A 121896-nucleotide genomic window follows, 5' to 3' on the forward strand; every position below is an offset into this window, starting at 1 on the left:
TATTTAGATTTGTTTAACACTTTGTTAGTTACTACATGATTCCATATGTGTTATTTCATAGTTTTGATATCTTCAGTATTATTTTACAATGTATAAATAGTAAAAATAAAGAATGTGTAGGTGTGTCCAAACTTTTGACTGGTACTGTATATTTATTTGACTAAGTTTCACTACCCAAAAAGCTTTTGAAGAACAGTGCACACCATTTTGGGGAAATGTGTCATTCGGTACACACCATCACGCAATGTAGTGTAGTGACCTTAATCAAACACCTAGCAACCTCATCAAGAGGTTCTGTCATCTTGGAGTTGGCTTCACAGTCGCTGGACACGGAAATGTGTTCAGTATAAATAAATATACACAATATGTAGAAACCAGCTCCTCCTTCACCAGGGACCGACTAGCCAGCAGATCTGACCCACTGCTCAAAGCTTTACTAGTGTCGGACAGGCTTCCTGTGTAGATTATGAGACAATTTATGCTTAATCCAGAAATGTGGTCGTAGACTCCTATGGAGGGTGTGACGCAATTCCTGAGCCTCCGGAGGCATGCAGAGGCCAAATTGAGCCCCATACCGCATCGCTGTGGGCCTCCGAAAAGTTGTAATATTGAGGAGAGCTCAGTATAGGTTGGTTGACAGTAGATGGGGGCGGGAGGTCCTGCATAAACACAAACTCACTTCCTTGGCAACTTCCTTCACAATAGTTCTGCTAACATCTCTGTGCTGCTCCTCGAAGCGCAATAAGTATGAATGTCCTGACTTCTGCAGAGGTCGCATCACTGTAAATGCTGCACGTCCAATGCAGACAATGGATAGACCATGCAGCGCCTTTAAGACATGTGGAGCCAGCGCAAGATATGTCTCGGGAAACATACCTCAATCCAGGGATGAGAAATGCATTGTACTCTGAATTGCCTCATTATCCAAACTGTTGCACTGAGAAGATTGAACAAATGTGCTGTTATTGAATTTTCTTGGTGTAACAATTGGAATAATGGGACAATTCAAAAGTACAATGCATTTCTCATCCCTGGATTGAGGTACTTTTTCCGAGACGTATTCCACGCGAGCTCCGGGGTGTCTTAATCTACACAGGAAGCTTGTCCAACCCTAATGCAGCTTTAAGCAAGCGGGTTTGATCTGTTGACTAGGGACTGATCTAGAGCAGATAAGATGCTTCGACCCACCACCGGTAATATCAGAACTCTGGGTGACATTATAAGGTCCTACCGAGATTTGAACTCGGATCACTGGATTCAGAATCCAAAGTTCTATCCATTACACACTAGGAATGGATGACAACATGGCAGCTGAATTTAAGTTTATAAAAGATGGTCACAGCAACATTCTATTTCCTGTATTCAGAAGAAACCTACTCTACTGTTTGACATTTTGATTCAAAGCAATGATGTGTAGTAGCTCAACAGTGTTTAGCCATCAGAAACCGCTTGGTTGCAGCTGCACTTGGGTCGGACAGTCGTTTAATCTTCTTGGTGTAACAGTTGGGATAATGGGACAATTTGGAGTTCCATGCCTTTCTCATCCCTGGATTGAGGTACGTTTTCCAAGACATATCTCTCGCCGGCTCTGAGGTCTCTTAATCTACACAGGAATGCTGTTCGACCCTAGTGCAGCTGTAAGCAAGGGGTCGGATCTGCTGGCTAAATAGTAGTAAACCATATCAAAGATTATGCATGCGCATGCGAACAACCTAGATAGCTAGTTTAGCTCTTCCATGCTAAATTTGCACTGCAAATGTGAATAGATGCACAATAGAGTTGCTATACAAATTAAAATGAGTCTGAACTAAAATATTGTTAGCCTGTTTCTATAGAAAATATTAATATCATGACAACGCCAGTGCAGACATGTCTATAATAAATGAATAATGGTTTCTGCAGGCCAAGCATAACCAGTGCATTGACATAAATGCTGGAAACCCAAAGCTCCTTGTTTGAAGTGAGGCGTGAAAGTGATTGAATCCATTATTCATCATCCTAGTCCCTCTCTATGGCAATGTAGCAGGCTAGACCTTTAGGCCATTGCAAAACATAGACACCAAGAACTTTTCAGAATAGGCCTGCCAGTGATGGTAAGTGCTGTCCCTTTACAACACACCTAAGTGCCATTGCTGCTATATCTGGCAAGTGTTGCCATTGATAATATAAATATTATATCAGCTTTGAAGTGAATGTTAGCAATGGAAGACTAGTCAAACAAATTCAGAGAACACGCCATTTCACAGTTTATTGAGCCCCAACATGTTTGAGTGCACACACTCTCTGGCCGTCGGAGAGACAATGGAAAACAAGGCACCTCACTCAATGTTTTTGTCATGACCATAATAGGTATCACAACCTGCAAACCTGCCCTTACACCACCATCACCATGGGATCACTCTCTGCAGGGTTGGATAAAAGTGGATGTTTCCGTTTTTCAGGGATACAGTACTTTCAAACTAACTTCCGTTTCCCCTAAAAAACTGATATGGGGACTCCGCTCAGGTTTCTTTTTATGCATGCTATGCTAGGTTACCATGGGATTGACCAGTACTCAACGACAACATTTGATGAGTCCCATTTGGGTAGCTTTAGATTAGCTGGGTTGACCAGACAGATAGGCTCTTGCTGCAATTGGATCACTATTATGTCTGGTCAACCAGGCTAGGGCAGCTTTTATGGGACCCCAACTGAAAATATTGTCTGGATGCTCATCGGTCAGCATTAAGAAATTAGGTACACAGAACCCTTTCAAAATCTATGATGCCCTGGATCAGCGTTTCCCAAACTCTGTCCTCAGGTCCTCAAGGGGTGCACATTTTGTTTTTTGTCCTAACACTACCCAGCTGAATCAAATGATCAAAGCTTGATGATAAGTTGATTCATTGAATCAGCTGTGTGGTGCTAGAGCAAAAAGTAAAACGTGCTCCCCTTGGGATTGCGAGGACCGAGTTTGGGAAACCCTGCGTAGATAATCCGGTTGGTGTTATAGTAAGTGTCTTGTTTAGAAATATCTCAATCATAGCAGCTGGTTTCGCTATGACTATAAATATAAGTCTAGGTTACTACCACCAGAGAGCGCTAAGAGCCTACAGATTTACTCAGCGTCCATCCGGCATGTTCTTGTTTTGATATGATGATCTTCTTCTCTGTCTTGTGTCATACTAGAAAACACAAACAGTTTTGTCAGTTTAGAGGGTTATAATAGCATAATCTTACTCCATCCACATAAATTAGAAGAGGATCATTTAGTCTTATGGAAAAATTAGACCGAGACTAGAAGATGAGCATACATTACCTTGATCCCCGAAGGCTTACCATGTACACCGTCATGACAATCCTCCTATACTAGTGTGCGTTTTGTGTGCGTGTCCATACCACCCAAATGCATTTGACCTCTTCATAATTCACCATTAAGGTCAACCACATGGGCTGCATTTACGCAGGCAGCCCAATTCTGATCTTTTTTCCCACAAATTATTATTTTGACCAATGAGATCAGCGCTGAAAAACATCTGATGTGAAAAGATCTGATGTGAATGGTCAAAAGTCAAATGTGAATGGTCAAAAGTCAAATAAGTGGAAAAATATCAGAATTGGGCTGCCTATGTAAACGCAGCCATGGCAGTAGCAACATGTGGCCAGAAATCAATTACTGCATGTCCCTGTCAATTTGAATCTTTACAGGGGACATCTACAGTCTTCAACGTGAAGTTCTTTACTATCTCCTGTGCATCAGAGGCAGGGGCGCAAATTTGTTTTTAGAAGTGGGGGGGACATAACTATTTCTTATAAAAATAAAAAAAATCCTGTAGGATAAACTCTCCAAACAGCCTACCCGATCACTCGGCGGCGTCTGCATGGTCCTAAAGCACACCGTTATCTCGTTTTGTATCACATTCCAATATATTTTTTATTTTATTTTATAAAAATGTTTTACCCCTTTTCCTTCACAATTTCATGGTATCCAATTGGTAGTTACAGTCTTGTCCCATCGCTGCAACTCCTGTACGTGTCCTCCGAAAAACAACCGTGTCAAGCCGCACTACTTCTTGACACACTGCTTGCTTAACCCGGAAGCCAGCCGCACAAATTAGTCTGAGGAAACACCATCCAACTGGCGAACGTGTCAGCTTGCATGCGCCTGGCCCGCCACAGGTGTTGCAACAGCACGATGGGACAAGAACATCCAGGCATGCCTGACCCTCCCCTAACCCAGACGACGCTGGGCCAATTGTGCATCGCCTTATGTGTCTCCCGGTCACGGCCGACTGGGACACAGCCCAAGATCAAACCCAGATTTGTAGTGACGCCTCTAGCACTGCGATTTTTATTTTTATTTATTTATTTTTATTTCACCTTTATTTAACCAGGTAGGCTAGTTGAGAACAAGTTCTCATTTGCAACTGCGACCTGGCCGAGATAAAGCATAGCAGTGTGAACAGACAACACAGAGTTACTGTCATGCAGGTGAAAGAGGACCCAAAAGCGACTTAACAGAAACAGAGTTTATTTAAGTCCAAACAGGGAATAACAGAAATCCTCTAGACTGTAGAGGGGAAATAACTGGAGAAGCGGCCACAGACTGCAGGTCGCTTCCGGGTAGGCGCAGGCCGTAGTCGACAGAGACACCTGCTCACACGCAGCATCTGATGAAGGCAAAAAAACACGACAGGACAGGGCGATACACAATCACAGCAAAAACACGACAGGACAGGGCGAAACGCAATCACAGCATGGTGAATACAAAACAAGGAACCGACGGGACAGGAACGGAACACAAAGGAATAAATAGGGACTCTAATCAGGGGAAAGGATCGGGAACAGGTGTGGGAAGACTAAATGATGATTAGGGGAATAGGAACAGCTGGGAGCAGGAACGGAACGATAGAGAGAAGAGAGAGCGAGAGAGTGAGAGAGGGAGGGGGAGAGAGAAGGATAGAAAGAGGGAAAGAACCTAATAAGACCAGCAGAGGGAAACGAATAGAATGGGGAGCACAGGGACAAGACAAGATAATAAATGACAAACATGACAGTACCCCCCACTCACCGAGCGCCTCCTGGCGCACTCGAGGAGGAATCCTGGCGGCAACGGAGGAAATCATCGATGAGTGAACGGTCCAGCACGTCCCGAGACGGAACCCAACTCCTCTCCTCAGGACCGTAACCCTCCCAATCCACTAAGTATTGGTGACCCCGTCCCCCGAGAACGCATGTCCATGATCTTATGTACCTTGTAAATAGGTGCGCTCTCGACAAGGACGGGAGGGGGAGGGAAGACGAACGGGGGTGCGAAGAAAGGGCTTAACACAGGAGACATGGAAGACAGGATGGACGCGACGAAGATGTCGCGGAAGAAGCAGTCGCACAGCGACAGGATTGACGACCTGGGAGACACGGAACGGACCAATGAACCGCGGAGTCAACTTACGAGAAGCTGTCGTAAGAGGAAGGTTGCGAGTGGAAAGCCACACTCTCTGGCCGCAACAATACCTTGGACTCTTAATCCTGCGTTTATTGGCGGCTCTCACCGTCTGTGCCCTGTAACGGCAAAGTGCAGACCTCACCCTCCTCCAGGTGCGCTCACAACGTTGGACAAACGCTTGAGCGGAGGGAACGCTGGACTCGGCAAGCTGGGATGAGAACAGAGGAGGCTGGTAACCCAGACTACTCTGAAACGGAGATAACCCGGTAGCAGACGAAGGAAGCGAATTGTGAGCGTATTCTGCCCAGGGGAGCTGTTCTGCCCAAGACGCAGGGTTCCTGAAAGAAAGGCTGCGTAGTATGCGACCAATCGTCTGATTGGCCCTCTCTGCTTGACCGTTAGACTGGGGATGAAACCCGGAAGAGAGACTGACGGACGCACCAATCAAACGACAGAACTCCCTCCAAAACTGTGACGTGAATTGCGGGCCTCTGTCTGAAACGGCGTCTAACGGGAGGCCATGAATTCTGAATACATTCTCAATAATGATTTGTGCCGTCTCCTTAGCGGAAGGAAGTTTAGCGAGGGGAATGAAATGTGCCGCCTTAGAGAACCTATCGACAACCGTCAGAATCACAGTCTTCCCCGCAGACAAAGGCAGACCGGTAATGAAGTCTAAGGCAATGTGAGACCATGGTCGAGAAGGAATGGGGAGCGGTCTGAGACGACCGGCAGGAGGAGAGTTACCCGACTTAGTCTGCGCGCAGTCCGAACAAGCAGCCACGAAACGGCGCGTGTCACGCTCCTGAGTCGGCCACCAAAAGCGCTGGCGAATAGACGCAAGAGTGCCTCGAACACCGGGATGACCAGCTAACTTGGCAGAGTGAGCCCACTGAAGAACAGCCAGACGAGTGGAAACAGGAACGAAAAGGAGGTTACCCACATCATAGTTGCGCTCAGATGGCGACAGGCGATGAGAAAAATAAGCGCAAGGATGAACCTTATCGTCAGACTGGAAGCGCTGGGATAGAATGGCTCCCACGCCTACCTCTGAAGCGTCAACCTCGACAATGAATTGTCTAGTGACGTCAGGAGTAACGAGGATAGGAGCGGACGTAAAACGTTCTTTAAGAAGATCAAAAGCTCCCTGGGCGGAACCGGACCACTTAAAACACGTCTTGACAGAAGTAAGAGCTGTGAGAGGGGCAGCAACTTGACCGAAATTACGAATGAAACGCCGATAGAAATTAGCGAAACCTAAAAAGCGCTGCAACTCGACACGTGACCTTGGAACGGGCCAATCACTGACAGCTTGGACCTTAGCGGAATCCATCTGAATGCCTTCAGCGGAAATAACGGAACCGAGAAAAGTAACGGAGGAGACATGAAAAGAGCACTTCTCAGCCTTTACGTAGAGACAATTCTCTAAAAGGCGCTGTAGAACACGTCGAACGTGCTGAACATGAATCTCGAGTGACGGAGAAAAAATCAGGATATCGTCAAGATAGACAAAAACAAAGATGTTCAGCATGTCTCTCAGAACATCATTAACTAATGCCTGAAAAACAGCTGGCGCATTGGCGAGACCGAACGGCAGAACCCGGTACTCAAAATGCCCTAACGGAGTGTTAAACGCCGTTTTCCACTCGTCCCCCTCTGATGCGCACGAGATGGTAAGCGTTACGAAGGTCCAACTTAGTAAAGCACCTGGCTCCCTGCAGAATCTCGAAGGCTGATGACATAAGGGGAAGCGGATAACGATTCTTAACCGTTATGTCATTCAGCCCTCGATAATCCACGCAGGGGCGCAGAGTACCGTCCTTCTTCTTAACAAAAAGAACCCCGCCCCGGCCGGAGAAGAAGAAGGCACTATGGTACCGGCGTCAAGAGACACAGACAAATAATCCTCGAGAGCCTTACGTTCGGGAGCCGACAGAGAGTATAGTCTACCTCGAGGAGGAGTGGTCCCCGGAAGGAGATCAATACTACAATCATACGACCGGTGAGGAGGAAGGGAGTTGGCTCGGGACCGACTGAAGACCGTGCGCAGATCATGATATTCCTCCGGCACTCCTGTCAAATCGCCAGGTTCCTCCTGAGAAGTAGGGACAGAAGAAACGGGAGGGATGGCAGACATTAAACACTTCACATGACAAGAAACGTTCCAGGATAGGATAGAATTACTAGACCAATTAATAGAAGGATTATGACATACTAGCCAGGGATGACCCAAAACAACAGGTGTAAACGGTGAACGGAAAATCAAAAAAGAAATAGTCTCACTGTGGTTACCAGATACTGTGAGAGTTAAAGGTAGTGTCTCAAAGCCAGAGGAGGGAGATGGTTGCGATGCGGAGCAGGGAAACACCGTTGATGCGAGCTCTCTTCCACGAGCCCGGTGACGAAGATCTACCCGTCGTTCTATGCGGATGGCGAGAGCAATCAAAGAGTCCACATCTGATGGAACCTCCCGGGAGAGAATCTCATCCTTAACCACTGCGTGGAGTCCCTCCAGAAAACGAGCGAGCAGCGCCGGCTCGTTCCACTCACTAGAGGCAGCAAGAGTGCGAAACTCAATAGAATAATCCGTTATGGACCGTTCACCTTGGCATAAGGAAGCCAGGACCCTAGAAGCCTCCCTACCAAAAACTGAACGGTCAAAAACCTGAATCATCTCCTCTTTAAAGTTCTGGAACTTGTTAGAGCAATCAGCCCTTGCCTCCCAGATAGCTGTGCCCCATTCTCGAGCCCGGCCAGTAAGGAGTGAAATGACGTAAGCAACCCGAGCTCTCTCTCTAGAGTATGTGTTGGGTTGGAGAGAGAACACAATCTCACACTGCGTGAGAAAGGAGCGGCACTCAGTGGGCTGCCCGGAGTAGCAAGGTGGGTTATTAACCCTAGGTTCTGGAGGCTCGGCAGGCCAGGAAGTAACAGGTGGCACGAGACGTAGACTCTGGAACTGTCCAGAGAGGTCGGAAACCTGAGCGGCCAGGTTCTCCACGGCATGGCGAGCAGCAGACAATTCCTGCTCGTGTCTGCCGAGCATGGCTCCTTGGATCTCGACGGCAGTGTAACGAGCGTCTGAAGTCGCTGGGTCCATTCCTTGGTCGGTTCCTTCTGTCATGCAGGTGAAAGAGGACCCAAAAGCGACTTAACAGAAACAGAGTTTATTTAAGTCCAAACAGGGAATAACAGAAATCCTCTAGACTGTAGAGGGGAAATAACTGGAGAAGCGGCCACAGACTGCAGGTCGCTCGGGTAGGCGCAGGCCGTAGTCGACAGAGACACCTGCTCACACGCAGCATCTGATGAAGGCAAAAACACGACAGGACAGGGCGATACACAATCACAGCAAAAACACGACAGGACAGGGCGAAACGCAATCACAGCATGGTGAATACAAAACAAGGAACCGACGGGACAGGAACGGAACACAAAGGAATAAATAGGGACTCTAATCAGGGGAAAGGATCGGGAACAGGTGTGGGAAGACTAAATGATGATTAGGGGAATAGGAACAGCTGGGAGCAGGAACGGAACGATAGAGAGAAGAGAGAGCGAGAGAGTGAGAGAGGGAGGGGGAGAGAGAAGGATAGAAAGAGGGAAAGAACCTAATAAGACCAGCAGAGGGAAACGAATAGAATGGGGAGCACAGGGACAAGACAAGATAATAAATGACAAACATGACAGTTACACATGGAGTAAGCAATTAACAAGTCAATAACACAGTAGGAAAAAAAGGGGAGTCTATATACATTGTGTGCAAAAGGCATGAGGTAGGCGAATAATTACAATTTTGCAGATTAACACTGGAGTGATAAATGATCAGATGGTCATGTACAGGTAGAGATATTGGTGTGCAAAAGAGCAGAAAAGTAAATAAAATAAAAACAGTATGGGGATGAGGTAGGTAAAAATGGGTGGGCTATTTGCCGATAGACTATGTACAGCTGCAGCGATCGGTTAGCTGCTCAGATAGCAGATGTTTGAAGTTGGTGAGGGAGATAAAAGTCTCCAACTTCAGCGATTTTTGCAACTCGTTCCAGTCACAGGCAGCAGAGAACTGGAACGAAAGGCGGCCAAATGAGGTGTTGGCTTTAGGGATGATCAGTGAGATGCACCTGCTGGAGCGCGTGCTACGGATGGGTGTTGCCATCGTGACCAGTGAACTGAGATGAGGCGGAGCTTTACCTAGCATGGACTTGTAGATGACCTGGAGCCAGTGGGTCTGGCGACGAATATGTAGTGAGGGCCAGCCGACTAGAGCATACAAGTCGCAGTGGTGGGTGGTATAAGGTGCTTTAGTGACAAAACGGATGGCACTGTGATAAACTGCATCCAGTTTGCTGAGTAGAGTGTTGGAAGCAATTTTGTAGATGACATCGCCGAAGTCGAGGATCGGTAGGATAGTCAGTTTTACTAGGGGAAGTTTGGCGGCGTGAGTGAAGGAGGCTTTGTTGCGGAATAGAAAGCCGACTCTTGATTTGATTTTCGATTGGAGATGTTTGATGCAGTGCCTTAGAGTGCCTTAGACCACTGCGCTACTTGGGAGATCCTCACATTTCAATGATAAAACTGGGGGGGGGACAAAAATGCAATTTCATAATGTGAGGGGGACAGAATGTATCTGAGACAATCCTTAATCTGATTTCAGCTAAGACCTTGATGAGTGTTAATCATAATTTTTGCCTAATTGGCACCTCCTACTAGACCCTTTGCTAATCTGCATTTCCAACTCGTCCCCGAGATGCTGGACATGTTAAGTGTGTATTGGTACAGTCTCCTCTCATCCATTTGATTAACCAGAACAGAGCTGTCTTGACCTGCCTCCACAGCCGACATCTTGGAATCCCACCCCCCCTAAGTTTTAGATGCACTATTGTTAAGTGACTGTCCCACTGGATGTCATAAGGTGAATGCACCAATTTGTAAGTCGCTCTGGATAAGAGCGTCTGCTAAATGACTTAAATGTAATGTAATGTAAATGTAATGGAATCCCATGACTCTTACAAAGCCCTCAGACTCACAATAAGACATAAGCATAAGCAGACAACATAGGCTGCGTTTAGACAGGAAGACCAATTCTGATATTTTCTCCACTAATTGGTATTTTGACCAATCACATCAGGTCTTTTCACATCAGCTCTTTTTTAGAGCTGATCTGGTTGATCAAAAGACCAAATATTTCCTGTCTAAACGCAGCTACAGAAACACATTACATTTGCAGGATGAATGTCAGAAACCTTCAGGTCTATGCCCAATGTATACATTTATTTGTAATGAAGACTTCTATATGTATTGAATGTACTTAGACATACACTTACTATAGAGTAACCACACGTCAGTGAACTGCCAGCGTGTAAAAATGTCCTTAGAAAAAGCCATTCTCTCTCCAGAGAATCTCAAATTGGGATGGAGCTACATAGAGGGTTCATATTCAAATTGTGGATGGACTTTTTCTCATTCCCCCTCACTCTCTCCATCTCGCTCTCTATCTATCTCTCTGGACACACCTCGATAGAGCAAACAAAAACAATCCTTTTTGTGGGCTTTTGGTACAGGGAACAGTTTGTGGACTTAGAATGTTAGCTGTGTCAAGTCAGGTCGAGAGCAAACACAACAGCTTTAGAGATTTATTGCAAGCCGGGCTTCAGGAATGAATGAGGAGTATTTGTGCTGCAGTCTCAATAGTGCTCTTGTCAAATGTACCATGCCTATGTGGCCAGCGGGGTGTGAGGATGCATATCTATTTTCATCATGGGTGAATCGGTCATGCCGATCTAACGGTCATCTGATGAGGAAGGATCGGACCAAAGCGCAGCGTGATAAGTGTTCATGATTTGTATTAACACTGAACACTAGAACAAAATAACAAAGTGAGAAACGAAAAAACTGAAACAGTCCTGTCAGGTGCAGAATACTAAACAGAAAACAACTACCCACAAAACACAGGTGGGAAAAGGCTACTTAAGTATGGTTCCCAATCAGAGACAACAATAGACAGCTGTCCCTGATTGAGAACCATACCCAGCTAAAACAAAGAAATACAAAACATAGAAAAATGAACATAGAATGCCTCTAGTGCGGGGACCCTCGCTACCGACCACGGACTGGGGACCCTCGCTACCGACCACGGACTGGGGACCCTCATTGCCGGCCCCGGATAGGGCACCCTCGCTGCGGGCCCCGGACTGGGCACCCTCATTGAGGGCCCCGGACTGGGCACCCTCGTTGCGGCCCCGGACTTGAGGACGACTCTGGAGGCTCCGGACAGGAGACCGTCGTTGGAGAGAGGAGACGCAGAGACAGCCTGGTGCGTGAGGCTGCCACAGGGCCCACCAGGCTGGGGAGACCTACAGGAGGCCTGGTCCTTAGAGGAGGCACAGGATGAACCGGTCTGTGGGGGAGCACTGGAGATCTAGTGCTTGACAATTGCACCTCTCCACTTGGCTGAATGCCCACTTTAGCCCGCGCACTGAGCAGTCCCAGCGCACTGGAGACACAGTGCACAGAGCCGGCGCAGGATACCCTGGGCCAAAACGAAGCACCACTCGCTGAGCTGCCACAATCTGCCCTGGCTGGATGCCCACTCTCGAGTGGCACTTGCCGAGGGCTAGCATATAGCTCACCGGGCTATGAGCGTGCACTGGAGACACCTTGCGCTTTACCACATAACACGGTGCCTGACCAGTTCCACGGTAAGCACGGGGAGTTGGCTCAGGTCTATAGCCTGACTCTGCCAATCTCCCCGTGTGCCCCCCCCTCCAAAACATTTTTGGGGCTGCCTCTCATGCCTACTTCGCTGACTTGCCTCATATCGCCGCCTCTCATCTTTAGCTGCCTCCAGTTCCTCTTTCGGACAGAGATATTCCCCAGCCTGTCTCCAGGGTCCCTTTCCATCCAGTATCTCCTCCCAAGTCCACGAATCCTGAACCCTCTGCTCCTCCATACCACACTGCTTGGTCCACTTGTGGTGGGTAGTTCTGTAATGGTCTTCTGATGAGGAAAGATCGGACCAAAGCGCAGCGTGGTAAGTGTTCATGATTTTTATTAACACTGAACACTAGATCAAAATAACAAAGTGAGAAACGAAACCGAAACGGTCCTGTCAGGTGCAGAACACTAAACAGAAAACAACTACCCACAAAACACAGGTGGGAAAAGGCTACTTAAGTATGGTTCCCAATCAGAGACAACAATAGACAGCTGTCCCTGATTGAGAACCAGACCCGGCCAAAACAAAGAAATACAAAACATAGATAAATGAACATAGAATGCCCACCCAAATCACACCCTGACCAAACCAAAATAGAGTTCATAGGCTTGTGAGCACATTCTTGCTTCTTAGGATCAGAGGTGGAGATAATATGGTATCTGATTCAGCTGGATTTATTGTTTGTTTTGTCGTTGACATTGTAATCTCATCCTTTGAGTAAGTGGCCATTGTAAATTTGGCTCTTGTTTCATCTAGTCTGTAAATAGTGAATTGTAACAAGAGACAGACCTGTCTCTATTGAGAATCAAAGGTGTAGTATAAGAAAGAACAAGACAACGAAGACAACCGATCATGTTTGACAGATATGTCTACCAAGGAACTCAACTATTTATTTAACCAGGTAAGCTAGTTGAGAACGCGTTCTCATTTAAAACTGCGACCTGGCCAAGATAAAGCAGAGCAGTTCGACAAAAACAACAACACAGAGTTCACATGGGAGAACCAAACGTACAGTCAACAACACAATGGAAAAAATCTATATACAGCGTGTGCAAATGTAGTAATAACTATCACAAAACATTGCTGCAGTAGCAATAAGTGTAAAGGGGAGGTTGTCAGAAGATGAGAAAGATAGACATAGACGCAGGGGAAAAGAAAGGCCAGTGGCCTCCAGGGGGAGGGAAAGGGACAGCTAATCTGTGACGTCTGTTACATAAGACCTACTACTTGGGCACTGCAAATTATGCCAGAACTCTGGTAGGTCGCAGTCATAAGGAGGCCACCTCCAAAGGGCCCCTGTGACATAAATAGCAACGATGGACACACAGTTAGTCAAACATTTACTCATCTCGGGCAAGAAGCTAATAGCGTTGCCTGGAGAGTTTCACAAGGCCTGTTTACTTATTTTACGAACCGCCATTTAAAGATTGGACGAGTCCACATTGCATCACTGGTTTGGCAAAGAGGCCATCTCTCTACTCCGCTGTAAACAACCAGGGTAAATAAGACAGCAGAGTGCTGTTTTATTTACTTGTGTTCGGTCAAGATGTGATGGGAGCCCTCTTATTTTACCTCTCTGTCTCATCTTCCCTTGTACTTTTCAAGGGCAGTGTCGGCAGGGTTTGGCAGGGAAGGGTGTAATTTTCTAAGTATAACCCTGGCTACGGGGGTAGTTGGACATGATTTGCCAGTTTATGTTTGCTTTTTTAAATTGGATCCAAACACAGGCTCAGACGTACAACCCAAAGTCCTCCTGTAGCAGCTCAACTCTTCCTTCCCACCTCTGTCTATTCTCTCTTTCTCTGCAGGAAGGAAGTCTCAGGAGAAATGTGAAGCTGACTACAGTGTTGGGAGGAGTAGGTGACGTCTGAAGGTCCAGCAGGATGACATGCTGTTGTCATGACTGTCCTGATCAGGTCAGGTTACAGGAGACCACAACGCTACAGATTATCTCTCAACCCCAACAGAGGAGGAGAGATCTAGGGGTCTGAAGATGTTTATTTTATTTTATTATCCCTCACACCCATGGTAAATCTTAGGCCACAGACAAATTCCTTTGTCCTGTTACTATGGAGAACCAGCCTCAGAACATTAAACATGAAATAAAGGGATTTGAAACAATGGTTTCCGTCAGCCACAATGGTGGTCATGACTATAGATGGAATATGAAAATGTATGTCATTTTTGTTTTGTTACTAAAGGTTAAATAGACGACGTCATTACGGAAACATTGTAACGTGAAGAGTTTTCCTAGTATATGTTTGATGTTTATACATTGTACGTTGTATGGAAAATATCAAAATCAAAGAGAATGTTTTGGGAAAGATTAAATGTGAAGTTAGTTGTCTAAAATTGGATTTGAGTCAAATCTAGACCTTGCCTTCATAACCTGGTATGCCCAGAGTATTGCCCTAAAGGCGGTTACGCCCATTTCTGACCCAAGGGTATAAAACCTGTGAGTAAAGCATTTACAGACAAGACTACGTGACCCAAGCTGCAGCCAAGGTCTAAAAAGTCAACTAACCCAAAACGCAACGCAAGTTTGAAGACAAAACCTTTTTCTACCCAAGCTATGGATGAGTAAGCGGGTGAATTCAAGTCGAACCACCTAGCCTCCATCTCCCATCGAATCGTGGTATCTACGCTGTTTCATTCAACGCTGTGAGCTCTGAGCTACAGAGCTGTCTGTCCTCAGAAGACCCCTTCCAGAGAAAGAGTGAGGGAACAGACTCCTAAGCCAAAAGGACACTGACATCGGGAGGATGATCAGAGAGGTGCGCTGGAGAAGTGCATCATCGAGCAGCCTGAACGGTCTACGCAGAGAATCCACAGAGACCTTCCCCACGTAATTACATCATTATATTCTGACCCATAAGAGCGTCAGTGTGGGGCAAGGCTAGGGTTAGAATAGCATAGCTGACAAATTCACCCAAATGTATATTTCTCTCGTGTACTTTCTTTTTCCTCTCTCTCTATTGAAATCCCCATTTTGGGTAACATGCGCCATAGTGTGTTGGCCCGTTATACTAAGTTCTAATCAATAGCCTATAATGTGTATCTATCATCATTTTAGCTTTTTAGTAAATAAATATTCAACTAAGATTGAACTCATTGGTGAGACCTGGGTCCGTGCAGATTCACGGACTGACTATACAATGTTCAGAACGATATTGTAGAGGTAACTGGTTAATAAGCGGCTGTTGTAAAAATTTATATTCTGATATTCTTTGAGTTAATTTGGGAAATAGAAACTCAATAAAAACGAGCTTTCCCATGGTGCCCCAGGTTAATGAGTTAATAATGGCTTGATTCAGTTAATCACGCAATTAGAAACTTTTAATAATTTGATGAGCAACAGTCGTCATATTAACTAATACAACGTCACGACACTGTGATGCCTCATCATAAGTCAACCCTAAGGAGAACATGGCTGTCTATACCATATAATCTCATCTGCATAATTCAGGGCCGTTCAAAGAGCCGACCATCTACAATAACAAACATAATGGTCTGCATCTAGCTTGGATACTAACTTTGTGTTATTCCACCTGTAGCCTTGATAACTATTTTAAACGTCGTTCTGTTTAACTGAGCTGAACTTTATCAAACCATCTATTCAGGACATATACAGATGTTCCATGATCACAGTTATGAGAGGCTATGGTGCCATGGTAACTAGAGACCATTCTTCTCAGCTGTTGCAATGTTTCTGAAAGTGCATCTGACAGGGTGATGATATCCCACTTTATTGTTTCTGTGTCACAAATCTCACTCTGTACTATAAGGGATAAAGGTATTTGGTTTACTAAACATTTGAACATGTACAGAGTATGCACCTGTTGTTTTTAGAAGATAACAAGGGTGCCCTAGCAGGCAGGGCAATCCCATAACAAATCAGGGCACCCCCATGAGATAATGTATGCCCGTTTCTTTCCACACACCCATTAGTCTGTGTGGCAAAAGTCAAATTATTGGGAAATATTAAAAGTTGGTCCAACGTTTTACGCACACCGTCTAGAAGCAATGTGCAAAAAATATCCTGCATGAAAATAAATGTAAGTCTTTATTTATTAACATTTAAATATATCCTGATATATTTAAATATATATCTTCATTTCATCTTTCACTCATCAATGTATTTTATTTCCTATGGAAAAAAGCTAGTACAAAATTACAGTATATCAACATGTGCTGCATGTGCTGCCAATGCATGTTAATATGAACACGTGCAAACAAAGTAAATTAACATTTTCAAACATATATCAATATGAACATGTGCAAACAGAGTATATATCAACCTCCACACCCAAGTGACAACCCACTGGGCACAAACTGGTTGAATCCATGTTGTTTCCACGTCATTTCAACAAACAAATTCAAATGGATGGATATTAAATCAATATGGAAAATTGATTGGATTTGTAAAAAATCATCACTGTAAAGACCTTTTTGGGAATGTTTGTCTATTTTTCACCCACTTGTTTAACCTTCATCCAATGACATTGTTAAATGTTTTGTTGATTTCACATTGAATTCACGTTAGTTGACACCTCAATTAAATGTAAATCAAAACTAGATGTTGAACGAATGTCTGTGTCAAGTGGGAAGCGCTAATCAATTCAAAACAGAAAACACTTACTCACTCGGGTCTATGATTGACATGTCTCTTTCATTTCCGCTCTCTCTTTTGTTCTCTCCGATATACGTTTTTCCAGGGACGGTCACATGTTCTGTGTGCTCCTTAACCTCTGATCTGGGGAAGTTCTCACATGCATGGTGCTGTGCTGTGTGTCCAACCCCTCCCTTATCTCCACACAGAGCCAAGTGGGGCAGAGGTGGAGGAACAGCCAGGGCAAGGGGGTCGGGGACGTTTTTTTCCCCAGGGCCAGTTGTTGTGCAACACTTGACATTGATCTGGGGCTGATGAGCAATGACACTGCAGTTTACTGGTGTTAAACAGCCGTACAACATGCCTCCTTCCTTTTCACTCTTTGCTGTGCCTGGATTCTCTAGTAATACACACATTGTTGTTGTTTTCCTCTTTCTCTGGTGCATTATGAGTCATGTCATGGCTTTAGAAGCTTCTGATAGGCTAATTGACATAATTTGAGTCAATTGGAGGTGTACCTGTGGATGTACTTCAAGGCCTACCTTCAAACTCAGTGCCTCTTTGCTTCCCAAAAGCCTGAGGGTACCACGTTCATCTGTACAAACAATAGTACGCAAGTATAAACACCATGGGACCACGCAGTTGTCATACCGCTCAGGAAGGAGACGCGTTCTGTCTCCTAGAGATTAACGTACTTTGGTGCGAAAAGTACAAAACAATCCCAGAACAACAGCAAAGGACCTTGTGAAGATGCTGGAGGAAACAGGTACAAAAGCATCTATGTCCACAGTAAAACGAGTCCTATATCGATATAACCTGAAAGGCCGCTCAGCAAGGAAGAAGCCACTGCTCCAAAACCGCCATAATAAAGCCAGACTACGGTGTGCAACTGCACATGGGGACAAATCATACTTTTTGGAGAAATGTCCTCTGGTCTGTTGAAACAGAAATAGAACTGTTTGGCCATAATGACCATTGTTATGTTTGGAGGGAAAAGCGGGAGGCTTGCAAGCCGAAAAACTCCATCCCAACCGTGGAGCACGGGCTGGCAGCATCATGTTGTGGGGGTGCTTTGCTGCAGAAGGGACTGGTGCACTTCACTAAATAGATGGCATCGCGAGGGAGAAATTACACAAACAACAACACAGAGTTGAATAAACAAACATACAGTCAATAATACAATAGATTAAGTCTATACACAGTGTGTGCAAATGAGGTAGGATAAGGGAGGTAATAAATAGGCCATAGTGGCGAAATAATTATAATTGAGCAAATAAACATTGGAGTGATAGATGTCCAGAAGATGGATGTGCAAGTACAGATACTGGGGTGCAAAGGAGCAAAATAAATAAATAAATAAATAAATAACAGTATGGGGATGAGGTAGTTGGAGGGCTATTTACAGATGGGCTATGTACAGGTGGAGTGATCTGTGAGCCGCTCTGACAGCTGGTGCTTAAAGCTAGTGAGGGAGATATGAGTCTCCAGCTTCAGTGATTTTTGCAGTTCGTTCCAAGGCGGCCAAAGTAGGAATTGGCTTTGGGGGTGACCAGTGAAATATACCTGCTGGAGTGCGTGATACGGGTGGGTGCTGCTATGGTGACCAGTGAGCTGAGATAAGGCGGGGCTTTACCTAGCAGAGACTTATAGATGACCTTTAGCCAGTGGGTTTGGAGATGAATATGAAGCGAGGGCCAGCCAATGAGAGCATACAGGTCACAGTGGTGAGTAGTATATGGGGCTTTGGTGACAAAACAGATGGCACTGTGATAGACTGCATCCAATTTGCTGAGTAGAGTGTTGGAGGCTATTTTGTAAATGACATCGCCGAAGTCAAGGATCAGTAGGATAGTCAGTTTTACGAGGCTAAGTTTGGCAGCATGAGTGAAGGAGGCTTTGTTGCCAAATAGGAAGCCGATTCTAGATTTAATTTTGGATTGAAGGTGCTTAATTTGAGTCTGGAAGGAGAGTTTAGAGTCTAACCAGATACCTAGGTATTTGTAGTTGCCCACATATTCTAAGTCAGAACCGTCCAGGGTAGTGATGCTGGACAGGCGGGCAGGTGTGGGCAGCAATTGGTTGAAGAGCATGCATTTAGTTTTACTTGCATTTAAGAGCAGTTGGAGGCCACGGAAGGAGAGTTGTATGGCAGTGAAGCTCGTCTGGAGGTTAGATAACACAGTGCCCAAAGAAGGGCCAGAAGTATACAGAATGGTGTCGTCTGCGTAGAGGTGGATCAGAGAATCACCAGCAGTAAGAGCGACATCATTGATGTATACAGAGAAGAGAGTCGGCCCGAGAATTGAACCCTGTGGCACCCCCATAGAGACTGCCAGAGTTCCGGACAACAGGCCCTCCGATTTGACACACTGAACTCTGTCTGAGAAGTAGTTGGTGAACCAGGCGAGGCAGTCATTTGAGAAACCAAGGCTTGAGTCTGCCGATAAGAATGTGGTGATTGACAGAGTCGAAAGCCTTGGCCAGGTCAATGAATACAGCTGCACAGTATTGTCTCTTATCGATGGCGGTTATGATATCGTTTAGGACCTTGAGCGTGGCTGAGGTGCACCCATGACCAGTTCGGAAACCAGATTGCATGGCGAAGAAGGTACAGTGGGATTCGAAATGGTTGGTGATCGGTTTGTTAACTTGGCTTTCGAAGACCTTAGAAAGGCAGGGTAGGATAAATATAGGTATGTAGCAGTTTGGGTCTAGAGTGTCTCCCCCTTTGAAGAGGGGGATGACCACGGCAGAGAGGTTGAATAGGCTAGTAATAGGGGTTGCAACAATTTCAGCGGATAATTTTACCCCAGCTGATTTGTAGGGGTCCAGATTTTGCAGTTCTTCAGAACATCAGCTGTCTGGATTTGGGTGAAGGAGAAATGGGGAGGCTTGGGCAAGTTGCTGTGGCAGGTGCAGGGCTGTTGACCAGGGTAGGGGTAGCCAGGTGGAAAGCATGGCCAGCCGTAGAAAAATGCTTTTTGAAATTCTCAATTATCGTGGATTTATCGGGAGTGACAGTGTTTCCTAGCCTCAGTGCAGTGGGCAGCTGGGAGGAGGTGCTCTTATTCTCCATGGAATTTACAGTGTCCCAGAACGTTTTGGCGTTTGTGTAAGGGATTTCTTCCATTGACAAAGAGGCGGACCAAAGCACAGCGTGGTTATTCTGATTCATGTTTAATTCAAAGATAAACACGGACACAACAAAACAAGACAAGACAAGACAAGACAAGAAACGTGAAAACCCAAAACAGACCTATCTGGTGCAAACACAGAGACAGGAACAATCACCCACAAACACACAGTGAAACCCAGGCTACCTAAGTATGATTCTCAATCAGAGACAACTAATGACACCTGCCTCTGATTGAGAACCATACTAGGCCGAAACATAGAAATACCCAAATCATAGAAAAACAAACATAGACTGCCCACCCCAACTCACGCCCTAACCATACTAAATAATGACAAAACAAAGGAAATAAAGGTCAGAACGTGACAGTTTGTGCTTCAGGATGCAAATTTCTGTTTGAAAAACCTAGCCTTTGCTTTCCTAACTGCCTGTGTATATTGGTTCCTGACTTCCCTGAAAGGTTGCATATCGCGGGGGCTATTTGATACTAATGCAGTACGCCACAGGATGTTTTTGTGCTGGTCAAGGGCAGTCAGGTCTGGAGTAGACCAAGAGCTATATCTGTTCCTGTTTTTTTTAATGGGGCATGCTTATTTAAGAAGAGGAAAGCACTTTTAAAGAATAACCAGGCATCCACTACTGTCGGAAGGAGGTCAATATCCTTCCAGGATCCCCGGGCCAGGTCGATTAGAAAGGCCTGCTCGCTGAAGTGTTTTAGGGAGCGTTTTACAGTGATGAGAGGTGATCGTATGACCGCAGACCCATTACGGACGCAGGCAATGAGGCAGTGATCGCTGAGATCCTGGTTGAAAACAGCAAAGGTGTATTTGAGGGCAGGTTGGTCAGGATGATATCTATGAGGGTGCCCATGTTTACGGATGTGTGGTTGTACCTGGTAGGTTCATTGATAATTTGTGTCAGATTGAGGGCATCAAGCTTAGATTGTAGGATGGCAGGGGTGTTAAGCATGTCCCAGTTAGTTCACCTAACAGCACAAGTTCTGAAAATAGATGGAGGGGCAATCAATTCACATATGGTGTCCAGGGCACAGCTGTGGGCAGAAGGTGGTCTATAGCAAGCAGCAACGGTGAGAGACTTGTTTCTGGAAAAGTGGATTTTTAAAAGTAGATGCTCAAATTGTTTGGGCACTGACCTGGATAGTAAAACAGAACTCTGCAGGCTATCTCTGCAATAGATTGCAACTCCACCCCCTTTGGCAGTTCTATCTTGTCCGAAAATGTTATAGTTAGGGATGGAAATTTCTGGGTTTTTGGTGGTCTTCCTTAGCCAGGATTCAGACACGTCTAGGACATCCGGGTTGGCAGAGTGTGCTAAAGCAGTGAATAAAACAAACTTATGGAGGAGGCTTTTAATGTTAACATGCATAAAATCAAGGCTTTTACGGTTACAGAAGTCAGCAAATGAGAGTGCCTGGGGAATGGGAGTAGAGCTAGGCACTGCAGGGCCTGGAGTAACCTCTACATCACCAGAGGAACAGAGGAGATGTAGGATAAGGGTATGACTAAAGGCTATAAGAACTGGTTGTCTAGTACATTTGGAACAGAGTAAAAGGAGCAGGTTTCTGGGCACGGTAGAATAGATTCAAGGCATAATGTTCAGACAAAGGTATGGTAGAATGTGAATACAGTGGAGGTAAACCTATGCAGTGAATAACGATGAGAGAGATATTGTCTCTAGAAACATCATTTAAACCAGGTGAGGTCACCGCATGTGTGGGAGGTGGAACTAAATGGTTAGCTAAGGTGTATTTAGCAGGGCTAGAGGTTCTACAGTGAAATAAGGCAATAATCACTAACCAAAACAGCAACGGACAAGGCATATTGACATTAGGGAGAGGCATGCGTTGCCGAATGATCATAGGGGTCCCGTGAGTAGCTAGGCGGGCTGGAGACATGGCGATTCAGACAGCTAGCGGGCCAGGGCTAGCAGGTTAGCAGGAGGGTCTTAGAGGGACGTCGTGATGGAAGAAGTCTATTGTAGCCCCCATGTGCGGTTACGTCGGCAGACCAGTCGTGATGGATCAGCATCACTTGAGTGACTGAGGGATAAGAGCGTCTGCTAAATGACTTAAATGTAAATGTAAATGGATACAAAGTACATTGAAAGCAGGTGCTTCCACATAGTTGTGGTTCCCTGAGAAATTCCTTAGCAATTAATATCTCATCATGCTTAGGGTCATGAATAAAAATGGCTCAAACCCCATATGATGACAATGCCCCCATCCACAGTGCACAAGGGGTCACTGAATGGTTTGATGAGCATGACAACAATATGAACCATATGCCTTGGCAGTCTCAGTCACCAGATCTTAAACCAATTGAACACTTATGGGAGATTCTGGAGAGGCGCCTGAGCATTTTCCAACACCATCCACAAAACACCAAATGATTGAATTTGGTGAATTTGGAAGAAGAATGGAAGAATGGTGTCGCATCCCTCCAATAGAGTTCCATTTACTTTTCAAATGTATGCAAAAGTTTATTGAAGCTGTCTGTAACGACTAGTCAAGGTGGGTGCAAATAAATAATAGATATAATAGAGCAAATAATGAATAAAGGTTTATTCTCCGGTGAACAATAATAAACACGGACAACCCAAAAATACAAACAGGGTGAAAATAACCAAAACAGGAAATAACCAGACAAACCGGAGAAATAAAACACAAAACACCAACAGCCGAAACGAAATGTCAAAAACAAACAATCCCGCACAAAACAAGGGCGGGACAACCTACATTATATACAGATACTAATTAACTAACACACAGGTGAAAACAATCAGACAAAACCAACAGATAACCGAAAAGGGATCGGTAGAGGCTAATAGGACGGTGACGACGACCGCCGAGCAGAGCCCGAACGGGCAGGAGAGCCAACCTCGGCGGAAGTCGTGACACTATCCTGGCTCGTGGTGTCTCAACGCCACATTAAGACACTTGGGGCGGTTTCTTGGACAGAGATTAATTTAAATCAGGACCATGCTAATTCTACTTAAATTAATCCAGATTTAAAAAATGGCTTTCTGAGACTTTGCTTAACTTCAGACTAATTAGTTCTAGACTAGGTAGTCCCAGGCTAAGGTAAATAAGGACTACCCAGTTCATTTTTGCGAAGCCTAATTAGATAAAAAATGTGGACCGTGTGCTAACCTAAGGATGCTTCTAAAACCAGGGATGGGACATTAATACATAATCTTACTGACACTTGTGGCTGCTTTGCATGATGTATTTGTGTTCTCTACCTTTTTGCCCTTTGTGCTGTTGTCTGTGCCTAGCAATGTTTGTACCATGTTTGTGCTGCTACCATGTTGCGTTGCTGCTTTGTTGTTTTCTTGCTGTGTTGCTACTATGCTGTGTTATCATGTGTTGCTGCCATGTTGTATTGTTGTCTTAGGTCTCTCTTTTATTTAGTGTTGTGGTGTCTTGTCGTGATGTGTGTTTTGTCCTACATTTGTATTTTATTTTAATCCCAGCCTCCCTCCCCAGGAGGCCTTTGTCTCCTTGGTAGGCCATCATTGTAAATACGAATTTGATTATTGACCGGAATTGGAGCAAGTCATCTAAACCAAACAATGGACGGAGGTAAAATAAAACTTTGAAAAAACCCTCAAAGTGAATTGTGTCAAATCACCCAATTATCGAGAACAAACAGAATGATTCATCAACAGAAAATAAGAAAAAGAATGCCTGGACCACCATTTGTAATGAATTGAACTCTAATAAAGTTTTAAAAAATAACAAAAGGATGCTACAATAACTTCAGACAAAATGCTATATTTATTGCTGCCTCACTTTCAACAAATTACTTTGAAATGTTAGTTTTCTTGCGTAATAACACAGTGGGGCCTAAATGTATTTCTGACAGTAACAAAATCCTGAGTGGTGCAGTGGTGTAAGGTGCCATAGGTGTCACTACAGACCCGGGTTCGATCCCAGGCTGTGTCGCCGCCAACCGGTAGACCCATTAAGTGTCGCACAATTGGCCCAGTGTTGTCCGGGTTAGGGGAGGGTTTGACTGCCCGGGATGTTCTTGTCCCATCGTGCTCTAGCGACTCCTAGTGACGGGCCGGGTGAATTTGTGTCGCCAGCTGTACTGTGTTTCTTCTGAAACATTAGCGCTTCTGGGTTAAGCAAGCAAAGGCTTGGAGGGGTTGTGTTTTGGAGGACGCGTGGCTCTCGACCTTTGCCTCTCCCGAGTCCGTACGGGAGTTGCAGCAATGGGACAAGACTAACTACCAATTAGATATCACGAAAAAGTAATACAAAAAAAATATATTATTTTTGAAATGTAACAAAACAGTATCATAAAATATCATTACGAATCATTTCTATATTATCTTGTCTTTCGAAGGTCCTGTGGAAAAACATAAAAAATCAACTAAAAGAAGACAAATGCTGTTGCTCATAGGGAGTGTTTCAAGACTGGTGGCTGACCCCCTAGTAAGACCACAGACAGGTCAGATTGGGGACCATTCCAATCCTCATTTTGTAGGAAAAATTCATTCAACATGTGCCATCCCCGGACTGCAGGGAATATGTAATGTTGTAAGTCATGTCTTGCACTCCCATAATAAAACATAATGCAAGGAACTCAACTCTAGAAGAAATAATGTTCTCTAATGCAGCAATGTCATCATTTTCTAGAGGCTGATGATCACCTTAGATTGTAGGGGACAAGACAGGATGAAGGGCAAATCACTACATCTGCAGCAGCCAGGAGGGAAGATTGTGTCACTAACTCGGGCTGGAAGACGAAGACAGAAGCTGAACATGCATGAAAACTGACCATGGAATTTCATGAGTGCAAACTAATGTATTTAAAAGAAGATCATGACATGAATATGCACATCCTTCATGTTGAGTTGTCTATGAAGGAGGAGGAGAGAAACATGAAGCAGCAGTAGTACCAATCTTCTTCTCAAATAAGCACCAGTTCGGGGTCCCGGTATTTCCATTTGTGAATAAAAAATGTTTTGGATATTACTTGTTTCAATCACCTGAGCTGTCTTTGTTGGGAGAAGTGCTGCATAGCAAAAGCATCTCTGCAGGCGAGTCCATTTCTGTCATTCTCTGCCTCAACCATGGGAACCATCCTCATCTTCAATGCGAGGATATGGGCAACCATGCTGTTTGGGGTAATTGTGAAGCACTGCTGTTGGAATAATGACAATGCAGCGTCTTCTTGGTAGAAAGCGCGATGTGTTTCTGAGACACTGGAAACAACTCTTTCATACACCAAACGTGCGCTCCACTACACAACAGGTGCCGATATGAGCTTGGTTGTAGCGTTGTTGCTAAGGTCCTATTACATGAAGATGAACCTTCCCCTAAGAGAGTCAGATGAAAGCCTTGGCTCAAGCAAATAAATGATGTCAACAGCATTTTCTTTGTATACAGAAATTGTCACACAAATTGATTTAATCAAAATCATTCAGAGGGTTGCTCCTGTCTATAACTGCCTTTCTGCCTGGCCTTGATGGTGCTCTGTGATCATCATTGAGAGTCCAGGCAATCAATTTTCCTCCATTGCCAAGGTCAACCTGGGGACCAACATCCATTCATCTGAAGTTTAACCTGCCTCTGGCCAGGTTTAATTTAAGGCTTCACTTAGATCTAGATTAAGGCCATTTAAATGAGTCCAGTTTAAAAGTGCAATTTAGTCTATGGTTAGGCTTAATCTGTGTCCGCAAAACCGCCCCTTTATGTTGGTCTTTCCTTTATTTTGGCAGGTACCAGTTTTTTTTCACATAGTGATTATGTGTTTATTACCAGGATGATTTATGTTGTATTGTTTTTCTCTATACTTTATCTCAGAGGAAGGGTTATACGTAGATAGGTGAGAATCCTTTTCAGACAAAGCTGCTGCTTGTTAATGTTCTTCAAATAAGTGGAAATTGTCTATCAAACATTTCCCTTGGGTTAAGTGGGCTGGGAACTCACCCAAGCCGCCTACAGGCCTGTATAAAATGAAGTCAGCATTTGTAAATAAGGCATAATGCAGCAAGAGGTCACAATAAGTGTTAGGATTTATGAATATATCATTGATAATTAAATGGTAAATGGTTACTTTTATAGCGGATAGAGCCTCTATTTCAATTCATTTTAAACTTACTACATTCACCATGAGTTCAAGTTCAAGACAGCATTCATAGAGTCATGGGCCTGGTCAGTGAGCTTTTATTTGCTTTTCCAGCTGGACTCACTGTGGCTCTGGGGCTTTTTAAATAGGACAGTCTGGGATATGTGCCCTTGTGGTGAACACAGTAAAAGCAGAACAGTAAACATGATGGACTGAAAATTGCAAACGTCCTTTGTGCATCATCCTTTAATACACATTTCACTCACCATCAAGAGCACTGGGCAAACGGGAATTTCCACCAATGGAGGTGAATCCAGAGAATTTGTGGCTTGTTTATGTTCCAGTGGAGTCTGCATTCGGGAGAGAGGATGCCTAGTGTATGGAGGGGGTGTGAGCATGGGGTGGAATTTGAGAAGGAGAGAGTGTCTCCTGTTCCTCAGTTGCACTGTGTTTACACAGTGGACACACCCCTGACCCAGGAACCACCACACACCCCCATGCCTCACTTCCCCCACATACACTGATCCGCCCCTCAGACACAAAGCCACAGGGATGGCCTAGATTCCTGCACGTGCAGACGCAGGCACATAAAGGCACAGGGAAAATATTACATGCCTGTTCTGTTGCACATGCGACCCACATACCTTGCCAGATGTTAATTTACATGTACACATAGCACAATGGTGCTCACGCCAGATTCACACACTCCATCATATGCTATGTGTATGAGCATGTTGAAAGACTAGACTACTAACAATTGCCTACACATTCACACACATGTATACGCCCACACAAAGTATGCAGACAAAGCTTCATGCGGTCACTGTTACACACTGAGCCCCCTCCTCCACACTACACACATCTCGCCATCTGTAGAGTGCTTTGTGAGGAGAGTTCTGGTAGGTTCGATTTGAGAGACACACCCAGGTCGCAGGAAACCATCCGAGTGGGGCCCATGTGACTCTACAACAACACCACTTTCCAATGAGTGATGAGTGAGCATGTGTCCTACTGTTCACAATATGTTTTTGAGGAACCACTTGGTGCTATAACACATCTAATAGCCTACTGGTCAAAGATGTGGCTCTGGTTTAAAGGTCTGAAATGTTCTATTATTTGTAAGTGAAACCAACCTACCCAAGCTCAGCTCGCAGCCTCACACATGATCACTGACAGACAAAGAGGCCTGATAGTCATTCCTTCAGACTACCTCCAGAAAGGCATGTGCCCCATGTTAAGCTCTATATCAACAACAACACTGGGCTGCATACAAAATCAGTTTCCCTAACCTCTTGATCCCCCTCCTCTTCGGGAGTTGGCATTCGTTTTCAATGCAGAGAGGAAGAGAGGCTTTGATGCAGCCTTTGACAATGTATAATTCATAACCAGAAACACTTTACATTTTTGTATCCACATTATTAATGTCTCTTTCTTGCGATATAATCATAGATCACTGTAGAAAAACAACAACATTATCCAATTCTCCTTTCAGTCATTATGAGAAATCCCCAAATACACATACATAATTCCAAACTTCACAACAGCCGAATTGTTTAGCGCTGAGCTGGTTTTCTATGACGTCAGGACACACCCCTACATGGCAGGGGGGCATCGTCTTCAATAAATTCCGAGGAGTTCTATTCGACCAAAAAGATGAGACTGTCATGCTCCTGTCCAATAAAAAGAGCGATTATTCTTACATATTTATTATGATTGGTTGCTTGTGGTGATATACTTACAGATATGCCTTTCTGCTGAGCTATGGGGCGGGACAACGCAGAAGTGGTGGTCGTAGCTATTTATGGGTAGATTAAAGATTTGCCTCCGTATGGATTAATGTAAGTTGTTGTTTTACTAATACGTTTACAATTAGGTCCTCATAACATGCAAACGTTTTAAATACATTTGATAATGATCCACTGACTTTTAGTAATATGTGTTTTGATGCGTTTGAGACTGAAAAAAATGGTTCGCTCGCGCAGCGCTGCACGCTTTTGCTGGCGCTTCGCAACTGCGCGGCTAGCTCGCGGCATTTTAGCCAGCTCGTTTGTTAATATTTTAACATGCTGACAATGTAGTTATTTAATGTAATTTTTGGAATTTGGAAATGTTGGTGAATAGTATTGTTATATACTTTATGAGCTACTTAATATGGCTACCTAGCTATCTTGCTACAATATTACTTGTTAGCGAGTTATACTCCTAACGTTAGCTATTTTGTTCTGCATAATACATGTTTTGATTTATCGTCTTTAGTCATAGCTATCCCGTTACGTTTACGTAAAGTTTGTGTGATCCATTGCCATTTCTTTCAGTTTAACACCAGAAAAGTTTCCATTGAACGAAGAATACGTTCACCAGCTACCAAACATTTGGAAAATTCTCGACCTGGCTTCAAGAATAACAGTCCCGGAGACCCTACCCAGCAAAGTAAAGAAACGTGACATGCCACATCAGGTATGAACATAACTAGCATTATGCAAACTTGGTAAAAAGCTAACTAACGTTAGTCACAAACTCGATTCATCCAATACAGCAGGGACTGTGATGCAGCTAGTTGAGGAACGCTCTACTCTCTTATCGATGCTGAATTGAGTTTTGATATCTGGTCGCGGGATTTTCTAGCAACAACATTCAGTGCGGTTACATGCACACAAAATAGATTATTTCGTATAGTCTGATTATTATAATAGTTAGATTAAAACGTTTACTTTGCAAGAAGAACCTAATAATCATTTTTACATGAACACATCTGAAATCAGGTTACCTGATGGTAATCTGATAAATGCAGAAAATAGGGCTGAGTGATTAGAGCTTTTTGGTTTCGGTTCGATCATTTAAAAAAAACATCAAATGCATTATGTGGGTTGAATGCTGTAACAAGACAGAATAAAACGGGTAATAAAAGACCCATGATGGTAGTGACCGCCCATTACTGCTTATTACTTATTAACTATTTATTCACATTACTTTACTTAATTCAACATTTTCAGTTGTGTATATTATATTTGTTTTATTCACTGACTATTTCATTCCAAATCATCTCATCTCTATAGAACTGCTGCCTATGCTATCTGACAAAATCACTATTTTGTAGTTCTTCAAAGTAAATGAGGCATACTTTTGAATATCAACTATCAATCACTGAATATCAACTATCAATCACTTAGATCATGTATTTTCAAGTAGATGCTTCCCAAAGCAACTGTTATTAGTTGTTTGAAAACCGAAAAGTAACTTTCTCGGCACTAGCAGAAAACTGGCAATCAAAATAAACGTTCCACCACAGCGAACATGTTATTTTTGCTAAGCGTATTCGATTCGGAGTTCGTACTTATATCAAGTGTGTATGTGCAAGCTACTTCTAAGATGCATGCATTCAGTTCCGAACACAGTTCTCACGCTGAAGAGGGAGACTTGCTCGGCTGGTGCTAGCACATGCGCAGATCAAATGCACCGCTGGTATGTCGATTTTTAAGGTCATTACGTGTCATAATCATTTTGAGAGATTTCTTAGAAATCCAGGTGTTTTAATCCGCGAATGCTCTCTTGATTTTGACCTCATGCAGATTAAAGCTGCAATATGTAACTTTTTGGGGACCTGAGCAAATTCATGTAGAAATGTGACTCATTGCAAGCAAGTCTAAGAAAAGGTACATCTGTTCCACCTTCCCATTCTTACGTTTTGTTTTTGCATCTTTTAGTTTCTGTTTTGTACACCAGCTTCAAAAAGCAGAAAAATACAATATTTTTGGTTATTTGAAAAGATATTTAACAGCAATTTAAATGGTACAATGATTCTTTACATTTGTTTTCTCACAAACTGAAATTAGGTAAACTATTTGAATTTTAGCAACTAGGAAATGGCAGTGATTTTTCTGCCAAGTGTACCTTTAAGATAAAATAAGCAGAGTATGGTGTTTACATGACTATTGCATAATCGGCTTAATATTTATTTGATTTATTTTACCTTTATTTAACCAGGTAGGCTAGTTGAGAACAAGTTCTCATTTGCAACTGCGACCTGGCCAAGATAAAGCATAGAGCAGTGTGAACAGACAACACAGAGTTACACATGGAGTAAAAAATTAACAAGTCAATAACACAGTATAAAAAAAGAGAGTCTATGTACATTGTGTGCAAAAGGCATGAGGAGGTAGGCGAATAATTACAATTTTGCAGATTAACACTGGAGTGATAAATGATCAGATTGTCATGTGCAGGTAGAGATATTGGTGTGCAAAAGAGCAGAAAAGTAAATAAATAAAAACAGTATGGGGATGAGGTAGGTAAAAAAGGGTGTGCTATTTACAGATGGACTATGTACAGCTGCAGCGATCGGTTAGCTGCTCAGATAGCAGATGTTTGAAGTTGGTGAGGGAGATAAAAGTCTCCAACTTCAGCGATTTTTGCAATTCGTTCGAGTCACAGGCAGCAGAGAACTGGAACGAAAGGCGGCCAAATGAGGTGTTGGCTTTAGGGATGATCAGTGAGATACACCTGCTGGAGCGCGTGCTACACCTGCTGGAGCGCGTGCTACGGATGGGTGTTGCCATCGTGACCAGTGAACTGAGCTTTACCTAGCATGGACTTGTAGATGACCTGGAGCCAGTGGGTCTGGCGACGAATATGTAGCGAGGGCCAGCCGACTAGAGCATACAGGTCGCAGTGGTGGGTGGTATAAGGTGCTTTAGTGACAAAACGGATGGCACTGTGATAAACTGCATCCAGTTTGCTGAGTAGAGTGTTGGAAGCAATTTTGTAGATGACATCGCCGAAGTCGATGATCGGTAGGATAGTCAGTTTTACTGGGGTAAGTTTGGCGGCGTGAGTGAAGAAGGCTTTGTTGCGGAATAGAAAGCCGACTCTTGATTCGATTTTCGATTGGAGATGTTTGATATGAGTCTGGAAGGAGAGTTTACAGTCTAGCCTAGGTACTTAGGTACTTATAGATGGTACACCTAGGTACTTATAGATGTCCACATATTCAAGGTCGGAACCATCCAGGGTGGTGATGCTGGTCAGGCGTGTGGGTGCAGGCAGCGAACGGTTGAAAAGCATGCATTTGGTTTTACTAGCGCTTAAGAGCAGTTGGAGGCCACGGAAGGAGTGTTGTATGGCATTGAAGCTCGTTTGGAGGTTAGATAGCACAATGTCCAAGGACGGGCCGGAAGTATATAGAATGGTGTCGTCTGCGTAGAGGTGGATCAGGGAATCGCCCGCAGCAAGAGCAACATCATTGATATATACAGAGAAAAGAGTCGGCCCGAGGATTGAACCCTGTGGTACCCCATAGACTGCCAGAGGACCGGACAGCATGCCCTCCGATTTGACACACTGAACTCTGTCTGCAAAGTAATTGGTGAGCCAGGCAAGGCAGTCATCTGAAAAACCGAGGCTACTGAGTCTGCCGATAAGAATATGGTGATTGACAGAGTCGAAAGCCTTGGCAAGGTCGCTGAAGACGGCTGTACAGTACTGTCTTTTATCGATGGCGGTTATGATATCGTTTAGTACCTTGAGCGTGGCTGAGGTGCATCCGTGACCGGCTCGGAAACCAGATTGCACAGCGGAGAAGGTACGGTGGGATTCGAGATGGTCAGTGACCTGTTTGTTGACTTGGCTTTCGAAGACCTTAGATAGGCAGGGCAGGATACATATAGGTCTGTAACAGTTTGGGTCCAGGGTGTCTCCCCCTTTGAAGAGGGGGATGACTGCTGCAGCTTTCCAATCCTTTGGGATTTCAGACGATATGAAAGAGAGGTTGAACAAGCTGGTAATAGGGGTTGCGACAATGGTGGCGGATAGTTTCAGAAATAGAGGGTCCAGATTGTCAAGCCCAGCTGATTTGTACGGGTCCAGGTTTTGCAGCTCTTTCAGAACATCTGCTATCTGAATTTGGGTAAAGGAGAACCTGGAGAGGCTTGGGCGAGTAGCTGCGGGGGGGGCTGTTGGCCGAGGTTGGAGTAGCCAGGCGGCAGGCATGGCCTGCCATTGAGAAATGCTTGTTGAAGTTTTCGATAATCATGGATTTATCGGTGGTGACCGTGTTACCTAGCCTCAGTGCAGTGGGCAGTTGGGAGGAGGTGCTCTTGTTCTCCATGGACTTCAGTGTCCCAGAACTTTTTGGAGTTGGAGCTACAGGATGCAAACTTCTGCCTGAAGAAGCTGGCCTTAGCTTTCCTGACTGACTGCATGTATTGGTTCCTTACTTCAATGAACAGTTGCATATCGCGGGGACTATTCGATGCTATTGCAGTCCGCCACAAGATGTTTTTGTGCTGTTTGAGGGCAGTCAGGTCTGGAGTGAACCAAGGGCTATATCTGTTCTTAGTTCTGCATTTTTTGAATAGATCATGCTTATCTAAAATGGTGAGGAAGTTACTTTTAAAGAATGACCAGGCATCCTCAACTGACGGGATGAGGTCAATGTCCTTCCAGGATACCCGGGCCAGGTCGATTAGAAAGGCCTGCTCACAGAAGTGTTTTAGGGAGCGTTTGACAGTGATGAGGGGTGGTCGTTTGACTGCGGCTCCGTAGCGGATACAGGCAATGAGGCAGTGATCGCTGAGTTCCTGGTTGAAGACAGCGGATGTGTATTTGGAGGGCCAGTTGGTCAGAATGACGTCTATGAGGGTGCCCTTGTTTACAGATTTATTGTTGTACCTGGTGGGTTCCTTGATGATTTGTGTGAGATTGAGGGCATCTAGTTTAGATTGTTGGACTGCCGGGGTGTTAAGCATATCCCAGTTTAGGTCACCTAACAGAACAAACTCTGAAGCTAGATGGGGGGCGATCAATTCACAAATGGTGTCCAGGGCACAGCTGGGAGCTGAGGGGGGTCGGTAGCAGGCGGCAACAGTGAGAGACTTATTTCTGGAGAGAGTAATTTTCAAAATTAGTAGTTCGAACTGTTTGGGTATGGACCTGGAAAGTATGACATTACTTTGCAGGCTATCTCTGCAGTAGACTGCAACTCCTCCCCCTTTGGCAGTTCTATCTTGACGGAAGATGTTATAGTTGGGTATGGAAATCTCAGAATTTTTGGTGGCCTTCCTGAGCCAGGATTCAGACAGGCAAGGACATCAGGGTTAGCAGAGTGTGCTAAAGTAGTGAGTAAAACAAACGTAGGGAGGAGGCTTCTGATGTTGACATGCATGAAACCAAGGCTTTTTCGATCACAGAAGTCAACACATGAGGGTGCCTGGGGACATGCAGGGCCTGGGTTTACCTCCACATCACCCGCGGAACAGAGGAGGAGTAGTATGAGGGTGCGGCTAAAGGCTATCAAAACTGGTCGCCTAGAGCGTTGGGGACAGAGAATAAAAGGAGCAGATTTCTGGGCATGGTAGAATATATTCAGGGCATAATGCGCAGACAGGGGTATGGTGGGGTGCGGGTACAGCGGAGGTAAGCCCAGGCACTGGGTGATGATGAGAGATTGTATCTCTGGACATGCTGGTTATAATGGGTGAGGTCACTGCATGTGTGGGAGGTGGGACAAAGGAGGTATCAGGGGTATGAAGAGTGGAACTAGGGGCTCCATTGTAAACTAAAACAATGATAACTAACCTGAACAACAGTATACAAGGCATATTGACATTTGAGAGAGACATACAGCGAGGCATACAGTAATCACAGGTGTTGAATTGGGAGAGCGAGCTAAAACAGTAGCTAAAACAGTAGGTGAGACAACAACAGCTAATCAGCTAGCACAACAACAGCAGGTAAAATGGCGTTGACTAGGCAGGGAGGGTCGGATTAACTACACACAGAGCCTGAGTGCGGCTGGGCTGACAGATAAAACATAAACACCCTGAAACTCCTGAAACCTATAGCAGTAGCCATTGCACGGATTGAGGGAGACAATGCCATCCTGTCTGATGTTCAGACTCTGCTTGCAGTTATAAGAGAAGAAATCTGTACTGCCCTGCCCAGTTCACTGTTGCTCCAAGCAGAGGAAACTGCAGTTCTGAAATGCATCAAAAAGCGTCTGGCGAAGTACACTTCCAAGCAAGGGCTTTGGGATGGAGATGCAATATGGGATTCGTGCCAACATTCTCATCAGCCACCTGGTGGCAGGGACTTTGTTGATCTGAGGCTCTTTCCTCTTTTGCCTCCATCATCCTCCAAATCCCACCAATGTCAGCCGCCTCAGAGTGCAACTGGTCCTTGTTTGGGAACACACACCAAAGCAAGCAACAGTCTGACCAATACTAGGGTTAAGAAATTGGTGGCCATCCGGGCAATTTTGAGGCTTTTTGAGCCTGACAATGAACTAGTTTGAAAGATGAGGCCTCAGAGTCTGATGTTCAAGAGGTGGACATTGAGGAGGTTCAGGAAGAAGACATGGAAGTCTGAGAGGAACACAACCAAAGCTTTAGTTTCTGGACTATCATTTTACAGATGTATGTTGAAAATGTTTTTGGGAGATGCGATGGATCATTGGGGATCATTATTCCCTTATCAGTATTCCCATGTGAAGCGTCAACTCATTTAATTAAAGTTCAGTTCATAACTAATTTTTTTTCTTCTATTAGAATAATTTGCAGCAATGTCTATTTATGGTAAGGTAAAAGGGTTCTGTCTCCATATGATATAAAAACCTTTACAAATGGTAAATGGTATCTTAATATTAATTGCATATATTCCCATGGAAGGTTTCCACTTCTGAATATTCCCCAAAATGTGCAACCTATCTTAAACAGATGGATTAAAAAAATATATTTCAAGTGTTAAAAGTAAGAAAAATACTGATTTTCAAAACCTGCAATGAGAGAGGGTATTTTTTCCCCCCATATCACTGCAAATCTGTGCTTGAAAATGACTGACTTTTTAACGCACACAGACACTGGTTTGATTTTGGAGATAATGAATATTAGATTGAAAGGTTGCTGAGTCGCCTTTTTAATCTGACTATCCACAATACTCATTGTGTGCATGTAACCCTACTCACTAAAGTAGCTATGTGGGTACTGTTACATCCTCCTGTATGTGAATCTATACAGAGACATTCTCTGTTGCAGACACATTTCTAGTGACATGGCTGTGTTCATAACTTTACCAGACTATTAGCTTTTTTTTACCTGAGTGGTTAATTTAATTTATTTATCATTTATTTCCCCCCCCAAATTCTGTTCTCTCTGTTTTGTTGCTTCAGGTTTTCACTGTCAATCACTTGTTTAATAGAAAAAACAACACTTGCTTAAACCACAGACTACTTTTGAGGCCTGGGGAAAATTATATATATATATATATTTTTTTTTTGAGTAGTTACTCTTTTAATGGAAGTGTATAGCAGCAAGAGACTGTTTCATTAGCAGTGTTTCTGTAACCCTCATGTGATTGCAGAGTTTGCTAAACAAATGGCCACTGGATTCATAGGCTAGTTTGTAGTTCACATTTAATTGAGAAGGTTTTGGGAAAGCCTTTCCGTCTGATTCAGAAGATGGTTATCGTGAGCATTGTCGCTAATGGCTACACATGTAGACATGCGTACGCACGACACACAGACGAGCAATTCCTGTGCTTTTGAATTTTGTCTTATGATCCATTTTATTCATGTCTTATGTTTAACTTGGGAAAATGTTATGCATTTTCTAATAAGTTAATACATTTAGTTGATTTCAATAAAAGTTAAATATATTTAAAAAATATTGTTAGTTTTAATGTCTGGATTATGTCAGCGTTCTCTGTGCAGACTGTTCCTAAATGTTGTAGTCTGGCCTTATTTGTGGTCTGATGATGTATGGGTAAATTTGATGATTTTAGCACCATTATCCCATAGGCTAAATCTCGTACCTCTTTGAAAAGAGACTTTGTCTACGGTACTTTTTGTGGCTGATTGCCATATTACGTTGGGAGTCACTGTATTGTTTCAGAAGCCGTTACCATGCAGAGATCTTGGCTGGCATGGTTGGGCTGTTTGATGTGGTCAGATTGTGAGGCACTCCATGCTTTTCTGAGGCAGTGCTGATAAAACCCTTTACCCCTCACCTCCCCAGAGCAGAACAGAGGTTCACTTCGATAGGGAAAGAGCCAGAAGATTTAGCACTGCCAATGATCTTTGTTTACCCTCAAACCGTAGGCAAGAGTTGTTATCAAAGAGATTTTATGTGATGGTGGAGTTTGAAAATAATCATATTCTGCCAAGTAAGCATAGGCTACTTTGTAGTTAACATTTAATTGAGAAGGTTTTTGGGAAAGAGTTTCCATCTACCAGAAGACTTTCATTAGCATCATTGCTAATGGCTACACAAAGTGGTACACTCGCGCCACCACACATACCCAAACGGGGAATTGTCAATGTCTCTTCAGAAAGTTGCAGGAGATACAAATCACTGATGCATTCTGTTCATGTCTTATGATAAACTTGGGCAAATTAATACATTTTCATTACATTTGGTTGATTCCTAAGTGCCAATATGTTTTAGAATACGATTTTAATGTCTTGTATTCCTTCCGCGTTCTCCGCATTGTGCATTTTATATGGCCCTACATAATAGCCCCCCCCCCCCCCCCCCCCATTCAGGCAAGTGTTCCCAGCTCATCTGAGTTCTGCCCTAGTAGCTGGTTAGTTCAAAGTGCAGTACAAATTGTCAAGCAGAAATGTTTCCAACACCATAAACAAACACGTCCAAGTATCTTGGCTATTGCTGGTCTACAGCAATTCCCTGGCTTGTGGTGTGAGTGCACGTGTTGCTGTACAGACGGTGAGCTTTCTCTTGACGGCTCCCATATGGGCAAGGCTTGTGAAATTTTGTGTACATGCTTTGAAAACAGAACTGAAGGTGTATCATTTGTGTCCCCCCCCCAACCACACATTGCAAACAAATAACTTGCTGTGCAGGATGGCCCCTTGCGCATTGCGTAGGACCACCCAGCTATGAGTGACACGAGGGAGATCATTCAACAAGATAAAAATGGTCCGTTATTTTAATGAGTGGAGACCCATGCCATTATTAATTAATACCCTTTGCCTCACTGTCTTTCACTATTTTCCTTGAAGATGCAGGTTACGCCTAAGTATTTAACTGTTAAATCACTACACTCCAGTAGCCTTGCAGCCTGAGTAGTGGATTACTTTGAAAAGGGGGCTAATGGTTTCCACATGAGTGTAATTGCAATGGAACAAAATAAGTGTAGGTATAATTCAGGCCTTTAGAAAAATCGCTGATGTTATAGTTTTGTGATTAGGCCTTGGCCTTAGGGGCTTTGAGATCCCCAGGGGTGGCCAATGTTTGTAACAGGCAAGCCAGGCGGCTTTCTATCACTGATCTGTACACCTTGACACTGTTAGTCTCCAAGCAAGTTGTCAGAAGCCACATGGCCGGTTAATCCTGTGCTAGCATTCAATGCCGACAGAGAAAACGACAAGTTGAAGTACTCCATTGAACTATTTAAGTTTTAACAAAACCGTTCTTGGAGAGGACATTGACTTTTTCAAAAGGTTTTCATAGTGTTCATTTTTTTCTAAATAGGTGACTCGATCAATTGTAAAGGCCTTGCACAGTGCATACAACATGGAATTAAAGTTACCAGAGAACAAGGATTACTTCAGATTTGTTTTACTTTTGGCTACTCGATTACACTAGTTTAACTACCATTACCTTAATGTTTTTACTGCTACAATAACATTTGCTCGTAGTGCTCATTAAGCCTTAATGGGCAGTGTTGATGTGCTGCTGTGTAAAGTGTATCCCTGGGGCTTGCAGTGCAGGAATTCACATGCTTTTGTCCTGTGCAGGGTATGATCCCTGGACTTGGAGAGAGCATAGCAGTAGGGAGGGGCTGTGTTTTGTAAAGGACTCTGGTCTGAGCTCTCCCTCTCTGACCGGTTGTCCTCACAAAGAGGCCCAGCGCAAGGGGGGTATCCACTCCTCCCTCCCGCTCTCTCGCTCCCCTCCTTCCTCTCTCCGCAGCTCATGGGTCGAGTGGATCAGGGAGGGATGGGGTGTAAACTGAGTCCACTGGATAGGATTGGTTGAGAGACAACAAGCCCCCCACTGCAGCCTCCTCCCCTTCCTGTTTGTGTCCTAGTCATGCGCACCCCAGACCCCCCACCCCTCATCCTCACCACCGCCACTACTGCACAGAAGAGCTGCTGACTCCTGTGGATCCTCTGTGAATACAGAACACAGGGGTAAGCCCATGGAACAGGACTGAGCATGTTTGGCTTGAAGTGTTCTTCTCCACACTCTCTCCCTTTTCCTTCCACTCCTGTCTCCTCTTCTCTCCTGTTTTTGAATGGTTCTAATTTTCATTTTGGTGTCTGTCTCAGAGGTGTGTAATATGAGGTAGCTTGTTGAAATGTTTTTCTCGCTCTGGGTTTCTGTCTTTGTTTTCCTGATGTTCTTGTCCTTGGTAGCATCTGTTTGGTTCTGTGCTATTTTTTTGGGGCCATTCTGAGGTCTTCTCGGGTCAGATTTGTTTTCTGTCTGTGCTTGTAGTCTGCCAGCTATAGTATGCTTTAAACCAACACCCGCGTTCCTCTCTTAGGAACTCTGTCAGATCAGATGACAGATATTACCCAGTGACGCAGCATGCATTAGAGTGACTTAATGGGGTAGTTAGATATATAAAAAAAATTGGCTTCCTCTGGCATGATGTATTTGTCTGATTGCTGTATGTGGGGTTCCCTGTATGGAGGTGAAAGCTGACACCACTATGCTTCAGTGACCTTTCTGCCTACACCACAGGCTACAGTTACGCTCATGCTGCGTTCCTGTGTTCACCTTTCATCCCAGGGATGTTATTGACGTAACAAAATGCTGTTGACTATTGAAATGGAGTACCTCTGGAATGCATATGGGAAACCTAAAGAGAACGGATACAATGTGATTGCAAATATTGTGCGAACTAAGGACATCTGACATTTATGCTTATTCTTTGATGCTGTTCGTTAACACAGGAAACCATGAAACCTTAGATGGTGGCTATTGTCTCTATTGCATAATGTGTCTGTAATCTCATCAATCATTTTTAATGCTCAATTGCACTGTTGTAGTGCGGGCTGTTAACATTTAGATGAAATTTGGATCCTTAACGTTATGAAAATCCTAGACTGAAATGTCCCCTCCACAAAATTTAAATCACAGTGCAGTTATCACAAACATTATTGTCCGTGTTATAGCCCAACTAGACAATGGGCTATAAAGGCCTGGGAAAAGTTGTGTAATTTAAATAAAACCAGAGAGGAAAAGGCAAACTTTAGGCTACTTTGGTGAATTTTGCGAAGCATGCAAGACAGATTACCAATGCACACCCAGCCTGCCCCTCTCTCCGTTGCGCTGGCTCGCCTGGTGCGTATTCATTATGCTGATTATGTTACAAAACGTTTCTTAAATGGGTGCAAATGGGACCTTCCTGAATTTGGCCAATAGAAACTCATTTTCGATGAATGATTACACCCCTGCTCTTTCTCTTTGCTAATGATGCAAGTGTATGATGTGTGTAGAATATCCTTGCCTATTCATTTTTGTTTTCACCTTTATTTAACAAGGTAGGCTAGTTGAGAACAAGTTCTCATTTGCAACTGCGACCTGGCCAAGATAAAGCAAAGCAGTGTGACACAGACAACAACACAGAGTTACACATGGAGTAAACAATAATCAAGCTAATAACACAAACCAGTCAATGACAGTAGAAAAGAGTCTACATACAGTGTGTGCAAAGGCATGAGGAGGTAGGCAATAAATAGGCCATAGGAGCGAATAGTTACAATTTAGCAGATTAACACTGGAGTGATAAATGAGCAGATGATGATGTGCAAGTAGAGAGGCTGGTGTGCAAAAGAGCAGAAATTTAAATTAAATAAAAACAATATGGGGATGAGGTAGGTAGATTGGGTGGGCTATTTACAGATGGACTATGTACAGCTGCAGCGATCGGTTTGCTGCTCAGATAGTTGGTGAGGGAAATAAGCCTCCAACTTCAGCTATTTTTGCAATTAGTTCCAGTCACTGGCAGCAGAGAACTGGAAGGAAAGGTGGCCAAATGAGGTGTTTGCTTTAGGGATGATCAGTGAGCTACACCTGCTGGAACTTGTGCTACGGGTGCGTGTTATCGTGAACTGAGATAAGGCGGAGTTTACCTAGCATAGACTTACAGATGACCTGGAGCCAGTGGGTCTGGCGACGAATATGTAGTGAGGGCCAGTCAACTAGAGCATACAGGTCGCAGTGGTGGGAGGTATAAGGTGATTTTCTAACAAAACAGATGGAGCTGTGATAGACTGCATCCAGTTTGCCGAGCAGAGTGGTGGAAGCTATATTGTAGATGACATCGCCGAAGTCGAGGATCAGTAGGATAGTCAGTTTTACTAGGGTTTGGCGGTGTGCGTGAAGGAGGCTTTGTTGTGAAATAGAAAGCCAATTCTAGATTTGATTTTGGATTGGAGATGTTTAATATGAGTCTGGAAGGAGAGTTTACAGTCTAGCCAGACACCTAGGTATTTGTAGTTGTCCACATATTCTAGGTCAGAACCCTCCAGGGTGGTGATGCTAGGCGGGCGGGTGCGGGCGGGCAGCGAACGGTTGAAAAGCATGCATTTGGTTTTACTAGCGTTTAAGAGCAGTTGGAGACAACGGAAGGAGTGTTGTATGGCATTGAAGCTCGTTTGAAGGTTAGTTAGCACATTAATGCTAGGTCCTACTCTACTGAAGTTGCGATACATTGCAAGCTAAGAAACTGTGAGATTAAGCATTACATTGCAACATACAGCTTTTGATTGCCAATCGAAGGCCTAGTGCACAGCTCTGACTGTCTAGCTGGGGGCCTATACTGTGCCTCTCTTTCTCTCTCTTATGAAAGATACAAGTGTTTGATTAGCTGCCATACTTCAGAGAACAGTCTCCTCCGTTCCAAAAACACTGAATCTTAGGTGTCGATTCCTAGCGGAAACTAATCTTTACACTCAGAAATGTGAGTCGACGTGCAAAGTTGAGGAATCAATTATTTTAGTCGACTCACCACCACTACGTCGTTATCCTTTGGAAAAATAGCAGAGGAAAGGCAAGCAACAGCAACAAAGTTCTGTATGGCAGTTTAATGAGAAGGAAATGTAAACTTTGTGACGTGGAATTGAGGTCGGCCTACAATAATGTTAGTTGAGTTGTAATGCTTAACCATCTGAAAGGGACACATGAGACCCAAGCACAGAAAGTCTGTGGCGCCTTAATTGGGGAGAATGGGCTTATGGTAATGGCTGGAGCAGAATAAGTGAAATGGTGTCAAACACATGTTTGATGCAGGGGCGTAGACAGAATTCTTTGGGGGGATAGGTCTAGAAAAATTTGAATAGGCATTTTTTTCCTACTTGTTTATTACATTTATTTTGCGATATATTATTTCGTAATCCAATCGTTTTATACTAGTGCATAGTACTTGGAGCAAACTTGTTACATATACAAATAATTACTTATCCCAGCATATTAAAACAAGACCGTTGCCAACAACATAAAACTGATCTTCAGGCACACTTTAATCTCGATGGGCAAATATGCCTATATTTGATGCTACCATGTATACCACAACGGGCAGTAGTACTATAAAAAGGTACCTTACCTTTAGTAGACGTATCATTAGGCGTGACCTACATCACAAGGTGCAGACGGCGAGGCTTTGAGTTGACTATAGTGATGATTTCATCATAATCCAATGGATCTGTCAGTTCGCACTCAAAAGACAGCAAACTGAAGTGGATCAGCCGGACGCTTGTCATTGATGTGCGAAGACTATTTAAAAAAAATTATAGTTGTTGAGAAAAGTCTCTCCGCACTGCATGATGTCATTGGAAGTGTGACAGTGATCCTTAACAGAGAGTTTATATTGGGGAAAATATCATCAGGGCAGCTATCAAGTACACTCATTATGGAGGAAAAGTCACTCGTTCCCATGTTCATTTTGTGACTCAACTGCTGAATAAAAACAGTGAATTCAGCATCCTCAATTGATATTGCACAATGATCGCATATGGTCTTCAGCTGCTCTTTAAGGCCGCAGGTTTGGGATTCTTTGGAAAAGGAGACGCTTGCATGATCCCATATGTGTCTTCTTTAAATCTTGAGTTTAACTCAGTAATCTGTCTGTCTGGAATATTGTTCCATAGTTGCCTCAGGTCACTGTCACTCTTGATGCTGGATGTTTTCCCTAATGAAGTTCTGACTACAGACAGTTTTCGCTGCCGTGATGCGCTCACATCCCAATTACTAATATCATGCTTAATCATCATCTCTTCAGTTAGCTTGAACTTTATCAAAGTGTCCCCCGAGTTATCTCTGATTGTAGAAAAGCTGCTTTTAAGGATTTCAATTAAACCAATACAGTCCGTCACAGATAATGTATAGCTTTGTAATCCCTTCGTAGCAAAATCACTAGTGTCAAACAATTTACTAAACGTGACTAACAGGAATAAAAACGTATTATTCTGGCTTTGTTGTAAGAGGGCATCGGCTTCTAGTTTGGTTTGTCCACAAGCCTCTGAAAAATCTGCAAGAACCTCGAAAAGCACTCACAGACCCTGATTTTGAACTCCAAAGTACATCTGTGGATATTTCTAGTTCGATACAAGTTCTATCGGGATGCAACTCTTTCTGTGCTTCTATGAATAGAGCATGTCAGTGGGATCCACTCATAAATGTGTGTAGCTGGTTTACGGTGTCAAAAAAAAGTACTGACATGTCCCGACACTTTTGCCGCGGTGCACAGAACCAAATTCAAACGGTGGGAGTTGCAATACACATATTCCTTTTGCTTTAGTAGGACATGTTCCATGACATGACTGAAGCGCCATCAAAACCCACACACATAGTGGGATCCAACTCCAGGGGTTGAAACACTTCAAGTATTTTCAGAGAAATTCCTTGTGCAGACAAATCAGCTGTTTCCATAAACTGAACACCTCTTTCTTTAATCATTCCAGCATGAATGTATCGGATGCACACAGCAATAAGTTCTCGTTTAGATTGTTCTTTATATTCATCTGCTAGTATGGAAAAATACGCAGAAGGTGCAGAATGAACTTCATATTTTATCCTGCACAGTAACAATGATGCTGCACACTCCAACTCATTCTGAATTTTGGGGCTCATAAGTGTGGCATTGCGAGGTAGCTCATTAAGCCTATTTTGTATTTATTTTTTATTTAGTATTTTTTAAATTTTACCCCGTTTTCTCCCCAATTTTGTGGTATCCAATTGTTTTTAGTAGCTACTATCTTGTCTCATCGCTACAACTCCGGTACGGGCTTGGGAGAGACGAAGGTTGAAAGTCATGCGTCCTATGATACACAACCCAACCAAGCCGCATTGCTTCTTAACACAGCGCGCATCCAACCCGGAAGCCAGCCGCACCAATGTGTCGGAGGAAACACTGTGCACATGGCAACCTTGGTTAGCGCGCACTGCGCCTGGCCCAACACAGGAATCGCTGGTGCGCGATGAGACAAGGACATCCCTACCGGCCAACCCCTCCCTAACCCGGGTGACGCTAGGCCAATTGTGCGTCGCCCCACGGACCTCACGGTCGCGTCCGGTTACGACAGAGCCTGGGCGCGAACCCAGAGACTCTGATCTATTTTGTATTTCTGAGTCATACTTTGAGATTAAATTGAAGATTTCTAAAAAAGTTACCTTTTGTTGATTGCCTCTTCGGTTTCTCTATGCCCTCTGAGTGGAATATCCTGCTCTGCATACATTAGAACAATATCTATGACCACTTTAACATGTACATTGTTTCTTTCTATAAAATCCATGTTTGCATCACCATGTATTTGGTTTAACAGTCCCATGACTTCTAGGCTCATGGGTCGCCTTGTAGGATTCAAATTTTGCAAGGGCACTAGCATGTCATTTACTATTCTCATGTTTGCAGCAAGCATTTCTTGTGAGTTTCCAGTTTTTAAATCCATCTCGTACAAATCTGAATTTGACATTTGCCCCAGGAAAGTGACTGCAAAACGTACAATAAATTGCATCTTTTGCTTTACTATACTCAATCCACACAAACTGGTCATACCACCTTGAAGAGAAGCTGCGTGATTTATCATACTTGAAGGGAACTTTGCTAGCTTTGGTTGACAGGCTGGTTCATCAACGGCAGACAAATCTGTCGGTGGACCTACTGCAGGTTCACCCTCGCCCGCAGCATCAAGAACGAGAGGAGACGGTGGGGTAGGCAAGCATGCCTGGCTCAACGTGGCATTTGTGGTTATGATGGCTTTTGCGGTTGTTTCTATCCTGGTGCCACCTGTTAATGTCTCATTCTGGAAGATATTGGTAGATTGAGCCAAATTATTTTCTGGCACACACTTTTTCCTCCGGTTGTCTTTTTTCTAAAAACCCAGCGGTCAACATTTGGTTTGCCATTGCTAGAACTACTAATTTACCTTAGCTGGTGAGTCAATTTGAGTAAGCTAGCATGGTAGCGCTTGCTAGCTTATGCGCTACAAAGTTTATCCACGTGACGTTCAGGTAAACCACCGTATGAGTTTATTTGAAATGTAACCAATAGTTGGAAGCCAACTTAATCCTCGCGGACCATTACATTATATTAAAATTACCCATAAAAAATACATCTCACATGCATTTCTTTTAAAGATTTAATAAAATAAATACAAATGTATATTGAATAATAATAGCTTTTTGGGGGGTAGGCCTGAGATCAAACACCCAGGCCTACCTGTGGCTACGCCGCTCGCTTGATGCCATTCGCTCTGTTCCTGCTGTTTTACTATGAGTCGTCCTCCCCTCAGCCTCCACTGGGCCCAAGCCATTGCAGGCAGCAGCGCAGCTGCATTGTCAATTTCTGGAGTTCTAGGATTGATTTTTTTTTTGCATTTTAATGGACAAAGTGTCTTAAAGATTGTCAAATTGTCATATCCCTAGTTGTAGTCGTCAATTCATACTGACTATAACAAAAGTGAATTGACTGACTGGTCTAAGATCTGAGGGACTTGCTTCTTTGAGAGTGGTAGGCATGCACAGTAGGGACTGGTCAGCTGTTTGTTTACCTTCCCGTAATTGGTAACAACCCTCTTTCGGCAACCGCCCGACAATAGGTGATAAAGTGAAAATCTGAGGCCCGACCCTCCCCTGGAAATATAAAGAAAATGCGTTGTACAGTCAGATGGTAGAGCAAATATTTTTGGGGGGGATAGGACTTTTTGGGAGGCTACTTGTTCGCTAGAGAACACATTATCACATGTTATAATACCTTTAAAACAATAACCTGCACTCCAGATCGCCAAATCAGCCAATAAATGGTATGGGCATACTTGTCTAGAACACTTCCATCAGTCTATATCGTCATGACAGAGTATGTGCCATCAGATTAATACCCTTAATACTGCGAAGCAGTTTTTCCCTCTCGGCTCCCTGCCAGCAGGTTCTTGGCCTTTGCAAGTTTCCATAGCAAACTCAGCAACTCAGTTTTGAGCTAAACACATGATCTCTACCAGGTTCGAAATTGTGAGAATGTAACTCCTAAGTTGATAGTGCAGTGTGTTTCAGGGATTTTACAGCTAGCTACCAACGTCACATGCTGATATTGACTTTGGTTTTATTGTATGTAGCTATGTTTTCTAACTAGCTTGCCAGCCTGTACATAGGTAGCATTGAGTTTTGTACCAAACAAATTGATTTAACCCCCTTTCGGTATTTTAAAGGAGTAGTTCATTATTTTACTACATGATGTTAGACTACTTTCAGGGTGAGGAACATCTATGGGCCGGGAGAAATTGTAATCCATGATTCGGGTTTCTTAAAAAATTCACTACACACTTCAGTTAACTCTAGGCACCGCTACCTAAAAGGAAATGGTAATGATAGGAGCATGTGAACACGTATTTATTTTTTGATTCAAAATGCAGAAATCACTCCATTTCCTGTTTACAAAAGTTCTAATAGTTTGCCTAATTTCAGTTTGTGACAAAACAAGCAAGTATAGTGTGGAGAATCATTGTACTGTCTAAACCGCTGTGAAATATGCTTTCCATAACCAAAAATATTTAGTTTATTCAGCAGTTTAAAACTGGTGTAAAAGACGCAAAAACTAAACTTAAGAACGGGAAGCATAGAAATAGTGCACGTAACAGATCTATAACACTAATGTCTGTGAATTTAGTCAGGTCGACATATTGAAGCTTTAAAATGGCCAAATCACCTTTAAGTAACATCAAACCAAATATATGAAATTGATTTCCAGTGATTGTGGTCACAGGTGATATCAGGCCCCCACCACTGCCATTTTAGATTTTTAGCTGCAGATTGTAGTGGCGGTTTAAAGAACCAATCTATGGAGCAGAATTTCTTCTTTCTCATAGCCTTCTTTCAGGGTGAGGAACCATCTAACATGTTGTAAAATAGTAAACTACTCCTTTAATTTCCCTTAGCCAGGAATTGAAATCCTTCAATGGATCTGCACTCATAACTCTGTCCTTTGTGCCAGTTGGACCTGGTCATCTTTAGGAGATGTAGGCTACAGCAGTAGTGTAATGGTGGTGCAGTAGTAGTGGACGATGTGATGGCAGGCTGCAGCACACTTCCCCCATTGCAGTACCAGCCAAGAGCCAACAAAACTGTGCCTTTTTCTCCTGTGCACTGCTGCTGCATTAACACAGACAATCCGTCGTTTCCCTGAGTAAGGGTGGGAGGGAGAAACGAACTAAGCCAACACCAAATAAGAGTGAGGTAATGATTTTCGGAACTGCCTCTCTCCCGCTCTCTCTCATTATTTTCCCCATATGGGCTTGGTTGTTGTTTTTCCTCCGTCACGTAGGTTTCATGTGGGAGCGACTCATGCCTGGCTGAGGAATACAGAGAAACATCCAGCTCCTCTCTGGACTGGAGGGACAATGTAGCTGTTTGCTGCTGTGCCCATTCTGTCCATAAGGCCTTGTTGTGTACACTTCTGTTGGATAGAGGTGGTGTACCAGATTTTGCAATCAGATATTCACTGTTCAAACAGATGTTTTACTGTGACCTGATTTAGGATTTTTTTCAAATGATGATTGGTCAATCTGATTTGAATTCCTCTGTGATAATTCAGTGATAGAGAATGATTTGTCTCCATGGCAGACAGCAGTGGTTGGATCCACCAGTGTGTATGTGTAGTCTGGGCTTGGCTGTGTGGAGCAGAGTAGCTTTCCCTGCAGGTACCTCCCACACTGTACAGTAATGAACTCTGACTCTTGCTGTGTGTGAGGTCTTTTTCTGCTCTCCTAGACAAGTGTGGTAAGTGCAGCAAGTGGGTCTTGAATTAGTGGCATCTATGTGCTTTCCCCACTTGCCCTCTTCCACGTTTTGCTATAAATCTCCTCCCCCTGACTTCAGCTGTGGGCTGCATTTGCGCTGGCATAATTGTCTACTCACCCACTCGCTCGCTCACTCACTCACGCTCTTCCTCGTTGTCAGTTTCTGGAACAGCCTGTAGATTTGTTTTTTTCTTAAACGGATGTAGCAGGCAGCGATGGATGAGTCATTTTCTTTGTTGCGTGTAAACCTTTTTTCCACATCTCTTTTTTTATAATTAATTGATGCCAGGGTTGCGTGGTGAAATAGATTTTTTTCTGTTCTTTTTGTAATGGTGGAGAGGAGAGGGAGGGAGATTCAGGGCCGGCTGAATCCCTGAGCAGATGGAGTGGTGTGTCTGTCTGCTGAAGATGTGGGTTTGGACACGTGACTCCAGGAAGGGTTAATATTAGGTGAACTCTACAAAGTGAGTGGAAAGAAAAGTGCTCCAATCCAATTACAGACCTACTGCAAATCATCTATTTTCTAAGAATTAAAAAAATCTTTAAATAGGGTTTATTAGAAATATTTTCATGTCTACCCCTTTAACACTAGAACCACTAAAGCAGTCATTCTGACTGCTCATGATTATGAAATATTTTCTAGGCCATTTTTAAAGTCATGACCCCCTCTGTCCTTGACTTTTCCTAAATATTTCAACACGCTGCTGTTTAAATGTTAATATCACAAACAGAACTGGAGTTATAAGTTTTAGGAGGGTATGTCATTTAAAAAAAGAAGGTTTTCCCTCATTGCCCCGCTTCCCGACAGTAGGGCCGATCTGCGCTTTCTCCCAAGTTGCCTCAACTGAACCTAAACTATACTGTCACTAATTTAATGTATGTATCTCAACAGATGAAATGAATGAAGTGAAGTATGATGGGTGAGTTGATGAGTGAGGGGAAGTGAACAATACATAGTTATGTAATCACCAATGTGAATAAAGAACATGGCGGGCCGTTCTGCTTTTGAATTTTGTAATTATAATCTCAAAATGGTATGTCCCCTATCTCAGTCCACCACATCCAAGCCGTTTTAACAGTCTACTCTGGCTTACTTGGGAGTACACAGTGAGAGCATGCACAATTTACCATGTCAAGAAGACCAAGACGAATGGATGCACATGCTAGGTTAGCGCTGCTACAAGATCTGAAGGAAAACTACTTGGATAGTGGGAAAGAAATTAATCATGACATCTCTGATTATTCTTCTGATTCTGGGCTTCAGCCTGAAGAGCAAAAAAGCCAGAACGGTGCACACTGAACAGGGGCCCGCTCCACCACCCAAATAAAACGGTGAGAGGGGAAGGGACGGCACCATTTGGATAGAACAAGCCGGTGACAATGTTACGGGACAATCATCAGCACAAAATGTCAGGCCCTACACCTCTTAAGCAAAAAACATCAGCAACGCACTCACCAGCTTTCATTGTTTATGTGAGATGGACAATGCTACAGCACATCAAGGACAACTGTGGCTGAAACACTGCCTGGGATCTGTCTGTTGATGAGGTGGAAGCATTCATTTCAATCCTGTATGTATGTGGAGCATTCGGTGGAAAGAGCGTGTATACGGAGAGCTTCTGATCAGATGTATTGGATACCTTTCTTTGGAGAAACCATGTCACGGGATTGCTTCAGAGATCACGTGTTAGCTTCATTTTGAAACGTGACCATGACGCCTGGAAACAGACATTCACTGTGGTGTCCTACATATAAATAATTGACTATTGGTGACTGCTGTCATATCCCCACTATTTTTTATTATGCCATTTATTTATTTTGTGCTGAATATCTGAGCCAGAAAGAAAATGTAGCTCCAGTAAAATGGGTATTTAAAAAAAATAATACGTTTTGAATGGTTTGAGCTACAGACGAGCGGTTTTCTGTATTGTGAAGGTGCAACCACAGGCTCAAAGCCATACTCTGTTTGTTTCTATGGCAGAGGCTGTGGTATGCCTAATCAGACGTGCCTGTGCTAATGGTTTTCAGACAAAGTAAAAAATGGCACACGTTTAAAATCTGTGAAATGTTAAAATGTATTATCTGAGCGGCGCTAGTGCTCCCAAGTAGGGATGTTAAAACCTCTTGATTCTAGCCATCCCGGATCCGGGATCGTGAATACAGCCTCAAGCTCATTACCATAACGCAACGTTAACTATTCATGAATATCGCAAATGAAATGAAATAAATATATTTGCTCTCAAGCTTGGCCTTTTGTTAACAACACTGTCATCTCAGATTTTCAAAATATGCTTTTGAACCATAGCTAAACAAGGATTTGTGTGAGAGTATTGATAGCCTAGCATAGCATTTAGCCTAGCATTCAGCATGCAACATTTTCACAAAAACAAGAAAAGCATTCAAATAAAATAATTTACCTTTGAAGAACTTCAGATGTTTTCAATGAGGAGACTCTCAGTTAGATAGCAAATGTTCAGTTTTTCCAAAAATATTATTTGTGTAGACAAATCGCTCTGTTTTCTTCATCACGTTTGGGTAAGAAAAACCCCCAAAATTAAGTCATTACAACGCTAACTTTTTTACAAATGAACTCCATAATATCGACAGAAACATGGCAAACGTTGTTTAGAATCAATCCTCAAGGTGTTTTTCACATATCTATCGATGATAAATCATTCGTGGCAGTTTAGTTTCTCCTCTGAAGAAATGGAACGCGCATGGACCTAGAGATTACGCAATAATTTCGACGCAGGACACCGGGCGGACAACACCTGGTAAATGTAGTCTCTTATGGTCAATCTTCCAATGATATGCCTACAAATACGTCACAATGCTGCAGACACCTTGGGGAAACGGCAGAAAGTGCAGGTTCATTCCTGGCGCATTCACAGCCATATAAGGAGACATTGGAACACAGCGCCTTCAGAATCTGGGGCATTTCCTGTGTGAAATTTCATCTTGGTTTCACCCATAGTATTAGTTCTGGGGCACTCACAGATAATATCTTTGAGTTTTTTCTTTTCAAAGCTGTCAATTACATGCATAGTCGAGCATCCTTTCGTGACAAAATATCTTGTTTAAAACGGGAACGTTTTTTTCCAAACATTAAAAGAGCGCCCCCTATCTCGAAGAAGTTAACCGATAATCGCTTAGCCGCCGAAATTACATTTGACTGGTTATGCTTATCGTCTATAGGTTTAATTTGTGTAATTTAGTTTAAATTGGTGCGTATATTTTCATTACCCATCACCTGTCAGTTGGTATTGGAGTGAAACGTGCTTTTATAAGCCCAATCATTGTGCAACAAATAGCAATTCTAAATGCAATCGTGTGTTATACTGTAATGGCTATGATTTTTTTAATTTTTTATTAGTTTTTTTTTCCTCAACTCGTAATTTAAGCTTGCCTCCCATTCTCCATTCGAGTGCATAGGCTATCAGTGCGTCACCCAATGTCAGTTCCAAGAATGCATGCATAGCATTTTCTGTTGGTCTCGTCATTTTACTGTTTGGAAAACATTTAACCATTTGTTGACTGGTTTATGAGGATCGGTTAGTCGGCTGAAAAATTTACCGACATGTGCGTCCAAAGTCAAAATTCCAAAGGCATTCCTGTGAAGTAAAAAAATATATAGCAAGATTGGGAAAGGATTGGTGGCACACCTGAGTTCCTCAAGGTTTAGAGCCACTTATAGATCACAGGACTTTATAGATCCTTGGTTTGTAGGCTCTCTTATTTTTCCCCTCTCCTCGGAGACAGGCACTTAGCTTTTTGTCTCTGAAGTTCCTTGTCCCACTTCAACACTATACCTTTTTCCCTCAAGGCTACAGTAGCGCTGTGAATCTGTGTTTAAATGAAGTTGAATCTTTTTCTGCCGCAATTAAAATCAGTGTAATTAGTACTGGTTTGTGATAACGGGTACCAATCATCATAAATGAACAACAAAAAAACATTGTCTTGCCAATGACCCCAAGCATACAGCCAAAGCAATGCTGGAATTGCTTCAGAACTAGAATGTGAAAGTCCTTGAGTGGCCCAGCCAAAGCTCGGACTTGAATCCCATTTGAAAGTCTGTGGAAGACTTGAAGATTGCTGTTTACTGCCACTCCCCATCTAACTTAACAGAGCTTGAGAAAATCTGCAAGGACGAATGGGAGAAAATTCCCAAATCCAAATGTGCAAAGCTGATGCAGACGAACCCAAGACGACTCAACAGTGTAATGCCCACCAAACGTGCTTCCACAAAGTATTGACTCGGGTGTGAATACTTGTAAATTAGATTTCTTTCATTTTTCAATACATTTGCAAGCATTTCTAAAAACATGTTTTCACTTTGTGTGTAGATAGGTGACAATACCCCATAATGACAATCTATTTTTTCCATTTTGAATTCAAGCTGTAACATGTGGAATAAAAATAATTTCAAAAGGCTCTCTGTGTGCACGTTACAGCCTTGTTACGTTACAACCTTATTCTAAAATGGATTAAATAACAATTCAATCTACACACAATACCCCATAATGGCAAGGGACTGGGAGACTAGTCAGGATCGAGGGAAAGATGAATGGAGAAAGGTCCTTGATGAAAACCTGCTCCAGAGCACTCTGACTGGGGGGTGATGGTTTACTTTCCAACAGGACAATGACCCTAAGCACACAGCCAGGACAACGCAGGAGTGGCTTCGGGACAAGTCTCTGAATGACCTTGAGTGGCCCAGCCAGAGCCTGGACTTGAACCCGATCAAACATCTGTGGACAGGCCAGAAAATAACTGAAGCGACGCTCCCCATCCAACCTCACAGAGCTTGAGAAGATCTGCAGAGAAGCATGGGAGAAACTCCAAATACAGGTGTACCAAGCTTGTAGCGTCATACCCAAGATTACGCAGGGTTGTAATTGCTGCCGAAGGTGCTTCAAAAAAGTACTTAGTTCAGGGTATGAATACTTATGTAAATGTGATTAGTAATTTTTGATATATTTTCAAACATTTGTGAACACCTGTTTTTGCTTTGTCATGATGTGGTATTGTGTGTAGATTGAGGTGTAAATGTGTTTATTCAATTGCAGAGTAAGGCTGTAACATAGCAATGGAGAAAAAGGCAAGAGGACTGAATTTTTCTGAATGCACCTTAACTGCTGAGTATACCAAACATTAGGAACTCCTTCCTAATATTCAGATGCACCCCCCTTTGCCTGCAGAACATCCTCAATTCGTTGTGGCTTGGATTCTACAAGGTGTCTAAAGCATTCCACAGGCATGCTGGCCCATGTTGATTCCATTTGCCTGGATGTCCTTTGGGTTGTGGACCGTTCTTGATACACACGGGAAACTGGGGAGTGTCCAAACCCAGCAGCGTTGCAGTTCTTGACACAAATCGGTGCGAGTGGCACCTACTCCCATTCTATGTTCAAAGGCACTTAAATATTTTGTCTTGCCCATTCACCCTCTGAATGGCACACATTACACAATCCATGTCACAATTGTCACAAGGCTTAAAAATATTTTAGCAGCTCGCTGCTGCTAAATTAAATATGGGAAACACTGATGATGCCTTGTCCTGTTCATTAAAAGATTGTGTTCAGCTCAAATGTCTTGTGACAGAAGGTCTTCAGGTGCTGGGTTCTAAAGGAATATACATGAAAAAAGGGAAAACCTGCGCTCACTGAAACATTATTTAGATTTTAATGTATTTTTTTAGCAGCAGAGGTAAGAAAAAATTGAGAGGTTTTGGCACTATCCTTCACCAGCGTTTACGAAGGCTGCTGCCTAAATGCGCCGTTTCTGCTGACCTCTGCTGCTAAAAAAAGACATTAAAACAAATATTTCAGGGAGTGCTGTTCATCTCAGTGCGTTCAGATCGAAGGCCAAGGGGGTGTCAAATTTGCGATGGTAGGGACTGAGGCTCGGTGGGGAGCCTGTATACATTTTGTCTCCCTGGGCCTCGAGGAGCTCTCTGCCTCTAGGGTGCTACTTTTCACCATTTTTAAACTGCCCGGAACAGCTTTTTATCTGGAGTACCAATCACAACCATTTCCTTCCAAAAAGTACATGAAGATAGAGTCCGTGGCCTTTTGCCCCTTTACCAAACCTACTGTACACGGCCAGTACGACATGGCTAGACACTCAGATATGCATAGCCTAAACATTGATCGCAATTTGGATTAACAAAAGCTTCTGATTAGTTAGCTGATTGGCTATAAATCATGCTACTCTCACGCTTGAAGTTTTCTGGTGTGTGATATCATAGGGCAATTCCACCGTTATAGAGTGACACTGAGACTGATTGTTCACTTTAAAATCTGTCAAACAAAAACCAATGATTACAAAGTTAAAGAACCTGTAACTCTATGCACAATGCTTATTTTCAACTATTTCCACTGAGTTGTATGGCTTAACTTGGAAATCATTGGATTTTGTTAGACTCAGATCTTTCACTTTAAAATGTCTGTCACTCTTACTGTGGAATTGCCCCATAATTACCCAGCATACCACTCACTGGCCTGAATCGCTCCCTGTCGTACCGTTTTCTCAGCTGTGTTTGATATATAGGCTAATGCCTGCTGGCTTTATCTGATAGAAACGCCATTCAGTAAGTATAGCGATCAGTGCTCTGATATGTACAGTGCATTCGGAAAGTTTTCAGACCCCACATAGTTTTTTCACCTCAATATACACATTACCCCATAATACATTTGCAAACATTTCTCAAATGTATTCATTAAAATAAAATTGAACTCACATTTACATAAATATTCTGACCCTTTACTCAGTACTTTATTGACGTACCATTTGCAGTGATTACAGCCTCGAGTCTTCTTGGGTAAGACGCTACAAGCGTGGCACACCTTTTATTTGGGGAGTTTCTCCCATGCTTCTCTGCAGATCCTCTCAAGCTGTCAGGTTGGATGAGTGAGCATCACTGCACAGCTATTTTCAGGTCTCTCCAGAGATGTTTGTTCGGGATTAAGTCAGGGCTGTGGCTGGGCCACTCTCAGACATTTAGAGACTTGTCCCGAAGCCATTCCTGTATTGTCTTGGCTGTGTGCTTAGGGTCGTTGTCCTGTAGGAAGGTGAACCTTCACCCCGGTCTAAGAACCTGCTCCAGAGCTCTCAGGACTTCATGAAGGATCTCTCTGTACTTTGCTCTGTTCATCTTTGCCTCGATCCTGACTAGTCTCCTTGTCCTTGCTGCTGAAAAACATCCCCAGAGCATGATGCCGCCACCATCATGCTTCACCGTAGGGATGATGCCAGGTTTCTTCCAGACTAGAGGTCGACCGATTTTATGATTTTTCAACGATGATACCGATTTATTGGAGGACCAAAATAAAGACTTAATTTATTTAAAAAATATATATTTTTAAAGTGTGTAATAATTACAGTACTCAATGAACAACTATTTTAACTTCATATAATACATAAATAACATCAATTTAGTCTCAAATAATGAAACATGTTTCGTTTAAATAAGGCAAAAAAAGTGTTGGAGAAGAAAGTGAGAGTGCAATATGAGCCATGTGAAGAAAAAAAGCTCATGTTTAAGTTCCTTGCTCAGAACATGAGAACATTTGAAAGCTGTTGGTTCCTTTTAACACAAGTCTAAAATATTCCCAGTTAAGACGTTTTAGTTTGTAGTTATTATAGTACTTCCTCTCTATATCATTTGTATTTCATATACCTTTTGACTATTGGATGTTCTTATAGGCACTGTAGTATTGCCAGCCCAATCTTGGGAGTTGATGGGTTTGAATTCATAAACAGCGCTGTGCTTCAAGCATTGCGAAGAGCTGCTGGCAAACGCAGGAAAGTGCTGTTTGAATGAATGCTTACGAGCCTGCTGCTGCCTACCACCGCTCAGTCAGACTGCTATATCAAATCATAGCCTTAATATAATAAACACAGCAATACGAGCTTTAGGTCATTAATATGGTCAAATCCGGATAACTATAATTTTGAGAACCAAACGTTTATTCTTTCAGTGAAATACGGAACCGTTATGTATTTTATTGAACGGGTGGCAAGCTTAAGTCTAAATATTGCTGTTACATTGCACAACCGTCAATGTCATGTCAGAATTATGTAAAATTCTGGCAAATGACTCTGCTTACACAAGAGAAGTGAAAAGATTTCAGGCACCACATTGATTATATGCAACTCAGGACAAGCTAGTTAACTGCACATGGTTGATGATATTACTAGTTTAACTAGTGATTATATATGTTAAGATGTTTTTTTAAACAAGATAAGTTTAATGCTAGCTAGCAACTTAACATGGCTCCTGGCTGCTTGCATTCACATAACAGGTGGTCAGCCTGCCACGCAGTCTCCTCGTGGATTTCAATATAATCGGCGTCCAAAAATGACTTTCCCAAAATTTTTGAAATCGACCCTAATTAATCGGCCATTCCGATTAATCGGTCGACCTCTACTCCAGACGTGAGGGTTGGCATTCAGGCCAAATCTTGGTTTCATCAGACCAGAGAATCTTGTTTCATGGTCAGTCCTTTTAGGTGCCTTTTGACAAACTCCATGTGGTCTGTCATGTGCCTTTTACTGAGGAGTGGCTTCCGTCTGGCCACTTTACTATTAAGGTCTGACTAGTGGTTCCAAACTTCTTCCATTTAAGAATGATGGAGGCCACTGTGTTCTTGGGGACCTCCAATGCTGCAGACATTGTTTGGTACCCTTCCCCTGATCTGTGCCTCTACAAAATCCTGTCTCGGCGCTCTTATGGACAATTCCTACAACCTCATTGCTTGGTTTTTGCTCTGACATGCACTGTCAACTGTGGGATCTTATTTAGACAGGTTTGTGCCTTTGCAAATCATGTCCAATCAATTGAATTTACCACAGGTGGACTCCAATCAAGTTGTAGAAACTCTATGGAAACAATATGTACCTGAGCTCAATTTCGAGTATTATAGCAAAGGGTCTGAATACTTATGTAAATAAGATATTTCTGTTTTTATTTTTAATACAAAAATGTCTACACCTGTTCACTTTGTCATTATGGGGTGTTGTGTGTAGATTGTAGACTATTTAGTCCATTTTTAGAACAAGGCTGTAACAAAATGTGAGGGTCAAGGGTCTGAATGTTTTCCGAAGGCACTGTAAATGTCGTGTGATCTGTGGATATGGTGCATAAGGAGTAGAGGATGGAGAGTAGGAAGGAGGGGCTTTGGATGACTAAGGTGACCCACTCTGCCCTGATACCTATTCCTACGCTAGCCTGTATGCTAGTGGGGTATGGTACACTTAGTATTATCATTTGCATGACCACTTAACTTTTTTCTACACTTTCTTCCAAGATCTTTTTTCTTCCACATTTTCCTATCCCTACTCTTGTTTCTATTTCATCCTTTTACGAAAATGAGTGAATTTCTAATGAATTCCTTCAAGTGAGCTGCACTGGCAAATCGGAGATAATTTCCATGAGAGCCATATCGATCTTTGTTTTGCTTGTTATCAGACTGTCATCATCATTTAGCTAGGCGATCTCCTAGCACCCCACTCCTTCAGTCAATGGCACAAGGCAGAGAGAACCAGCTTTCTTGGTTGATCGTCACCCTTGCCTGGCGGGGGGGGTCTACATGCTTGGCCTCGTAGACCGGAGGACTCATCACAGTGCTCCCATGATCAATTGTGGTGATAGTTGAGGTATTATTGCCATCATTACTTTCAACAACAAGCAATTCCTTCACACTTCCTTCACACTTTGTCTACCAGACAACGAGTCAGGTGACTGAGTCGGGAGGCAAGAATCTGCATGACTCAATGAAGGTATAGGCTGGCCTAGCTTATGCATTTGTATGGGCACTATTTGGATGTGCTGATTTGTTATTTGTAGTCAAGCATGCCTACTATGTGGGTGCACTCTGCTGATATGTTTCTTGTGTTAAAGTACCCACATATGACTGTCTAGGCCTGAAACTTTTTTCCTCAATTTCCTTGCCAGTATCTGTTCATTCAGGTGTGCACAAAATGGAGGATAAACATGTTGCCTTTTGACTGTTCCTGGTCGGAACAGAAGATGGGATAGAGTTGCATAGGCCTACCTGTTGAGGTTATCCTCTGCTTTTGGCCTCCCCACCACACAAAAAGACCAGCTCACCTTAGCTCACAAAATGCTATCTAAATACGTCACATTTTCTGCTAAACAGTCTGATGTGGACAGATATGAGGTGTCAAGTTTAAAGCTTAATCTTTTGGGATGAATTGTGTTAAGTATGTTTTGGAGGCCAGTGTTCCTGAGATCAGTATGGTTGCAATCAATGACAACATGGAGATATTGAGGGTAATTTGACAGTTGGAACTAAGGGGCTCGGGGGGTCCTGACGGTGGTAAAGCACTAGGAGAGGCGTGACCGTTTGGTTTGCTCCATGGGGGCAGCATCTGTTGTAGACTGCTGAGTGCAGCCACAACTTTGTTTGGTTAAACCCACATTTATTTGATTAACTTTCCCTTGTTTGTTTTTGTAACCACCTCTGATGTCTTGGCCCAGACGGTTACTTCAGTGCAACAAACTCTACCCCTGTCTGCCTAGGGCTGTGACAGTCATGGAATTTTGGATGACGGTGATTTGTCTGTCAAATGACCACGGTCACCAGCGGCAGGGAGCCTAGTGGTTAGTGTTGGGCCAGTAACCGAAAGGTTGCTAGGTTGAATCCCAGAGCTGACGAGGTAAAAATCTGTCATTCTGCCCCTGAACAAAGCAGTTAATCCACTGTTCCTAGGCCGTCATTGTAAATGAGAATTTGTTCTTAACTGACTTGCCTAGTTAAATAAAAAATAATTAGAATAGTCCATTTTTAATAATTAGAATAGTCCTTCCCCCCCCAAAACACATATTTTCACTCCTGCTCCTGACTGTCAGTGTGCCCTGTTTTTGATGCATGAATTTCATGATACTCGTTTGCTACAAAACGTTGCTCAACAAGGAGCAACAAAGTTTCCTCATGTTAGAAAGTGTCTGTTACTATGGGAAATGGACCACACTGCACAGCTGCAGCAGTCTTCAGTCAGCTGTTTATTTCATACAAAAAAAACTGTATTTTTTTCCTTCTCTCCTTTTATCAGGTGTGACATGTGAACCAGGTGTAATTTAACTGCTTTTTGGCTAAAGTTATTCTTAAATGAAGTTCAGAAAACATAAAGATTATCACTTTTGTTTTCATTATGGTCTCCATCATAATCGTTGGTTACACGATTATTGAAATGACCATGAAAGCGCTATGCCTGCCAAAAACAAACATCACTTGAGTTTTCATATCCTCTAGCCTCTGTCAACTAGATGTCCCATAAATTGGTGTTTTCTGCTGTTATTACTGTGATATCAGCTGCATTTCTGTACAGTAGTATTAACTAAGGGTGTGCTGAGTACTCAGACAAAATGAGTATTATAATGGATATGGAGAATTCTTCGTAATGATCAGTAATCGACAAAGTTATTTTCAGTTGTCAACACGCATCTCTTTCACCGTGTGAAGCGTTGTGTGCTCCAAACAACTATTGGCTAGTTCTTCTGTCTGTAATGATGCGGGCGGGGTATTGGTTGAGCCTGCTGCAGAGACTAGGACAAGCCCCTCTCATTTCCAAAGACAGGCAAGCGCGACTGTTTCATTCAGTCACTTATCTCAGGGCACAAGCCTCCCCTTCTCCAAAGATGATGTTAGACATTGTTCAACCTAATTATTTTCTGTACACATTACTGAAGCCATATGGTTGTTTTTTTGTCTGCCTACTTGGCGTTGTTTAGTAGGCCTACTTTTTCTCTCACTATCATTATTCCATTACTGTCGACGTCTTATGTCGTGATCCAAGCCCATGCTTACTTACAATTATTATTTATTCTCGCTTTGGCATGTTTACTGAGTGACAAATCATTTGGAAAATAAAATGACATATGTATATTGGATAAGTGTCTATGTTTCAAGTCTCTATACAATGTATTTAGAGCCTTTTCTCATATTTTGTTATGTTACAGACTTATTCTAAAATTGGTGAGGATTGGTATTTATTTTACAATCCGCACACAATACCCCATAATGACAAAGTGAAAGCAGGTTTGTAGAAATGTATGATTTTTGCAAATGTATTCAAAATAAACTGGAATATCACATTTATTTAAGTATTTAGACCCTTTACTCAGTACTTTGTTGAAGCACATTTGGTAGCGATTACGGCCTTGTATGACGATACAAGCTTGGCACACCTGTATTTTGGGTAGTTTCTGCAGATCCTCTCAAGCTCTGTCAAGTTCGATGGGCAACATCGCTGCACCGCTATTTTCAGGTCTCTCCAGAGATGTTTGATTTAGTTCTTGTCTGGGCTCTGGCTGGGCCACTCTAGGACATTCAGAGACTTGTCCCGAAGCCACTCCTGTGTTGTCTTGGCTGTGTGATTAGGTCGTTGTCCTCTTGGAAGGTGTACCTTTGCCCCAGTCTGAGGTCTTGAGTGCTCTGGAGCAGGTTTTCATCAATGATCTCATCTTTCCCTCGATCCTGACTAGTCTCACAGTCCCTACTGCTGAGAAACATCCCCACAGCATGATGCTGCCACCACCATGCTTCACCGACGGGATGGTGCCAGGTTTCCTCCAGATGTGACGCTTGGCATTCAAATAGTTCAATCTTGGTTTCATCAGACCAGGGAATGCTGTTTCTCATGGTCTGAGAGTCCTTTAGGTGCCTTTTGGGAAACTCCAAGTGGGTTGTCACGTGCCTTTTTACTGAGGAGTGGCTTCCGCCTGGCCACTATCATAAAGGCGTGCTTGGTGGAGTGCTACAGAGATTGTTGTCCTTCTGGAAGGTTATCCCATCTCCACAGAGGAATTCTGGAGCTCTGTCAGTGACCAACGGATTCTTGGTCACCTCTCTGACCAAGGCCTTTCTCCCCTGATTGCTAAATTTGGCTGGGTGGCCATCTCTAGGAAGAGTATTGGTGGTTCCAAACTTATTCCATTTTAAGAATGGATGCCACTGGGGACATTCAAAGCTGCAGAATTATTTTAGGTACCCTTCCCCAGATCTGTGCCACAACACAATCCTGTCTCTGAGCTCTGGACAATTTCTTCGACCTCATGGCATGGCATGCAGTTGACATGCACTGTCAACTGTGAGGTCTTGTAGACCAATGTGTGCCTTTCCAAATGTCCAATCAATTTACCACAGGTGAATTCCAAGTTGTAGAAACATCTCAAACATCTCTACTCAGCAAACTGGATGTAGTCTATCATAGTGCCATCTGTTTTGTCACCAAAGCCCCATATATTACCCACCACTGCGACGTGTATGCTCTCGTTGGCTGGCCCTGTACATGTACGTTGCCAAACCCACTGGCTCCAGGTCATCTAAGTCTTTACTCACCATAGCAACATCCACCCGCACGCTCCAGCAGGTATATTGCCTGAGACAGCTGCGCCACTCTGGAGGCCCCTAACTTTGCTTTCTTGGGTACAGGAATAATGGTGGGCATCTTGAAGCAAGTGGGGACAGCAGACTTGGGATAGGGAGAGATTGAATATGTCTAAACACTCCAGCCAACTGGTCTGCACATGCTCTGAGGATGCGGCTTGGGATGCTGTCTGCGCCGGCAGCCATGGGTTATTGCACTTCAATGTCTTACTCGCATTGGCCACGGAGAACGAGAGCTCACAGTTTGTGAGCAGCGTTAGCCTTTTTTTTCTTTGAAGCGGGCAAAGATGTTAAGCTTGTCTGGTAACGAGGCGTTGGTGTCCGCAACTTGACCGGCTTTCCCATTTTAATCCGGGATTGTATGGAGTCTGTCACATACTTTTTGTATCTGAGTCGATGAATTACAACTCCACTTCGGACCGGTATTGTTTTGCCTTATTGCTTGCCTTACGGGGGTCATAGCTGGTGTGTACACGCCCACGTTCCTAGTCACTTTGTCGTGGTTAAATACGGTGGTTCGCGCTTTCAGTTTTGTGCAAATGCTACCATATATCCATGGTTTGGCTAACTCAGTCACCGAGTCATTGTATATGTTGATACTGTTCTGAGGCAACCCGGAACATTTCTCATTTGCTGTGATCAAAACAGTTTTGAAGCATATGTTCCAATTTTTCTTCCCAAGAAATGCTATTTGTCTCAGCACCTCTCCGCTCAATCACTGGATGTCTTTGTCTCTTACGCTTTTGTTGTCAGTTTGATATTCAAACCTCTGCACTTCAACTTCTGATTCCATGTCTCTCTTGTCTCCAAATCTAAAATGCATTCTGCAGACCATCCCATAGGTTACTACTGGAAGGATCAGTGTAACCTTGTCACCACTCCTTTCAGTTCCAAACTGCCAAACCACTATAAGAGGAAAATAAGATTTAGAGAAAAATATGATCAATGACGGAGCTACTGTTTCAACTGTCAAGGACTCTGAGCCAACAAGAGTGATGAGGGGCCTCAAGTAGCAAAAAGCTTTCCCAGGCCCATCTCCCCATGGTAACCCAAATGCCCATCTGATGTCCATTGCATCCTGTACATCTCATGCCCTATAGCTGTACATAACCTAAATGAGGTATAATAATATTATAGCTAAGTACCTTTTAAAGCCCACCCAAATGTAAGTTTAGACATTTCTAAGGTACAGCCCTATTTAAAAAATAATAATATATTTATTTATTTATTTTAATAACACTTTAAAAATGTGACAAGTCTGGACTGAACTTAATAGGTACTGAATGTACCCTTTAAGACCATAGGTATTCCAAATAAGCCAACCTCTTAAATAATATTTTTTTTTTGTAATTTCCAAATGTTCAAAACTTGCAAACTGATATTTTTTATGGGGAGATTAATATAATCCAAATTTATATTAATCTCCCCAAAGTTATTCAAATAAACTGATCATTGCTGTTAATCATGAAAGTAGCAGTCATGAGAGGAGGGTGTCCAATCGTATCCACAGAGATCAATGTGGACTTAGGCCTTTGTTCTTGCCAACCAGTACACACACCTGATTAGTAGAACGGTGTTGGTCTGTTGCTTGGTCAGAACACAACCCTGTACCCACACGGGCGCTCTGTGGATAAGAATCCATGCAACAAAGACCATAACTTTAAATGAATTATCTGGAAGGTGATTCACATTTGCTGTACTGGTTTTCTTAATTAGTTCAACTTGTCTTCCTAAAGCCTATTTAATGTGTATTAAAAAGGTACCGGTGCTAATATTATATTATTATATATAAATCAACAACAGAAAATCACCTGGATGAATGAAGGACAACAATATGACGAAGCCCCCCACCTAAAAGTGCATGAGTAGCTGCCCAATAGTCATCTCTTGTCCCTCACTTGTAGGTCTTCTGTCCCTCTAACCTGATCATATTCTTCCCACTGCATCGACTACCTGTCCACCCAGTCTTGGATAGAGTACAGAGGTTTCACATTTTTCCTAATTGTTTCTAATCTTGGTAAAGATACAGTATTTAAGCTCATGTTCATTGAAATATTAGGGATATCATACACTATCGACATCTGTTTCAATGCAAACAGGGCTTAATAGGAGCAATTTTTTTATGGTGACAAATATAGAATAGCAGTCTACTCATAAAATATTTGGAAACCAATGGTTTAGGGTATAAATATACACTATGGACTACAATATTATGCAAAGTTAGTATTGAAAAATATGTATTTTGTCATTTACATTCTGTATAGAGGGAGTGCTTTTTGTGCTCCTGTATCATTTAAGCCCACCTGAGAAATGTCAAATTTACAAAATGGAATCTATGTATAACAATGCAAGGTTCAAAATTACTAACAAAAAAGTAGATGTGAATGCCTGATATGTTATTAGGGAGGCTGCGAATTTTCGCAGCTTTTTGTTAAAAATCGCGCAACATTTCAGCACCCTGCTATTCATGCCAGGAATATAGTATATGCATATGATTAGTATGTGTGGATAGAAAACACTCAGACATTTCTAAAACTGGTTAAATCACGGCTGTGACTATAACAGAACGTGCGTTTCATCGAAAAGTGCAGGAAAATCTGATCATTGAAAATGGGAAAATATATCCATGCGCAACTTCCATGCGCAACTTTGTTAAAAGTGACCCACATTATATGGAGCCGAGGTTGCAATACCTACAGCTTCCACACGATGTCAACAGTCTTGTCATTTGTCTCGGATTTGTTTCTTGGTCAAACCGAAACAGGGGAGCCGATTTCTTCCGGTCTCCGACAGGATGTTTTGGTTGAGAAGTATCCGGACATGATTTCAAGACGTGGAGCTAAAGAATATACATCGCCCCGTGATCATTTTGATAGATTATTAACGTTTACTAATACCTAAAGTTGCATTACAAAAGTATTTCGAAGTGTTTTGTGAAAGTTTATCGTCGACTTTTTAAATTTTTAAAAATGACGTTGCGTTATCAAACTCAGTTTTTTTCCTTGATTACACAGTCTTCATAGATCGATATCTAGGCTATATATGGACCGATTTAATCGAAAAAAAGACCCAAATAAATGTTTATGGGACATCTAGGAGTGCCAAGAAAGAAGCTTGTCAAAGGTAATGAATGTTTTATATTTTATTTCTGCGTTTTGGGTAGCGCCGGCTAGCGCAAAATCTGTCGTTTTAGATGAAGTTCCAGTACTTTTGGGTGCATGCTATCAGATAATAGCTTCTCATGCTTTCGCCGAAAAGCTTTTCACAAATCTGACTCGGTAGCTAGATTCACAACGAGTGTAGCTTTAATTCAGTACATTGTATGTGTATTTTAATGAAAGTTTGAGTTTTATCCAAAACTACTTGAAATTTCCGCTGATTTGATCCCCACAGCGGGAGCACTTCCCCAACAAGTTATGTGAATGCCTGATATGTGTGATAAATGCAGTTATGAAAAACCCATATTTTCAATTGGCAGGAAGTAGTAATACATGCTCATGAAATATGCTGTCATGAGAATTTACAGTATCAGTACATGAATCTCTTAATTTGACCAAGTATGGTCACATATCTGAGAAAGTATCTGATGTGTATCTGAGGGTCGCCTTAAGTTTGACATTTTTTATTTAATTTTTTTCATCTTTGAAATTGGCCATTACTGGGAACTTAACCAATGAACAGTAACTTAATAATAATTTCTGATTGGCTTATTATTATAATAACCAGTTATGGATATAATAACCAGATTAATAAGTTGAAACATTAAACAGCAGATATTTGTTCCTATATTTTAGTTTTTTAAATCCAAAAATGGATGTGGGCGTAACCCTCGTTTGGGTCTGTGGGACCTATATCCAATTATTACTGAAAGAAAAATGATACAATTCAAAAAATAATTAATCTGAGACACATTGGCCTTGGCTCATCTGTGAAGAACATGCAAAATAACACATTTTCATTGAGTGCACACTGTGCACCTCCCTGCACATTTATAATCCATATGTGGTGTTCAGGTCCAATGGATCCGAGGGAAATAAATGTGTGTGTGTAGGTGAAAACCCTGTGCCGGCTGTTTCAACATAGGCAGGTTATTGGTGCTGTCTCACGCTTTTCTCACACTTTACCCTTTGTAGTGAGTAAAACTACACAATGTCTTGCGGGAACCTGCACAATGTTATTACAATATATTATTTTGATACATTGTAAAAAAAAAAAATGCTGTACATTCCCACTCTACCCCAGCCAGGTGCAAATTGAGGGAGGGACAACAAATAAATATCTTAGCATGTGTGGCTCCTTACCACAATCAGTATGGCAAAAATAATCTCTGCCTTAGAAATCATTTCTGCAGAGAGAGAAGCTGGTGTGGAAGGAGCGTCTTCCACTTTGGAAGATGAAGAATTTTCCAAATATGAGGATCATGTCTCTGTCACTTCGGAGTCCGAAAGTAAGATGGAAGCCAGCCCCAGGACCATCCCGTCAGCAGCCAGCCCCAGTACCAGCCCGACAATAACCAGCTCATCAACAGCCTGCAGGAGGAGAAATATGGATGTCACAAAATTGTGAAATGTAATAGTCTTCTTGCTGAAGGAATCAGCCACCCCGCATTGCTGCCAATGTGATAAGGATACAACCAGGGTCAACGCGGATGATGGTTACTCATGTGCAGAACATAATGTCTTCTTTTGAACTGTTCATCCCAGACACCATCCCAAAAATCATTCTGCACTGCACTAATTTGGAGGGATGGTGTGTTTTTGGAGAACGATGGGCCAAACTCATTTACATGCATACTTTGTGGTTCTTGCCCTTGCTGGTGTTTTCAGATCCAATGGGGAATCTACAGAATCCCTGTGGGATGCAGAAGCTGGCAGAGAACTTTTCAGTGCAACAATGTCTCTGGAAAACCTCCACATTATTTCCAGGATTATCCTCTTTGATAACCGAGACACCAGACCAGCTCGGCGGCAGAGAGACCAGCTAGCTGCAATCAGGTCAGTGTGGGACAAGTGGTTAGACCGCCTTCCCCTTTTTTACAACCCTGGACCCAATGTTACTGTTGATGAACAGCTTATGCCATTTAGGGGGCGCTGCCCCTTCAGGCAGTACGTACTGTCTAAACCAGCAAAATATGGAATCAAGATCTGGGCTGCCTGTGATGCTGCTTCATCAAATGCATGTAACTTGCAAGTGTATACGGGGAAGCCAGATGGAGGAGCACCTGAGAAGAACCAAAGGATGCAGGTTGTCCTGGATGTGACACATTGGTAAAACCTCAAATCCAGAGGAGGCAACATATCCCAAGGACCCCAGCTTCTGCAGCCATCGTGAGGTGGATGCTTGTGACCCATCTGCCCGACCCACAGAACCAACAACTCCAATACTGGAAGTAAATGTGAATGATGATGTGTGTGTGTGTGTGTGTGTGTGTGTGAGTAAAATTCCTCAACAAAGTGTTCATTATTCTAGTTTGCAGCCGGTAGCAACAAGAAGAAGCCCTGTGACGTGTGTGGACCCAAGAAGGACAGGAAGACACAATACACATGCATCAAGTGCAAGAAATACATTTGCAACACACACACAGTAAAATTCTGTTCCTTTGCCTTAATTTGTGTTCAATGGGACTTTTTAAAAAAATCATAAAATACTGTATGTACAGTTTGTCCTTCCAATTTGTTAATTTCAACACAATAAACATCAATAGTGATAAACCTTGTTTCATTTATATTTGTTCATGATATCATGATTTATTCCACCAATGTTTTTTCAAACAGCACTTTTATTAATAAATGTGATCTAGCAGAGTTAAATGGCAAATGGTAACCTTGTAAGCTGTCTATATTGCTTGTAATTTAAGTCAAAATCTAAGTTAAGTATTTTTACGGCTGTATTGTTTTAAAAACCCAATAATGTTGTGGGTCCGTCAGACCTGCGAACATTGGGTGAATAACAAAAACATGAACACCACACAAGGGTTAATAAATACACTTACCCTAACTCTCAACCAATTTAGTAATTGTTCAATAATCTACAGATCTAAAATGAAGTGAATTTCTTAAACTCATTTATTTTGAGTGGCTGAAGTGAAGATGAATGTGTTCCTAATCATAAATCTCCTCATGTTGCATGTAGGGCTATTACTGCCATATTAGGCACCTTTTTGTTCAACAGGCTAATATGTTATGCTTGGCACTTTTTTTGCCTAACATGAAGATTTGGCAGGGGACAAAAATCAGATCTTAATCTGTTCCCCTTCCTAACCAAGTTGATAATCTCAATGTTCTTGTTGAGTCCACCCCTATTTGCTGAGGGGAACTTAATGTATAGTTTCCTCAACCCCCTCACAAACTTGAGGTCTCGGTGCTGTACAGACAATGTGGCGTTTCCCAAGGTCATATGTCGCTACCAGTATGTTTAATAGAGATGCATAGCCTGATGATTCTCTTTTGAAGGGCTCATCTGCCATGTCTTGTCTTGAGGTTAAGTGCACTCCCCTACAATTTCCATCGCCTGTTTGTTTTTGTAATGCAGTACTGTAATAAAATCCAAACTTTCCTGTCAAGTGAATTTTTTTATGTAGGCCCTACTCCCATTGGTCAGGTGATGTAGCAACGTACTGGTCGGTGGCTCAGTGCACAGGGCGAGCAGAGCTAAACTCTTCAGACATTTCAGAACATGGTTCTGCTAACCTACAACATTCCAATGTCATGTGGGCTGTTCCAGCTTATAGCCGATTCCATAGAAAAAAAATCTAAATCAAAGGGGCTTATTCAGCTAGAAAATAAGTTTTACTTTGCCAAATATTGGTTGAAAGCAATCTCACCGTAACTATCGGAGCACCATAATACCGTTACGCTGCATTATGTTAATATAATGCTAACTTTGATCTGTCCACACATCCTACTAACTTACTGTGTTTATGTAATTATTTCCACACTTAAGTGAATGTCAAGTACATACTCTTGTTTTAAAGGCTGGTCTGTTAACTGTTGCGGTTTCACTACCTAGCCTTTCCTTGCTCATGGTCCTTTTTATTTTGATTAATGCAATTGCATGTCAGGATGTTATGAGAACATTTGTACTCTGTCTCCCTATGTTATGAGAACATGTGTACTGCATCTCCCTATGTTATGAGAACATGTGTACTGCATCTCCCTATGTTATGAGAACATGTGTACTGCATCTCCCTATGTTATGAGCACATTTGTGGGCCACATCTCATATGTTGATGGACCTCTCTCCTTTGCCCACGCCAGTCCTGGAGTTTGCACTGCTGACCCCATGAGTATGTTAAACATTAACTAATACCACTCACCTCTTTGGCATCACTACCGAACTGGTACAAAGAGAGACATTACTGCACCTGAGGGGTTGAAAGAATAAGAGAGCCACCAAAAGGAGTGTTAGGCAGAGGAGAGAGGAGAATACTCTTTTTCTCGCAGACCGTGGGGGATTTTGTCTGGAAACTGTATTTTCTAATTCAGAGGAAATGGATCCACAGAACCCTCTCTGAGTCGCTTAGGTCAGTGCTCCTGTGTTTTACCTAGTTTGATGAAGTCTGAATTATCAATTCTGTTTATAGTCATTTAAGGATTTCTTGTAGTTTCTGCCTAATAGTGCCCACTGTATGTAAGGTATTCTAGCTTTTATTTTAGGAGGTGAACACTGAGCCGTTTCTTTGGGAGCTTATCTTTGTGCATTGGACTATTACATTTGCCTGTGTTCAATGCCTGGCCAATGAATGTGTGAACACAAGCTGTCGAAAGAAAAAGACCACATGGCGAGCACTGAGCACTCATTGACAGCTCCACTCGGTGAATGCTTAGTGAGCCCATTTAATACTTGAATGTGAGTACCTAGCCTCTTAGGTTTTAATGGGCAAGTTTTAATGTGACTCTTCAGGGAAAAGTGATGGTGGCCATTGTATAATTGAGCCTAGTCGGACATTAGCTATAAGTGTGTCAGTTCAGTTCATTTTTCATGCACTGCAGCTGTCTGCTGGGTGTTTCATTGATGCTTTGGTTCTATACTGCAATTCTGTAATTGACAGAATTCCATTGATCTTTGCGTGACCTCTCAGCAGCTGAGTTGAAATCTGACTTGAAGAGACCCCACGTGGCTTTCCAGCAGAGGGGCATTGTTCCCCACAGGAGAATCACTTTACTACAACAGGCCTATATTGATGATGAGCAGCTATTTTGTTTACTAACAGTCATAACATGTTAACAAACAAAATGTGAAAGGGATTTGCAAGAACGGCAAAATATGAATATACTAGTCTCTTGTATTTTGCAGTTTTGGTAAATCTCTTTCAGGTGTTTTTGAAATTCAGTCTTTATTCCACCGATAAAGCATAAATATTATATACATAGAATGAACAAATGTGCTCGTTTGCGGCTCATTGAACGTCATTCAGCCCGTAAATCCCAAAGTCACTCAGTGGGCATGGTGGTTAGCTTGCGACAACGTATTTCAATCAGTAAACAATCAAAAGTACACTTCACCAAACAAGCAGCTCTGTCATCACATGCTCACTTGGTTAACATTAGCTGACTAGCTAACCAGCAAGGTAGTTAGCCAGGCTAGCTTGCAATCTGTGCTACTTATGTGAGAACACTAGACTGCTGCCAAAGTTAACGCTGACTCGTCCTTCATACAATAATAACACTGTTACCGTCTGGGTCTGTTATGTTAGTGGGCTTATTTAGATTGCGCAGATAAATCATTCAGCCCATTTGCATCATTAGTGATGAGAATGTTAGCTAGCTAGCTAAATTAGAACTAAATTAAAACCAGTGGCAGGCAAGCATTTTAATGCATTAACGTTTTCAGTCATCAGTGCATGCCATTTGCAGTTGAAATATATAGCCAGTACATTTTGTATTGAATAACAGTGTAATTTAAGGATTCAGTCATTTTTTTTGTAATGAACAGCTAGCCTGTGCTTGTCATAACACAGTATATTGTGCTAACAAGCCAGAGAGAGAGAGAGAAAAGAGGGGATAGGAATCCCATTGGGCAATGAATGGAGGAACGTATAACACCTCGCAGCACTTTCGATCAGTCGCGTTCACGTTGTCATGCTGTGTTGCGTGATTGCTGAGCTTATCGCCAGGCAATTGCTTCTCAGTCAGGCAGGGTGAGTCAAGAAACCTGCCTATTTTCCTTAAGTACGTAATGTCACAATTCCAAAACTCTGCGATATTACAGAGAACAAGTTAATTAACTCACAACTCTGAAAAATATTTGTTCTACTTGTTGACAAAATTCATGCTAATGTTTTTTCTTTGAACTAGTGCCCAATTGACTCCATACAGTCCTCGAAGGAGAGCTCTCCTTGTCCCAGAGTTGCCAGAATGCACTGCGTGTTTCATTGACGATGCATGGGAAACATACACAATGGCTGTTAATACAATGGAGTTTCCCATCTCTCGAAAGTATCTCCGAACAAGCGCTCATTGCGAGGCTGCTGTAAAGTATTTCTTTACATGACATTTGACTGTTGCAAAGCGTTAGTAAATCTACTCAATGCAAAGTGGTGGCATTATGAACCGCATGTTACAGGATTTCACTGCATAGTTTGATCTTGTGAAAAGTGCAGTTTCAGGTTTACTTTGAGACCAAGTTCAATTAATTTGTTCCTTGTTTATTAGTGTGCTTGTGGTTCTTCAGCACAAACACTTCTACATTCTTATCTACTCCCATAGATATGTATAACTTACAGATGTGTCTAAGAAGGCAAACTGAAGAAGTGTTTTGTATTTACTTTCAGATTTATAGAGGATAAAGTTGCTTTTTGGTGGTTCATGTAAACCACAAAATGTTCTTTAAATAATGTAATTGTAATGTTAAGAACATTTAAATTAATGTTATCTGTGAATCCTTTGGAGCACAATTTTGAAAAATATTTGAAAGTATTTTTTTCTTTCCACACTATCGGCAGATGTCATTTGTGATTTTTGCCTCCCTAAAATCAGTATCTGTCCCAAAAATCACATTTAGGTCGGGCTCTAGTCATTTGCCATATTTGGTTTTTGCTTGTTATTTTACACATCAACAATATCCTGTTTCCCAGATGTTTAAAAGTACACTACTACTACACAGTTATATGACTAGTTGTTTCAGCAAGGTAGGAGGATTTTCCACATCTAAACCTTTGACCAGGTATGTTATTACTGCCCTGTGGGGAACATACAAGTCATTTCTCCTTTTACCTTATCGGTCTGCCCTCCATTCTCTCTAATTGTCAGTCAAAGCTGCCTGAGTAAGATGGCTGACATATCAGTCTTACTAGGAGTAACAAGTGGCTTGCTGCTCTATAAGGAAGTGTATCTCCCTCCAGCTCATCATGCACTGTGATAACCTGTCAGCTCGATAGGCTATACCGTTTGACGTGTCTCACGCTAGTTTAAATCCCAAAGGTTACAAGCCAGTCTGTTTTTGTTAACTGCTTTATGCACTTATCAGGGATATCAGAGTTTAGGCAATCATTCCCACAGAGAGGGATTTCTTTGCTGTGCTAATCTGATTTGTATTTCTGTATGTGTGCATCCTCTGTTGTTGCGCCTCTGAACTTTGAACTACAGCCCTCTTGATTAAGTCAAGGCAAATGGAGGATGGGCTGAAAGCATATTTTAGAGAGGGGGACAGGGTGGGAGGTTAGATTTTGTGTGGTCACAACTCTTCTAATTAGTGGTCACAAGATGACATACTTCATCCTGTCCAGTTTCGGAGACCATAAGCACTACAGTTCTTTTTTTTGTTTGCTCTTAAATGTATCTATTAATGTAATGACAGTCTCTTACTGTTGAAGTAAATAAAGATTGATCAAAGGGAAAGTTGGCTTAGTTACTAATAATACATAGCTAGTAGAATTCAGATATACATTCCACCACGGTTGCGAGAGTGGGGTGTGGACAGTCGGCATCGTAAAGCACTGCTCAGCTCAGTTATGCTGCTATGCAAGTTTATGTTCCTGTTATTCATCCCTACGAGGCCTCACCGAAGGGATTTGGGGCCCCCCATACCACTTTTTTTTTCTCTCTCCCCTTCTCACTTTTGTCAGCCTGCCAACAACACTGCGGCCTATTCATTTCCAGCCAATGCCGAAAAAAAGGTCCAAAGTTCAGAGTCGCTGTAGCAGTGTGGATCTGGGGAACAGGATAATGTTATTTTATTTTATTCTATTGCTTTGCTGAGCAAGAGAATAATATTAGTTATCCAGTTTCGGATGCCCATATGCAGGGATGCTTAGGGAAGCCTGGTGAATTCATTAGCATATTATCAGTTTGTGCAGTCATCGCCAAAAGTTGAGAATGACACAAATATTAATTTCCACAAAGTTTGCTGCTTCGGTGTCTTCAGATATTTTTTGTCAGATGTTACTATGGAATACTGAAGTATCATTACAAGCATTTCATAAGTGTCAAAGGCTTTTATTGACAATTACATGAAGTTGATGCAAATAGCCAATATTTGTGGTGTTGACCCTTCTTTTTTTAATAACTCTGCAATCCGCCCTGGCATGCTGTCAATTAACTTCTGGGCCACATCCTGACTGATGGCAGCCTATTCTTGCATAATCAATGCTTGGAGTTTGACAGAATTTGTGGGTTTTTGTTTGTCCACCTGCCTCTTGAGGATTGACCACAAGTTCTCAATGGGATTAAGGTCTGGGGATTTTCCTGGCCATGGACCCAAAATATCGATGTTTTGTTCTCCGAGCCACTTAGTTATCACTTTTGACTTATGGCAAGGTGCTCATCATGCTGGAAAAGGCATTGTTCGTCACCAAACTGTTCCTGGATGGTTGGGGGAAGTTGCTCTCATGGCTGTGTTCTTAGGCAAAATTGTGAGTGAGCCCACTCCCTTGGCTGAGAAGCAACCCCACACATGAATGGTCTCAGGATGCTTTACTGTTGGCGTAACACAGGACTGATGGTAGCGCACTCCTTGTCTTCTCCGGACAAGCTTTTTCCAGATGCCCCAAACAATCTTAAAGGGGATTCATCAGAGAAAATGACTTTACCCCAGTCCTCAGCTGTCCAATCCCTGTACCTTTTGCAGAATATCAGTCTGTCCCTCATGTTTTTCCTGGAGAGAAGTGGCTTCTTTGCTGCCCATCTTACATTTACATTTACATTTAAGTCATTTAGCAGACGCTCTTATCCAGAGCGACTTACAAATTGGTGCATTCACCTTATGACATCCAGTGGGACAGTCACTTAACAATAGTGCATCTAAAACTTAGGGGGGGTGGGGTGAGAGGGATTACTTAACCTATCCTAGGTATTCCTTAAAGAGGTGGGGTTTCAGGTGTCTCCGGAAGGTGGTGATTGACTCCGCTGTCCTGGCGTCGTGAGGGAGTTTGTTCCACCATTGGGGGGGCCAGGGCAGCGAACAGTTTTGACTGGGCTGAGCGGGAGCTGTACTTCCTCAGTGGTAGGGAGGCGAGCAGGCCAGAGGTGGATGAACGCAGTGCCCTTGTTTGGGTGTAGGGCCTGATCAGAGCCTGGAGGTACTGAGGTGCCGTTCCCCTCACAGCTCCGTAGGCAAGCACCATGGTCTTGTAGCGGATGCGAGCTTCAACTGGAAGCCAGTGGAGAGAACGGAGGAGCGGGGTGACGTGAGAGAACTTGGGAAGGTTGAACACCAGACGGGCTGCGGCGTTCTGGATGAGTTGAAGGGGTTTAATGGCACAGGCAGGGAGCCCAGCCAACAGCGAGTTGCAGTAATCCAGACGGGAGATGACAAGTGCCTGGATTAGGACCTGCGCCGCTTCCTGTGTGAGGCAGGGTCGTACTCTGCGGATGTTGTAGAGCATGAACCTACAGGAACGGGCCACCGCCTTGATGTTAGTTGAGAACGACAGGGTGTTGTCCAGGATCACGCCAAGGTTCTTGGCGCTCTGGGAGGAGGACACAATGGAGTTGTCGACCGTGATGGCGAGATCATGGAACGGGCAGTCCTTCCCCGGGAGGAAGAGCAGCTCCGTCTTGCCGAGGTTCAGCTTGAGGTGGTGATCCGTCATCCACACTGATATGTCTGCCAGACATGCAGAGATGCGATTCGCCACCTGGTCATCAGAAGGGGGAAAGGAGAAGATTAATTGTGTGTCGTCTGCATAGCAATGATAAGAGAGACCATGTGAGGTTATGACAGAGCCAAGTGACTTGGTGTATAGCGAGAATAGGAGAGGGCCAAGAACAGAGCCCTGGGGGACACCAGTGGTGAGAGCGCGTGGTGAGGAGACAGATTCTCGCCACGCCACCTGGTAGGAGCGACCTGTCAGGTAGGACGCAATCCAAGCGTGGGCCGCGCCGGAGATGCCCAACTCGGAGAGGGTGGAGAGGAGGATCTGATGGTTCACAGTATCGAAGGCAGCCGATAGATCTAGAAGGATGAGAGCAGAGGAGAGAGAGTTAGCTTTAGCAGTGCGGAGCGCCTCCGTGATACAGAGGAGAGCAGTCTCAGTTGAATGACTAGTCTTGAAACCTGACTGATTTGGATCAAGAAGGTCATTCAGAGAGAGATAGCGGGAGAGCTGGCCAAGGACGGCACGTTCAAGAGTTTTGGAGAGAAAAGAAAGAAGGGATACTGGTCTGTAATTGTTGACATCGGAGGGATCGAGTGTAGGTTTTTTCAGAAGGGGTGCAACTCTCGCTCTCTTGAAGACGGAAGGGACGTAGCCAACGGTCAGGGATGAGTTGATGAGCGAGGTGAGGTAAGGGAGAAGGTCTCCGGAAATGGTCTGGAGAAGAGAGGAGGGGATAGGGTCAAGCGGGCAGGTTGTTGGGCGGCCGGCCGTCACAAGACGCGAGATTTCATCTGGAGAGAGAGGGGAGAAAGAGGTCAGAGCACAGGGTAGGGCAGTGTGAGCAGAACCAGCGGTGTCGTTTGACTTAGCAAACGAGGATCGGATGTCGTCGACCTTCTTTTCAAAATGGTTGACGAAGTCATCTGCAGAGAGGGAGGAGGGGGGAGGGGGCGGAGGATTCAGGAGGGAGGAGAAGGTGGCAAAGAGCTTCCTAGGGTTAGAGGCAGATGCTTGGAATTTAGCGTGGTAGAAAGTGGCTTTAGCAGCAGAGACAGAGGAGGAAAATGTAGAGAGGAGGGAGTGAAAGGATGCCAGGTCCGCAGGGAGGCGAGTTTTCCTCCATTTCCGCTCGGCTGCCCGGAGCCCTGTTCTGTGAGCTCGCAATGAGTCATCGAGCCACGGAGCGGGAGGGGAGGACCGAGCCGGCCTGGAGGATAGGGGACATAGAGAGTCAAGGGATGCAGAGAGGGAGGAGAGGAGGGTTGAGGAGGCAGAATCAGGAGATAGGTGGGAGAAGGTTTGAGCGGAGGGAAGAGATGATAGGATGGAAGAGGAGAGAGTAGCGGGGGAGAGAGAGCGAAGGTTGGGACGGCGCGATACCATCCGAGTAGGGGCAGAGTGGGAGGTGTTGGATGAGAGCGAGAGGGAAAAGGATACAAGGCAGTGGTCGGAGACTTGGAGGGGAGTTGCAGTGAGGTTAGTGGAAGAACAGCATCTAGTAAAGATGAGGTCGAGCGTATTGCCTGCCTTGTGAGTAGGGGGAAGGTGAGAGGGTGAGGTCAAAAGAGGAGAGGAGTGGAAAGAAGGAGGCAGAGAGGAAAGAGTCAAAGGTAGACGTGGGGAGGTTAAAGTCGCCCAGAACTGTGAGAGGTGAGCCGTCCTCAGGAAAGGAGCTTATCAAGGCATCAAGCTCATTGATGAACTCTCCGAGGGAACCTGGAGGGCGATAAATGATAAGGATGTTAAGCTTGAAAGGGCTAGTAACTGTGACAGCATGGAATTCAAAGGAGGCGATAGACAGATGGGTAAGGGGAGAAAGAGAGAATGACCACTTGGGAGAGATGAGGATCCCGGTGCCACCACCCCGCTGACCAGATGCTCTCGGGGTGTGCGAGAACACGTGGGCGGACGAAGAGAGAGCAGTAGGAGTAGCAGTGTTGTCTGTGGTGATCCATGTTTCCGTCAGTGCCAAGAAGTCGAGGGACTGGAGGGAGGCATAGGCTGAGATGAACTCTGCCTTGTTGACCGCAGATTGGCAGTTCCAGAGGCTACCGGAGACCTGGAACTCCACGTGGGTCGTGCGCGCTGGGACCACCAGAGTAGGGTGGCCGCGGCCACGCGGTGAGGAGCGTTTGTATGGTCTGTGCAGAGAGGAGAGAACAGGGATAAACAGACACATAGTTGACAGGCTACAGAAGAGGCTACGCTAATGCAAAGGAGATTGGAATGACAAGTGGACTACACGTCTCGAATGTTCAGAAAGTTAAGCTACGTAGCAAGAATCTTATTGACTAAAATGATTAAAATGATACAGTACTGCTGAAGTAGGCTAGCTGGCAGTGGGTGCGTTGTTGACACTACACTAATCAAGTCATTCCGTTGAGTGTAATAGTTTCTGCAGTGTTGCTATTCGGGGGCTAGCAGGCTAGCTAGCAGTGTTGTTTACGTTACGTTGCGTTAAAAGAACGACAATAGATGGCTAGCGAACCTAGAAAATCGCTCTAGACTACACAATTATCTTTGATACAAAGACGGCTATGTAGCTAGCTAAGTAGCTAGCTACGATCAAACAAATCAAACCGTTGTACTGTAATGAAATGAAGTGAAAATGTGATACAACCTGTGAATGCGACCGGGTAGTTGAGTTCTATACAGAAGACGTTGGCTAGCGTTGGCTAGCTGTTGGCTAGCTAGCAGAGTCACCTACGTTAAGGACGACAAATAGCTGGCTAGCTAACCTCGGTAAATTAAGATAATCACTCTAAGACTACACACTCTAAACCTAAACAACACAATTATCTTGGATACGATGATACGATGATACGAAGACAGCAAAGACAGCTATGTAGGTAGCTAACACTAAACTAATCAAGTCGTTCAGTTGAGTGTAAAAGTTTCTCAGTGCAGCTAATCAGTGGACGTTAGCTAGCTGGCTAGTGAAGACTACGTTAGGACGGCGAAATACGATAATTACGCAATTATCTTTGATACAAAGACGGCTATGTAGCTAGCTGAGAAGAAATTGCTAAGATAAGACAAATCAAACCGTTGTGATATAATGAAATATAATGAAGTTATACTACCCGTTGGAGCGACGTGCAGATGCGACCACTCGCACCTGCACACCAGGTCATCCTCCAAAAGTCTTCGCCTCACTGTGCGTGCAGATGCACTCACACCTGCCTGCTGCCATTCCTGAGCAATCTCTGTACTGGTGGTGCCCCGATCCCGCAGCTGAATCAACTTTAGGAGACGGGCCTGGCGCTTGCTGGACTTTCTTGGGCGCCCTGAAGCTTTCTTCACAACAATTTAACCGCTCTCCTTGAAGTTCTTGATGATCTGATAAATGGCTGATTTAGGTGCAATCTTACTGGCAGCAATATCCTTGCCTGTGAAGCCCTTTTTGTGCAAAGCAATGATGATGACTCATGTTTCCTTGCAGGTAACCATGGTTGACAGAGGAAGAACAATGATTCCAAGAACCACCCTCCTTTTGAAGCTTCCAGTCTGTTATTTGAACTCAATCAGCATGACAGAGTGCTCTCCAGCCCTGTCCTCGTCAACACAAACTCCTGTGTTAACGAGAGAATCACTGACATGATGTCAGCTGGTCCTTTTGTGGCAGGGCTGAAATGCAGTGGATATGTTTTTGGGGGATTCAGTTCATTTGCATGGCAAAGAGGGACTTTGCAATCCATCTGATCACTCTTCATAACATTCTGGAGTGTTTGCAATAGCCATCATACAAACGGAGGCAGCAGACTTTGTGAAAATTAATATTTGTGTCATTTGTGGCTATTACTGTACAGCTGGGCATGTGTTGAACCCTGCTTACTGTGCTCATCGTTAAACAACCATGTCTCTGCTGCAGAAGTGCCCAGGTTGATGACTTGGCCCATATGCCACCATGTGTTTTTTTGGCTTGTCATGTGTGTGCATCTCACCCAGGTCTTACCCTCGCCTGCTCCTTGTCTGCCCTCAGCTCACTAAGAATAGGAGACCGCCCACCTGCTCTTTAGCTCAATTCTGCCCCTATGATTGTTGCTTCAATAACATGCACAACAAGTGAGGCAGCACAACAAGTGAGGCAGCACGCAATGGTGCTGTGACCTGGTCTTTGTTTTTTTTTGCGTGTAACTTTGGCCAGTGAAACCGCACCTTATCAGAGCGATGTGTCCGTGGGGGGCGCGGTAGCCGCGTTAGCCAATCTGAACATTGTGTGTATTTTTTGGGGGGAGGCCTGGGGAAGGCTTGGTTCCGTCGTTGGGTTTTTATGTCTGTGACTAAATGCGACTCTCACATGGCCCCTTTCCTATGGCCCCCTATCTTAATGGTTTCTGGGTCGTTTGCTCTATGAGCGAGCGTCCGGTTAGATAACATCAGCGCTTTCTTCCCTCTTGTGTGATGTCCTGTAGCTGCACTGAGGTTGGTTGTTTCTCTGGTCAGGTCTGGAGCGACAATAGGAACAACGTGTAGTGACTGGTGACTAAACTAATCATCCTGATTAATAGTATAATAGTTAGGTCCCTGAGTAGCAAACTCGATTGCACAGCAACGTAACATTTAACCTAGCCCAGGGCTCTAGGCTGCGACCATTTAGTCGCATTTTGCGACCCTTTGACATGGCTCTGCGAGTAAAATGTTTAATTTGTCGCATCAGTGCAGGTTTCAAATTCGCTGGTCACCTCATTCAAAACCAAGGCTTGAAGTGACATTTTTTTTGCCACTTGTTCTTTTGGACAAGTAGGAAAGATATATATATATTTTTTTACTTGTCTGAAAGCTGAAGTCAAACCATTTTTGCTGCATTGTATTACGCAAGGAACCACTTTACAAAATACAATGCTTTACTATCCTTTTTCAATAGGACCAGACAAATGTAGGCTACACTCTGCCTATTAGGCTTGAATATGCAAAATGAGCCGTCTCAAAATACAACATTTCCCCTTTAAGGCTCTCCTGGAGGATGATTGGACACAGTTTGAAGCCTATAAAATATTGCAACATTACAATTTACAACCATTTTTTAAAATTCTTGATGAAATAATTCATTCCAGGGCTTAATTAATGTCGTCCCGTCGTCCCTGGGACGATTACAAAAAAAAGATGGCTAAGACCAAAACACACTCGGGGACAGTTCTGGGATGGCAGATCCAAAAATCATACAACCACTCCACATCCAAATATTGTAAAGCAATGAGGCTGATGCAACAGATCAGACCATTTAGCTTAAAATACTGACAGTTCTCAAAAGCTCACCACACGTGTGAGAGGTTTCATGTGATGAAGATATCTGTTAGAGGGGAGATCTAAAGATGCATCAACTGGCATGGGTTACTAATATGACTAGGATTATCATCATCTAGCATGGGTTACTAATATGACTAGGATTATCATCATCTAGCATGGGTTACTAATATGACTAGGATTATCATCATCTAGCATGGGTTACTAATATGACTAGGATTATCATCATCTAGCATGGGTTACTAATATGACTAGGATTATCATCATCTAGCATGGGTTACTAATATGACTAGGTTATCATCATCTAGCATATTACTAATATGACTAGGATTATCATCATCTAGCATGGGTTACTAATATGACTAGGATTATCATCATCTAGCATGGGTTACTAATATGACTAGGATTATCATCATCTAGCATGGGTTACTAATATGACTAGGATTATCATCATCTAGCATGGGTTACTAATATGACTAGGATTATCATCATCTAGCATGGGTTACTAATATGACTAGGATTATCATCATCTAGCATGGGTTACTAATATGACTAGGATTATCATCATCTAGCATGGGTTACTAATATGACTAGGATTATCATCATCTAGCATGGGTTACTAATATGACTAGGATTATCATCATCTAGCATGGGTTACTAATATGACTAGGATTATCATCATCTAGCATGGGTTACTAATATGACTAGGATTATCATCATCTAGCATGGGTTACTAATATGACTAGGATTATCATCATCTAGCATGGGTTACTAATATGACTAGGATTATCATCATCTAGCATGGGTTACTAATATGACTAGGATTATCATCATCTAGCATGGGTTACTAATATGACTAGGATTATCATCATCTAGCATGGGTTACTAATATGACTAGGATTATCATCATCTAGCATGGGTTACTAATATGACTAGGATTATCATCATCATCATCTAGGATTGTCATCATCTAGCATGGTTACTAATATGACTAGGATTATCATCATCTAGCATGGGTTACTAATATGACTAGGATTATCATCATCTAGCATGGGTTACTAATATGACTAGGATTATCATCATCTAGCATGGGTTACTAATATGACTAGGATTATCATCATCTAGCATGGGTTACTAATATGACTAGGATTATCATCATCTAGCATGGGTTACTAATATGACTAGGATTATCATCATCTAGCATGGTTTACTAATATGACTAGGATTATCATCATCTAGCATGGGTTACTAATATGACTAGGATCATCATCATCTAGCATGGGTTACTAATATGACTAGGATTATCATCATCTAGCATGGGTTACTAATATGACTAGGATTATCATCATCTAGCATGGACTAGTTATCATCATCTAGCATGACTAGGATTATCATCATCTAGCATGGGTTACTAATATGACTAGGATTATCATCATCTAGCATGGGTTACTAATATGACTAGGATTATCATCATCTAGCATGGGTTACTAATATGACTAGGATTATCATCATCTAGCATGGGTTACTAATATGACTAGGATTATCATCATCTAGCATGGGTTACTAATATGGCTAGGATTATCATCATCTAGCATGGGTTACTAATATGACTAGGATTATCATCATCTAGCATGGTTTACTAATATGACTAGGATTATCATCATCTAGCATGGGTTACTAATATGACTAGGATTATCATCATCTAGCATGGGTTACTAATATGACTAGGATTATCATCATCTAGCATGGGTTACTAATATGACTAGGATTATCATCATCTAGCATGGTTTACTAATATGACTAGGATTATCATCATCTAGCATGGGTTACTAATATGACTAGGATTATCATCATCTAGCATGGGTTACTAATATGACTAGGATTATCATCATCTAGCATGGGTTACTAATATGACTAGGATTATCATCATCTAGCATGGGTTACTAATATGACTAGGATTATCATCATCTAGCATGGGTTACTAATATGACTAGGATTATCATCATCTAGCATGGGTTACTAATATGACTAGGATTATCATCATCTAGCATGGTTTACTAATATGACTAGGATTATCATCATCTAGCATGGGTTACTAATATGACTAGGATTATCATCATCTAGCATGGTTTACTAATATGACTAGGATTATCATCATCTAGCATGGGTTACTAATATGACTAGGATTATCATCATCTAGCATGGGTTACTAATATGACTAGGATTATCATCATCTAGCATGGGTTACTAATATGACTAGGATTATCATCATCTAGCATGGGTTACTAATATGACTAGGATTATCATCATCTAGCATGGGTTACTAATATGACTAGGATTATCATCATCTAGCATGGGTTACTAATATGACTAGGATTATCATCATCTAGCATGGGTTACTAATATGACTAGGATTATCATCATCTAGCATGGGTTACTAATATGACTAGGATTATCATCATCTAGCATGGGTTACTAATATGACTAGGATTATCATCATCTAGCATGGTTTACTAATATGACTAGGATTATCATCATCTAGCATGGTTTACTAATATGACTAGGATTATCATCATCTAGCATGGGTTACTAATATGACTAGGATTATCATCATCTAGCATGGGTTACTAATATGACTAGGATTATCATCATCTAGCATGGGTTACTAATATGACTAGGATTATCATCATCTAGCATGGTTTACTAATATGACTAGGATTATCATCATCTAGCATGGTTTACTAATATGACTAGGATTATCATTACATAATATGACTAGGATTATCATCATCTAGCATGGTTTACTAATATGACTAGGATTATCATCATCTAGCATGGGTTACTAATATGACTAGGATTATCATCATCTAGCATGGGTTACTAATATGACTAGGATTATCATCATCTAGCATGGGTTACTAATATGACTAGGATTATCATCATCTAGCATGGGTTACTAATATGACTAGGATTATCATCATCTAGCATGGGTTACTAATATGACTAGGATTATCATCATCTAGCATGGGTTACTAATATGACTAGGATTATCATCATCTAGCATGGTTTACTAATATGACTAGGATTATCATCATCTAGCATGGGTTACTAATATGACTAGGATTATCATCATTTGGCATGGGTTACTAATATGACTAGGATTATCATCATCTGGCATGGGTTACTAATATGACTAGGATTATCATCATCTAGCATGGGTTACTAATATGACTAGGATTATCATCATCTAGCATGGGTTACTAATATGACTAGGATTATCATCATCTAGCATGGGTTACTAATATGACTAGGATTATCATCATCTAGCATGGGTTACTAATATGACTAGGATTATCATCATCTAGCATGGGTTGCTAATATGACTAGGATTATCATCATCTAGCATGGGTTACTAATATGACTAGGATTATCATCATCTAGCATGGGTTACTAATATGACTAGGATTATCATCATCTAGCATGGGTTACTAATATGACTAGGATTATCATCATCTAGCATGGGTTACTAATATGACTAGGATTATCATCATCTGGCATCGGTTACTAATATGACTAGGATTATCATCATCTAGCATGGGTTACTAATATGACTAGGATTATCATCATCTAGCATGGGTTACTAATATGACTAGGATTATCATCATCTAGCATGGGTTACTAATATGACTAGGATTATCATCATCTAGCATGGGTTACTAATATGACTAGGATTATCATCATCTGGCATGGGTTACTAATATGACTAGGATTATCATCATCTAGCATGGGTTACTAATATGACTAGGATTATCATCATCTAGCATGGGTTACTAATATGACTAGGATTATCATCATCTAGCATGGGTTACTAATATGACTAGGATTATCATCATCTAGCATGGGTTACTAATATGACTAGGATTATCATCATCTAGCATGGGTTACTAATATGACTAGGATTATCATCATCTGGCATCGGTTACTAATATGACTAGGATTATCATCATCTAGCATGGGTTACTAATATGACTAGGATTATCATCATCTAGCATGGGTTACTAATATGACTAGGATTATCATCATCTAGCATGGGTTACTAATATGACTAGGATTATCATCATCTAGCATGGGTTACTAATATGACTAGGATTATCATCATCTAGCATGGGTTACTAATATGACTAGGATTATCATCATCTAGCATGGGTTACTAATATGACTAGGATTATCATCATCTAGCATGGGTTACTAATATGACTAGGAATATCATCATCTAGCATGGGTTACTAATATGACTAGGAATATCATCATCTAGCATGGTTTACTAATATGACTAGGATTATCATCATCTAGCATGGGTTACTAATATGACTAGGATTATCATCATCTAGCATGGGTTACTAATATGACTAGGATTATCATCATCTAGCATGGGTTACTAATATGACTAGGATTATCATCATCTAGCATGGGTTGCTAATATGACTAGGATTATCATCATCTAGCATGGGTTACTAATATGACTAGGATTATCATCATCTAGCATGGGTTGCTAATATAACTAGGATTGTGCCTTTGGCTGCTGGATAATAAAGTAACATTGATTTGAAAACCTATAGAACATGAGAGAAATGCTGGTTTCAATGACATATGAAGTGTTTTATTTTTTTTATTGCCCTCAACATGTCTGTAGTTATATTTTGGCTAGGCTACTTTGAAACCAGGTAAGACATGCATCATAAAATGACATAAAACGATGATTTTAAACAATTACATTTATGGTTAAAGTTTCAAAATGCTGATTTGCCTCTGCCCAGATTCCATGTGGGTGACATGTGGTGCACAAGAGGCGCTGTCCTTCACTCTCCTGTCTTGTGACTATTTGATCTGAACGAACTGTGCCTCAAGCATGTCGACAGAATGAAGTTTTTTAGAGTTAATGTAAATTATCCTTCATTATATTTGGTCAAACATGACTGGCGTCTAGCCTATATTTCTATAATTAAAAGTCTCATTAAAGTTTGGCTACATTTTCTGGCGCTTCGTGTCTGTATCTGTTTTGGACATGTAGCCATTCAGACAACTTAATTCAATGTTCTTGTCTGATTTTTATTTTATTTTTTATTTTGATTTTTTTAAACTTGTCCAGAACAACTATTAATGTTGAGCATTTGGCTTCTAAAACCATGATTTGGTCAAACCGTACACCTAAATTAAAGTGCATTGATTCCTGCCATGAAAGTGCCTGCCCTGCCTCTGACTGTGCCTGCTGTGATGAGAGAGCTACTCACATTCCCTCTCCCTCCCCTGTGCAATGCATTTTGAGGAAAGAAATGCATTCTTCAAAATGCAATTGTGGGAAAAACTGTTAAAAGAAATAAGTATGCTGTTAGTTGGAGAGAGGAGTGTCTTTTCTCAACTCAATATTGTGCGATTGACACAGTTTTAAAACCAACGTTTTTAAACCAACTACACAGCTAACTATCAGCACTATTTAAAAGTTGCTGCTCTAGCTAACGTGTTTTTGGTTTCCACTTCCTCAGGTCTTGAATTATCCCCAAATGAATTAGCCTATTAGCTAGTGCACAAAAACATTTAGACAAATGGATCTCTATTGAGCAAAAATAAAATCTCAATTCTAGAGTGCTATTTTGACAGTAGAATATATCAAGAATAACCTAATTGTCAACCCAAAATGTTTGATTAACATCACTCGTTAAGGTTGAACATGTTTGGTTAAAAATCTATCATACCATCTCAGGAGTCGATTTTTCAACAACAAAAATTTGCGCTGAATACATTTTATAAGGTGATTACTAATTTAATGGGCTGGTGCCACCAACTGAGAAAGTTAGTCTGGAGCCCTGACCTTTCTTTTCGTTATCTTCTCAGTGTGAGACTCCAGGCAGGCGGTCATTCACTGTCAGAGGTCTGTTGTGGAACATCAGATTTGTGATGGCAAGAACTCACAAAGAGAAGACTGGCACTGTACTACTTGTTAGTGGATGGTGTGTGCCAAGAGACCAGAAGACAGATGCAGTCAAAGCAGGGTGGAGGATCCATGTTTTGTCTCCTGGCCTGCATAGATTAGATGAAACTAGCTTAATATTGTTGCTTTATTGCACTTGTTCCATTTGTTTACATAAGAGCCCCCATCCAGTGAAATAGCATACATTGCTGCACCACATGTGTTGATAGTTGGGTGTTTACTGGGTCTTGTTGAGCATCTGCTCAAGGACTAAATGGCATTGACCTGACTGAGATTTGACTTCTTGCTCTATTCATTACACAGCACTGTTGGCGGGTGGATCATGTTTCGAAAGAAAGTGATTATCCCCATGTTGTGGAGAGCACAGAGAATTGTTTAATGGGACAACTGGCACTGTCCATGTCAGAAGGACAATTAAACCAAGCTACCAGCCAAGCTAACAAAAATACAGCAGATGTTGAAAGTGCACATACACTGACATAGACCCAGTACTATTAGGAAACTTAGTCCTAGTTTCCATTCAGCTCTGTGTTTGGGGAGTGATGGGGCTTTAAAAGCCTGTGTTTCAATGATTGGCACAATGATGGGGAAGCCCTGGCCCAATCCTAAATCGACCCCTAAGCCCTACTCCCTATGCACTTGTGGAGATCTGAGTGGAATTGGCAGGTGTAAGAAATATGGTAATCTTTCCATCTTGCCCTCTGATAGGCTAGGGTGTAGGGGCTTGGGTTGATTTGGGATTGGTCCTCTATCTCATATGAGACAGGCAAGTAGCAACGCTGGAATAGTCTACCGTTGTGGCAGCCTGGCTTTATATTAGGCACCTCTGTCTCTATGCAATTCTTTGCCAGTCAGACCAACAACCTAATGATTGCTTCCAGGAATAGAGAGGGACTCGCTTCGCCAGTCTGCATTATATTTTCAGCTTCCAGCTAAAGAAAAACAACTTGTTTTTCTGTTCTGGCCCTGTGGTGAGCCGTGGACGAAAGAACAAAATGCTCAAACCAACCAGTGCCTTTGTCAGCAGAGAAACAGATGACAGCTGTTCAATTATTCAAATCTTGGCTAAACCTTGTTGATTTCTCTAGTACAACGATGAATTATGTTATGGTCTGTGGTTGGCCTGATTTGATAGTGTGTTGCCCATGTTTATCAATCAACATCATGCGTCTGCATTGAATCTCCATGCATATGTACACACACCCCTGTTACACATGGGTCATTTACTTGCTGAATAAGAATTTTATTATTGCTGTTTTTCAGTCTTATGGTTCAGAATGTGCTAGTACTGTGTATTGAGAAATGGCATGTCCTTGTTTTCTGTATAAGGGGGTTATTGGTGTCTGGCATTTTGATGGGAATGCCTAATCAGTAGGGTTGGGCGACCTATATCAAATTAAGTCAAATCTATTTTTGTGCGATATTCCTAATGCCTGTAATATTTTAACGTTTTTATGAGCTTTTGTGCACTTGTTTTCGTGTTGTCTTTTTGGTCTCATCTCCTTTGCTCTTTCTGTGCTCTGTATACCTTCCCATTTATACCAGAGATCTGTATATAATGACAAGATGCTCATGTCTCTGCCTTAACAATGGGAGCCGTTGTCCAAAGGCGGGAAGGCAGGCAACAATCTTAGCCCATAGAAACGCATTGGGTTTATTTTGGACAGATTATAGCGAGAGTGAAACCTTGCTTTTCCTCTATGGTTTACACACAAACCAAGCCCCTGCCACTCAAAACAACAATGATGAGCGATCACTTCTTCCTCTCTGACGAGCGATTTCAACTATTTGAATTTGAGATTTGGTCCAACAGAATTGGTCATATGGACAAATGTTTTGAGACATTATTTTACTGTAATAGAGAAGTTAACCTTTTCTATCGATTGTGAGCAAGGCAGACACTACTAAAGCAAGACTATCAGTGAACACTGATTCTGGAAAATAAATGCTCAGTTTGTCGCGTGCATCCTTGTGGTACCACGTGCTGCTAGCAGCTTTTTATCTGAAGACTGTTGTACTAGCTGTCTAGTCTGTTTTTATACATGTGCAACAATAAACGCAATTATAAGGAATTGGCAACTCATTGTCATTCTGAGAAATAAGGTAGGCCACTTGATTTTAACATCTGAACAAAGTGGACAAGCTAACATGCTGTTCAAACAGTTAGGGACGGACCAAAGGGTGTGTTTCATAACAATTCTAAGTTGGCTAAACTTGAAATATAAAGATTAGCTGGCTACTCACTAGCAGGTGGTCTTGTGCTTGAAGTTGTTTTATATACTGAGCTGAAATAAAAGATCCCAGACATTTTCCACAAAATTGTATTTCTCTAAAATATTGTGCACAGATTTGTTTACATCCCTGATTCCCATTCCCATTTACATCCCTGATTCCCAACTGTACTGTGCATACGGTGGTGTATGGGTGAGGGGTTTGTCAATGTTGTGAACGGAGTGCCCCATGGTGGGGATATGGTATGGCCAGGCATAAGCTACAGACGACAAACACCAGATCCTGAGGCCCATTGTCGTGCCATTAATCATTTTATTTTACCTTTATTTAACTAGGCAAGTCAGTTAAGAACAAATTCTTATTTTCAATGACGGCCTAGGAACAGTGGGTTAACTACCTGTTCAGGGGCAGAACGACAGATTTGTACCTTGTCAGCTCAGGGATTCGAACTTGCAACCTTTCAGTTACTAGTCCAACGCTCTAACCACTAGGCTACCCTGCCGCCATCACCTCATGTTTCATCGCGCACCAGCGACTCCTGTGGCGGGCCGTGCGCAGTGCGCACTAACCAAGGTTGCCAGGTGCACGGTGTTTCATACGACACATTGGTGAGGCTGGCTTCCGGGTTGGATGCGCGCTGTGTTAAGAAGCAGTACGGCTGGTTGGGTTGTGTATCGGAGGACGCATGACTTTCAACCTTCGTCTCTCCCGAGCCCGTACGGGAGTTGTAGCGATGAGACAAGATAGTAGCTACTACAACAATTGGATACCACGAAATTGGGGAGAAAAAGGGGCAATTTCTTTTTTTATTAAAAATTTAAAAAAGTAGAGTGGGACAACATTCCACAGGCCACAATCAACAGCCTGATTAACTCTATACGAAGGAGATGTTTGCATGAGGCAAATCTTAAGGTATCTGTGACCGACATGCATGTCTCTATTCCCAATCATGTGAAATTCATCGATTTAGGGCCTAATGACTTCATTTAAATTGACTGATTTCCTTATTTGAACTGTAACTCTCAAGTCTTTGAAATTGTTAAATGTTGCGTTTTATATTTTTTCAGTGTAATACCCGTGTTCATTTTATATAGCCTCATGCTTATTCGTAGAAGTTATGCATGGTTCTGGTTAAATTTGTAACAAAACAAGCATTTATATAGACTCTTAAAAACCAGATCAGTGAATATAGAAAAAAATTGCATGTTAAAAGGATAAAATTATTACTGGGTCTCATGGTTGTGGAAGGCTTGGGCCTATATTTAGCGTCACAAGCCCAGAATTAATTTGATTATTGGTGACTGTTTGAAATGCTGTGTATTTTACCAGTATAGCAATGCTTATTTAGAGAACAGTTTAAAAAGAAGATGTATGTTGTGAATCACTCGTAAGTTAGAAAATAATTGAGAGGTGATTTTTAGGCCATATCACCCTGTCCTGCTAATCCGGGTGAATGGATTTATCCCACGTTCTTTTATAATAATAAATGCTATAACATTTTACTAAAACATTTCAAATCTTTTTTACATTTATATTCAATCACATCTCTAATTATGCTTGGGAATACATTGGAACAGATTATGAAAATGTAAAACCACTTGGAGCTCATTTGCTGGTGTTTTTAGTCTAAAATCCCCCACAGGCCAAATTCAGCCCGCGGGCCACCAGTTGGGGAACCCTACAGGCAGGCTAAACCCTGTCTGGCCATGTGACTGACTGACTTGACTTCTCAATCACAACCTCTTCCCGGTTCTCTTTTCTTTGGTCCAGCTTTCTGTTCTGTGTTAGATCTGCTTCATCCTCCTGGGAGGTCCCTAATTCCTATATGTGACACCACTAGTAGGATATAATGTCTCTCTGCTCTTTTCTCTCCATACAATGCTAGAGGATATTTGGCTGTCAAAGGAAATTAGTCAGAGTGAGATTGAAAAGGGGTTTGGGTGTATTACCTCTGGTGTGCATTACTCCAGTTTATTTTCATTGACAGGGACAAATGGCTACAGAGCCAATAACAGGAACAATCATTGGGCTGTTTCTTGTCTTGTGGCTTATGATGATTTCTTCAACACCTGTCTCTATAATTTGAGTTGCAACACATGCAACCTGTCTGATACAGCCTTGCTTTCACACATGGGAAGGATGGACTGCACCAGACCACTGCTAACCAAACACACCCTCTCCTCTCTCATCGCAGTGATGGAGACCATGGCTGTGAGCACGTCTGTGGTGGGGCCTGATGAGTTTGACCGCAACGCGCCGCGGATCTGTGGCGTCTGTGGAGACAAGGCCACAGGCTTCCACTTCAACGCCATGACCTGTGAGGGCTGCAAAGGCTTCTTCAGGTGGGTACTGACCAGGACAGGTACACTATGCATGGGATGGTTTTGCTGGCGGGTCCAGTTTGACTTGGAACAGAAAGGGTTATCTTGAAAGGGTCTATTTCCGGTTGCTTGCCCTAATGAACACAATGTAGTGGAGTAGCCTGTGGGGCTCCAGGGCTTATTATGGCTCAATATTTCCCACACAGCGGAGGACGTACCACATTGTCCGGGAATAAAAACAATGTAGTTTATTAGGCAATATTGAAATGATCTGACAGCCTCCGATTCAAGCCAAACTAAAGTGCTGTCCATATGGCAGCTTATTATCTGGAATATTTTTAAAGCTAGAGCAAGCTGATCTTTTGAGCAGGAACGGGAGAATGTATTTTTGTTTAATGACAAGGAATAGGCAGAGAGGGTGTAACTTTATTAATGTGGCCTACAGACTGTAGGCAATTAAGGTCACAGTTATGAAAACTTAGGACACTAAAGAGGCCTTTCTACTGACTCTGAAAAACACCAAAAGAAAGATGCCCAGGGTCCCTGCTCATCTGCATGAACGTGCCTTAGGCATGCTGCAAGGAGGCATGAGGACTGCAGATGTGGCCAGGGCAATAAATGACAATGTCCGTACTGTGAGACGCCTAAGACAAGGAGACAGGACGGCTGATCGTCCTCGCAGTGGCATACCACATGTAACAACATCTGCACAGGATCGGTACATCCGAACATCACACCTGCGGGATAGGTACAGGATGGCAACAACTGCCCGAGTTACACCAGGAATGCACAATCCCTCCATCAGTGCTTAGACTGTCTGCAATAGGCTGAGAGAGGCTGGACTGAGGGCTTGTAGGCCATCATTGAAAATAACAATGTGTTTTTAACATTTCTAGGGTAGGGGGCAGCATTTGGAATTTTGGATGTAAAGCATGCCCAAATTAAACTGCCTTCTACTCAGGCCTAGAACATAGGATATGCATAGAATTAGTGGATTTGGATTGAAAACTCGCTAAAGTTTCCAAAGCTGTTAAAATAATGTCTGTGAGTAGAACAGAACTGATTTGGCAGGCGAAAACCTGAGAGAAATTCAGGAAGTAGAGTTTTTTTGTTGTTGTAGTTTTCTATTCAATGCCATTACAGTATCCATTGACTTAGGACTCAAATTGCAGTTCCTATGCCTTCCACTAGATGTCTTTATAAATTGTTTCAGGCTTGTATTCTGAAACATGAGGGAGTAAGAGCAGTCTGAATGAGTGGACCCTGCAGTGTCAGAGCTTTTTCATGTGCGCAACCAGAGAGAGTGCCTTTCTTGTTTACCTTTTATATTGACAACGTTATTGTCCGGTTGAAATATTATAGATTATTTAGGCTAAAAACAACCTGAGGATTGAATATAAACATCGTTTGACATGTTGCTATGAACTTTACGGATACAATTTGGATTTATGGTCTGCCTGTTGTGACTGTGTTTGTGCCTGTGGATTACTGAAGAAAACACGCGAACAAAACGTAGGTTTTCGGATATAAAGAGACTTTATCCAACAAAAGGAACATTTATTGAATAAATGAATGTCTTCTGAGTGCAACCATATGAAGATCATCAAAGGTAAGTGATTAATTTTTATCTCTATTTCTAACTTGTGTAACTCTTCTACTTGGCTGGTTACTGTTTGTTTAATTTTTTTATTTTTATTTCACCTTTATTTAACCAGGTAGGCTAGTTGAGAACAAGTTCTCATTTGCAACTGCGACCTGGCCAAGATAAAGCATAGCAGTGTGAACAGACAACACAGAGTTACACATGGAGTAAACAATTAACAAGTCAATAACACAGTATAAAAAAAGAGTATATGTACATTGTGTGCAAAAGGCATGAGGAGGTAGGCGAATAATTACAATTTTGCAGATTAACACTGGAGTGATAAATGATCAGATGGTCATGTACAGGTAGAGATATTGGTGTGCAAAAGAGCAGAAAAGTAAATAAATAAAAACAGTATGGGGATGAGGTAGGTAAAAATGGGTGGGCTATTTACAGATGGACTATGTACAGCTGCAGCGATCGGTTAGATGCTCAGATAGCTGATGTTTGAAGTTGGTGAGGGAGATAAAAGTCTCCAACTTCAGCGATTTTTGCAATTCGTTCGAGTCACAGGCAGCAGAGAACTGGAACGAAAGGTGGCCAAATGAGGTGTTGGCTTTAGGGATGATCAGTGAGATACACCTGCTGGAGCGCGTGCTACGGGTCGGTGTTGCCATCGTGACCAGTGAACTGAGATAAGGTGGAGCTTTACCTAGAATGGACTTGTAGATGACCTGGAGCCAGTGGGTCTTGCAACGAATATGTAGCGAGGGCCAGCCGACTAGAGCATACAGGTCGCAGTGGTGGGTGGTATAAGGTGCTTTAGTGACAAAACGGATGGCACTGTGATAAACTGCATCCAGTTTGCTGAGTAGAGTGTTGGAAGCAATTTTGTAGATGACATCGCCGAAGTCCAGGATCGGTAGGATAGTCAGTTTTACTAGGGTAATTTTTGCGTGAGTGAAGGAGGCTTTGTTGCGGAATAGAAAGCCGACTCTAGATTTGATGCAGGCAGCGAACGGTTGAAAAGCATGCATTTGGTTTTACTAGCGTTTTAGCGTTTTAGAGCAGTTGGAGGCCAAGGAAGGATTGTTGTATGGCATTGAAGCTCGTTTGGAGGTTAGATAGCACAGTGTCCAAGGACGGGCCTGAAGTATATAGAATGGTGTCGTCTGCGTAGAGGTGGATCAGGGAATCGCCCGCAGCAAGAGCAACATCATTGATATATACAGAGAAAAGAGTCGGCCCGAGAATTGAACCCTGTGGCACCCCCATAGAGACTGCCAGAGGACCGGACAGCATGCCCTCCGATTTGACACACTGAACTCTGTCTGCAAAGTAGTTGGTGAACCAGGCAAGGCAGTCATCAGAAAAACCGAGGCTACTGAGTCTGCCGATAAGAATATGGTGATTGACAGAGTCGAAAGCCTTGGCAAGGTCGATGAAGACGGCTGCACAGTACTGTCTTTTATCGATGGCGGTTATGATATCGTTTAGTACCTTGAGCGTGGCTGAGGTGCACCCGTGACAGGCTCGGAAACCAGATTGCACAGCGGAGAAGGTACGGTGGGATTCGAGATGGTCAGTGACCTGTTTGTTGACTTGGCTTTCGAAGACCTTAGATAGGCAGGGCAGGATGCATATAGGTCTGTAACAGTTTGGGTCCAGGGTGTCTCCCACTTTGAAAATGGGATGACTGCGGCAGCTTTCCAATCCTTGGGGATCTCAAAAGATATGAAAGAGGTTGAACAGGCTGGTAATAGGGGTTGCAACAATGGCGGCAATAAAATAGAGGGTCCAGATTGTCAAGCCCAGCTGATTTGTACGGGTCCAGGATTTGCAGCTTTCAGAACATCTGCTATCTGGATATGGGTAAAGGAGAACCTGGAGAGGCTTGGGCGAGTAGCTGCGTGGGGGGGGGGGGCTGTTGGCCGAGGTTGGAGTAGCCAGGCGGAAGGCATGGCCAGCCGTTGAGAAATGCTTGTTGAAGTTTTCGATAATCATGGATTTATCGGTGGTGACAGTGTTACCTAGCCTCAGTGCAGTGGGCAGCTGGGAGGAGGTGCTCTTGTTCTCCATGGACTTCAGTGTCCCAGAACTTTTTGGAGTTGGAGCTACAGGATGCACATTTCTGCCTGAAGAAGCTGGCCTTAGCTTTCCTGACTGACTGCGTGTATTGGTTCCTGACTTCCCTGAACAGTTTCATATCGCGGGGACTATTCGATGCTATTACAGTCCGCCACAGGATGTTTTTGTGCTGTTTGAGGGCAGTCAGGTCTGGAGTGAACCAAGGGCTATATCTGTTCTTAGTTCTGCATTTTTTGAACGGAGCATGCTTATCTAAAATGGTGAGGAAGTTACTTTTAAAGAATGACCAGGCATCCTCAACTGACGGGATGAGGTCAATGTCCTTCCAGGATACCCGGGCCAGGTCGATTAGAAAGGCCTGCTCACAGAAGTGTTTTAGGGAGCGTTTGACAGTGATGAGGGGTGGTCGTTTGACTGCGGCTCCATAGCGGATACAGGCAATGAGGCAGTGATCGCTGAGATCCTGGTTGAAGACAGCGGAGGTGTATTTGGTCAGGCTGATGTCTATGAGGGGGCAATTTTTAAAATTAGTTTGGGTATGGACCTGGAAAGTATGACATTACTTTGCAGGCTATCTCTGCAGTAGACTGCAACTCCTCCTCCTTTGGCAGTTCTATCTTGACGGAAAATGTTATAGTTGGGTATGGAAATCTCCAAATTTTTGGTGGCCTTCCTGAGCCAGGATTCAGACACGGCAAGGACATTAGGGTTAGCAGAGTGTGCTAAAGCAGTGAGTAAAACAAACTTAGGGAGGAGGCTTCTGATGTTGACATGCATGAAACCAAAGCTTTTTCGATCACAGAAGTCAACAAATGAGGGTGCCTGGGGCCATGCAGGGCCTGGGTTTCCCTCCACATCACCCGCGGAACAGAGGAGGAGTAGTATGAGGGTGCGGCTAAAGGCTATCAAAACTGGTCGCCTAGAGCATTGGGGACAGAGAATAAAAGGAGCAGATTTCTGGGCATGGTAGAATATATTCAGGGCATAATGCGCAGACAGGTGTATGGTGGGGTGCGGGTACAGCGGAGGTAAGCCAAGGCACTGGGTGATGATGAGAGAGGTTGTATCTCTGGACATGCTGGTTGTAATGGGTGAGGTCACCGCATGTGTGGGAGTTGGGACAAAGGAGGTATCAGGGGTATGAAGAGTGGAACTAGGGGCTCCATTGTAAACTAAAACAATGATAACTAACCTGAACAACAGTATACAAGGCATATTGACATTTGAGAGAGACATACAGTGAGGCATACAGTAATCACAGGTGTTGAATTGGGAGATCTAGCTAAAACAGTAGGTGAGACCACAACAGCTAATCAGCTAGCACAACAACAGCAGGTAAAATGGCGTTGACTAGGCAGGGCGGGTCGGATTAACTACACACAGAGCCTGAGTGTGGCTGGGGCCGACAGATAAAACATAAACAAGCAGAATGGAGTACCGTGTTTTAATGGACAGTCCAGCATGCATCAGCTATGTAGCCAAGTGATCAGTGTCCAGGGGGCAGCGGTGGATGGGGCAGGGAAGCTCGACTGGCGAGTATAATCCAGGTAAAAAAAAACTGGCTGGCTGTGTAGAAGGTAAAAGCCGCTAGCAGTGGCTAACAATGACTAAATAGCTTGTAGCTAGTTAGCTCGTTAGCTTCTGGAGGTTCTTGAATGTGTTCTAAAAATTAAAAATAATCATGATTCCATATCACATTGGGTGAGGCAGGTTACCGGAAGGTATAATCGACTTAAAAATCGAAAAGAGATTGAAAGTAAATATGGGTCCAGTGAGTGGTTGGGACGTGGCGATTCAGACAGTTAGCAGGCCTGTGCTAACAAGCTAACAGTTAGTAGGCCGGGGCTAAACAAGGTAGCAGTTAGTGGACCGGGGCTAAACTAGCTAGCAGTTAGCAGGCCGAATTAGCAAGCAAGGAGATAGCAAGGGCTGGAAAGTTAGCCTTTGGGGGACGTCGCGATGGGGTGAGTCTGTTTATGCCTCTTCATGCGGTCACATCGATAGACCGGTCGTGGGTCCGGATATTGTAGCCCAGTATGCTTCGGTGGTAGCACAGGAGCTCTGGCCGGGCTAGCTTCAAGCTAAGTGGATGGAAATGCTAGCCAGGAGTAATCATCCGGGGTTGCGGTTATCTCGTTAGCTAGTTGTGAAGATCCAGCTGAAAATGTTCTGTTTGCGGTGGGAATCCGGGGATAAAAAATAATAATTTGTAATGATTTGTCTACTGCGGCTTTTACTGTAAAGCATTTTTGAAATCTGACACAGTGGTTTGATTCACAAGAAGTTAATCTTCAACCCGATGTAAAATATCTTTTCAGAATTTTTATGAGTTTCTGTATTTGAATTTGGTGCTCTGCAATCTCACTGGATGTTGGCCAGTGAGATTGGCTAGCGTCCCACATACCCTAGAGGTTAACTGACTTGCCTAGTTAAAGAAAGGTATAAAATCGGCCAAATAGGTGTCCAAAAATACAGATTTCCGATTGCTTTGAAAACTTGAAATCGGCCCTAATTAATCGGCCATTCCGATTAATCGGTCGACCTCTACTTCAAAGGGCACGCTGCGTGACTGCTCATGATATGTTTTTTCTGTGAGAGGGGTAGTGTGTCTTTCTTATTCCGTTTGTGTGTCTGCAAATGTAATCCAGTTGAGTAATAATCCCATCCCATCTGCCTCCATTTTGCAAAATAAATCCAGTGTTTTTAATGTCTCTGTGTATATTTGAACGTGTCAGTGAGCCAGGTTTCAATATCTCTGTCTTGCTGTCCCCACCAGACGCAGCATGAAGCGTAAGGCTTGTTTCACCTGCCCCTTCAACGGCAGCTGCACCATCACCAAGGACAACCGGCGGCACTGCCAGGCCTGCCGGCTCAAACGCTGCGTGGACATCGGCATGATGAAGGAGTGTGAGTGCTCAGAGACTGATTGCTAAATGGTCATAAATACAGTAACTTCAGCACTTTAAGTGCTAGGCTCAATGCTGGCTAAAGACTACATCATATAGGCCTAATGTAAAAAAGCAGTAATGTGTACTGTACATAATGTTAGTAGAATCTGTTTTACTGTACATTCATGCATAGTCATTGTTACCTGGACATGCTCTTTATGTTTTAGATATCTGTATTTTTGATCTGTTTCAGGAAACTAGGCATATGTCGCGGGTCACTACTTCACACGAGAGCCACCTAGAACATAATCGTAATTTTTTTTTAAATCAAAATGACTTTTTTGACAGATATGCCTTCTGGAACATGTGAACTTTCATGTGCCTTAATAACAAACTTGTATGCCATCAGTAAATACGAATAAAATTACTTAATTACAAGCCTAGTTGGTTTAGCCACAGAAAAAGGAAGTAATCTTCCCGCTAGCCATGATTGGCTGAGATAATGAGTGGGCTGGACATGCCGAGAGATGAGTTCGGATTGTTCTGCCATATAGCACGCTTCTGTCTATTTCAGCTGGTCAGTATGTGTAGGTAATCCTGTCTAACACTGTATTTTTTTTTTAAAGTTTACATAGTAGAACTGCATAAGTGTTGCTCTCCATTTTCTGGAGGACCGAGTTTTGAAATCAGTGGAATTAGTTTATGATAGCTAAGGAGACGAAGAACACCTGTCTCCGGATTACATCTTCAAACACATGGCAACCTTGGAATCTGTAACAGTAAGAGGCGTCCATCCATGATAGTCTAGCTAGCTACATTGTCAGATTTTAGACATTTCAAATTGACAGTATTTTCTTTCAAGTTAAAGTGTACTGTTAGCTGACTCGCTAGCTAACGTTACGTGTATGATCTTGTTATTCGTATCTGAGCCATTTTGCTTGGCTAGTTATAGCCTAATGTTGGCTAGCTAACACTGAACCTGGTTTGTTAGCTACTTGCAGATTCATGCAGGGTAGTAACGTCATGAGTTGGGATTATGGTTAATTGTTTACCTAGCTAGCTACATGTCTTAACAAAAGACTCCACTATGCAAGTAACGATTTCAGGTGCTTTTGTAAATTCAGTCTTGCCATCTACTTTGATTTCAGAGCACTCTGACTGTGCCAGAGCGCAGAATAACTGATCAATTTATGAACGCTCAACACTCGTTGAATATGACTGGTGTCAGTAAGCGTCCAGCTCTGCTAGGGCAAGTAAAGTGGTCAGAGTGGGGTGTTCTCTCATTTGTGTCTGGAAGTAGCTAGCAAAGTAGCCAATGTTAGCCAGTTAGCTTGGGTGCTTGACTGCCATTGTGATGTCAGAATGCTCGGATCTCCTCATCAAATAGTGTCCAGTGTGCGCTCTGAAAGCTCCGAGAGTGAAATGCTCTGAATTTACGAACGGACAATCTGACAGCACATTTGCAGCCACCAACGCTCTGGATAACATAACAACAGCCTAGCTCTGCTAGGGTGAGTAATGTTCAGTGAGCTGTTCTCTCATTTGTGTCTGGAAGTCATTAGCCAGTTAGCTTGGGTGCTTGACTGCTGCTGTTAGTACAGAACGCTTGTGTCAACCCTTAGAGATGGGTCAGGCTAAAGCTTAAGAGGGTGTGAACGATGGTGAATGGGTGTAGACAAAGAAGAGCTCTCCAGTTGGTACCAAAACGTTCAAAGGTCATTTTCTCAAAAGTGAAGATACAAGTTTAGCAACTTTCAAAGCAGAATTACTTGCCCATTGTTCCTCAAATATATTGTATGATTTACCATTTTGTAGCTCTCTGTGTCTGCTTTTATCCAATGTAAAAACACTTTCTAATTTTGCTACACAAGATTGAATCAAGGAGGTCGGGCACATTCGGGTTGCATTCAGCCAGAAAATAGACCAGGGCTGTACTGTTTTACATTCTGTACTCTATTAGAAAATATGTGGTGGTTTCAGAATATTTAGACAAATTTACTGGCTAAGTCATAATAATCCTGCTTTATGAAATACCCTCCACTTTACTGTGCCGGAACACCAACAAATCCGCATGGTTATGAAAATAGACAAGATGTGCATTTTGAGGTGACAAAGAGAGAAGGGGAAAGAGTGGGAGAGAAATAAAGACCAGTCCAACAATGATACTCTTTCTCCTGCCCGTTACACAATGGTCCGATACAGAGTGGTGCTGCTGCCCTGTAGCCTAGCCTGCAAACAGTCACAAGCCTAAATGAGCCCCCTGGAAAATAAAGAGGATTCAAACCACTAAAATGGCCTCTATGTCTGCACAAGTGCTATAGCTTCAGGCCATGGGGTCATGGATGAGGAGGGAGCTGCCTGGCGCTGCATGCCCCAGTCATGTGGACCTCACTCATGTAAAAAACTATGTGGTATGAAACATTTCAGGCAGAGGTCTGGCACAGAATGAGACTTGCGATTGGTGACAGCAATTGTCGAGCTGTGCTAAGCTTGATGTGGATACAATCGGAGGCGGTTATTTAAAGTGTTAAAATGTTGATCTTCTTTAAATGTTGCCTGTTGGTCCTCTTTTATTGGACTGCTACAGTTACGGTATGTGTCTCATTTAGCACTGTATGTACACATGAATAAATCATGTTTTTGTGTGTGTTAATGACGGTTGACATTGATGACCCGTGGGTGTAGTCTTAACACTGTAATTGGTCAATCCGAGCCTCGCCCCTAAAGATTTTTTGTTGCTTCTTCAAAGCACCGCTGCCATGCTGAGGATCCAGCCACATTGTCCGCAGTTGTTAGTGTTAGTGCCAAGACAACAGAGCAGGCCTGCCCACTCGGCGCAGCCTGCCAAATCAGTGAGCAGTACACAATTACTCATGCTCCCTTAAGCTGCAGGGTTGCCAGGAATAGCGCCTCTGTGCTCATTCTGCATGGAGGTGCCTTCTACCTTACTTTCTCTGAGTAATAGAGGGATTGTAGTAGTTGTGGTGATATTAACAATATCCTGACCCAGAGTATTAACACCCTAGAATCGATGTCCGCGCCCGAGAAAATAGTTTAAATCTTCTGTTTGGGAACATTTTGGCTTCACAGATTACAATGGCGATGGACAGAGTTGTGGATAAAACGTTAACTGAATGTCCCCATATCCTATGCAGTGGCTTGTTGTCGGCCACTCACAAGTCAAAGCGAAACTACAGTCATAGAGCCTCCCTGTGTGGCAAAGCAAGTTACAAGATTATCTAATCAATGAAAAATGGAATTAAAATGAAGGATATGCTACAACAACCAAGAGCCAACAGTTATGCTGCTACTTAATAATTTGAATAGAGGTGTTATTTGGATCTGTAGGACAAGGAGAAAGCGCATGGTGCCTTAGTTAGCCTAGCTAGCTAGCTTCTCTCAGTTTGATGCAGTCAAAACAGGTACCACATAATCATATTGAATGATAAATAAACTAGCTGTGACAAACTAGAAGTTAGTACACTAGCGCAAGTTTGGTTGGTTGCTGTCTCTCTCCCTCATCCTTGCTCCTGTATCACTTGCTCACATTACTCACACCACAAGGCCCCTCCTACACCTGCTAGAGCGTCTCTCCCTCGCACTTTATCAGCTCTGTTAATAAAGTCGCTTACAAATTCACATCATTGCTGCCTCCCTCACTCTGACCAAGTCTCTCTTGCCTTCTCTCCTCTTTCTCTCTCCTCTCTTTCTCCCCCTCTTTCTCTCTGCTGTCCTTCTCTTTTACTTTCCTCTCACCTTTCTCTTTACTCTTGCTCTCCTTTTCCCTCCTATATCCTTCTCCCTCTTTGCTCTCTTACTCCTTTGCTCTCCTTTTCCCTCCTATATCCTTCTCCCTCTGCTCTCTTACTCCTTTGCTCTCCTTTTCCCTCCTATATCCTTCTCCCTCTCTGCTCTCTTACTCCTTTGCTCTCCTTTTCCCTCCTATATCCTTCTCCCTCTCTGCTCTCTTACTCCTTTGCTCTCCTTTTCCCTCCTATATCCTTCTCCCTCACTGCTCTTTTACTCCTTTGCTCTCCCTTTCCCTCCTATATCCTTCTCCCTCTCTGCTCTCTTACTCCTTTGCTCTCCTTTTCCCTCCTATATCCTTCTCCTTCTCCCTCTCTGCTCTCTTACGCCTTTGCTCTCATTTTCCCTCATATATCCTTCTCCCTCTCTGCTCTCTTACTCCTTTGCTCTCCTTTTCCCTCCTATATTCTTCTCCCTCTCTGCTCTCTTACTCCTTTGGTCTCCTTTTCCCTCCTATATCCTTCTCCCTCTCTGCTCTCTTACTCCTTTGCTCTCCTTTTCCCTCCTATATCCTTCTCCCTCTCTGCTCTCTTACTCCTTTGCTCTCCCTTTCCCTCCTATATCCTTCTCCCTCTCTGCTCTCTTACTCCTTTGCTCTCCTTTTATTTATCCTGTTTATACTTCTTTCTCTCCTCATTCGCTCGTTCTCTCTCCCGCTCCTTCCTCTTTCTCGCTCTACTTCTCCCATTTCTCTTGCCTTCTCTCCTCTCTCCTTTCTTTCTGCTCTCTCCTTGCTCTCTTCTCATCTTTCTCTCTGCGCTCTCCTCTCCCTCCTTTCTCTCTGCTCTCTCCTTGCTCTCTTCTCATCTTTCTCTCTCGCCTTCTCTCCTCTCCCTCCTTTCTCTCTGCTCTCTCCTTGCTCTCTTCTCATCTTTCTCTCTCTCCTTTCTCTCTGCTCTCTCCTTGCTCTCTGCTCTCTCCTTGCTCTCTTCTCATCTTTCTCTCTGCTCTCTTCTCATCTTTCTCTCTGCTCTCTCCTTGCTCTCTTCTCCTCTTTCTCTCTGCTCTCTCCTTGCTCTCTTCTCATCTTTCTCTCTGCTCTCTCCTTGCTCTCTTCTCATCTTTCTCTCTGCTCTCTCCTTGCTCTCTTCTCATCTTTCTCTCTGCTCTCTCCTTGCTCTCTTCTCATCTTTCTCTCTGCTCTCTCCTTGCTCTCTTCTCATCTTTCTCTCTCTTGCCTTCTTTCTCTCTCCTTTCTCTCCTCCTTTCTTTTTCTCTTTCTCTTGCCTTCTCTCTCCTTCTTTTGTTCTTTCTTAATCCTCTCACTCACCCTGCAGCTCAGTCCTCTGCCATGTCGATCCAGGCATGAGGCTAATGAATAAATGTGAACAATTTTGTGGTAAACAGCTCAATTTTCTGGCCTCCGCTGTCTCACACTTTACCGCTGTGCCATCCAAACAAAAAGGCACTGTGAAATACTATCCAGACAGCACAGCAGACTATTGCTGGTGAACTCTGGGAAATTACAACACGCTTGCCTGGCTGCGGCGGTGGTCCTTCTGACTATGCCATGCTAGATGGGCTACTCGGTGTCCCATTCTGGCCTGATGTCAGCCAGGCAGCAGTAGTAAAATAATATTCTATCATAGAGTAAAGCTGGTCCAACTCTAGTTCTGAACAGTGTTACTGTATGTTGTTGCCATTGTTGATAATCCTTAAATATGGCAATAGATTAAATAAAATGTTTAGCTGCAGTGGACTAGTCCAAAAGCTAGCGTATAACACAAACCAGATGCCTGGTTGTGGTTAGTCAGCTCCTAAAGTGTTTTGGTTTTATCACCTACATCATGTATGTTTCCTTCAATCTGCTGTTCAGTGAAGACTATTGGCAAGTGATAAACATAATGTATTTGACCACAGCTGCTGTTAATGGCAGACAAACTTGATTTAGCAGGAATTCTATCTGTCCATGTGTGAAACGGGCAACATTTGTTTTACTGTTGCGTAATACATTTTCTGACATGGGTGGTAAAAGACATTCTTTGCTAATGAAGTGTGCAGGAGTTTGTAGAAAACAACATCAGGCATGACAAGATTGCCCTGCCATGAAGATGATTCCCATTTTGTGATGGGGGGGGGAAATCGATAGTTGCATATTGGGGTATTATTTTTGACGATATATTGTATCGTTTTGACAATCACAATATAATTTTTGCGCTAGTTGGCTGTACCTGCAACAAAACTCCCATATTTTTCCTTCATAGAGAGCCAATTTGTTTTCAGCACTTTTATTTCCATGACTGAGAGACTCGTTTTCCCATGTGGTATCTTGTCCATGTGCAGCACACATATGGTGTTTGGAACATCAAATCAAATGTTATTAGTCACGTGTGGAATACAACCATACAGTGAAATGCTTACTTACGAGCTCCTAACCAACAATGCAGCTTTAAAAAATACGGGGAAGAAATTAAAGTAACAAGTAGTTCAAGAGCAGCAGAATCGCAATAAAATAACAGTATTGAATCGTAATCCACATAGAATCGTGAGAATCGCAATATATATATTTTGTCACCTAAGTATAGTGATATCATGAGGTCCCTGACATTTCTCAGCCCTATTCACATTCAGTAAAGGCTTTTAGCTTTTTATTGCTAGTTATTTACAGTTATTTAGCAGTTAGTCTGTCTGATTATTTGTTTCATCATTGAAACTAAAATTAGCTTAGTTTCTATTTATTTACTAGTGTGCAGTAAAACTGTCCCTGACTATATATGTATACACTGTCTATATCCTGGGCAACCTAGAGTAGTTTGTTCTTTCGACCAATCGCTTGATTTACATTTTTAAACATTATTGTTCCCTAAATAGACACACCCTATGTGTTTTAATAAAATAACTTATTGTCATTGCCAACTATGTAAAAATAGCCTACATTAAAGCCAACAATAATTAACCTTGCAGCCTGCAGGTAGAAAATATCCTGGTAAAAACATTGGCTACACATGGCCTGAAACATGGAACTTGGGTCTGGCCTGAAGCTAGCACGAGCAAACTTGCAACATTTGTATAAAATATTCTGGGTCCTCAGTTTCCTGTCCAGTGAGCTCTAGACTTAGGCTATTTGTGCCAGGGATAAGAAGTAATCAGGTAGGCCTGTTTTATGACGTTTCCACCAGATAAGAGCAATACCTTTTTCTCCTTTCACGCCGAGTGGTTACCTAGAGAGCTGGTAAGATATGTCAGATATCAGATCCCCAAATGGGCACACATTTGTGCGCAAGCCAGGTAGCCCGGGCATACTTCTATGCATAATCCCCGGCGTGTCCTTACTCAACATTGACAGGAGCACCACAAACAAAAGTCTGACTATATTGACAACTCCTAAATGGAATGAAATAAACCAAGTTGCTCCTCACAAGTGTAGCCTAGGTTGTGCGGTCCTCGAACAACGTGTTCACTCCGAAAATGACAACGGTAAAAGACTAATAATATATTGAACGTATTGAATTAACAGAAATGACCGTAACCAAACAAACATTGTAGGTCAGAAAATGATAGGAACAGTCGATGTTGGTGTGCCACCCCCGCGGCCTCCACAATGGATTAGTCCTTTGAGACAGGCGTGGATCAGACGGGTGTCTTGTGTCCCAAGCTCTGGTAGCCATGCTGGTTAAGTGTACCTTGAATTTGAAATAAATCAGACAGTGTCACCAGCAAAGCACATCACACCTCCTCTGTGTTTCACGGTGGGAACCACACATCCGTAGATCATCCGTTCACCTCCTCTGCGTCTCACAAAGACACGGCGGTTGGAACCAAAAATCTCAAATTTGGACTCATCAGACCAAAGGACAGATTTCCACCGGTCTAATGTCCATTGCTTGTGTTTCTTGGCCCAATGAAGTTTTTTATTCTTATTGGTGTCCTTTGATTGTGGTTCCTTTGCAGCAATTTGACCATGAAAGCCTGATTCACTCAGTCTTCTCTGAACAGTTGAGATGTGTCTTAATAATTTGTTTGGGCTACAATCTGAGGTGCAGTTAATTGACGATTTCTGGGACTGTTAACTCTAATGAACTTGTCCTCTGCAGCAGAGGTAACTCTGAGTTTTCCTTTCCTGTGGTGGTCCTCATGAGAGCCAGTTTCATCATTGTGTCTTAAAGTAATGATGGACTGTCGTTTCTCTTTGCTTATTTGAGCTGTTCTTGCCATAATATGGACTTGGTCTTTTACCAAATAGGGCTGTCTTCTGTATACCACCCATACCTTTTCACAACGCAACTGATTGGCCAAAACGCATTAATAAGGACAGAAATTCCACAAATTTAACAAGGCACACCTGTTATTTGAAATGCATTCCAGGTGACTACCTCATGAAGCTGGTTGAATGCCAAGAGTGTGCAAAGCTGTCATCAAGGCGAAGGGTGGCTACTTATGTTTTACACTTTTTTGGGTTCTGATTCTCTTTGTTATTTCATAGTTTTGATGTGTTCACTATTATTCTACAATGTAAAGAAAACCCCTTGAAGGAGTAGGTGTGTCCACACCTGACTGGTACAGTGTATATATATATATATATTAACGACTGCTCGACTAAAATAATCTTGGTCGACCAACAGCCTATCGATCAAACAATCGATCAGTCGACTAAAAGGAGTCAGCTCTATTTTGTAGTTGTTAGCCTCTGTCTGGTACAGTTCTATTTTGTAGTTGTTAGCCTCTGTCTGGTACAGTTCTATTTTGTAGTTGTTAGCCTCTGTCTGGTACAGTTCTATTTTGTAGTTGTTAGCCTCTGTCTGGTACAGTTCTATTTTGATTTGATTCATCCATTGCTTTGCGCATCATCTTCTAGTTTTGGGGTATCAACTCATTCCATGGAGGACTGCGGGTTTTAGTTTTTTCCTTTCAATTAAGACCTAGACATCCAGGTGAGGGGTGTCTTTATTAATTAGTGACCTTAATTCATCAATCAAGTACAAGGGAGGAGCAAAAAAAAACGGACACTCTGCCCTCTGTGGAATGAGTTTGACACATCGTGTATTGGCATGTAAAATTATTCTTGTCTGTCAGATTAGTTTGAGAAACAGCACGGCTCAGATTACACTGCAGCACTCGTGGTGTTTATGGTATTCTCCTTGACATTCTAGAGTCTCGCATAGCTAGCTGCTGTTTGTGTGAAGAAAACAGCAAGTGACAGTCACTTAACGAACACGGTTGTCAGTAGATCTGAGGCAATCAAGCTAGCTGTGTTCTTCCTTCTCTCGCTCTCCCCCACCGCTCCACTTCTTACCCGTCTCCCCCTCGCCTCTCTCTGCCCCAGTCATCCTCACAGATGAGGAGGTGCAGAGGAAGAAGGACCTGATCCAGAAGAGGAAAGAGGAAGAGGCGGCGCGGGAGGCCTTGAGACCTAGGCTGAACAATGAGCAGAGCCAGGTCATCGCCTCATTGGTGGAGGCCCACCACAAGACCTATGATAACTCCTACTCTGACTTCTCATGCTTCAGGGTCAGTACTGGTCAAACTAGCCGAGCCGCTCACGTCCTCCCTTTTTTTGCAATATTGTTTTTATATACTAAACCACAGATATTGCATGATGTTAATGTAATGTTTTACCATTCTCATTTCAAGTGATTATGGGTCTGTTTTATTAATCACTTCTATGTGCACGTTCCAAGACAAATCAAAATATGTTGCATTATGTTAATTGTATTTGTTTGCAGCCCCCAGTGCGAGAGGGCCCAGTAACACGAAGTGCCAGTCGTGCAGCCTCCCTTCACTCTCTGTCAGATGCCTCCTCAGACTCCTTCAACCACTCACCAGGTGAGGGACACATGCTCACGCACATATAGCACTCATACACACAGTATACATGCACCACAATCACATTTTCCATTAGCAAGATGTGTTGGCATTAAACGTCTCAAAGGTCTCCTTACAGTGATAGGGTAAAACCAAAGGCCATAACTTGGCTGTGGAAAAATTCACAATCACACCACACCGAGGTTTGTTACACAGCTGCTGTGTACCATACATTTTGCTTTTATAAAATGCCTGCCTTGGGTGTCTTTTAAAAAAAATCTCTCAAACATATAGTGTCCATGTGTACCAAGGTTCTTTAACAACACGTGTGTCCCTGCCTTACTTCTACACTACATAATGGCATAATGGGCAGTACCTTTCATTGTAAACCTGTTGCTTCTTTTAGCAACCATTTCTTTACATTCCCCATGAACTATTACATTTCTGCTCGCTCTGTCTCTCTCTAACTCTCTCTCTTTCTCACTCTCGTGCTCTTTCTCACTCTCTCTGTCTCTCTCTCGCTCTGTGTCTCTCGCTCTCTCTCTGGGTTTCTGTATCGCTCTCTCGCTCTCTGTCTATCTCTCTCTGTGTATGTAGAGTCTGTGGACACCAAGCTGATGAACTTCAGCAGTCTGTTGATGATGTACCAGGACAGTGCAGGCAGCCCAGACTCCAGTGAGGATGATGGCTCCAAGCACTCTATGCTGCCCCACCTGGCTGACCTGGTCAGCTACAGCATCCAGAAGGTCATCGGCTTCGCTAAGATGATTCCTGGCTTCAGGTGGGACTCTAGCATACCGTGTGCCTACTAAAGGTGTGGGGTGGAGTTGCCCTTAGATTCGGGTCTTGGGTCAGTTTTGTTTTTCCCCCCACTAATGTTAAAGGTTAGGATTGGGGAAGGGGACGCTGATCCTATATCTGTACGTAGTGGAAACTTCGCCCAGGAGCCTTAATATAGTACATTAAAAGGATTGTGTAGGACACATGACTGCTCCACCATATATCTTTAATTAGGCCATTACACAACAACCTTTCAATCTGAAATCGGATCCTAGTTAGGCTTCTACTGTCCATTAAGCTTGTAATAGTTATTTGTGGGTGGATGACTTAATTGCGGTAATTGCATAGCTACATGCTTTGGTACAGTGTGTTATTATGTATGTAAGGCATTTAATAAAGACCTATGGCTCAGTGGTATTCCTGGAATACACTGGAACAGAGTATTCACCAGTTCAGTAAAGGTTCCCTATCCATCTGCTCCCCAGATGCACAGTGCATTCAAGAAGTATTCATACATCACTTATTCTACACGTTGTTACAGCCTGAATTCAAAATGGATTAAGTATATATTTTTTTCACCCATCTACACACAATACCCCATAATGACAAAGTGAAAACATGTTTTTAGAAATTTTTGCAAATGTATCGATATCTAATTTACATAAGTATTTACACACCTCAGTCAATACTTTCCAGAAGCACCCTTTTCAGACATTTCTAAGAGCTTTCCACACCTGAATTATTCAAAATTTGCCCATTTACTATTTTCCAATTTATTCAAGTTTGTCAAGTTGGTCGTGGATCATTGCGAGACAAACAGGTCTTGCTATAGATTTTCATGTCAAAACTTTAACTTGGCTACTAAAGAACATCACTGTCTCATTGGTAAGAAACTCCAGTGTAGATTTGGCTTTGTTTTAGGTTATTGTCCTGCTTACATTTACATTACATTTAAGTCATTTAGCAGACGCTCTTATCCAGAGCGACTTACAAATTGGTGCATTCACCTTATGACATCCAGTGGGACAGTCACTTAACAATAGTGCATCTAAAACTTAGGGGGGGGGGGTGGGGTGAGAGGGATTACTTAACCTATCCTAGGTATTCCTTAAAGAGGTGGGGTTTCAGGTGTCTCCGGAAGGTGGTGATTGACTCCGCTGTCCTGGCGTCGTGAGGGAGTTTGTTCCACCATTGGGGGGGGCCAGGGCAGCGAACAGTTTTGACTGGGCTGAGCGGGAGCTGTACTTCCTCAGTGGTAGGGAGGCGAGCAGGCCAGAGGTGGATGAACGCAGTGCCCTTGTTTGGGTGTAGGGCCTGATCAGAGCCTGGAGGTACTGAGGTGCCGTTCCCCTCACAGCTCCGTAGGCAAGCACCATGGTCTTGTAGCGGATGCGAGCTTCAACTGGAAGCCAGTGGAGAGAACGGAGGAGGGGGGTGACGTGAGAGAACTTGGGAAGGTTGAACACCAGACGGGCTGCGGCGTTCTGGATGAGTTGAAGGGGTTTAATGGCACAGGCAGGGAGCCCAGCCAACAGCGAGTTGCAGTAATCCAGACGGGAGATGACAAGTGCCTGGATTAGGACCTGCGCCGCTTCCTGTGTGAGGCAGGGTCGTACTCTGCGGATGTTGTAGAGCATGAACCTACAGGAACGGGCCACCGCCTTGATGTTAGTTGAGAACGACAGGGTGTTGTCCAGGATCACGCCAAGGTTCTTGGCGCTCTGGGAGGAGGACACAATGGAGTTGTCGACCGTGATGGCGAGATCATGGAACGGGCAGTCCTTCCCGGGAGGAAGAGCAGCTCCGTCTTGCCGAGGTTCAGCTTGAGGTGGTGATCCGTCATCCACACTGATATGTCTGCCAGACATGCAGAGATGCGATTCGCCACCTGGTCATCAGAAGGGGGAAAGGAGAAGATTAATTGTGTGTCGTCTGCATAGCAATGATAAGAGAGACCATGTGAGGTTATGACAGAGCCAAGTGACTTGGTGTATAGCGAGAATAGGGAGAGGGCCAAGAACAGAGCCCTGGGGGACACCAGTGGTGAGAGCGCGTGGTGAGGAGACAGATTCTCGCCACGCCACCTGGTAGGAGCGACCTGTCAGGTAGGACAATCCAAGCGTGGGCCGCGCCGGAGATGCCCAACTCGGAGAGGGTGGAGAGGAGGATCTGATGGTTCACAGTATCGAAGGCAGCCGATAGATCTAGAAGGATGAGAGCAGAGGAGAGAGAGTTAGCTTTAGCAGTGCGGATCCGTGATACAGAGGAGAGCAGTCTCAGTTGAATGACTAGTCTTGAAACCTGACTGATTTGGATCAAGAAGGTCATTCAGAGAGATAGCGGGAGAGCTGGCCAAGGACGGCACGTTCAAGAGTTTTGGAGAGAAAAGAAAGAAGGGATACTGGTCTGTAATTGTTGACATCGGAGGGATCGAGTGTAGGTTTTTTCAGAAGGGGTGCAACTCTCGCTCTCTTGAAGACGGAAGGGACGTAGCCAACGGTCAGGGATGAGTTGATGAGCGAGGTGAGGTAAGGGAGAAGGTCTCCGGAAATGGTCTGGAGAAGAGAGGAGGGGATAGGGTCAAGCGGGCAGGTTGTTGGGCGGCCGGCCGTCACAAGACGCGAGATTTCATCTGGAGAGAGAGGGGAGAAAGAGGTCAGAGCACAGGGTAGGGCAGTGTGAGCAGAACCAGCGGTGTCGTTTGACTTAGCAAACGAGGATCGGATGTCGTCGACCTTCTTTTCAAAATGGTTGACGAAGTCATCTGCAGAGAGGGAGGAGGGGGGAGGGGCGGAGGATTCAGGAGGGAGGAGAAGGTGGCAAAGAGCTTCCTAGGGTTAGAGGCAGATGCTTGGAATTTAGCGTGGTAGAAAGTGGCTTTAGCAGCAGAGACAGAGGAGGAAAATGTAGAGAGGAGGGAGTGAAAGGATGCCAGGTCCGCAGGGAGGCGAGTTTTCCTCCATTTCCGCTCGGCTGCCCGGAGCCCTGTTCTGTGAGCTCGCAATGAGTCATCGAGCCACGGAGCGGGAGGGGAGGACCGAGCCGGCCTGGAGGATAGGGGACATAGAGAGTCAAGGGATGCAGAGAGGGAGGAGAGGAGGGTTGAGGAGGCAGAATCAGGAGATAGGTGGGAGAAGGTTTGAGCGGAGGGAAGAGATGATAGGATGGAAGAGGAGAGAGTAGCGGGGAGAGAGAGCGAAGGTTGGGACGGCGCGATACCATCCGAGTAGGGGCAGTGTGGGAGGTGTTGGATGAGAGCGAGAGGAAAAGGATACAAGGCAGTGGTCGGAGACTTGGAGGGGAGTTGCAGTGAGGTTAGTGGAAGAACAGCATCTAGTAAAGATGAGGTCGAGCGTATTGCCTGCCTTGTGAGTAGGGGGAAGGTGAGAGGGTGAGGTCAAAAGAGGAGAGGAGTGGAAAGAAGGAGGCAGAGAGGAAAGAGTCAAAGGTAGACGTGGGGAGGTTAAAGTCGCCCAGAACTGTGAGAGGTGAGCCGTCCTCAGGAAAGGAGCTTATCAAGGCATCAAGCTCATTGATGAACTCTCCGAGGGAACCTGGAGGGCGATAAATGATAAGGATGTTAAGCTTGAAAGGGCTAGTAACTGTGACAGCATGGAATTCAAAGGAGGCGATAGACAGATGGGTAAGGGGAGAAAGAGAGAATGACCACTTGGGAGAGATGAGGATCCCGGTGCCACCACCCCGCTGACCAGACGCTCTCGGGGTGTGCGTGGGCGGACGAAGAGAGAGCAGTAGGAGTAGCAGTGTTGTCTGTGGTGATCCATGTTTCCGTCAGTGCCAAGAAGTCGAGGGACTGGAGGGAGGCATAGGCTGAGATGAACTCTGCCTTGTTGACCGCAGATTGGCAGTTCCAGAGGCTACCGGAGACCTGGAACTCCACGTGGGTCGTGCGCGCTGGGACCACCAGAGTAGGTGGCCGCGGCCACGCGGTGAGGAGCGTTTGTATGGTCTGTGCAGAGAGGAGAGAACAGGGATAAACAGACACATAGTTGACAGGCTACAGAAGAGGCTACGCTAATGCAAAGGAGATTGGAATGACAAGTGGACTACACGTCTCGAATGTTCAGAAAGTTAAGCTACGTAGCAAGAATCTTATTGACTAAAATGATTAAAATGATACAGTACTGCTGAAGTAGGCCAGCTGGCAGTGGGTGCGTTGTTGACACTACACTAATCAAGTCATTCCGTTGAGTGTAATAGTTCTGCAGTGTTGCTATTCGGGGCTAGCAGGCTAGCTAGCAGTGTTGTTTACGTTACGTTGCGTTAAAAGAACGACAATAGATGGCTAGCGAACCTAGAAAATCGCTCTAGACTACACAATTATCTTTGATACAAAGACGGCTATGTAGCTAGCTAAGTAGCTAGCTACGATCAAACAAATCAAACCGTTGTACTGTAATGAAATGAAGTGAAAATGTGATACAACCTGTGAATGCGACCGGGTAGTTGAGTTCTATACAGAAGACGTTGGCTAGCGTTGGCTAGCTGTTGGCTAGCTAGCAGAGTCACCTACGTTAAGGACGACAAATAGCTGGCTAGCTAACCTCGGTAAATTAAGATAATCACTCTAAGACTACACACTCTAAACCTAAACAACACAATTATCTTGGATACGATGATACGATGATACGAAGACAGCAAAGACAGCTATGTAGGTAGCTAACACTAAACTAATCAAGTCGTTCAGTTGAGTGTAAGAGTTTCTCAGTGCAGCTAATCAGTGGACGTTAGCTAGCTGGCTAGTGAAGACTACGTTAGGACGGCGAAATACGATAATTACGCAATTATCTTTGATACAAAGACGGCTATGTAGCTAGCTGAGAAGAAATTGCTAAGATAAGACAAATCAAACCGAGATATAATGAAAAAGTTAAAAAGTTATACTACCCGTTGGAGCGACGTGCAGATGCGTGCAGATGCGACCACTCGCTCCAACCGGAACACGTATAATGTAATAAATGTAATAAAGGTGAATTCATCTCCCAGTGTCTGTTGGAAGGCAGACTGAACCAGGTTTTCCTCTAGGATTTTGCCTGTACTTAGGTCTGTTCCATTTATTCTATTCTTAAAAAATACGACTCCCCAGTCCTTAATGATTACAAGCATAACATGATGCAGCCACCACTTGGAAATGTGTTAACACTTTGTAATCAGGACAAAAAGTATTTCTTTAGTGCCTTGTTGCAAACAGGATGCATGATTTGGAATATATGTATTTTGTACAGGCTCTCTTCTTTTCACTCTGTCAATTAGGTTAGTAATTATTTGCTAACTATAATGTTGTTGATCCATCCTCAGTTTTCTCCTATCTCAGCCATTAAACTTTGTAACTGTTTTAAAGTCACCATTGGCCTCATGGAGAAATCCTTGAGCGTCTTCCTTCGTCTCCGGCAACTGAGTTATTTTTGTAGTGACTTGGTATATTTCTACACCATCTAAAGTGGAAATCTAATTAGCATTATAATAAATATCCCCCAACAAAATCTGTCTAAACTAGAGTTATGTTTTTTTGCATGAGCTGCATCTCAATCCACCGCATCCGCAAATGGCGGCCTTTCACATCTGTGGTGGAAGGTGGCCAAGCTACAGTGGTGTTTGTCCCGAAAATCGGTCTTCTCATGAAAACATCGGAACGGTTTGGCCCACGTGTCACAAACACAATGGTGTTCTCCATTTTGCTCTACAACCCCCACAAGCGTCACGGGACTCTGCCAACTTCTGTCTGTAGCGTCCGAACAGTTTGGGCTACACACTAATATGACCCCTCTATGGAAAGGTGAGACTCCCACCAACACGTACGTTGGTTATTTTGCTCTACAACCCCCACAAGAGTCACGGGACTCTGCCAACTTCTGTCTGTAGCGTCCGAACAGTTTGGGCTACACACTAATATGACCCCTCTATGGAAAGGTGAGACTCCCACCAACACGTTCGTTGGTTATTTTGCTCTAGGATGCTCACAAGACTCGTCTGAAGGTAGCCCGGTAACAGTTTAAAAAGAAGTTAGTGTTTTGTTAAATATGGTTCAATATTTTCAAAAATACAAAACATTGCTGATCATACTTATATAAGGAAACTATATGACACTTTAAAACAACATTTTGATTACATTTTGTGCTCTGTTTGTTCGTGTATGAATCCGTTAAATAATTACATCAAAATATATTTTATATTTGAGATTCTTTAAAGTAGCCACACTTTGCCTTGATGGCTTTGCACACTCTTGGCATTCTCTCAACCATCTTCATAAGTGTGCGTTTGTGCTCACCTGGAATGCATTTCAATTAACAGGTGTTCCTTGTTAAAAGTTAATTTGTGGAATTTCTTTCCTTAATGCGTTTGAGCCAATTAGTTGTGTTGTGATAAAGTATGGGGGTATACAGAAGACAGCCCGCCCTATTTGGTAAAAGACCAAGTCCATATTATGGCAAGAACAGCTCAAATAAGTAAAGAGAAACGACAGCCCATAAGGCTGTAATGTAACAAAATGTGAAAAGTCAAGGGGTCTGAATACTTTCCCAAGGGTTTTTTACGCACATCCCAAACTTGATTAGTTTAATAAAGTTTTGATGATTTAAGACTTATTTCAAAGAGGTGTCACGAGCCAAACCCTTATCAATAGTCTTTACTACTTGAGTCCAACGCAATGGATATACTGCTTTCTCAGGAACGGGCCAAAATCCCTTCATTTGCGTGAAGAAGGGGGGGGGGGATTTCGGGCTGCCTTCTGAGACTTCGTAGGCGAAGTCTGTTCTATTGGTCACCGTGCAATCATTGGAAAATAAAATGGATGACCTATGATCAAGATTATACTACCAAGGGAACATTTAAAAACTGTAATATCTTATGTTTCACCGAGTTTTGACTGAACTACGACATGGATAATATAGAGCTGGCAGGATTTTCCATGCATGGGCAGGACAGAGAAGCTAGGTCTGGTAAGGTGAGGGGTGGGGGTGTGTGTCTTTTTGTCAATAACAGCTGGTGCGCAATGTCTAATATTAACCTGTCTAGGACTGCAGTTCCTCTAGCGAAACCCCAGTCCTAGACAGCCAACAGCCAATGAAATTGCAGGGTGCCAAATTCAATCAACAGAAATCTCATAATTTAATTTTCTCAAACATACATCTATTAGGCACCATTTTAATGATACAATTCTCCTTAATCCAACCACAGTGTTCGATTTCAAAAAAGCTTTTCGGCGAAAGCAGAACATATCATTGTTAGGTCAGCAAATAGTCACAGAAAGCATACAGCGATTTTTTTTCAAAGTGAGGAGTCACAAAAAGCAGAAATATTGATAAAATGAATCACTAACCTTTGATATCCTTCATCAGATGACACTCCCGGGACAACATGTTACACAATGCATGTATGTTTTGTTCGATCAAGTTCATATTTATATCCAAAAACCTCAGTTTACATTTGGCTTTGCCTCCAAAACATCCCGTGAATTTGCACAGAGCCACATCAAATCACAGAAATGCTCATAATAAACATTATTAAAAGATACAAGTGTTATTCACAGATTTAAATATATACTTCTCCTTAATGCAACTGCTGTGTCAGATTTTTTTTTAACTTTACGGAAACAGCAAACCATGCAATCTGAGTATGGCGCTCAGACGACATACACAACCCAAGAATATATCCGCCATGTTGGAGTTAACATAAGTCAGAAATAGCATTATAAATATTCACTTACCTTTGATCTTCATCAGAATGCACTCCCAGGAATCCCAGTTCCACAATAAATGTTTGTTTTGTTCCATAAAGTTTATCATTTATGTCCAAATTCCTCCTTTTGTTAGGGCGTTTAGTAAACAAATCGAAACTCACAAGGCGCGGGCAAGTCCAGCGGAAATGTCGGACGAAAATTCCAAAAAGATATATTACTGGTCGTAGAAACAAATCAAACGATGTATAGAATCAATCTTTAGGATTTTTTAAAATCATAAATGTTCAATAATGTCCCACCTGGAGAATTCATTTCTCTGTAGAAAAGCAATGGAACCGCACGTCACGAGACCGAGGCTGCTGGCAGACCTCTGACTCATTCCCCTCCCATTCAGCCCCCCTTCACAGTAAAAGCCTGAAACAACGTTCTAAAGACTGTTGACATCTAGTGGAAGCCACAGGAAGTGCAAGATAACCCATATCCCACTGTATATTCAATCCCACTTCCTGGTGGATTTTTTTGTCAGGTTTTTGCCTGCCATATGCGTTCTGTTATACTCACAGACATCATTCAAACAGTTTTAGAAACTTCAGAGTGTTTTCTATCCAAAACTACTAATACTATACATATATTAGCATATGGGACTGAGTAGGACGCAGTTTACTCTTGGCACGCTTTTCATCCAAATGTGAAAATGCTGCCCCCTATCCATAAGAGGTTTTAAAGGAGTCTCGAGGTATTTCTCGCCTGAGATAGAGTACCTTATGATGAGCTGTAGACCACACTCTCTACCAAGAGCATTCTCATCTATATTATTTGTAGCCGTCTATTTACCTCCACAAACCGATGCTGGCACTATGATCGCACTCAACCAGCTATATAAGGCCATAAGCCTTATATAGCTAAATGGCATATATTATATATATATTAAGAAAATGCTCATCCAGAGGTGGCGCTCCTAGTGGCCAGGGACTTTAATGCAGGGAAACTTACTTCTGTTTTACCTAATTTCTACCAGCATGTGCAACCAGAGGGGGAAAAAAACTCTAGACCACCTTTACTCCACACACAGAGATGCATACAAAGCTCTCTCCCGCCCTCCATTTTGGCAAATCTGACCATAATTATATCCTCCTGATTCCTGCTTACAAGCAAATACTAAAGTAGGAAGTACCAGTGACTCGCTCAATACGGAAGTGGTCAGATGACGTGGATGCTATGCGACAGGACTGTTTTGCTAGCACAGGCTGGAATATGTTCCGGGATTCATCAAAGGGCATTGAGGAGTATACCACCTCAGTCATCGGCTTCATCAATAAGTGCATTGACAACATTGTCCCCACAGTGACTGTACGTACATATCCCAACCAGAAGCCATGGATTAAAGGCAACATCCGCATCGAGCTCAAGGAGCGGGACACTTATCCAGATGCTTAAAAGAAATCCTGCTCGGCCCTCCGATGAACCATCAAACAAGCAAAGCATCAATACAGGATTAAGATTGAATCCTATCACATTGGCTCTGATGCTCGTTGGATGTGGCAGGGCTTGAAAACTGTTACGGACTACAAAGGGAAAAAGCATGCGCGGACAAACTGGCAAGTGTCTTCACTGACATTTTCAACCTCTCCCTGACTGAGTCTGTAATATCTACATGTTTCAAGCAGACCACCATAGTATAGTCCCTGTGCCCAAGAACACTAAGGTAACCTGCCTGAATGATTACCGCCCTGTAGCACTTACGTCAGTAGTGAAGTGCTTTGAAAGGCTGGTCATGGCTCATATCAACAGCATCCTCCCGGATACCCTAGACCCACTCCAATTCGTACCGGGGCACCCTGTATATAGCGACGTTGTTATTTTTGTTACTTTTTATTATTTTTTTACTCGTATTTATTCGGTAAATATTTTATTAACTCTTTCTTGAACTGCACTATTGGTTAAAGCTTTGTAAGTAAGCATTTCACGGTAAGGTCTACACATGTTGTATTCGACACAGGTGACAGTTTGATTTGCATTGGGCAGGACAAAAACAACTGCCTTTATTGAGAGGAGGGGAGGCTATATGCTTGTTTTTTAATCAAATTAAACGAAATGGGTAAGAAACGTTATTCAGACTTCGGTCTTAGAAAGCATTCAGGTAAAATGGCTGAATCCTGTATTTGTGACGAAGGGTTAGATCACAGGTGTAAACAGATCTCCATTTCTAGCCATGTCAGTCAGTGTTGCATGTATTCAGGATTCCCTTTGTGTCGGAGGATCTGTTTAGAATAACCTGGCTGGCTGTGTGTCAGCCACACTAACAAAGGCTGTCAGGCTCATGATGACTCATCATAAGAAGGGAATAGGCACAGAGGCAGAGCGGATAGACTGTCCCGTTAGTTTGGTGTTAACCTTCGTACCGGTGTGTGAATATGGAAGGTTGGATGAGGTAAAGCCTGTGTGCTCATGCCTCCAATAGCATTTAAGTGAAGCACACGCTGCAGTGCACCATGGAATGCTGTTGTCCCGGTAACCATAAAATTCATTGTACTACCTGTCCTTTCCGGTCTCCCCCTCCCTTAAAAAACTCTAGAAAAAAGTGCTCATTCAATTAATTCATCTGTGTGTACAAAAAAATAGAAACGAGCAAAAGATGGCAATTAAATATTTGTCAGACAATGACAATGAGGCAATTCCAGTTTGAAGGTTAAGAACTACTTGGTTTAGTTTGGAAATAGAAGAATGACATCGCCCAATGTGCTGTAAGATTCCAGCCTTTGATTGTTGTTATGCCGATTCCCTCATCTTTTGGTACCAATGAAACACTGTCTCTGCCATCAAATCTGGAATGAATTTCACATTGGGAGAAATAGGTTGCTATTGCCACAGTTTCTCATCAGGTAAAGTAAAAGCAGATAAGGCCCTCTGTGTATGATGTGGTGAGGGCACCCTGTCAATCTGCATGTTTGGCTCAATACATTTATTGTGTGTTTCCAGAGGGCTGACTGCTGAGGACCAGATCGCCCTGCTGAAATCCAGTGCCATCGAGATCATCATGCTGCGTTCCAACCAGTCCTTCAACCTAGAGGACATGTCCTGGAGCTGTGGTGGTGGTGCCGACTTCAAGTACTGCGTCAACGACGTCACCAAGGGTGAAATACATGTACACACACACACACTCTACACACTGTTCGTACACTCCCCGCCGCATGTTTACATTTGGCTCTATACTCCCATCTTTTTGGTTTTGAGATCAAATGTTTCATTTAAAGCAACTGTGCAAGAATGCCACCTCTTATTTTAGGGTATTTTCATATCTGTTTTACTGTTTAGAAATGGAAGCACTATGTACAGTGCATTTGGAAAGTATTCAGACTCCGTGACTTTTTCCACATTTTGTTAAGTTATACTTATTCTAAAATGGATTAAATAGTTTCCTCAATCTACACACACTACCCCTTAATGACAAAGCAAAAAGTGTTTTTTATAAATGTTTGCAAATGTATAATAAAAAAATATTAAATATAACATTTACATAAGTATTCAGACCCTTTACTCAGTACTTTGTTGAAGCACCTTTGGCAGCAATGACAGCCTCTAGTCTTATTGGGTATGACGCTACAAGCATGGCACACCTGTATTTGGGGAGTGTCTCCCATGCTTCTCTGCCGATCCTCTCAAGCTCTGTCAGGTTGGATGGGGAGCGTCGCGGCACAGCTATTTTCAGTTCTCTCCAGAGATGCTCGATCAGGTTCAAGTCCGGGCTCTGGCTGGGCCACTCTAGGACATTGAGACTTGTCCCGAAGCCACTCCTGCGTTGTCTTGGCTGTGTGTTTAGGGTCGTTCTCCTGTTGGAAGGGGAACCTTTGCCCCAGTTTGTTTCTGAGCACTCTGGAGCAGGTATTCATAAAGGATCTCTCTACTTTACTCCGTTCATCTTTGCCTCGATCCTAACTAGTCTCCCAGTCCCTGCCGCTGAAAAACATCCCCACAGCATGATGCTGCTGCCACCACCATGCTTCACTGTAGGGCTGGTGCCAGGTTTCCTCCAGATGTGACGCTTGGTATTCAGGCCAAAGAGTTCAATCTTGGTTTCATCAGACCAGATCATTTTGTTTCTCATGGTCAGAGTCCTTTAGGTGCCTTTTGGCAAACTCCCAGCAGGCTGTCATGTGCCTTTAACTGAGAGGAGTGGCTTCTGTCTGGCCAGAGTCTTGGTGGTGCCAAACTTCTTCCATTTAAGAATGATGGAGGCCACTGTGTTCTTGGGGACCTTCAATCCTGCAGAAATGTTTTGGTACCCTTACCCAGATCTGTGCTTCTACACAATCCTGTCTCTGAGCACTACGGGCAATTCCTTCAACCTCATGGCTTTGTTTTTACTCTGACATGCACTGTCAACTGTGGGATCTTATATAGACAGGTGTGTGCCTTTCCAAATCATGTCCAATCAATTGAATGTACCACAGGTGGACTCCAATCAAGTTGTACAAACATCAAGGATGATCAATGGAAACAGGATGCACCTGAGCTCAATTTTGAATCTCATAGCAAATGGTCTGAATACTTTTGTAAATAAAGGTATTTCTGTTTTTTATTTTTAATACATTTACAAACCTCTTTGCTTTTTCATTATGGGGTATTGTGTGTATGTAGATTGACGAGGAGGAAGATAAATATTTTTTTACATTTTAGAATACGGCTGTAACAAAACAGAATAATTCGTAAGTATTTGAACAAATTCACTTATAGTGTATTAAATTAGTCAAGAGTTTTAGTATTTGGTCCCATATTCATAGCACACAATGATTACATCAAGCTTGTGACTCTACAAACGTGTTGAATGCATTTGCTGTTCGTTTTGGTTGTGCCCAATATAAAAATGAATGGCAAATCAGGAATTATCATTTTGGAGTCACTTTTATTGCAAATAAGAATAGAAAATGTTTCTGAATGCACTATACAGAAATTGCTCCACAATTTCTTTGTTGCTAAAATTCGAATAGTTTTTCCAAATTTTGGTTTGTGATGAAAGAAGCATAGTGTATCATTGTACCATGTGAACCGCTGTGAATTATATTTTCCTCAGTTTAAAACAGGTGTACAAACCCGAAAGTAAAAGACGCAAAAACGAAGCTTAAGAATGGGAAATAGAAATGGCACACATAAAACAGATCTACCGTTTCTTAGACTTGCTTTCAATGAGAATGACAGATCTATAACATACTTTTCTAAGTTGAATTTAGTCTGGTCGCCCAAAAACGGACATATTGCAGATTTAATGTAGAAGCTACCTTGATTAGGAATAGTTGAGCAATAAGGCCCGTGGGGGTGTGGTATATGGCCAATATACCACGGCTAAGAGCTTTCAGGCACAACGCAATGCGGATGAGTGAGAATGTTAGAGGCATAAAGACCATATACCCCCCCCTGTTTTTGGTAATGGTGAGAGTTTAGCATTTTAGGGGGGAGATTATCTTTATTATTTTGGGGTATAATCATCATTATTCAAGATTCATTCATGATTATCCCTAATCATGGCAGCATCCACATTAATGTAGAAATGTTCAGAAACATCTCATTTCATTTTTCAATAAAAGTGACTCCAAAATGACATTTATTCACCATTTAGTTCCTATTGGGCAAAGCATAATACAAAGCACAACCAAAACAAACTGCAAATGCATTCAACAAGTTTGTCACAAGCTTGATTTAGTCATTGTGTGCTTGGAATATGGGACCAAACACTACGCTTTTGACTACTTTAATACACTAAGTGAATTTGTCCAAGTACTTAGTGTACCTGGAGTATCGAGACAAATGTAAACATTTTAGCTTCACTGTCCAAATAAATATGGAGGACCTTGTCAAACCACAATGAGCACACACTTAACCCACTGTCGGCCCCTCCCTGTAGCGGGTCACACTCTGGACCTGTTGGAGCCACTGGTGAAATTCCAGGTGGGCCTGAAGAAACTCAAGCTCCATGAGGAGGAACACGTGCTGCTCATGGCCATCTGCCTGCTGTCTCCAGGTATCTACCCGCTCGCTGTCATGTGTGCTTGTTAGTGTGCTTTGCATGCTTTTGTACATGTTTGTGCGCACATGTACAGCATCTGTTTGTATGGTATTTTTGTGTGCATTCCCCTCTCTCCACCCCTCCTTTTAAGGGCCTCTCTCTCCTCCCTGTAGATCGACCTGGGGTGCAGGATCACGCTAAGATCGAGGTTCTCCAGGACCGTCTGTCGGAGGTGCTCCAGGCCTACATCAGAGTGAACCACCCAGGAGGGCGGCTGCTCTACGCCAGGATGATCCAGAAGCTGGCCGACCTGCGCAGCCTCAACGAGGAGCACTCCAAACAGTACCGCTCGCTGTCCTTCCAGCCAGAGCACAGCATGCAGCTCACCCCGCTGGTGCTGGAGGTGTTTGGGAGCGAGGTGTCATAGCAGCCCCTCTGACCCCTCCCCATGAGGGACCCCCAAGATGGCGTTGAGTTGCTGGATGGTGGGTTCAGCGATGGAAGGGTATCTGAGGGGGGATAGCCGAATGGACCTGATAGTGTCACTGTCAAAGAAGGTTTTGGGGGGTTAATTAGGGATTATGGGTAAAGAGAGTGAGGGGCTTTGATAAGGTTGGAATTTCCCATTGATAAGAAAAAGGGAATTTCAAACAGAATGTATTTATAAATATATATACATACATACATACATACATACATAAGCTAATATCTATATTTAAAAAAAGGTGGTTTCGATTAAAACAAATGGATGAGTAATCTAATGTATATTATAGGATATGTAGGCCCTATTTGTGTGCATATGAATGTGTGTATGTGTTGACATGGTGTTTCAAATGTAAAGAATGTAATGCATGCATACAAGCATACACGCACAGACACACCCCGAGTAGAGTGTGAGGGGCCTTCTATTTTTGATGTTTGTATATTGAATGACCACAAGAGGGTGTTGTGCACAGGCACTGACTTAATGGATTGGTTAAAGTGTAGGCTACATGGGATATGTGTGGAAAATCTGGAAACTATTTGGATCTTTTGCCCCTTCAAAATATATACATTTGCCACTCAAAAAGCTCTTGCCTTCATAAGAGGAAAGAACAACATGTTTTTAGTTCATTTTCATTATGGATTATTGGCTAGCTAAAATAAAATGAGCTAAACTAACCTAGTAAGGTGGCTAACGGCCATGCCTCAGGGAGAAGTTAGCCGTTGCTAAATACATATGTACAGTTGAAGTCGGAAGTTAACATACACCTTAGCCAAATACATTTAACTCAGATTTTCATAATCCCAGTAAAAAGTCCCGGTTTTAGGTCAGTTAGGATCACCACTTTATTTTAAGAATGTGAAATGTAAGATAATGATTTCTTTCAGCTTTTATTTCTTTCATCACAATCCCAGTGGGTCAGAAGTTATATACTCAAATACTATTTGGTAGGTAGCATTGCTTTTAAATTGTTTAACTTGGGTCAAACGTTTTGGGTAGCTTTCCACAAGCTTCCCACAATAAGTTGGGTGTATTTTGGCCCATTTCCTCCTGAAAGAGCTGGTGTAACTGAGTCAGGTTTGTAGGCCTCCTTGCTCTCACACACTTTTTCAGTTCTGCCCACACATTTTCTATTGGATTGAGGTCAGGGCTTTGTGATGGCCACTCCAATAACTTGACTTCGTTGTCCTTAAGCCATTTTGCCACAACTTTGGAAGTGTGCTTGGGGTCATTGTCCATTTGGAAGACCCATTTGTGACCAAGCTTTAACTTCCTGACTGATGTCGTGAGATGTTGCTTCAATATATCCACATAATTTTCCATCTTCATGATGCCATATATTTAGTGAAGTGCAC

At 43.0% G+C, this 121896-nt stretch overlaps 1 protein-coding gene across 3 annotated transcripts; it reads left to right on the plus strand.

The window, feature by feature from the left end:
• The first annotated feature begins 27745 nt into the window (after nt 1-27745).
• LOC124032076 (vitamin D3 receptor A) lies at nt 27746-121618 on the plus strand. 3 transcript variants are annotated; one of them, XM_046344138.1, is made up of 10 exons: nt 27746-27818; nt 28296-28437; nt 89341-89488; nt 95917-96047; nt 105099-105283; nt 105499-105598; nt 106175-106358; nt 117036-117190; nt 119956-120072; nt 120231-121618. In XM_046344138.1, the coding sequence occupies exons 3-10, from the start codon at nt 89343-89345 to the stop codon at nt 120482-120484; spliced, it is 1272 nt and encodes a 423-aa protein (XP_046200094.1). In that variant the 5' UTR covers nt 27746-27818; nt 28296-28437; nt 89341-89342; the 3' UTR covers nt 120485-121618. The 3 variants fall into 3 exon arrangements, with proteins under 3 accessions (XP_046200094.1, XP_046200095.1, XP_046200096.1); XM_046344139.1 differs by lacking the exons at nt 27746-27818; nt 28296-28437 and adding an exon at nt 38058-38122; XM_046344140.1 differs by lacking the exons at nt 27746-27818; nt 28296-28437 and adding an exon at nt 68032-68164.
• The last annotated feature ends 278 nt before the right edge of the window (nt 121619-121896 follow it).

This window comes from Oncorhynchus gorbuscha, linkage group LG03 (assembly GCF_021184085.1).
Source record: "Oncorhynchus gorbuscha isolate QuinsamMale2020 ecotype Even-year linkage group LG03, OgorEven_v1.0, whole genome shotgun sequence".
Taxonomy (NCBI): Eukaryota; Metazoa; Chordata; class Actinopteri; order Salmoniformes; family Salmonidae; genus Oncorhynchus; species Oncorhynchus gorbuscha.

Excerpts from the sequence above, each read along its gene's own strand:
- LOC124032076 (XM_046344138.1), top strand. The coding sequence starts at position 89,343 with ATGGAGACCATGGCTGTGAGCACGTCTGTGGTGGGGCCTGATGAGTTT. Across the intron at positions 105,284-105,498 it reads CTGACTTCTCATGCTTCAGG|CCCCCAGTGCGAGAGGGCCC; the intron begins GTCAGTACTGGT and ends ATTTGTTTGCAG. Across the intron at positions 106,359-117,035 it reads AAGATGATTCCTGGCTTCAG|AGGGCTGACTGCTGAGGACC; the intron begins GTGGGACTCTAG and ends GTGTGTTTCCAG.